The sequence below is a fragment of the Amborella trichopoda genome, chromosome 11 (assembly GCF_054954075.1).
Source record: "Amborella trichopoda isolate Santa Cruz 75 chromosome 11, AtrichopodaSantaCruz75HAP2 v2.0, whole genome shotgun sequence".
NCBI lineage: Eukaryota > Viridiplantae > Streptophyta > Magnoliopsida > Amborellales > Amborellaceae > Amborella > Amborella trichopoda.
The window spans coordinates 44,792,540-44,936,718 of record NC_142346.1 but is presented as its reverse complement, the minus strand read 5'-3'; the positions used below and the strand labels follow the sequence as shown (position 1 = coordinate 44,936,718).

At 35.9% G+C, this 144,179-nt stretch overlaps 4 protein-coding genes, 1 long non-coding RNA gene and 1 other non-coding gene across 15 annotated transcripts in view; 4 read left to right on the top strand and 2 right to left on the bottom strand.

The window, feature by feature from the left end:
• Positions 1-4,809, top strand: part of LOC18448410 (isocitrate dehydrogenase [NADP]) — a 9,620-nt gene extending 4,811 nt beyond the window's left edge. Inside the window, exons 13-16 of one of the 4 annotated variants that reach the window (XR_967122.3) lie at positions 1,702-1,844; positions 2,594-2,716; positions 3,874-4,118; positions 4,387-4,809. Coding sequence is in view for 3 of the 4 variants with exons in the window: in XM_011630300.3 (XP_011628602.1) it covers positions 1,702-1,844; positions 2,594-2,716; positions 3,874-3,960; positions 4,387-4,396 (363 nt within the window). In the remaining variant the exon portion in view is untranslated. The remainder of the gene's footprint in view (positions 1-1,701; positions 1,845-2,593; positions 2,717-3,873; positions 4,119-4,386) is intronic. The other 3 variants (XM_011630300.3, XM_006858471.4, XM_011630301.3) reach the window with 3 other exon arrangements.
• A 5,126-nt stretch (positions 4,810-9,935) lies between these two features.
• On the top strand, positions 9,936-12,857 carry LOC148779945 (uncharacterized). Its single transcript, XR_016043648.1, has 2 exons — positions 9,936-10,175; positions 12,586-12,857. It is a non-coding gene; the product is annotated as an uncharacterized LOC148779945 (long non-coding RNA).
• A 36,410-nt stretch (positions 12,858-49,267) lies between these two features.
• LOC18448406 (uncharacterized protein At4g06598) lies at positions 49,268-63,554 on the bottom strand. Of its 2 annotated transcripts, none has more exons than XM_011630299.3 (5): positions 63,289-63,554; positions 61,473-62,137; positions 60,121-60,196; positions 59,847-59,973; positions 49,268-49,873 (listed from the first exon to the last, which is right to left on the bottom strand). In XM_011630299.3, exons 2-5 carry the CDS (start codon positions 62,111-62,113, stop codon positions 49,710-49,712), a joined length of 1,008 nt encoding a protein of 335 aa, XP_011628601.1. In that variant the 5' UTR covers positions 62,114-62,137; positions 63,289-63,554; the 3' UTR covers positions 49,268-49,709. The 2 variants fall into 2 exon arrangements, with proteins under 2 accessions (XP_011628601.1, XP_088706992.1); XM_088850866.1 differs by lacking the exon at positions 49,268-49,873 and adding an exon at positions 49,962-50,239.
• A 6,810-nt stretch (positions 63,555-70,364) lies between these two features.
• Positions 70,365-106,967, top strand: LOC18448404 (ran-binding protein M homolog). Of its 4 annotated transcripts, none has more exons than XR_016043647.1 (10): positions 70,365-71,009; positions 86,487-86,633; positions 87,154-87,240; positions 89,603-89,648; positions 93,035-93,111; positions 101,740-101,928; positions 102,063-102,131; positions 105,267-105,326; positions 105,751-105,837; positions 106,347-106,967. XR_016043647.1 is itself a non-coding variant. In XM_011630298.3 (10 exons), exons 1-10 carry the CDS (start codon positions 70,678-70,680, stop codon positions 106,620-106,622), a joined length of 1,302 nt encoding a protein of 433 aa, XP_011628600.1. In that variant the 5' UTR covers positions 70,365-70,677; the 3' UTR covers positions 106,623-106,967. The 4 variants fall into 4 exon arrangements, 3 of the variants coding, with proteins under 3 accessions (XP_011628600.1, XP_006858527.1, XP_088706991.1); XM_011630298.3 differs by having other exon boundaries at positions 101,763-101,928; positions 102,108-102,131; XM_006858465.4 differs by having other exon boundaries at positions 101,763-101,928.
• A 6,228-nt stretch (positions 106,968-113,195) lies between these two features.
• Positions 113,196-116,842, top strand: LOC18448403 (pentatricopeptide repeat-containing protein At2g15690, mitochondrial). 3 transcript variants are annotated; one of them, XR_016043645.1, is made up of 3 exons: positions 113,196-113,278; positions 113,839-113,859; positions 114,814-116,842. It is a non-coding gene; the product is annotated as a pentatricopeptide repeat-containing protein At2g15690, mitochondrial (transcript). The 3 variants fall into 3 exon arrangements; XR_016043646.1 differs by lacking the exon at positions 113,839-113,859 and having other exon boundaries at positions 114,819-116,842; XR_016043644.1 differs by lacking the exon at positions 113,839-113,859.
• Positions 116,843-130,529: 13,687 nt separating this feature from the next.
• Positions 130,530-142,180, bottom strand: LOC18448402 (MICOS complex subunit MIC10). The gene is made up of 3 exons (XM_011630295.3): positions 142,010-142,180; positions 131,355-131,506; positions 130,530-130,763 (listed from the first exon to the last, which is right to left on the bottom strand). Exons 1-3 carry the CDS (start codon positions 142,137-142,139, stop codon positions 130,752-130,754), a joined length of 294 nt encoding a protein of 97 aa, XP_011628597.1. The 5' UTR covers positions 142,140-142,180; the 3' UTR covers positions 130,530-130,751.
• Between the last annotated feature and the right edge of the window lie 1,999 nt (positions 142,181-144,179).

The following is a 144,179-nucleotide window of genomic DNA, read 5'->3' as shown; positions in this document are numbered from 1 at the left end:
CTGGAATTTCACAGGGCAGCAAAGTATGCATTCAGTTAAAAGAAACATGCTTCAGAGGAGCCAGGTTTCAAGATAAATAATCAAGGGGAAGAAACCCATATTATGGTAATTACAATTTATTGTTAGTTATTATGTATGAAAATTTTACTAATATTTTATAAGTTTTAACACAAGGACAATCCCTATACACAACCATTGATAGCTGTTATGGGTTAATGCAATGTTGAAGTACAAACTTCTGCTACAAGAGCTATATATATACAATTATCCGTCAAAGTAAGTTTTGAAGGCAACTTTCATGGGAGTTCCTGGCCTCCTCTTGAATGATGAAAATAAAACAAGAGATATAAATTGATGATTCTTGATCTTTCCATGGACCAGACTTCAAGGATGTTGTCATTAGTGAATGGTTTCAGCGGATAGCTGGGTGTCACAGCAGTTGATATTTATTTATGTTTTTTTTATTGGGTTTGGGGTGGGGGATGGGGGAGATCAACTTCTTCTGGGGTTTATGATGACTGTGGTGGCAAATAAGTTGAAGTTTGTGTAAGCAATGTTGAAGGAGAGTTAGTTTTTTCTGTTTGAGAGGGCATTTCCTAATTATTGCAACTGGTGGTAGAGATGTATCCATTTTCAAAGACTTCGAGTGGGAAGATAAGTGTTTCTTTAATAATAGACAATTATTAACTTATTATCATTTTAAGACAAAAGATACTACAGATGAAGCAGCCTATAGCTAGCGCATAGTGCAAGCAGACAAAACATCTAGCAAGGGGAATTTTTATTACCTACACTTTTTCAAAACATGTCCAATTAACATTGTGATCATTGATCAATTTCATGAAAAGGACTGAACTCCTATAACTCTAGATCTCATCATCCATCAAATGTACGGTCTGTATTTTACTGTTTGACTCAGAATTAATTTCTTCCATCAATAACTTTCTCAAAAAAAAAAAAAAATTTAATTTCTTCCATCAATGCACACACACAGAATACTGCATAATTCGAAATAGTGCGAGCTGACAAAAATACTTAACTAGAGCATAGTGCGAGCTGATAAAATACCTAGCTGTGTAGGGGAGTTTTATTACCAAAATGTTTTTAAAATATTATCCAATTTTTATTGCAATCAATTTCGTAATAGAAAAATTGAACTCTTATAACCCTAGATCATATCATCCATCAAATGAACAGTCTGCGTTTACTGTTCGAGTCAGAATTTATTTCCATCAATGTACATACTCAGTGGATTGCCTAACATATAGAAATAAATTCAAGCAGCCTAGAATAAAGCCTCTCTTAGCAGTTATTCAATTGATTGGTACTAAAGACTAAAGATGACTACTCTTAGTTCTTTAAGTAGTTGTGCATTGACCAACTGCGAACCCGAATCCATAAAAGATGATGCCTTGCTTCATATAATTCTAACCGCCTATATTCTAATTTTATTTAGTGTGGTGTATTTTTTCTACTTAGTTTTTTATAGCGCCATATTTTTTCAAAATATTTAATTGATGCTGGTCATGGATGCTATTCTATGGTATTGGTACTCCAAAGGTCCATTTTTAGCGATAGATTCTGGAGATTAATACCATATACCTTGAAGTACCATATACCATATTCCCTTGGATTATGCTATAGTATCCTGATTCTTTTTTTGCACTATGATTATGTCTAGTAATATCTGTGGAATTTCAGGTGTGCCCTGATGGGAAGACCATTGAAGCCGAAGCTGCACATGGCACAGTTACTCGCCACTATCGTGTCCATCAGAAGGGTGGAGAAACAAGCACGAATAGCATTGCCTCCATATTTGCATGGTCCAGGGGACTCGCCCACAGGTATTTTCATGTCTAATGCATAAGATAGATGCATATATACATATATCTGTAGGTACATTACATGATTACATACATGCATGCATCACACACAGGATTGCAATAAAAGACTGTGTATACACATAGGCACCGAATGCCACACGAAATTTTAGGTATAATGCTGTATTTTCTTCCGCCCATTTTAGAGCGAGTCCAAATATGGTCCCCCGAAGTGCAGCCGAAACACCCGAAGGCTTAAAAAGAAAAAAAAAAATGAAAAAGAAAAACACGTACCTCTGTTCCCAAAAGGACATGCAGGTTTTTAGGCCTGTCCATAAAGGTAAGCCGGGCTATTTTATTTGATATTACTATAACTCATGCAAGCAAACCTATAATAGGTGCATACATATATGAATACTGGTCATGCATTGGGAAGGATCACCCACCTTAGCACTGTCCAACATTTGGGGCTGTTAATTATTATTTTTATTTTTTACTAAATTTCATTAATATCAAAAGCGATGTACATGTATGTCTATATCCTTCTTTAAAGATGAATCTATGCAGGACAGACTCTTTAGGCGCTATTACTCAATTTGGATACCTCTTTTTACTGACCAGAGTGTGTGTGTCTTCAAGGACTCCATTTGGGCAAATTGTGTGTGTGTGAGTGAGAGAGAGAGAGAGAGAGAGAGAGAGAGAGAGAGTGGTTTAGAAGTATGGTTATATGGATTTACGATTCTTCATATAGATGGGTTGTGCTTTTTCTATAGGGCAAAACTGGATGACAACGCAAGGTTGAAGGAGTTTGCAGAGAAGCTGGAAGCTGCATGTGTGGGGACAGTGGAGTCTGGGAAGATGACCAAGGATCTTGCTCTTATCATCCATGGTTCCAAGTAAGTTTTCTTCTATGAAAGGAAGCAACATCTAATGTTGTGATTTTAGACTACGACGCGGTAGCATGCGGCCAAGCCCGCACATGTAGAAATGTGGGCTTGGCAATAAATAATATAATTTGATCCTAATTTTTAGAGAATATATAATCTTTAACATGGAGATCATGAATATGAATTTATTTTTGGAAAAACTAGAAATAATAATTATATTTTTTTGATAGTGAAATAATAATTATATTAAGAAAACATTTGGACCGTTAGTTATGATTGTTTTTAGATGGACCACCTATGTGCATTATCTTTAAGATGAATGCTTTATACCTCTAGACCGCATATTGTAGAATTGCGGTCCAGGCCGCATGAAACAATTGTTGTTTAGACTATAATTCCAAACCTTAGTTCTTAATCTTCTGGAGGGAAGTAAGAAAACAAGCTCACTGTTTCAACTGAGCGAAGTACTTTCAAGACTTGAGGGAAAAAACGAGAGAGTGAAGCATTTAAAATGTGATGAAGAATACTTGTTTTCGAGGGAGGGTATGATTTAAGTTTCTTGGGATATACCTTTTACTGTGAGTCAACCCGTCCAAAATCCATCTTAGAGGTGCATTTTGGAACCAAACTTTTACAGGTCTAACATCTCAACTACCACGATCATGAATTTATAAAAAACTGAATATTGAGCCTTAAAAATAATCTATTTTGTTTTCGTAAAAAAAAAAGAAGATCTATTTCATAATTTTTTTGGACAGTTTTTTTTGGGTAATTAAAAGATCAATTTTGATTTTTTTGGACTGTTCATTTCAATTCTTTAGACATCAGGTCTTTTTACTGTTTTTGGAGCTCCAAACAAATGAATTCAAGGTGGAACTAGATTTGTAGTGATTTGGGATGTGTCTTGGGTCCATATTCCTTGAAAACAAGGGCAATGCACGAGTCAGCCTACTCATCACAAACATTTTTTTATTCGTTTGGGAAGGAACTCATTTGTGTGTATGGAAATTTCACTATCTCGTGATTCAAAAAATCCATTGGCTCTTTCCTGCAGTTTTCCCTTATCTAGTCTAAAAGACAAACCCCACCCCTCTCTCTTCTACAATGTAAGTCCAGAGTTTTGAGATGCTTAATATAAACATCTTATGTATTTTTGGTGATGGCAGGGTGACTAGAGAGCATTATTTGAACACTGAGGAATTCATCGATGCAGTGGCTGACGACCTCAAATGCAGGCTTTCCCCCAAGCCAAAGTTGTAACTCGGTCATAAATCGTAGTTCTCTTGTGATACTTGGCTTTAAAAATAAAGAAAATACTGATTATTAAACACTTGAATGAAAATCAAGAAAACAAAATAAAGGGTCGAGTGCTGGGACCTCGTGGTTTGGAGCTCTTCGTCTCAACCATGAGGTGCGGCCTCGAAACCCTTTTTTTTTTCCTTTTCTCTATCCTTTATTTTCCCTAATTTGAGAGAGGATTTTTCAGTTGAATTATGTGTGTGCGAGAGGATTCTTCAGTTGAATTATGTGTGTGTGTGTGTGAGAGAGAGAGAGAGAGAGAGAGGATTTTTTCAGTTGAAATATGTGTCATTTTGGTTTGCTTATCATGGGTAATGTTTTTTATTTAAAATTAGAGATGGAGGGCGTTGGGTGATGGGATTTGCTTGTGAACTTTGCAGGTGCGTATGAGCTTGTGCCCTGTTTTGCTCAAGCGTAGTATGGAGCTGTTCTTGGCAATGTGGAATTGAGGTGGGATTATGGTTTTCCTTAATGAAAATGAGATAAGCAATTATCTTTGTTTTCGTAATTTATTACGAACTCTTTTGGTTCTCTTGCAAGGGTTTTGATTCTCTCTCTTGCTCGTTTCTCAATCATATATTTCTGTTCTACTCACTTGTGACTCGCTCTACAAATGCTCTTCCCCCATACTCTCTCTCTGTCTCAATATTTAGAAAGTGGGTATATTTTGGTAGATTGCTAAGAATTTTGCTATGTAACTCATGAGATTGGCTGAAGTTTTTCCTACTAAGTAGGATGCTACTTGTTCTTTGCATCATTTAAGTGGCCTCATGGCTATGAAATAAAAGATATTTTGGAACCAATTCAGTCTGAAAGGAATTCGACAGAGCGGCATGTGAGGGAAAGCTTTTCGTGTGATCTCAACCACATGTATGGTATATTTGACTCCTAATTTTTGCCATCGGATTGAGTAGATGGTTGAGTGGGTTGAGCCACTGTCATATAAGTTCTCTCTTGAGCATTAGATCTTGATCCGACGGCTCAAGATTATTTTATTTTTAATTTATATTTTATAAATCATATTGGAGGTGAAATTTGAGGCATGCATATCTCACAAAGTGTACATAAAGGTGTACAAGATACAAATAATAAAAAAAAATATTTCTTGTGATAAAAACTTATCAGAATACCATTAAAACTTTTGGGAGCATTTTGGTCTTTTATGAGATTTTATTATTATTAATTTATCTTTTTTCTAGGTGCACCCCAAGTAAGGAGATGGGATGCCCTATATTTCAAGCAGAAAGGTTTTTTAGAAAAAAATATAAAAAAACAATGTATCGACGTGACATTATGATATGAGCAATTGTAGCTGTCGATTCAGATTGAATAGCTGATAAGTAGGGTTACATATAAGTTTATATGTAGTTGGGTCACATAGAGCTTTCCCTAAAAAAATAAAATAGAAGTGGAGTTGTTTCTCTTCTCCTGCATGCCATCCATGAGCTCCCTCAACCAAAAGCCAGGCTAGGAGGGTTTTAGATACACAGCTTTTAATAATAATAATAATAATAACTAGGCTATTTGGTAATTTGAAAAAAAAAAACCTTGATCTAAAAGGGGTTGTCCAATTTTTGGTTGGCAATATCGTGTCGAAGAAGTAAAAATTTTATTATTTTCATAACTAATTATTTAGTGACTCTTAAATAGATGCCAAATTCAATTTTTTTTTCTTCTCAAGCAGCTCTTTTGACTCGGTGAATTAAAATGATTTCCGCTAAATACCCTCTCCTTGACTTGCACCTGGACTTGCAACTTCTTTACTGTTAACTGTGCCCCCATTACAAAGATCAGTGGACTTGGATCATTGTTCTATATATTTGGTCTGAAATTGAAGGTAGAGACGGACTAAAGCCTCGGTTCACTTTTCTTTCTCTCAGTTGAACGTTCTCTCTCTTGCATTTGCATCAGTTCTCTCGCAAACTCAGGTTAAGCAGAAACTGAAATGCAAGAGCTTCAAATTAGGATGAACGAAGTTCAGAAATTTGATGAAAGTCGAGAACTTTTAAGTATGGCCGATCCGACCGACCACATTATAATTCAAACAGTTTCAAAATTAATATCATATACCCGTGAATGCAACGGGGAACTTATCATCTTTGGTGATGTTAATTGTGAACAAGACTCGAGGGTCCTTCTAATGTAGTTTCACTGCAATTGGATGTTCCATTGTCAAACAAAAGTTCCCCTGTTTTCCGCAACATGCAAAAAAAAAAAAAAAAAGAAGAAGAAGAAGAATAAGAAGAAGAAAGATAACATCAAAGCTTAGAGTGAAAAACTGGCACAATGTGCTGTTTGAAATTATTGAAGTCCCGGACTCGAGCCCACGCTAAAGGAGATTCAAGGGAAGGCCTTATCAAGATTTAAGGTTGATAGTGCCTTTCTATCTTATATGAGAGTGAGTGAGAGCTCCCAAAGTGGTACCCTCCTTTTCTATTCTATAGTAAGAGCTCCCAAAGTAGTACCCCAAAATGTAACCTATCGAGGTTGATAGTCCTTTTCTATCTGATCTGAGAGAATGAGTGTTGAGTAAGAGCTCCCAAAGCAGTACCCAAAATATAACTTATCAAGGTTGATAGTCCCTTTCTATATGAGAGAATACCTGAGAGAATGGGAGTTGAGTAAGAGCTCCAAATATAACCTATCAAGTTGATAGTCCTTGGGTGCTATTTTGGGAGCTTACTCGACTCTCATTCTCTCATATAGAAAGGGATTATCTGAGAGTGAGTTTTGGTACTACTTTGGGAGTTCTTTACTCAACTCTCATTCTCTCAGATAGAAAGGGACTATCTGAGAGTGACTAAGAGCTCCCAAAGAAGTATCCCAAAATATAACCTATCAAGGTTGATAGTCCATCTGAGAGAATGAGAGTGAGTAAGAGCTCCCAAAGTAGTACCCCAAAATATAACCTATCAAAACTTTAAGGTTGATGAATGAGAGTGAGTAAGAGCTCCCAAAGTAGTACCCCAAAATATAACCTATCAAGACTTTAAGGTTGATAGTCGATGGTGGGTGAGAGCTCCCAAAGTAGACCCCAAAATATAACTTATCTTGACCTGTGTCCTACGCCTCAAAATCTCAAAAATTTGGATCACTGTTCGACTATTAAACTTCTCAGAGATCCCTTTTCTTTACACCTCAAAATCTCAAAATTTGGATCACTGTACCACTATTAAACTTCTCAGAGATCCCTTTTCTTTGTATGTTATGGAGGCATGAGTACTTGCTCCAAAATTTGGATCACTGTACCACAATTAAACTTCTCAGAGATCCCTTTTCTTTGTAGGTTAGGGAGGCATGAGACCTTGCTCCATGGAAGAGCATGTGGCCTCCCCCTGCTTCGTGCCGATAACACATGGTCACCCGCGACCTTTATTAGAGTTATTTTGCCTTTTACAAGGACTCATTTTTCGAAAAATTGAACCGGCTAAGGGCTGGTTCCGAGTAATCGGTAAACCGGCTGGTTCAATCGGCCTAACCGGGTAGGTCCCGGCCCGTCTAAAGAGTGTAAAAAAAATTATGAAAAGTATATTTAAAACATGATTAAACAAAGCACATCCAAACGAAGTTGAAAAGTCGAAAACAATAGATTTTAAAAATTTGATTTGTGCCCATGGGTATTTATGAAAATTTTTAAAAGTTGGAAAATGTAAAAACAAGTAGGAAAATGTTTATACAAGGTTGCGACCTTATACTGTTGAAGTAAGGTGCACCTCAAAAATCCTACGGTAGAGAGCATTCCGGTATAGGAGAACCGTCCAATGGATCATCTCGACCTTGAGATGAATGGACATGAAGAAATAAAAAGAATTCCAAGTCTAAAATACCGAACTGTAATTCCTTTGTTTTGTTTTTTTTTGTTTTTCTTTTTGTTTTATTTTTGTTTTTATTTTTATTTATTTATTTATTTTATCTAGGATGTATTTCTGGTCCTTAATCCTTTTGAAGATGGGGGCAGATGAATGAGTTGGAGAACTCACCAAATAATTATTCCTTGCTATATGATCCGTCGATTCCCTTTAATGATTAAAGTTGAGACAAAAGACATCCATATTGCTAATTAATGTTTCAAGTAAGGGTGCGGTTTGCTAATTAATGTTTCAAGTAAGGGTGCGGTTTATATAAGGTTGCAACATTAAACAATCCAATTAAGGCGCACCTCCAAATTTTATTATAACATGTAATTTTGGTCTAAAATTTTTTTAGGATTGTCTCAAAATCTATTTTCACATTCAATTATAAAACTTTAAGCTCCAAAAATGGTTAAAATTAAGTAGATCGGTAAACATATGAAAATCTTGAAAATGGACGGTCTAGATAATGTGTTGCAAGATGCACTAGTTTTTAAACTCAAAATATTTTTTTTTCATATTCATACATCTCGATGTTGAGATGATTAATTAGAGGGTTCTTCAACATTAAAACAACATTTTTCGATGGATTTTTTATGTGCATTTGTAATTGTACATTTTACTTTTTCCTCCAAGTAATATTGAGTGATAATTAGGAAGAAACTTCGTTTGACTTGTCTCAAACGAGGGAAAAAAAAAATCTCTCATAGTAAGAAGAGAAGAAAACAAGAAAAATGTCACCTAAGTGCCCTTGCAAATAGGGTTGAGAATGGCCAGATCGGGTTCGGATCTATCGGAATCTAAATTCGGATAAGAAAAAGTATGCATGGGAATTGAATCAGAATTCGGACCCCATTGGATCCAGAATATTCAGATCTGAATTTGAATCCAAAAAGTAGAGATAACATCCAGATTTGGATCAAGATCCAATTGGATCCAAGAAAATTATTTTATATAAAATAATATAGAAAAAAGCACTATAGAAGATATATATATATATATAAACTTTTCCCAACGCTTATAGGCAAAAATGAATAGTAATTTTACCTACCCTCATCACCATCCAAACTTCATTGCACGGTCAAGAATGTCCGATAGTGTTTCATGTTTTTTATTTTTACAAATCGAAATGACCAGAAATTTGGAGCTTATGTACATCTTAGTGAGGCGCATCTAATAAAAATATAAAAAAAAATAATTCGCAAAAATATATTTACCAAAATACCGCCAAAATTTGTCGGGGGTATTTTGCTCAATTTTTTTCATGTAAAATATTTTTTTGATATTTTATCCGTAGATTCACCTATTTTTTATGAATAGACGCTCCAAATTTCAAGTCATTCTGATTTGTAGAAAAAAAATGAAAAATAAAATACTACTGGAAAATCGTGACCGTGCGATGAACTTTGGATGGTGATGATGGTAAGCGAAATCACTGTTCATTTTTGCCTATAGGCGTTTTATAATATATATATATATATATATATAATTGGATCAGATCCGGATAGGATCCACTTGTACCTATATCCGATCCGAATTGCTATTCAGATCCAAAATTTGGATCCTTATCTAACCCGTTAGATTCAAATCTTGGATCCATACCCAGATCCGGATAAGATCTAAAATTCAAGTTTTGGATCCAAACCGCGTAAATTCTTGGCGCTACTTGCAAAAACATAAAATACAGAAATTCCCTATAATATTTTATTTGAATGCTTCGATGAAACCAAGAAGAAGAGAAAAAAAAAAATACAATACTGAGCATTACGAAATCAACAAGAAGAAGAGAACTTACAATATTGAACTTGTGGGCTAGAATCCATAGCCAACCTCGCAAAAAATACATAAACTAAATTAAAAAAAGAAGATTAGAAGAATACATATAGACTATCATTGATCCAATCAATTATAAAACCAAAAAATTACAAACTCTACTGTTTATATCGATACATATAAGAAACACACATTGTGATGGGGTTTCTATGCATATTTCAGCTGTGGGATAGAGGTGAGAATGGCTTGGAAGAGAGAGAAAGTTTGGGCATTGATTTTGTTAGTGTTTGTGTGCGTTTGTCAAGTGAGCAGTGTGCATGGAGTGGATTGTAAGTCAGAGGTGAGGACCTTCGTTAACGCATGCAAGGCTCTTGTGTATGGCAACCCTCCAACACAGGAGTGTTGTGCTGCTATAAGGACTGTACATACTGAATGCATATGCCCCAAGATCACACCCAGGCTCGCCGCTCTCATCGATGTGAAACGTGCGGTCAAGATCGTTCAAGGGTGTGGGCGTCACGTCCCACGACACTACAAGTGTGGGAGTGAGTTCTCTTTTCCTTAACTGTCAAAATAAAGATTTGGAATATTTTTCGATTTGTCTGGTGTCATCTTACGCAGGAGCGTGAGTAATCTTCTCTCTCTCATTCCATCTTTTTTTTCTCAAGATGTCTGTGAAGGGTTTCTCTCTTTGAAATACTTGTGGACATGAGAGAGAGAGTCAATAACATTCTTAGAACCACCTGAAATTTGATGAGTAATAATTGAGACCTCTTTGTGTCAAAAGTGAATGGTACGTAATTAGCATATGGATCTTTATTTATAAAGTTTAAAGCTTTAAAAATAGTGTCGATCGATAGATCTATGAAAATCTTGAAAATTGCGATAAAAAAATACGTTACAAAATGTATTATTTTCAAAACTTGAAATCCATTTTTTGTCATGTCCATGTATCTTGATATTGAGATGATCAATTTGAGGATATTTGGGCATCAAAATAACCTCTTCTAATGGAATTTTTCAAGTAGGCTCAAATTTGATTGTTTAGAGCCTCGTCGCTCTATAAACTTTTCCATATATATATATATATATATATATATATATATATATAAAAGGAAATGAAAAAGTTTATATCGAGCCTAGGCTCTAAATAGTCAAATTAGAGCCTACCTCAAAACTTTCAATAGAAGAAGTTATTTTGATGCCCAAATAAGTCAAATTGATCATCTCAGCATCAAGATGCATGGACATGAGAAAAAAATGGATTTCAAATTTGGAAATAGTGTATTTTGTTAGGCATTTTTGGACTGCCAATTTTCAAGATTTTCAAGGTTTCATGTATGTATCGATCTATACTAGTTTTGAAGGTTTAAACTTTATAAATAAAGCGAAAAATATATTTTAAGGCTATCGCAATGATTTTCAGTATTGAAACCACATTTCTCAACACTATTTGAAGGTAGGCTCTAATTTGCTTGTTTAGAGCCTAGGCTCTATACAAACCGCACCCAAGGGCTAATGCAACGGTTGTATAGTAGTATAATGCAACCATCTTAAAAAACTATGTTAGAGACATTCGTTTGACACGAATTTTTAAACGTACACTCTTTTCATTTTGAAGAACAATCACAAATTTTTTTTTTTTTTTGAAAAAACTGCTCTAGAAAGTTTTCATTCTAGCCCAATTAATATAAGCCGTCCATTTTATTGAGATGGTTAGATATAGGCATCAAAAGGATTATTTTATTCTCAAAATTGTTATATAGCATTATCATCATTAGATGCTAAAAAAGATAAAAGTGATTTTGAATTTGTTAAGGCCTAGATCTTGAAATTCACCAAATGGATCGTTAAGATTCTTTGTTGGATGGGTACATTTTGACCATAACTAAGGTGAATTGAATTTTTTTTCATAGAATTTTTTTTTCTAGAGGTGTGGTTGCATTATATTACTATACAACCGTTGCATTAGATCATTTCCATATATATATATATATATATATATATATGGAAGCATTTACAAAACACCTATAGGTGAAGTTCTACAGTACTTTTCTTACACCTCATCACCGTCCAAAGTTCATCACACGTTCACAATTTTCGATAGTATTTAAATTTTTATAATTTTGTACAAATGAAATTTATCTAAAATTTAGGGCGTGGGTAAATATGACCAAGTCGCACCAAAATAAAATATTCAAAAAGTAATAGTCATAAAATAAAATGAGAAAATTACTCATGAAACTTTATAGAGGTGTTTTATGTAATTATTATCATTCAAATTATTTGTTTTATATTTTATTCATGTGCATCTCACTAAGGCACACACACCTACAAAATTTCAATTCATTATGATTTATAAAACAAATATTAAAATTTAAACACTATCAGACATTTGTGACTGTGTGATAAACTTTAAGCAGTGATAAAACCGTAGGTAAAGTACTGCAGAACTTCACTTATAGGCGTTTTGTAGTGTTTTCACACACACACACACACACACACACATACACACACACACACACATATATATATATGTATATATATATATATATATATATATATATATATATATATATGAAAATTTATTTCCAACATTAACTAAGAAATTTAATGCGCAAAGAAGGATTTAAATCGAACAAATTTATAGACACTTAAAGATCTTGAAAATGGATAGTCTATTACAGACACATTATTTTTAGGATTTAGAATTTTTTTTCTTGATATATGTTCATCTTAAGGTTGAGATGATCAATTAGAGGTTACAAAGTTTTTGTATATCTAAACAATTTTTTCCATAGAGTTTTTGGAGTACACCTTTATGGTATAAGATTGGCACCTTCTATAAATTTTTTTACATAGAGCCCCGTCTTCTACTCTTAAATAATATCTGAAAAACTTGATTGGGATTGCTTTTATTTTGTGCTAATAGAAATTGGGATTGTTTTAATGCAGGCATCACCACTCCATGAGTATCATGACTCTATTTCCCCCTGGGCGAGTAGCTCTTAATTTCAGGCAATGTTAAGCAACTGTTCCCTCTCTCTCTCTCTCTTAAATTATGTGCATAACTCTATTGTAATAATTCCCTCTCAGTTATGCAATTGTGTGTAAGTTTCTTGTAATAACACCTTGATCTCTCGTTGAATAATTGTGCCTGGGAGCAACTGTCTCTTTCATTATATGCAATTATTCACCATTATGGCAATAATATTGAATGACACTTATACTCTTTTCCTCTTAGTATATATAGACATGGCCGAATCCACTTAGACTCGGCTGATTTACTCAGCCTCGCCCTATGGGTGAAGAGATTTTTGCTGTATGTTGATTTTTTGGTTATATAAAATAATTTATCATTTTATTTTCAAATAGAGTTTAAAAACAACTGCTAGATAAAGGATCGAACCCATGACCACTCACAAAGAGGCAGTCTTAGGGCTTAGATGCAAACCAACACACCATTCGACGTTGGTTGCAGCAAAGTGAATGCTATATTATATCTATTAATTTTTTTGACCCTATTTTTTATTGTTTTAAATTAGAGCTGGATTTGAACGAGTTACTCGGGCTTGCCCATATAACTCGGCTCGGCCAAGGAAAAAGTACCTTGGCCAAGTCGATTTTCAAGACATTTTTTCCTCTCTAATGTCCTTTTCACTATTCCACCATGTTCACCATGAAAGGACTTTATGTGATCTAGTAGGAGTATATATTTTTTATTTTTCTTCATGGCTTAGATCACTCAAAAATAGTCTTTTTACAATAAATCAACTCAAAAGAAACAAAAATAAATAAATCTAGGATCTCAAAAACTTGATGCCACTATAAAACCTTTATTTCAATAACCAAAGAAAAATACAAACTATGCTTGGAAAAAATAAAAGACACGAGAAGTAAATATGGCAAGAAACAAAAAGAAAGTATCGAAGATTACCTTAACTGAGCTTCCTACACCTACAAGGAGTCACCGCCTTTCAATGGCGCAGGATCGATGGTTAACCTTCAATCTCAATATTGAGAAAACAAGTTTAAGCCAAACCCTCCAATAGAACAAGAACTCTTTTTCAATCAAAATCTCAAACTTAGGTAACCTAGTTGAGAGAAATAACATCTCTTTACTATACCCTAAACCCTTTAGCCATATCACAACAAGATGGAAGAGAGACATCAAGCTACCATGCGTGGGGTGTGCCCATGTTTCTTACCATAAGTGAGAGAGAGAGTTTCTCTATGGAGAGAATTTCTATGTAAGGAGTGCCCCCTATATAAGCTTATGAGAGAGAGAGAGAAGAGATATGGTGTAGAGAATGTGGGTAACCTTTTATAGTACTTATAGAGGTTTTAGGATTTTCTATGCTTTATCTTTTCTTGTAAGATTGAATATACACAATTTAACTAAGATGATTTGTGGGGTGAGAGATATGAGTCATTCATTTTATAGATAGGCCATTAAAATCATATGAAAGGTGTTAGAACCTTATCTCCCATTTTTTAACCTATTTTCTCATCAATTAAAATAAATAAATATCAATTAATAATATTATGCTTTCCATACTTTTGCACAAGTCTCCTCACACTTTCCTTATTATATTTCAAAACTTCCTCAAAACACAAGTTTTCCCAAACATATTATATCTTGGGCAAGCTTTCTATGCTTCCCCTAGAACATAAAACTTATATATTTCCCCTTATCCAACCGTCCATTTCGAATGGAGGGCTAAGATTGCCCCAATCGCAATGTCACGTCTCCACACTATTTTATTTTAAAATTTTCTTTATAAATTATTTTAACACCAAATGTTTTATGTCCAATCCTCTATTAAACTCGCACTAGCGAAAAATATAAAAAATAATTTCAAGGGGTATTTTGGTCATCATATTTTATCAAAAATTTATTTTAAATATTTTTTAGAGGTACGCCCCAATAAGAAGAAGGTACACATATCAAATTTCATATTCATACAACTTGTATAAAATAAATAAAAATAAAATACTTTGAGGCGTCGAATCTAAAATCAAACGGTGAGTGACTCTCTTGATCAAAATTGGACAGCTAGATGGTAGGGGAAGCATAGATCAGCATAAATCTTCTATGTTGTAGGGGAAGTATAGAAACTCTTCCCTTATATCTTAGGCTTTAAGCCAAACTATCTTGATCACACTGAAATGGAAAAACCCAAGAGGTAGGGCGTGCCACCCATGATGGTATCTTATGGGCCCTACCAACTCGTCATGGTGGGCCAATGTGCACAAATCGGCCTCCCATGCAATTTTAAATAATTTTAAATTCAGATAAATATGTTTAGAATTTATTAAATCCATTTGAATATTTAAATCAATATAAAATCAATATCTCAATTATTATAAATCCAAATTTTATAAATAAAATACCCATAATATATTATCAAAACTACTATAATTAAATACTTTTGATGAGAAAATGATCCATATGGTATAGGAATAAATAAATAAAGACTGGGGCACTCTACCTTCTACTATGGACTATGGTCTACAGTTACTTTTCCAAATTGACACAGTGTTTTCCATGACCCACAGTTCATACTGAGGCTCATTAGTCGGTTACCAAAGTCTAACAAATAGGCAAGGGGTTATAATTCCAGTCTATGAATTTCAAGTTCTCCCCTAAAGACGTACCAAGGTCACCTAGACCTGATGCAATCCATAGCTTTATGGTGCATAGGGGTAATCTCTCGCATATGCACAAACTTCACTGGCTGTATCGTTGGAGGAAATCCTCTTTATTCTTTCATCTTCGTATTCCCATGTTATTAGTTGGTTGAATAAATAGGACTGTCAGGCTATAAGACTTGAGGCTATCATATGTATATGCCGTGTGATGGTACACAGATGAGGCTCTGACCCCGTCTCTGGAGACCTCCATCACATACAAGGGCCGCACCGTCCATCGGCTAACTCATCTAGACATACTCCGACATCATCAACGGATCACCCATTATAACCCTTATCTGTTTATTCTCTATGCCCAGTTAACATGGGTTTTTCCTAACCGATTGACCTAACTCGTCAAGGTCAGTCCGATATCAGCAAACATCGTTTGATTAGTATGGTCCACACATGACCATACTCCCATTGAGTTCATGTTCCATTATATCAATAAGTTCAATTACAGACACTCATAAGGCTGTTAATGGCCACACATACCCAACACTCCGTCGCTCTCACAATGCACAATTGTGCCTTATTTTTGAGGTAAATATATAATGAGATCGTTCACCCTTGGTAAAGGAGGTTACAATCATCTTTGTTAGCTAGATTTCAAATTGACAACTAAAAACGTACCATAGATCATGCTCAAAGTTCGAACGATAATTTTTTAGACTTTACAAACATCCTAACCTGTCGGATTTATCATTTAATGGCAAAAATAAGTGTGACCCTTTATGCAAGTTAAATACTCTCGTCATATACCAACCCTAATTCGTCGGTGTTTGCAACTCTTTCTCTCAACTTTTACATCTTACGTGACCTTTAAGGATCTTGTGTATTTGATTAGTACATTGCCCCTGTGATGCATAGTAATGAAGACAAAAGAGAAGAGCAGAGGATAAAATATAGAAGAGTTTTCAATTATACTTAATATTATTATAATAGGATTTATAGCGGGTGCACGTAGAGCATGCGCCCATGGGAGCAAAATGTAGATTAACTCCCTCAATTCAAGAAATATTTTGGACGAATTTTTTAAGGAAAAAGTATATAAAAGGTTGCAATTTTAAAATGTAGAATTAAAGATGCACATAAAAAATCCATCGGAAAAGATCATTTTAATGTTGAAAAACCCTCTAATTGATCACCTCAACATCGAGATGCAAGGATTTTGAGTCCAAGAAATATTACATCTTGCAACAAATTATGTGGACATTCCATTTTCAAGATTTTCATATGTTTATAGATCTACTTGATTTTAACCATTTTTGGAGTTTAAAATTTTATAATTAGATATGAAAATAAATTTTGAGATAATCCTAAAAAATGTTTACACCAAAATTACATGTTATGATAAAATTTGGAGGTACGCCTTAATTTGATTGTTTAAGGTTGCAACCTTATTGAAACCACACCCTTTTTTTAAATTCTAATTATTACTATAATAGTATTTATATTTGGAGCACATCGAACATGCATCTATGGGAGCAAAATGTAGATAACTCCCTTGGTTAAAAGAGATATTGTGGAGGATTTTTTTTTTTTTTTTTTAACGTTTTAGGATCCAACTAAGAATAACTAGATGATATTTATTTATTAATTTTTATTTTTATTTTTTAAAGTAGATTTTGAGTTCCTCAACACCTTGATCTTGCCCTCCAAAAATATGAGGTTCTTTGCTAATTCTTGGGACTTTTTTTTTCAAGCAAATGGAGCATGTGATTTGAAAACTTTCTTTTTTGAGTTTGATGGCTGATCTCAAGAGGTTGTATGACCAAAATTGGGACCCTAAAAATATTCGTACGAGATTTCCCTGAGGGAGCAAATGAACAATATACTCATGCAGAATCAGCCATATCCCTTGGTTTATAGGTACTAAACTTTTTTTTTTTTTTTAAATATCCAGAAGAACAATACCTCGAGCTCTCAATTCTTTTGATGGCACGTGCATTGCACAATATTCTTAATGTTAATCTAGATTAAACTTAATATTTTTACATTTAGCTTATATAAAAATCAATATGCAATCACTGATTACTTGTGTGATTATTTAATTTGCTATGTATTTTTTGTTTTATTGCCTTATTTTCAGACTACTCTCTATCAAAATACGCATTCATTGTGATAGGTATGCTATAATGGGAATTCCTATATTAATAAAAATTCTTATTTACCTTGATGGCCTATTTAATCTTAAAATGAAAGTCTTTTCTAAACTTTTTAATTTTCTAATTTTTTGATATCGAATATCATCGTCCAATTCGCTTGCTTCTATCTGTTATGATAAGGTTAGATTTAGATAACAAATAAGAGAAATTATTAATAGTTAATGAACAATTGTTTCATGCGAGCTAGACCGCATTTCTATAATATGCGGTCCAAATGTAAAAAACATCCATATTAAAGATGGATGCAAATAGGTGGTCCATCCAAAAACAATTGTAACTATCGGTTCAAATGTTTTTTTAATATAATTATTATTTCTAGGTTCTTTTTTTCTTTCTTTTTTTTGATATTTATGATCTCCGTGTTAAAGATTATACTCCAAAAATTAGAATCAAATTATATTTAAAAAATATATCTATTGTCAAGCCTTCATTTCCACATGTGTGAGCTTAGCCCTAACCGCGTCCATAGTTAATATAGACAACTCTCTTGACATTAAACTTTGCCAGATATGTAGATAAAAAGGAAGGGAAAAAAGGAAAGATTTCTGAGTCTTAAAAATAGCATCTTATACCATCAATTTTCAAAACTTTAAGTGTTTAAAGACTCTCTCAATCAACGTTAGTTTTTTAATTTTAAATTTTATAATTAGGTCGAAATGGATTTTCAAACCATCACAAAAGTTTCTGAAACAAAATTGTGTCTTCCTTTTCATTTATTTTATTTTATTATGGTTTGTGAACTTTATAGTATGGGTGCGGTTTGTATAGAGCCGAGGTTCTAAACAATCAAATTAGAGCCCACCTTCAAATAGTGTCAAGAAATATGGTTTTAATACCGGAAAGTTTTTGTGATAGATTTAAATTATATTTTTATCTTTAGTTATAAAATTTAAAGCTTAAAAAATAGTGTAGATCTAGCCGATCTATGAAAACTTGAAAATCTTAAAAAATTGACGGTCCAAAAATACGTTATAAGATGCACTATTTCTAAAATTTGAAATCTATTTTTATTTTTTTTAATTTCTATGCATCTTGATGTCGAGATGATCAATTTGATTATATTTAGGCATCAAAACAATCTCTTCTAGTGAAAGTTTTGAGGTAGGCTCTAATTTGATTGGTTAGAGCCTAGGTTCTATATAAACTTTCTCCTTTAACTATATGTTTTAATTGTTTTATTTTTCCTTTTAGGTTTTTTAAAATATTTTAAATTATAAATCAATATTTTCAATAATACATCATCTGTATACTTTTTATCTTTCATAGACTAAATGATTTTTGTTGCATATTTTAGTTTTTGCTGATTCTTAATTAGTTTTTAATATTTTTATATTTTAAAATTTTCTGTCTATTTTAGTCTGGTACAAGACTCGACTAAGGCCACTCAAACTTGACGGTGTAACTCGGCCTTGGAAGGGGCCAAGGCCCAAGCCAGGTTATAAAACATTGGTTTGATATAAACAAATCAAAATAAAGGTGGTAAGAGCATTCAAACTCTCCCCTTGCCGCCTTGCCCGCATGTACTTACCAAATTGCATTAGAATCACCCAATTTAGATTAAAAAACTGGTAGTCTAGTTCTATCAGAGAACATACTAATCCAATTCCACCTTTTATTTTTTAATTGTGCTTTTATAATTTTTGTTTTTTATATGTTTTTATTGACCAATTGACTCCGCCAGATCACTGTTCCAGACCTCCCAGTCAGTCATACATACGGGTCAATGGGCGATCGGGGTCAGGGGCCCATTTTTTAGGCACTGGTCTTGCCACTTCTATATAGCCCCAAAAATAGAGTCTAAGCACTTGAAACTTTTCGGAATCATAGGGCTTAGTGGACGCACTTACCTAGTGATTCAACAACCTTAGAAAAGCGGTAGCTTTGTTGAAATTTAAGAGGGAGTTTGTTTCTTGAGCACCTTCGGTCGGTCCCATATCACTAGTTTCGTCTTCCCTTTATAATACCTTTTTTTCGTTTCCGTACACTGTTTGGTCGAGACTTTGCTCCACAAGAAAAACAATGGTTTCACTTTTGAAAAGGGGTTTGCCCCTAAGACACCTTATAATATTCTCTTCACATATACCTACTTTTATATATGCGTAGATGTGTGGATTTAGGACCTGTTTGGATGATGACTGATTTTATATATGCGTAGATGTATGGATTTAGGACCTATTTGGATGATGACTAATTTTATTTATAGAAGACTTTTAAAATTCATATGGGATTGATTGTTTATGATGAGACCATGTACCTTTTGGGATAAGGTGGTCACAATTCTTTACAACCGTTTGATGTGAAATTTGATAGCTTGGATGTGTCATGAAGTTCGAAAAATTTTCTTTTGAAGTTTATGCTTGGGCAATAGAATAATTGCAACCACCCAACTTCACATCTGATGGTCAATATTATTGTGACCACCTTGTACCAAAAGTAAATGATTTCATTATATGCTTTCCCAATTCATATACCTTGAAAGATATTATCTGGTTAGTTTCTTGAAACGGATCTTGTGTTATATATTATATTATTAAATTTATTATCATCATCCGAGCTTTATCCCAATGATTTGGAGTCAGCTATACAAATTTTGTAACACAAGTACTGTAAAACACAAGTACAGTAATTGGGGGTGAGTCATTTTAACTGTTTCCTTCGATGTGTTTTTGGATCTTCCGCTACCACTTTTAGAGCATTCTACTTGGACCAAATCATTCCTCCTAACTGGTGTTATCCTTTATGTATGATATTGTTTAACTATTTAAATTTTTCAACAATTTCCAACTTTTTTTGCTATTTCTGGCCAACAATATGTGTTTTTCAACAAATTAATTTTTACAAAATATAAATTTATATGTAAAACTACCTATTAATTTATACAAGATAATTTCAAGATGGACATTACCAAATAACAAAGTAGGAAGTTTATATAAGGTTGACAGAATTAAGGTGTACCTCAAAAATCCATTGAAAAAGGCTATTTTGACATTGGCAAACTATCTAATTGATCATCTCGATATCAAGATGTATAGATAGTAGTGTGGCAACTCACTTAAGTACTGTAGAAGAATAGAGCCGTCATACGAGTTGCTAGAATACGACCCAAGTACTGTAAAAATGACTCACCCCCAATTTTATACACCGATGCATTTACTTGCTTCAGTACCCTACCGAGGCTGAGTAATTCGACCGAGTCCGATTCGACCCCGATGAGTCACAAAACTGTGGTAGAAATTTGATCCTACTTATAAATTCAGTTAAATAATGTAATAAAACACAATACTGACTGAAATACAATATAAAAGACAAGAAGTTGCAGGCCTAACATAACGGGATGGTCTTTTCTTGGGAGATATGGCCACAATCAGTCATATCCTAGTAGATAATGCTTGTAAGTAGCTATCAACAAGTGAGTAGCTCTCTGATAGAATGGTATTTTATTAGGCAGCTTCCTAGATAGGAAGATTAAGATAGGTCTGAGCCTTACTCCTTTTACTTAGTTAGAATAAAAGATAAAAGACAAGAAGTTGCAGGCCCAAGATAAGGGGATGGTCTTCTGTTGGGAGATATGGCCACAATCCGTCTTCTCCTAGTAGGTACTGCTTGTAGGGTCTTATCCAAGTAGGTATCTACAAGTGTAGGGTCCTATCCAAGTAGGTATCTACAAGTGTAGGGTCCTATCCAAGTGGGTATCTACTAGTGAATAGCTCTTCAATAGAATGGTATTCCATTAGGTAGAATCTTAGATAGGAATATTAAGATAGGTCTGAGCCTTAGTATTTTGCCTCAGTCGGCTTTGGGTGTAGCGGCCTACTTTAGTCCAAAGGTAAATTTACATCCATACTGGTTTTTTAAACTGTTATAACGAAAAGGTCCCAAATAGGTTTTTATTACTCAGAAAGATGGATTTCTTGAAATTTTTTATTTTTAACAAGTTTACTTTCGGTACGATGTTTCTAATATGGGACCGCATTTAGACCTTATTTTTTAAAAGGTTTAAGGAGGTCCGATGTTTCTAACATCGAAACACATTTAGACCTGATTTTTTAAAAGTTTTAAAGCGGTGCAATATTTCTAACATTAGACTATATTTAGAGCTCATTTTTTGGAGATGGATACGATGTAACATTGAATCAGGGGCAAACTTGAAAAAAATGACAAATCAGGATGACAAAAACCTCAGCATAAATATTACATATTTTTGGACCATCACATAATAACAATCAAATAAAATAGTATTGACGTAATTTTCCCTTGTCCTAATGACTCCTCATAACAGCTCCAACCCTACCGTTGTCCTTGCGAGTTAGCGCTACAGCCTTGGACTAAGGTAGTAACTTACTACGTTAGTCCTAAGGACTCCGCGTTACAGCTCCACACCAAATGAGAGATGAATATCTAAAATACACACACTCTCTCTCTCTCTCACCTATTCTCCCTCACATGAGTGCTACGAACTCTATCTCACATGGGTGCTAGGAACAATGTTATAAAGTGCAACTCGGATCGGGTAAACGGTCTTGACTTGAGCCGATTGCTCGGGTTGAGTCCGAGTAACTCGGCCAATTAGTCCCTTAGCACTGTAGCAGCAAAAACCAAAGTTAAAATTTATGTAAAGAATATAAAAAGTTTCAAAAAAAAAAGAGGAAGTCTATCTTTAAAGTAAGATTAAGCAAAACGCTTCTTAAAAATGTAGTAAAAAATCAATTTAAAAAAATCAACTTATGATTTGGGGTATTTTAAAAATAATCTAAAAAAAGATGGAAAATATAAAAGTAAGTATATATAGCCAAATCCCTTTCATTCTTTGCTAAAATGATAAAAAACATAAATAAAAATATCTCAAATAACTTTCTTATTTCTTAAAAATTTTATTATTTTTTGAATTTTTTTAATATCCCCTAATTAAAAACCCAACTGGGGACAACTCAGGCTCGGCAAGAGTAACTCGCCCGAGTAGAAATCAGTCGGCCGATTTTGTGAACAATTGCTAGGATTACTCTCTCTGTCTCTGTGACACACAGAATACCCCACCACCAGACGGTCAAGGCGCCTATACCATTATTCTACCTGTTGAAGAACCTAATGCTAGTGGGATAGAGGAAAGACTTGGAAAATATTAGCCCTATAGTCGGTGGCAGCCAAAATCCTTGGTTTCATAGAGAAAAAATTGGCTTGACTTTGGAAAAAAGGAATTTGGTCCGGATTTAACCTCTCTCATATTCTCTGCTAGATATACACCTTCACAATATGTGTAAACCATATGTGTGTTTTGTTTATTGCTTGTGCACTGAAAAGTAAATAAAATGGATGGGAAATGGTGGTGGTGTTTAGAGCTAATGTTAGTGGTGGCCATGGTGGTGGCTTGGGAAGAGGCACCACTAGTGGGTGCAGTGAGTGCAGCCCAGTGCAAAGGGGAGGTGAGCACTGCGGTTCATGCATGCATATCGGTGGTATATCGTGGGTTTCCATCGCCCGAGTGTTGCGCGATTGCGCGGACAGCCCATACAGAGTGCATTTGCCCGAAGGTCACCCCGAAGTTGGCTGCACTCGTGGATGTCAGGCGGGCTGTGAGGCTCGTCGAAGGTTGCGGCCGGAGAGTTCCCCGGCACTTCAAGTGTGGGAGTAAGCCTCTCTCTCTGTCTGCGCACATAATTTTGATTCTTTGTTTGCACCCATGTCATAAAGAAAGCTCAGACTTTGGACTCGGCAGGTCTCGAGTCCGAGTCATCTGTGCATACTACATCGAGTATGGGCAAGTTATAATACTGAAATGTAGGAACTGGCTAAGTTTGGTCTATTCCTATTCAGACTCGGCATCTTGCTGAGTCTGAGTAACTCGGGTGAGTCGGAGTGGACTCAACCCAGTTTCAGAACACTGATGCACCCTCTTGACATGAGCTCCATTCTTTGTTCCCAGGTGTCACCACTCCTTAAGGGCTGCATAAAGGTGGAAGTTCAATAGCAAACACATAATCAGAGAGGGAAAAGTATCATGCCCGAGGAGAGATTGTTGCAATTCTGTTATTCCCCCTTCCTCTCAGTTTATATGCATGGTATCTGGATGATGATGCTTTCCCAACATCAAATAAAAATGTATCTGGCTATTAAATAAATGTGTCTGGCTATTGAATAAATGTTCTCAGGATTGGTGCCTTTTATACTATCCCTTTTGTTATCTTATATGACCCTTATTTAGTGTCTGATTTGTATTGGGAAAATATATTGTCAACCCACTTACTCATGGCATAGTATAAGCCCAACAGCTCAAGTTGAATATGAGTCGATATGGTCACAAATGTGTTTCGTATGTTAATTTTAATTTTCCTCTACAAACCCATTCTACTTAAATTTGGAGCATCCACTCTTACATCAAGGCACACTTAATAAGAAAATTTAAAAAATTATTTGTAAAAGATAAATTGGCCAAAATACCCTTATAACTTTCAGGGTTATTTTAATCAATTTATTTTATGTAGATTATTTTTTCAATATTTTTAATTAGGTTTGTATATTTTTCAAGAATAGATACTTCAAATTTCAAATAAATTAAATTTTTATAAAAAAAAATATAAAAATTTAAATACGAAATACAATTGAAACCTTTAGATCGTTTCAGATTCATATTAGACCATAGTTAGCATGTTGACCATAGCCTTTCCCATCTTTATTTTTCAATCTCTCTAGATGAATTTTGAATCAGTATAGACAGGCATCATGCCAGACGTCATGAGCTTGAAAATAAAGGGACCCATAATTATATGATCCATATAATCATGACGGTCATCTCCCTCTTATCAATAGGTTGAACGGTGATGGAGGATAGGTTGAACGGTGATGGAGGGAGAGTAGAGCCCAACAAGCATGCCACTAATGTAATTGCACGTCCCACGCTCCTCGTCTTGTAGCAATTCACTAATTCGAAAGTGATAACCCTTAACTGATTCAATCCGGTCACATTGAACGCCCCATCTAACTGGCTTCTGTCTCTCTCTCAAAAAGTTTGCCAGCCATCCGGCTTAAGAGAAAATCAGATGGCTCAAATTTAATCCCACAGATATGGGAGAGGACGATGTGTCTGCGCGTTGTTTTATTTTAGTTTATTTATAAATACATGAAAGATTGGGGAGTTATAAGCTTAACCTAGGGAACAAAAAAATTATATATATTCTAATAAAAATTTGATCAAAATTTCATTGCTAATGCTGTTCTTTTTCATTTTTGAGTGATTTACGTATGGATCCTAAAATTTTAGGTAAAATACAAAATACTTGGCTTATAAGCCGAAATTATAAAGAGGGTCGGTCAACCCACTTTTTTATTCTTTTCAAAATTGCCTCTCGATTAACATGAATTTTGATTTTCTTTTTTAATTTTCTTTTTTATAATTTTTTCAATAGTAGGGTAGTGCCCCAAGCTTTAACGGAAAAAACTTAATATATATATATATATATATATATATATATATATATATATATATATTCAAATTTCGAGTTGACTGAAAGGCAATTTTGATAAAAACAAAAAAACATGGGTTGACTAATCTTCTTTGTAATTTCCACATATAAGTTTTGGGAAAGGTTTCTATACTTCTTCCCCTACAACATAGAAGATCTATGCGTCCCCTACCATCTGCAATTTTGATCAAGAGAGCCACTTACTGTTTGATCTTAGATCCGACATCTCAAAGTATTTTATTTTTAGTTTTTTTTATACAAATTGTATGAATATGAAATTTAGTACGTGCCATCTTATCATTGGGGCGGACCTATAAAAAATATTAAAAATGACGTTTCAATAAAATATAATAACCAAAATAACCCTTGAAATTTTCAGGGGTATTTTAGTCATTTTATTTATTGGTAATTCTTTTTTTTAAGATTTTTCGATAGTGCGGCAAAAAATTTGGTGTCAAAATAGTTTATAGAAAAAAAATAAAAATTAAATAGTATATAGACATGACATTGTGATTGGAGCAATCTTAGCCCTCCATTCAAAGACAGTTGGATAAGGGGAAGTATATAAGTTTTAAGGTGTAGGGGAAACATAAAAAGCTTGCCCATGAGTTTTAAAGTACATGTGTAAATCACTTCAAAAAAAAACGAGAAGAATTACAAGCATATCATAGTACAGCCCTGTCATGGCGCACTCCTTCTACATCCCTAAGGAAAGCAACAAAAGTAAAAAAGTTTGGTAGGAGAGCTCTCGAAAGAGTAGCTTTAGAAAGAGTGACAACTTTATTATGCAAAGAATCTGCCACCATAATCGCCTCACGATAGACATGAAAAATCGTCTATTAGTAACCGCTAGAGGATAATTTATAAACAGTTAGCAGCAAAGGTATGTAACCTCAATGGGGCGAAACGCATAGTGTCAATGAGGATCTAGGAATCAGTTTTGATGGGTAGAGGGAAGCATTGCAACTGGGCAGCTAGGTTGAACCCAGCTTCTCAGGCTTTAAACTAAGCTAAATTGTTTGAAGCGACTAGAAGTGGATTTGCAAAAGCAGCAATAAAGTAACCCGTTTCGTATTCCGCTATTGCCCACACTACACCACCAGGGTTTTGAAAAGACACCCATCAATATTCAACTTGAAGCGATCATTAGGAAGTGCCTTCCATGATCCCTCTACAAAAGTCATAGGTCTTTGGGCTTACCATTGAATTTTAAGGTTTTGCTTTTTTAGGTTACTTTTACTTATGGAGCATTTTTTTAAGGGGGTTGTTTCTATAAGGTTGCAATCTTAAACAATCAAATTAAGGCGCACCTCTAAATTTTATCATAACAATTTTGGGTTAAAACATTTTTAGGATTATCTGAAAATCTATTTTTATATTTAATTATAAAATTTTAAACTTCAAAAATGATTAAAATCAAGTAGGTCTATAAACATATAAAAATCTTGAATATGGACGGTCTAGATAATGTGTTGCAAGATGCACTATTTTTGAGACTCAAAATATTTTTTTTTTTCATATTCATACATCTCGATTTCGATATGATCAATTAGACGGTTTTTTAACATTGAAACAACCTTTTTCAATGGATTTTTGAGGTGCATCTTTAATTCTACAATTTAAGGTTGCAATCTTATATAAACTTTTTCCTTTCTTTAATGTATTTAACATTACTGGAAACATGATATCCTTAACCTACAATTTAGTATTATTTTTTCCCCTTGTGCGAACTATCGAGGAATCAAACTTGTTAGTCATACTATGAAGTTGTGAGAGAGAGTGATTGAACAACGACTATGGCATGAAACGAGTATATCATAAAATCAATTTGGTTTTATGCTAGGGAGGACAATAATTGAGGTTATTTTCTCACTTAGACAATTGATTGAGATGTTACATGAATAGACATAAAATAAAATATTAAATAGTTGATACTTGCACTCTTTATAAAGAAAAAGTTTATATAAGATAAGGTCTAAAATTTATACTGTAGAAGTAACATGTACCTAGAAAATATACTTGAAAAAGGTTGTTCTAATATAGAAAAGCTTTTCAATTGATCATATTGACCTCGAGATATATGGATATAAAAAAAAACGATTTCTAGCCCTTAAAATAATGTATCTTGAATATATTTTCTAAACAATCTATTTTTTTAAAAAAAATTAAGTGTTTAATAGATCAACTGGATCTTCATTATTTTTTTAACTTTAAATTTGGAAATAGACTTCTACGCAATTGATTCGGTGACGGAGAAACTACATCTTTTTATCAAGATTTACAGTTACACATTCCTTTGATAGTTTTCCGCTGATACTTATACACACCACACCCTTTTAATAAAGAGCCTATATTACCATATGCTCCTATAGGAGAATTACTGTATACTTACTCCCTCGGGGAAAAGACTAACTTGGGAAGCTTTTTTTTTTATCTGATATTTTGAAAATCACCTAAAAACCCCTAAATGATTATATTCAAAATAAAAAATTAAATTTTGAGTTTTCTAACGTTTAGATCTCACTCTTTAAAAATTAGATGATTTTTATTTAATCTTGAGGCATTATTTTTTTTCAAGCCGATCAAGAAGGCAATTAGGAAATTTTTCTATCGAGCATTGCATATAAATTGGAAAGGTTAATCGCCAAAATTTGGGGTCTGTACTTCTATATTGGGCTTTTAGTAAGGGAAGTTAATTGATAGTGTGCTCCCTCAAGAGCACAAAATATTTGCTTGTTAACAAATTTGGAAAATAGTACGATAGGAGTGCAACGCTATCAAGTAAAGCCTCACCTCATAACTCATAAAAAAATTACACTTCAAACATTTCAAAACATTTGCATCGCTCAACTCGGCTTGAACTATATAAAAAATTGGGATTTTAAGTTTTAAAAAAATAGTATATATTTTAACATATTATTTAAACCATCTATTTCGCTATAAAATAAGTGTTTACATATTCATAAGATCTATAATATTTTTTGAATTTTAAATACTATTATCTGAATTGAAAATTGATTTTAAAACCCTCGCAAAAATTTGAGTCGCAGGAGAATCTTTTGGACGAAGGCGGAATCGAGGTGAAGCTTCTTCACGCGTTTTCTCGTACACATATCATCCATCCCTACAAAGAAGCCATGGTCTTTCAATACGTGTCGCTACAAAGAAGCCACGATCTTTCAATACGTGGTGATAGTGTGTTGAGTGCTTTCATGGACTCCACTTCAACAACCCACCAAACCCCATGACTGATTTTTTTTTGGTCACACATATTCCCCATTTGACTGATTTGGTCGAGCCAAATGAGAATGTGCTCCTGCCGGACCACACTTTAACCCTATCTAGATAAGCTTTGGAACCCTTACGAGTGTTTTGCAACTAAACCTCCAAATCTGAGCCTGGGCCGTAGTATTACTGAGCTGTATGCCAGGTCTGACTTTATTTTCATCAAAAGGTAGAGGCTCAAATCCCTATTGATTTACTACTTCTGGAAAGGGGTTAGGGTAGTAGTCGAAGCACCCTACATTATTTGTCGTCTCGTTGTGGTTTTCATTCTCACCACTAACACCATGCTACTAATAACTTCAAAAAACTAACTCTTATTCTACTTGAACAAACGGGTAGTGACATATCTTTTCCACTTAATTACCCAAAAAAAAAAATAAACGAAACCTCCAAATTTTTATGTAATAATCTCAAAAAGAGAACAAATGAATCTTCGGTACTCTATATGTGCTTGAAAGAGAGAAGATTTGACATATTGTTGTTGAAGTAAAACCATTAATTTTTGGAAAATGGTTGGATAGCACTCCAGTCCTACCCAAATAAGTAAAGCCTCACCTCGTAACTCATCCAAAATTGCAATTCAAGCATTAAAAAACCTTTATATCGATCATCTTTGCTTGAACATAATGGTTGTGAAAAAAAAAAAAGATTTCAAGCTCTAAAAATAATGTATATTGTAACCAATTGTCTAGATCATCCATTTCGCTCTAAAAATAAATGTTGATAGATCCTCAAGATCTTGTACCACTTTTAAGTTTTGAATTTTATTGTTGGTGCTGAAAATTGATTTTAGAGTCATCGTAGAGATTTCTGTTGCCGAAAGTGTTTTTCGGACGAGGATTTGATGTGAGGCTTTATTTTATTTTCATAAAGCCTAGGCTTTATAAAAACCTCATCCCAAAGCGAGAAATTCAACCCATTTTTCCAAAAACATAAAAAATTATTATTGGGATCACAAAAATTCAAATCCGGGAAAAAAAATTTAAGTTGGTACGTCTGATATACTGATAATTCACAGTTTCAATAAATTTAATCCTAAAAACAAGTTCTCTGTACTTTGAATGTGTCCATCACAATGTTATCTTATGTAAATTTACAGGTAGGTTTACACCACAGTTTATCTTTATGAAAAGTAGTTTTTACCTCAGTCGAAGTAATTTGTTGAACTTCACGTGTTCTTGGCCAGAAATGGAGTAAGTGATACGACAACGATGGTCAGGTCTCAGGTTTGACAATGGCCTATAACGGTTCGCAATGGGCCGGGTATCTTGGCCCAGCCCAGTCGTCTCGGCCCTAAAACATTAGGGCCTAGGCTAATGTGGCCCCCAGGGGAGGACTGGGCTCGGGCCTAGGCCAAGACAGGGTCAGGTTGGGATGGACCAGTCTTGGGCTTAGGCCAAAGCCAAGACAAGACCAACGCAGTTTAACTCTGGTGTTACCTGAGAGCAAATGGATAGTGTGCTCTGCCAGAGCAGTAAATCATTTCAAAAGAAGAAAATAAACCATTGACTGAATCAATTGTAATAAAAATACATAAAATACAAATATTCTAATCACATTTGTCCCACCCTTTGAGTCACTAAATAGAAAAACAGAGCACTATATAATCTTAAGTTTCTAGGTTCTAGCCACTAGCTAACCTAACCCATAGAAAAATAAATAAAAAATAAAAAGAAGAGGGGAATAGAGAGAGAAATTACAAAACTAAAAATTTATAATTTTATGCACACATTCACAAGTAATATAAGAACACACAGTGGGGGTTACAGAAGATTGTGGTTTAGAGGTACGATGGCTTGGAAGAGAGAGAATGTTTTGGCATTGATTTTGTGTGTGTTTGGCAAGTGAGTATTGTGCATGGATTGGAGTGTAAGTCAGGTGTGGTTAGCCGGGCTTGAAAATTTACCAACTATATGTCCATTTGTATAGAATAGATAGGTCCAAGCCCAGCCCTGCCCTGCCCTGCCCTATTCATATTTTGGTACAAGCTCAGACCTTAATCATATAATTCAGGTCAGTCCCCAGTCCTCAGCCACAAGTTGTGGTTTAATTTTGAGACAGCTCTGGTCCAACCAGTGCTTGCAAATTCAGCTGGTCCAGCTCGGAAATGGCCGGTCAAACCTGAACCGGGCACTGGTCTACCCGGTTTTGCTCGGATTAGGAGAAATTTAAAAAATTTAAAAAATAATAATATATAAAATCCAAAATAATAAGAAATTTATTTATAATATGTTTTTAATCATTTTGACAAATATTGAAAAGTGTTTTGGACATGAATCTTGATTTTTATATTTTTCCATCTTTTTTAGAAAATGTTGAAAATACCCTCGGGCGCCACTACTTTTCAAGGATGTGCTTTGTTTGGTTATACTGCAAACATATTTTTCCTATTTTTTTTGAATTTTTTGTATTTTTATCTTTTCTAACGCTTTCTAGACCGGCCGGGACCTACCCAATTAGGCCAAGTGAACGGGCCGGTTTACCCGTTACTCGGACCCTTAGCTCGTTTATGAGTCCCATTCAATTTTTCGAACATTGGGTCGAACCAAAATATTCAAGTCAAGCTCAATCTTAGTCCAGTTCAGCCCAAGAACAAGGATTACCTTCATACAATGACTATTTTATCAAGAAAAATGATTTTATAGGATCTTCCCTCGGGCTCCAAAAGATTACCATTAAATTTTGTACGGATCTATAGAAAAGTCAAGTCCCACACCCATGTGATAACTTTTTTAAAGATCCGTGCCAACTTTAATAGTGATCTTTAAAAATTCTATACCCATGAGTGGAGGAAAATCCTATAGGTTCATTACTTTTTTATCATTGGTTTCTTTTATATTAATTGTCCTTAGACATGTGTATGGTTCATCTCGCGGAAAGAGATTTGTGAGAAATCAGCTTTATGCCTTGTACGGCATGGAGCTGCTTTCCCTAGAGTGCATCTAATTCGTATTGCAATGTGAACATTTTCCCAATAAGCAAACATGTGAAAGTGGCTCGGCTCGACAAGAAAAGCCTCTTTGAGAGAGATTTCCAACAAGCCAAACATGCCCTAAGATACATGTTTTCTCCTTTATTTTTTGGGATGGCACTCAAATATAGGAAATTAAAATTAACTTTCACCATATTATACTTTATCACCATTACTATTTTCTAGTACAATGATAGGGGAATGATCCTATGAGACAGTGGGGCCAATTTGAAACATGTGGCATCTCAATCTCCATAGTAGGATGCATATCATGGACGGTGGAGATGATCTTATGGACAAATGAGGGGCTTTTGGTGGAGTTACAGGCTATCTCCTCTGTCCATGGTGTTCATCACCTGCGGATATCAAGTATCCTACTTGTTTCCTATAGGACATGGTCTCATTTGATATTTCACTTAAGAAAAGTAAAGGAAAAGAAAAAAGGAACCTTGAATTTGTTCATATTCAGATTTTCTTTTCCAATCTGATGAGAGAAGCTGGTTTCAACTATTGCAGGCATTACTGCCCCATAAGCATCACGATTCCGGGTGCATTCATACGACCCACTTTCCTAGTTTCTGGTCTTATATTGTGATTTAAAAAAAAATAAAAATTCTAGCACATTATAATCTCAAAGAGGAAATGTCTCCTAAATTTCTAGTCACAATATGACAGTGCAAACTGCTGTGTGTGTGTTTTGCACGATGGTGTGCATAAGTATGTGAAATGTGTTTATGTAATTGTGTCTTTTTGTAATATTGATATCGAGTAACAATATGACAGTGCAAACTCCTTAATGTTCTTGTTTATGCGATTTTAGATTATACATTAACAGGTACATAACCTAATTACATGAAATGAAAGAAATCAAAAAAGGAAAAACTAATGACCACCTTCAATAGATTATACATGAAATGACTAGTTGATCTAATTGGAAAAACTATTCACTAGTGCCATTGCTGGTCTAATCCAAAGCAAAAATTAGGTATTATTAAAAATTGTTCAAATCTATTGTTTGATTTGTTGTGCCAATTGGTTTTGACTTATTCGGCTTGCTAAATGAAGTTGTATTCTTTTTTAGATATTATTTATATTTTTCAACTATTGTTTGTATTTTTTTATATTTTTTTGAAATTTGATCCAATCATTTTTCCCTTGACGAGTAGACTAGTTTTGATTATACGAGACTCCTGACCTGATTGTTCACCCTTGATGATCATATTAGTTTTGATTGTACGAGACTCCTGACCTGATTGGTAACCATCTGATCTTCATAACGCTCCATGAAGCATGCACAAACAGGCCTAGTGGCTTTTGTGCTACAATTTTGAATTTCAATCCAGAGCTTACTTATATTTCTGTTGAATGTAAGTCATGCTTTTTAATTAAAATAAAAAATATATTAACTCGATAAAATGTTAATACTAATTTGGTAGAGGGTACTAAAATGTTAATACTAATTTGGAAAAGTATACAAAGATATCATTTATTTTTGGTACAACCATATCATAATCACTCTTATTCATAATATTTCAAATATGGTAATTGTAAGAGTATTATTAACTAGACTCAAAGTTCAAATGAATGAGATAACTATCTTGCCAATACAAATGCACAATATCTAGATTATCAGAGTTGCATCTTTTTGGAGAGATAAAAACAGAGAAGAAAACTTTATGAGTAATGATCCTATGAGACCCTCCCACACCCATGTATGTAGGACCCCAAATGATCACCATTAAATTTGATACAGATCTCTAGAAAAGTTATCATATGGATGTGGGATTTGATTTTTCTAAAGATTTGTGCTAAATTTAATGGTGATCCTTTTGGGTCCTACACACATAGGTATGGGAGGGTCTCACAAGATCATTTTCTAAACTTTAGACATGAGTGTCTATTAATTGGTGGAAACAAGTCCCTATTTATAGAGAGATAAAATACCTTTACACTACTCCGTGTGACTGTTCAAATATACACTAAATCAAGAATTGTCTCTCTTGAAATCTCAACCGTCAGAATGATATTTTTACTTATGTGCAACAGGATAGCCAACAATCACATGGTGTCTCTTCAAGTTTGAGGAAACTAACCACCGCATTTTTCATGCTTGAGCAAAAAGTCACATTGTGTCTCATTGGGCTCTGCAAAACTAACCGGCCCGTTGCCGGCTCTATTTTATAGGTGATTTTAGGTGCAATGGTTCGCCTTCTAGAAACCAAAACGCTGTAAACCAACAGGATTGTTGTGTATCTAGTTGCATGTAGGTTGTGTCTGATGTGTTGTTCAATTGTTTGTTAAAATTAAGAAACATAAAATCACAACTCTTAATCATTCAAGTGCATTGAGAAGTCACACTAGGTGAAATTGAATGCGTATTTTCTCTGCATATATATGAGAATTGGAATTTATTTTTGGGAGGTTTTTTTTTTTGCTTTTTTTAACTTTCTTTTTGGGAGGCAGTTGTTATACATAGTGATATCCTATTTCCAGACCCATTGTATTCTTCTTATGAAAAAGTATAGAAATATGTCATTTAGTTTTGGTACGATGAGGTCACCATCGCTCTTGTCCATCAATTTTCAAATTTGGTCATTTTGAATGTATCATTGACTAAGTTCATAATTCAACATAAAATTTTTAGAACTTCGTGACACAACTCAAGCGGTCCAATTTGAAATCAAACGGTTATAAGTATTTGTGACCTTCTTGAAATAAAAGTAAATGGTCTCATAATGACCTCCTTGTAACAAAAGTAAATGGTCTCATAGTATACAATCCCCATATGAAAATGTAATTACAAAAGTAAATGGTCTCATACTATACAAAGTTCCTTATGGAAATGCGCTCTTGCATAAGAACTATATAATTGCTCAAATCAAAGTATTTAGGAAAACAAGATACAGCAACTGTGGTCAAGATAGGTGAAGCTACAATGTGATGTCATGAGTCCCAGTTCCACCCTTCTCAAGTTATCTATGATTAAAGGAAAAGAATTAAAAAAAAATGGCATTTGGCAATTCATGCTAGAGCAACAACGCTGAGGAAATCTGGGCCGTCCAAATGTTTATGAGCTCTTTTGTTCATTTTCTTAGTTGAAAGTCTTTCTATAAGAACCATGAGTGCTATTTTATGTGTGAAGTCAAGCTAATTAATCTCTAATTATGGTCATAAGTGTAATTAATATAATAAGTCAACTTAAGAAACAATTAGTAAAATGTTTGAACCAACTCACACGAAATAAACTCTCTTGGGGTAAGAATACGCATGTGCCATCATTGATCCGATCAATTATAGTGCTTAGATGGACATAAAATACACAAATGCTTAATCATATTTGTACTACCATTCCATTCACAAAATAGAAAAGAGAAGACTATGTAACACTAAACCTAACCCCAAAGAAGGAAAGGATGAGAACACAAACATATATAGAAGAATGTATACAAGTGCAAATGGTATGTTCTGGCGGGTGCATATTGTCCACTTGCTCCCTCTGCTAAAAAAACTTACTTGGAAAGGTTTTTTATTTGAAAATTTTAGATCCATGTAAGAATCACTAGATGATTAAATTCAAAAAAATTGGATTTTGAGATCTCCAGCACTAAGATTTTGTCCTCAAAAAATTGGACCTTCCCTATTCAATCTTGTGTACCGTTTGATTTTTCCTTTTCTTTTTCTTTTTTTTTTGAAATTTCAGGCAAACATGTGCGCTAGAGGTTACATCCCCTAAATTTTAGGTCCTCAAATTACTCCATGAACGTTGCCCGAGGGAGCAAGTGGACATACATCATGCTCCCACAATTATAAAATCATTTCATATAGGAAAATGGTTTGATAGGGCTGCAGCCCTATCAAAATAAGTAAAGCCTCACTATAGAATTCATCGAAAATTACAATTCAAGTATTTGAAAACCTTTACATCAATCATCTCGGCTAAGACATTATTCTTTTGAAAAAAAAAAATTTAGAATTTTAAGTGTGATAAATTATCCATACCGTGCATTTCATCCTAAAAATAAGTGTTTATAAATCCACAAGATCTATACATTTTTGAGTTTCAAAGTTTATTGTTGATGATGGAAATTGAATTTAGATCCATCATAGATATTTCTGTTGCCGAAAGTACTTTCCGGACGGGGATATGAGGTGAGGCTTTATGTTGTTTTCATAAAGCCTAGGCCTTATAAAAACTTAAGCCTTTAGAGAGAGAAACCAAAGCACTCACCAAACCCATTTGTTTTTTGATTGTCCACAGTTCATGAACCATAGCACTCACCAAACCAAAGAACTTAGATTTTTATATGCACACATTCAACACTGTCACTAAGGTTATATACATAGACATAGTGGGGAGTATGAAACATTGTGGTTTAGACTTTAGAGCTAGAATGGCTTGGAAGAGAGAGAATTTTTTGGCATTGATTTTGTTAGGGTTTGTGTGTGTTTGGCAAGTGAGAGTTGTGCAGGGAGTAGATTGTAAGTCAGAGGTGAGGACGTTTGTTAACGCATGCAAGGCTCTGGTGAATGGGAATCCACCATCACAATGGTGTTGTGCTGCTATAAGGAGTGCACATACAGGATGCATATGTCCTAAGATCACGCCCAGGCTCGGTGCTCTCGTCGACATGAAGCGTGCGGTCAGGATCGTCCAAGGGTGTGGCCGACAAGTCCAGCGCCACTTTAAGTGTGGGAGTGAGTCTCTCTCTTTCTCTCTCTCTCCATAATTCTAACAATATGATCCATGTAGCCAAACTATCTATGGGTGCTTATTCCCTGATAGGGCTGTCAACGGGTCGGGCCTTTGGACCACACTTTAAGGCCTTTAATCTAGGCCTAGGCCAGGCATGCTCAGCCTTAACAATTTTTTGGGTGTGCATGAGCTAGCTTCTGGCCAGCCTGAAAACTTATGTATATGACATACCGGCGGCCTTGCCTCCATTCATTTACTGGGCCAGGCCGCAAGTTGTCGATTAATTTGAGCCCAGCCAAAGAAAAACAGTCTGGGCTCGGTCCTCGTCTGGCCCGACCCCAAACAGGCCATAAACAGTCCAACCTAGTCTAAACCATGGGCTTTGTTTCTCTCTACCTGGTGAACTAAGTCGTGAAAAAAAGGCTTCTTAGCTGTTGGCCGTTCCGAGCATTTTGTGTTCGATAGGGTTTATATGAGTCAGCCGAGTCATAGTGTGCATATGCGCGGCCCCCACGTAAACCTATCTTAAAAATGGATTTTTAATCTAAACTTTTAGAGATTTATGATCCAAGTTAACATGATTATGAATATAAAATAAAACAAAGTTTTTAATATTTAAAATGTGATTTTTTCACAAAAAAAATATATATATATATATATATATATATATATATATATATATATATATATATATATATATATATATTTCTATACCGTCTAAATTCTAAATTCATTTTAGTTAGTGAGTCAATGGACTGTTGCACTCATGAATGCCTTTCCTTTTTGTGCTTCTGTATTTTAGTCATAACACATGGAAATAAGAATTTACATGGTCCTGTTTGAAATATAATGTTTCCAAAAAATGTATATACAATCAGATCATTCATTTTTGTTACAACATGGTCACAATTAATCTTGACCATTGAATGTGAAAGTAGATGGATACATTTATTTCATTGACCGAACTAAAACTTCAAAAGAAATTTTTTCGAACTTTGTGACACTCCCAAACTATCAGATTTCACATAAGATTGTTGTAAGTAATTGTGACTTTGTATAAAAAGTGAATGGTCTCATTGTATACAATCCTATAAAAAAAATTAATTCAACATATGTTTTCTCCGGATTTAAGAAATAGAAGTCTTGGGGGAAACCCATGTAAAGAGAAGAAAATCCATAATTGTGGTAAATTTCTTAATAATAAAAAGGTAGCTATTAATGATTCCAAATTCTGAAACGGAATGTACCTAGCCAATCCAACTCATGTACCAAATATAATAAGGACCCGGTTTCTATGCGGCCAAGCATGTATATGTAGAAATGTCAGTCTCTTAATAAATCTATTTTTGAGATGGATTTTAAGACTTAATTTTTTAAGACATGTAATGTCTAACATGAAGATCAGGAATATGAATAAATAAATAAATTTTAAAACTAAAAATAATAATTCTAGTAAAAAAACATTTGGACCGTTAGTTTTCAATGTTTTTAGATGGAACACCTACTTGCATCCATCTTTAAGATAAATGCTTTACACTTTGCATATGTAGAAATACAGTCCAGCCCGCATGAAACATTTTTCCATATAATAAAATATATGATCTTGTGTGTTCACCGACGGCGGACATCAAGGACCGACATCTTTCATGTGGGGCATGGTCTCCTATTAAAAAATTTCCCTAAGAAATACCTTGATATTTGATTTTCTTTTCCAATGTGATGAGAGAAACTGGTGTAATTTTTTGCAGGCATTACCACCCCATGAGCATCAGAATTCCGGGTGGCTACATGTTAACCATTTCGTAATTTCTGGCTATATATTCGGATTCAAAAAATAATTCCAGCATTATATTATCTCAGAAAATGTTGTGCTAGAATTCTAATCGCAACATAGCAGTGTCAACTGCTTTGTGTTTGTGTGCGTATGTGTGTGTGCGAGTGCATGATGATGTCCACAAATATGTGTGTATGTGTGTGTGCTTTTGTAATTGTCTCTTTTATGATATTGATATTGAGAAATAACTGATCTGTTGAGTTTTTCATCATTTATGTGGCCCTTAATGTTCTTGTTTCTATGATGTTACATTATATTTATGACAACTTGAAACACATAGAAAGATGCCTAATCTGTTGTGCACTCAAAATTTGTATCTTATAACTCTGTTGAATGTTAGTCCTTCTTAAAAAAAAAAAAAATTAACAGAATCCTAAGCCCCATAAAATATAACTCTTACTACTTTGTAGGAGAAGGTGTTCTTAAAATGGAGGCTTTTTATTATGTTTGGGATTGCAAGCTCTTTGATGTTTAAACCTATTATAATTAAATTAAAAGTTATGTTAATTAACTCCTGACTGTTCATTTGAATGGCTGGTGGATGTTTAAAAAAAAAAAAAAAAAAAGTCGTGGAAACCCAACCTTATTTGAGAGAGAATGTTTTGTAACTACTAAAATTTTTTTTTTTTTGGTTGGGTCTGGATCCCTCACATATCAAATGTGATTTGAAAAGAAGGGCATTTGAAATTACCATGCAAATCAAAATATCGAAAACAGTGTTGCGGTCGGATTATGTTCGTGACACATGTGACCATGTGAAATACATTATCAAATAGGAAGATCACGGTCCAATCGTAGCATTGGAGGGTGATGGAGAGATACTGGTGCATGCGCATCATGCATGGTTGGTTGGCTGACTTACATCTTAGATCACTGTAACTCCATTTCCGCCTCATATCCATGAATTTCAAACTCCAAAAAATAACTGAAGATCCAATGACCTCTAAAGAATCGAAAGGCAAATCAAGATGTCAATATGTTGGCGAAACAAGCCAACTCCAAATAGTTGGGAAAAGATTCTCATGATGATTATAATGTTGGCCAAATAAGGTGCTCTTTCTAATGAGTTGATTGTAAATAGGTTTTAATATATGTATGGTTTATGGAAAGCGTCCACGTTAAGACCTCCAAACTCTACCGGAAGATTAAGTTTCATAAATATTATGATGTCCTGAAAATTTATTTCTACCCTTAATTATGAAATTTAAAAGCTCTAAAAATAGTACAAATTGAGCAGACATATATAAGCACTTAAAAATATTGAAAATGAACAATATGAAAAATGCATTACAAGATGCACTGATTAGTTCTTGAGTGTCAGAATAACTTCTTTTTTTCTTTTTTTTTTTGAGTTTTTTCCATGTGCCTTAAATCTATAATATAGAATCAACACCTGAAATAAACCGTTTCCTCTAATATATTTTCTCTGAATGCAGTTTGTTTGCAATTGGGAGGCAATTTAGGGACACGAACTTAAGTGATCCATGTCAAAGTTCGAAAACAAAAGGAAAGAAAAAGAGATGATGGCTCCTTTCAACTTCTTTTGACTTGTATCAAATGGCAACTACTATATTTTCCAATTTTGAGAAACTAAATTTTGAGTGGGTTACTCACTTAAATATTGTGTGCGATCTTCATATAAACCTGACACTGAGACCAAAAGGAACATTCTAGAAAGGGACTGTTTACTACACTACCTGACTTTTGGTATAGCAAAATTACAATTATTTGAAGCCATTAGATGTGAAGTCGGATAGTTAGGGATGAGTGATAAAGTTTAAGATAAAGGATTGAGACCATATTTATTTTTGTACATGAAAGTCACAATCATTTTTACGCATTAGATATCAAATTGGATGACTTGGGGTGAATCACAAAATCCGAGAATTTATTTTTTTATCATTGTATCTATTAAATAATACTATTACAACCAATCATTTTAAAGTTTAAGAGACAAAAATGATTGTGCCCGCCATGTAAAAAAATGAATGGTCTCTTTATAGACAATCCTTTAAGAAAATATATCTTAAACCAAATGGTTAATAGCATGCTTTTAACCTAAAAATGGACTCTAAGATGTAAGAATATTAACTCTAGCTACAAGAAGATCGCAAGCATCCTTAATCATCTGATGTACAGTCGAAGATCACAAGCATTCTTAGTCATCTGATGTGCAGTCCGTGTGTGACAAAGTTTAAAAAAAATTGTTTTATGCTTTAAAAATCCCCATCTTCACATCTACCAAACAAAGTGATGGGCACGTTATTTGGAGCGTGTATACTATGCTCCCTTAGGAGCATACAATATATTGCTCCCTCAGAGAAAACACTCACTCGAAAGATTTTTTAAAAAAAATAAAAAAAATTCGGGACCCCTCTGATTTTAACTAAAATATTATTTAAAAAAAAAAAATGGATTTTGAGATCTTAAACATTTAAATCATTCCTTCCAAAATTGGATGGTTCTAGTACAATCTTGGGATGCCATAGAGAGTTAGAGTTCAATTCTTTTTCCTTTGAGGTATTGGACGATGAAATAAATGAATAGTATATCCCCTTAAGAGTAGAAAATCTTTTGGGATTAGTAAATTTTAGCTATATTTTGTGTACCTTTCCCGTTCAGAAATTCTAGTTGTGGTTCCAAATCAGTCTATTTAGATCATTAAAAAAATTTCTCAACTAATTGGGTTGGCTACATGAATCCTGATCCACTGTTCGACAAAGAATAAATATTTTCGGCCAGATGTGACAAAAGGATTAATGAGCAAAACTTTCCATCCAGTAGGTACCATCTTCAACACGAAAACTGTTATGGGAAACTATGTTAAAGTCGTTTACATTGGTACATACAGTAGTTGGTGGATATTGCATGCTAAAATTGTCAACAATAGTTGGACGGTGGAGATCGTATCATCAATTTCAGCTTGCCCCTTTTCACAGGGCATTCCATATACATGGTCCCAAAATAAGGGTAGGGTTTTGGAAGTATACGAAGGAGACATTGTTACAGTGCGTTCAACCCCAAAAATCCATCATGGAAATGGATTTTGGATTCAAATTTTTTAGGTCTGTCGTCTCTATCATCACAATTATGAATATAAATAAACGAGTCCCTTGAAGATAGTTTGTGAACCGGTAAAGTTGATAGATTATATATAACCTCAAAGCCATGGATCAGAAATGATTTTAGATGTGTTCCTCCAAAATCTTTCAAAAACTAAAGCTTTGGAGCAAAGGTGAGGCAAAAATACCTTGGATATTGACTGCAATATTCAATGAGATATGGGATATTCTTTATACTTTGAGCACAAATATTTGCCAATGTTTTCACCAAGCAAATATGGAAGCGGATTCTTTAGCTAAGAGAGGTATACATCAATCATAGTTGGTGAGTACCTCTTTCACTTGATGTATTGCTCTATATCTTGTATGTTCATTATTTTTATTCTTAATGAAAGTGTCTTGTTAATATTTTTAAAAAATAAATAAAAAGAACAAAAAAAGAAAGCCAAAGGAGACGCATGAACCAGTTGACTCACCTAATATTTTTTCAGAAATGAAGCTCGGGTTATTTCTGGTTAGGATTTGACATTGGTAACACGATATCTCGAGTTCAATTCGTACCATTAAACAACCACAAATTCAAAAAAACCCAACTACTTTTCCATAAATAAAATACATAAAAATCCATTGTGGTGCCAATCGTATCAAAAGCAAAAAAAATAAAATATTATTAATGATAGATAAGGAAAATGGTTTGAAAGGACTGTAGCACTATCAAAACAAGTAAAACCTCACCTCATAACTCATCGAAAAATAACAATTCAAGCATTGAAAAACCTTTACATCAGTTATCTGGGCTTTAACATTATGGTTGTGAAAAAAAAATAGGATTTCAAGCTTTAAAAATAGTGTATATTATAACAAATTATCTAGATCGTCTATTTTGCCCTAAAAATATGTGTTCATAGACCAGCAAGATCTGTAATATTTTTTGAGTTTTGAGTTTTGAATTTCATTATCGGTGTTGGAAATTGATTTGAGAGCCATCATGAAAATTTTCGTTGTCGAAAGTGCTCTTTAGACGAGGATTTAAGGTGAGGCTTTATTTTGTTTTCATAAAGCCCAGCCCTTATAGAAACCTTATCGGGTAGATAACAGATTCCCATAATGGACTTGTCAAAAGCCGACATCGTGGACCCAAAACAATGTGTTCACACATTCCAAGCATATACATAAAGTTGAGGGTGTAACCACTCAAGCTTTGGGGGGTTGATATATGATAATGGAGGGGAGGAGGGTGGCACTGTGTGTGGTGAGAATGGGGGGGAGGAGAGAGAGACTTTTAGCACTGTGTGTGTTGGTGTTGATGTGTGTGTGGGGAGTGAGATGTGTGCATGCCATTGATTGCAAGGCCGAGGTGAGGAGCTTGGTTAATTCCTGTAAGCCGGTGTTGTACGGTAAGGTGCCATCGTCGGCGTGTTGTGCCGCTATAAGGGCTGCACACGTGGGATGTGTGTGTCCGAAGATCACACCAAGGCTCGCACCCCTCATCGATGTGAAACGTGCGGTCAGGATTGTCCGAGGGTGCGGCCGCCGGGTCCCCCGCCATTTCAAGTGTGGGAGTAAGTCCTCTCTCTCACTCTCTCTCACACACACACACAAACATGTAGTCAAGACCATCTAAGTGACTGCCCGTCACAAGACACTCAACTGCCCCTCTATCTCTCTCAGCCCCTTCAGGTTTGGCAATTGGGGAAGTAGAGGTATTGTGGCCACTTATCCCTGATTCAGGGCTATCTTTCCCATTAGGGCAATGGTTGAAAAACTTCTAACCCTAGGGGTCCTCTCTCTAAAAGTAAGATGTGCACATATTGCCTAATCTTGAATTGAATTGATAGCCTCTTACAAATAAATGCAAATACAAGGTGAATGGGCAAGAAAAATAAAACATAATTAGTAAGCATGATGAGAGAATGAATTAAACTAAGAAGCCCTGGAATTAACCAATATGCAATAGACAAGTTTTTATTAGTAAACATAATCAAGTATTTGTGCCAATAAATAAACCACAAAAGGGAAAGGAGCTAATATGAGCAATGATCCAATGCAACGGTTGTGTCATGTATAATGCAACGGCATTTCTAGAAAACCATGTTTGTGGTATTTGTATGACGTCAAATTTTGCATACACACTCTCTTCATCTCAATAATCAATCCATCCCAAAAAAAAGTTCAATTTGAACTCTAGATATGGTCAAAATGAGTCTCTTCCAAAAATGAATCTAGACCATTTATTTTGTGAATTTCAAAATCTTAGCCTTTATAAACTCAAAATCATTTTTTTCCTTTTTTAACAATTTTCATCTAATGATAATACAGCCATCCAAAAAAATTGAAAATGAAAAAAATTCTTTTAAGGCCTAGATCTAAGCATCTCACCAAAATTAACGGCCTATGTTAATTGGGCTAAAAAAATACTTTCTAGGTTGTGTTCATTTTTTTATTTTTTTGTGATTGTTCACTAGAATGAAAAGAGTATATATTTCAAATTTTGGATCAAACGAATGGCTATAAGATGGTTTTTTAAGGTTGTTGCATCATATTACTACACAACAGTTGCAGAAATCGTTGCCTAGCTAATATATATATATATATATATATATATATATATATGAAAATACTACGCAATGCCTATAGGCGAAAATGAATAGTTATTTCGCCTACCCCCATCATCGTCCAAAGTTCATCGCGCAATCACGATTGTCTGGTAGTGTTTTATTTTTCATGTTTTTCCTACAAATCAGAATGACCTGAAATTTGGAACATGTATTCATCAAAAATAGGGAAATATTTTAAAATTATAAAAAAAAAATATTTAATATGAAAAAAATTGACCAAAATATTTCAGGGGTATTTTGGTCAAATTATTTTTCACGGATAATTGTTTTTATATTTTTATTAGATGCGTCTCAGTAAGACGTATATACCCTTCAAATTTCAGGTCATTCTGATTTGTAAAAAAAAATAAAAAATAAAACACTACTAGACAATCGTGACCGCGCGATGAAATTTAGACGGTGAAAAAGGTAGACGAAATCACTATTTATTTTCGCCTATAGGCATTGGAAAGACTTATATATATATATATATATTAGAAAAGTGAAATTTATAAAAATACACTAAAAAGATGAACTATTTAACATTTTAATATTTCTTTTGATTTGATTTTAGAAGGCACATCAAAATGCACTTCATCTTGGATTGAAATAGTTGAAATTTGGAAAGGTTTAAATGCTAAATCATTTATAAGTTCGGTGAATTTTCATGAATTTCTCCTCGAAAAACAAAAATGAGCTAATTTAACTGTAATCTCTACTTATGTAGTTTGTATAAGGATGAGGCCCTAAACAATCAAAGCAAGATGCACCTTCAAACAGGGTCGAAACATGTTTCAGTACTAGAAATTTTTGGGATGACATGAAAATCTATTTCCATCTCTAATTACAAAATTTAAAGCTTTAAAAATAGTGTAGATCGAGCAAATATATGAACACTTGAAAATCTTGAAAATTAACGATCCAAAAAATACATCACAAGATGCAATAATTCCAAGACTTAACATCCATTTTTTTTCATGTCCATACACATCTTGAGATCAAGATGATCAATTTGAGAATATTTGGGCATAGAAAGAACATCTTCTAGTCAGTTTTTGATGTGTGCCATAATTTGATTGTTTAGGGTCTCGCCCTTATATAAACTTTTTCCATCTCTAATATAGAACATAGATGACCATTTTCTTCTCTTATCTGCTGCAGGCATCACCACCCCATGAACATGAAAAAACTTGTGTTTGGAACTCTCATGACTGAACTCTGCTTGGTATTTGGGAGTTAGAATTTCCTTGGGAATTTGTAGATTTCAAATTACGTCTCTCTCTCTCTCTCTCTCTCTCTCTCTCTCTCTCTCTCTCTCCTGCCCTGTAAGTGTCTTTCTATGACATGAATGCTCTCTCTCCCCTGCCCTGCAAGTGTCTTTCTATGACATGAATGAACAAAAAATTTGGTCTCTCTATCTTCCTCTCTCATTTGCCCAGAGATCATAATCTCTCTCTCCATTTATTCATTATTTACTTATTCCAGAAATAAACAAAATCATCCTCTCTCATTTGTCCAGAGATCATAATCTCTCTCCATTCATTCATTATTTATTTATTCAAGAAATAAACAAAATCAAAGTCGAAGAGATCTTCTCAAACTTCAGATATCCTGGAATCCCTGATAAACAAACTCATGCGCTTGAACAATATGTGATATTCACATCATGTGAGACACCTGCCGACTTACTAGTTTGGGCTTTGATTGGATATACTTCAGTGAAACTCCAAGGGCTTGAACCCATGATCTCCCTTGCCTTAACCAATAGGTCTACCACTAAGCCAAAACCTAAGGATCACGTGTTACACAAACAAAATTACCTAAGCAAAAATGTTCTGAGTTCCAAACTCAGAATGCAATTGGGGTTTTCTAACAAACTTGAAAAAGAGATACTAAACTGAAAGAAATTCCATAAAGACAAAATTATCGCTGGAGGAGCACATCCTACATTCACTCCCTTAGAGAAACTATTAGGACATCCAATTTTTGGAAGCTAGGGCTCACGACAAAGAGACAAAATTCCTCTCTTGTCACTAGAACCGAACTTGAACCGGCAAGTCAGCTCCGGGTCTTATAACTTGGATCCGACCCAAGTCCAAGTCAGGCTCAACTCCAACAAGGAACGAGTCGGGCCAAGTGTAGGTTGGAATTGCCCAAATTGACCCATTTACTCCCCACCTCCGCTCGCACATGTCAGTGCCTTCTTTAGTGTGAGAACAGTTCCTGTCAGCCATCCATTGTTAACAACAGACAACAGTTCCCATGACAAGAAGTACAATGTTAGTTTGCTTCAAGCATCATTGTACAAATAATATATAAGTAGTACTTTAAAAATCAATGACCGAGCTCAGAACTGGTGGGGTATTTGTCCGGGTCTAAGAGCCCGTTGTTTTGCATCGATTGCACCGGTTACTACCGATAATTTATTGCTTAATATAATAAAACCTTAGAAAACCAGCAAGCCTGCTCAGCACGGCGGGTGACCTGCTCAACCACCAGTTCAATTTTTAAAATGCTGCTCCGAAAAAGGGCAATGGTTGACAAATCTACCTTTAACTCCTAAAACCAACAGCAACCGGATAGTTAGCAAATGTTTTCACCTGGAATCTTAAATAGCCACCAACCATACCATTAGCTCTTTGAATTAACAATAGTGGCCTGAGCCTTTCAAATTACTATAATACCCTCAAACAAATCCCCTCTAGCTTAGTTACATTTATTGGTTCCTTTTCTAAGATATGGAAAGCAGCGAACTCTGAAGGAGAGGTGTCAAAATCGTATCATGTATAATTTGGGCAATTACAGAACAAGATGCCTCAAGTAGGGCTATCAATGAGCCAAGCTGCCTGGTTGGCCTGACCCTTAGATACCAGGGCCTAGGCCACAAAGTATGGCCCAAGGGCCAGGCCTTCATGGACCAAGACCCAGGTTGGGCCGGCCCAAAATTGTTAAGGCAGAAAAAAGGTCTAACTACAAGCACATGACCAGAGGACAGAGAGTTCTAGTACAAAAACATCAGAGACACAAACTTGATAGCATCGCTACCAAATCAAGAATTAGCTTAACTTATTGGTTGGACTAGACTCAGTGACTTAACAAGTCAACTTAGTGCATTCATTCCATATATTTTCTAAATAAACATTAAAAAATAAGATACAATAAACAAAGAACATTTCAAGAAAATCAAGACATAATAAAAGCGGATCTAGTTTCCTGATAATTTAAATAATAACTTGAAATTGCAATAATGTAATGAAAGACAGAGCTAAAAAAACAATTAATAAATATCAAAGATAAGACTAATAAAGGGAGTGGGGTAAGCTTGGTTTAGTTTTTGGGAACAAACTTCAAGTGCTTGAACCATTAACCACCATCACACAAACTGAGGGTCGTAACATTGAGACCCAAACCCACTGGACAATATTTCAGTTCTAGATCATTAGATGACAAGTTATCATTTCAATTCTCTGCCAATTTAATATTAAGACAAAATGTCAGCATATCTTGTAGCAATTAATACGAAGATAAATGAATCGGTAATGGATGAGACTAACTGCCACAGTCTGAAAATGGAAGTGAGGTTAAATGAACTCCCTTTAATGGTAGTCAAAAGGTTATGTCCAAGAAAGGCGGGGTCCCAAATAACATATAATAGATACCCCTCCTAGGAAAACTAGTGCCCAAGTAATTTCTGAGAAACAGAAAAATTTGGGAAACTTATCTAAGTGTGTATGGGAAACATGTCTTCTAAATACAGAACATGGATGCATCTCAACAGGTACACATGAACATAGTTCCATAGTTAGGCAAATGTGCGAATAATTTTATCATTTTGTTTCATCTTGGCTCTAATAACTCCACTATCACTTTGTTTCAAAAACCTGACATAGAATGCTTTTTACTCGTAACTAAATCCAGAATTCCTAAGAGAGCTCCTTCCTCAGAGATCCACTAACTATTTTTAGTATTCAAGATAATTATAATATTGGCAGATGAGTGTTATAAAATGGGTGGGGCGGTCCATTATAATCATCGATGATGGCCATGGAAGAACTGAATCCAATGAGAAAATCAATCACAGTAACAAGTGGTGAAGAATATTTTCTATCTTGCCAGTTGATAAGAAGTTTCATTGTCTTGCAAGCTGCCGGCTCCAGCCGAAGATCTTGGAAGCAAATCATAAGAAAAAGATATTTCAATCTTTAGAAGCCATTATAAACCTTCCCATATAAGAACAACTGCTATGAATAAGGTAAAAAGTAAGTTCTTAATGGGGAAGATGATTATAATAGAACTTCACATAATAGAAAAATAGCAGTTCAACAAATACCCTAGCCTAATTGAAATTAGGCAAGAAGTTAAGCATGACATTTCCTATCGACATGTGTGGACAGTGAGGGGCCTCTATTTTAGTGTGCTAAAAATCCATACACCAGAGAGTCCACAACCATGAAACATTAAGAAACAAAACTGTGACTAATGGCTTAACATATGAAGAGAAAAAAGTCGCAAACGCACATCTAAATTCACAATAAGTGCAAAAGACAACAATCCATACAATAAAAAGCCCCAAGTAAGGCAGTTTCAGGACCAACCCTAGTGACTAGGAACTTTAAATTGCCCATGTATTTCAGAGCCCCCCAATACAGTAAAAGTACAATCAAAATACTACCAACAAATTATGTAGGTTCAGCTAGCCTCAGTGCATAATAGAATAGTTAAGATCTCCTAATCTTCAAGTAGCTCAATCTAATTTTTTGTCGATAACCTTTGTGGTTGATACAAGATATCCTTATTTTTCCTTCCAATTTAGGAGGCAACAGAGTCATTGAAAAACTAAAGCAGTTCAGTCTCCTCTGTTCCGGTTAACAATGTTTGATCTGGAGGTCTCCCCAGTAGACATTATACCATACCTATCTCAATTCTCAGTGTCTTGCACCAGCGGCAATGGCCCCTGAAAGATGTATCTTTCACTATTTCTTGTGTAAAATTATCCAGATTATTAATTTCAAGATTCTGATCATGAAAAGATCCTATTTATACACCACCATTTTGCTAAAAAAATTCCATGCTCATGGTTCTGTAAGTTGTCGAAATAGAACAAAATTTGCCAAAGTTATCTGGAGGCACGAGTCAAATCCAGGACCTACTAGAATGGTAGAATTGCAACTCTGAGAAAAGAAATGATTTGACTTGAGAATGTAATATCATTTCATGCAAAATTTTGGGGGAAAACCAACTTTCAGACCAAACTACACAGAACATCATTACCAAAAAGATAGAGAAGTTTGATGCATGGTATTCATTATATTTGCTTCCATAGCATAATTGCACGATATTTCATAATCCCGAGGTGAGCATAGGGTTTAAAAATCTTTCTACCCTAAGATTCCGTGAGCTACTCAAAATATTCACAAAGATAAAACAAGCTCCGCAAAAAAAAAATAAAAAAAATAAAAAAATAAAGGAGAAGAAGAAGAGAGTAAAAGATCTCCTGTAAGTCCAAGAAAACTTTTACTGTTGTCACTAATTTCATCATTGAAAATTATCACTTTTAATCCCACACGAACTAATTCCCGAGTACAAATCATATAGCTGAATTACCCAAAGGAGTCCCAGACAAACCAATGAAACAGGTTTCAGTCCTCCCAAATTAATCATGTCAAGCATGCACAATCCACACACTTAATTATATTCAAAGAATAATAATTAAGAAAAAATTGCAGCTTAATTAATAAGGAGAAACCAGGTGGAATTCGGAAGATTATGGACTATAGCATAAATATTTGCATGCATTGACAGATTAAAAACCTATAGTTGCATAGAATTTAGACATCTCAATCCATTCATAATGAAAAAAACAGCAGTTGGCCATTCCCTTAATCAAGAAACCCAATAATTACCGATATTATAGAATCCGTGGTACATTAGAGTGTCACAAAAAATTTATAAGCATAACCAATATAAACTAATCAAGACATAACGAATATGTATAGAGCTTGCATTTTTAAAGCAATAGTCAACTTCTTGAACCTATTTTCTAAAATTGGTAGAAGAACGAGGCTGGAAGTATGGTACATAATTAGCTTTGCCCCTTTGACCCTGTCAGCAAACTTTAATATCCAGAAAGCCAACCATTCCCATTATAATTGCAAGGAAAACACAGTAATACAAACTCGGGCCTCATTAATTGCGAATACCCAAGATAAAAACCCTCCGAAAATGGAGATTTTAGTAATTTATCAATTAGAATATGAGGGATTGGACCATGCTCTCTCTATCTACAATGCCATGAGGCAGCCGCAAGTCCCTCAACTGGATTCATATACAGAGAGGCCCACCAACAGAGTCCCGACCAGAGCTTGCATCTTGACGGTTCAGAGAGAGATTGCCAAACTGAGAATCAAGATCCTCTCGCATTTTCTGCTGCTTATAAAGTATTGAGCGTAACCGTTGAATCTCTCTCTCCAATACTTCTTGCTCCACTGCAACCCCAGCCTCAAATAAGTTAAGCTCACAAAAGATGAATAAATTGCATGGGCTTCCAAAATACAACGTTTGGCGAACCAAAACTTTCATCAATTTAATTCTGTTGGCGATTTATAAGGAGTACAATTTCCTCAAAAAAAACTGGAAGTACACATTTAACAAAATACGCCTCCTCTTCCTTTTAAAATATATACAATAAGTTGAGGTTTGGGTACAATAACATTAACACACCTTTGTGTACTTGGGAGCAGGTGGAAGTTATATGCATACATAGAAGAAGCATAAAATTGCAAACAAATAGGAGTCAAAGTACATCCAATTCAAGTACTACAGGTTTAGACTGGGAAGTTGCAAAGTAGACCCTGAAACAGAAACAGAAGTCATTTCCCTCCTGTCCTTTAACAAAATCAATAACGACAAACATGGTCGACATTTGAGGTGAAACCCAAGGAGGACAAATTGCCCCTAAATTTTTCAAATATATCAACAATCAATAGAAAACTAAGTCAGATGATCGAAATAGTTCCAAGGAAAATGGCTAAAGTACCTTCAATATTTAGAAGGCATAATTCAATATACATACATACATATATATATGAATATATATATATATATATATATATATGGATAACACTACGCAACGCCCATTGGCGAAAATGAACAATTTTTTTGGTTATGGGCTGGCCGCCGTCTGATTTGTTTAGACGCATGGAAAAATCGACCTCAACGAACATAGTATGTCCAGTGCGATCAATTTGTCACATGCAACCGCAACGGCTCTACGAGAGCCGTTGCGACTTTCAGGCTAAACCGAAATGGCTCTTGTAGAACCGTTGCGGGGTGAAATCACTGTACACTTTTGCCTAGGGGTGTTTTTAAGAGTTTTCATATATATATATATATATATATAACTGTATAGTACTAGAATATATATATATATAACTGTATAGTACTAGAATACCTATACCTACCAAAGATTCAATAAGTCAAGATATATTTTTGTCAGCTATTTATAGCTAAGTTTTATAAGAAGAAGTATTAGCAAAGAAGCAATAAGTAAGAATGGAGAAATATCTATTTGTATTAGCGGAGAAGCAATAAGTAAGAATGGAGAAATATCTATTACAAACCAGTTAATATAAGTGGTATACCCAAACTTTAAACAGAATATGAACTTAAAATTGCATAGCAGAGTATGAATACACTCACATATGGCACTTGCAAAAACTTGAAAATAGTTTCCACTCCTCTGGGCAGTAGCTCGGCAAAGAGTTTAGATTACAATCACACATATATTTTACAATCACTCAAATCCGGTGTGGCTAGATACACCACCCGATATACAGTAGAAAGAAAGGGAGAAAAGATAAATAGTAAATAGTAGAGAGAGCGAGAGAGTGAGAAGAATAATAGTGGAGACAGATTATCATAAAGAGGCAGAGAGAGTATAACAGAAATATGAGACTGAGAACTTTGACTGTAGGTTCGCAAAGAGAGAGACGGCTGAAGTGAACACGGGAGATGGCAAAGAAGAGAAACTTAGAGCGTAGAGAGATAGCTTGGGAGTATAGAGAGTATAGAAAGATGAACAGTACAGAGAGATGAAGAGAGATAGAGAATACAGCGAGATGAAGAATACAAAGAATGGCTTAGAAAGATGACTGATCAGAGAGTGAGATATGAGTTGTGAAAGAAAACAGAGAAAGATAGAGATCTTGAGAGATATAGAGCTGTGGGGAGAGAAAGCTTAAGGCTGATTGAGAGCAGAGAAGGATAGAGGACTATAAGCTTTGATCAGAGAGAGTTGGGAGCTAAAGCTTACTGAGAGCAGAGAGAGTTGAGAGTGAGCTTACTGAGAGCAGAGAGAGTTGAGAGTGAGCTTACTGAGAGTAGAGAGAGTTGAGAGCTAGAGCTTAGAGAGTAGAGAGAGTTGAGACCAGAGAGAGCAGAGAGCAGAGAAGATCACTGGGGGAGAGCACTCGGATGCCTTTGCTTCACCTCCTCCTTCCCTTTTATAAGCATCGGACTTCAAGGTTTATTAAATTTGTTTCATAAAGGACGCCAGCATGAGGTGACCTAAGGGTGAGCAATGACATCAAAAAGTTGTCGGCAACACAGTAAAAGGTGAACAGTGACATCTTGAGATGACAAAAAGTTGTCGGCAACACAGTGAAAGGTGAACAGTGACATTTTGAGGTGACAAAAAGTTGTCGGCAGCACAGTGAAAGGTGAATAGTGACATCTTGAGGTGACAAAAAGTTGTCGACAGCACAGTGAAAGGTGGATGGTTGTCGGCAGCATGATTCCCTGACTTAGGTCTGGGACAATTTATCCTCGTTCTCTTGGGCATAATAATGTGGATGTGGACATAGCTTCCTCTTCTTCCTCAAAAAGTTGTAGTAGTTTTTTCTTCAATTCTTCTTTAGTAGCCATGGGATTTTGCTGACGCATTCTGTTTATATAGTTGGTCATATTATTGATTCCAGCCTCTGGTGGTGAGATTGGTATCTTCTTCATTTTTATATTGTCTGGATCAAGGGCTTTATTTTCGTATACATCCCACCATTTTATGTATACCTATCTTCCTAATTTGGGAATGTATTCCTAAATATTTGTATAATTATCTGATATTTGGTAGGACCACTTCATAATCTATGGTTTATTGTATTCAGCAAATTTTCTCTGAGAGGCTTGTATTTTTGGTGGCAGTATTTCGGCTCCTGATCCCCAAACTTGGAACCAGTTTTTTAACCAATTTGGGAATTCTCCTACCACTGGTATTTTTATTTGAAGGAACCATGTATGAGAGTTATTATTATCTTGGAAGGCAAAGATTCTATACCATACTTCAACATATTTAGTATATCGAAAGTATTTGTTATTAAATCCTTCTGTCTGCAACCTTCTTGGTTTTACAGGATCCATACCCCAGTCCTTATATGATATTATTTTGCGGATCTGGAACTTGGAGTATGCAATTATATTAGTATTTTTCTTATAAAAATGGAACATTGTTATTGATCCGGTTTCCAGGAGGATTTCATATGGATCTTTATCTGTATGGATATCATCTATTATTATTTCAGCTATAAAAGTGGTTTCTATGAACCTGGATTTCTCTCCTCCTGAGGTATTCGGTGTTGATATTGGTTCAGGAGAGAATACTATTTCTTGTGCTTGCTTTCTAACTAATTGATTTGGGGTTATAGGAGAAGGTATTAAGGTTTTGTCTAATGCTGGAACTATTTCCATTTTCCCTTTCCCCTTGTTTGGTATTATTCTTCTGTCCCTGTCTCCCCTGCAAAAATTCACGGGTTAAAAAATCAGGAAGATAATTAGTATTTCCTTTAATATCTTCGATTTCAAATTCAAAGGAGGATAGTATACCTTGCCATCTTGCAAAAATCTGCTCTGAGACAAGGTTCTTGACATCTTTATTAAGAATATCTTTTTCGGCCTCACAATCAGTTCGTATAAGAAATTTTTGGTTTAAAAGGTCACTTTGAAATTTGGTGACACAATGGACTATGGCCAAAACTTCTTTTTTAACTGTAGAGTAATTTTGTTGTGTTTGGTTCCATGCACGTGAGGTGAAACGGACTAATTGTTCTATTGTTGAAACCTTTTGCTTCAATATACCTCCTAATCCTATTTCTGAAGCATCGCATTTCAATTATCTTGAACGCAGTGGGATTAGATAGTGTAAGACAGGGTAATTCCCTGGCTTTAATTTTTATTTTCTTAACAGCCAAAGTATGCTCATCTGTCCATTTTGATGGATTCTTTTTCAACCTTTGAAATAAAGGTTTAGCATCAATGGCTAGATCTTTCATTTTGTCTGTTATATCTATGATCAGATTTTCTTCTTTGGAGAGTGTATTGCAAAAGCAATTATTATTATCTTCATCCTCTGAGTCTGAACTACTAGATATTAAATTTTCATCTTCTATTTCTCCAACAAGTGCTTCCGTATTAGAATTTGATGAACTATCATCAGATTCTTCATCTATCTGTAATATTTGATACAGCTGGCTTTTGATATTTTCTTCTATTTGTAAAGCATTGATTTTCTTTTTTATCCGGCATTTATTCTTGTAATGTCCTACTTTTCCGCAGTTATAACAAACAGGTATTTTCCTCTTTCCTTTAGATTTTTTAAAATTATATTTAGGAGAGAATTTCTTAGCAATTTTTCTTTGTTATTTCTTATATGGCTATATTTATGCCTCTTATTTTTATACTTCTTCATATCGGTATCTTTGGTCATAGGCAAAGTATTATATCCAAATTGCTCACAAAAGTCACCCAATTCCTTTCTGCCTGTCATATTTTGTTTATCCAATTGTCTTTTTAATTTTAAGTCTATACATAGAGCAAGACCTTCTGAACATATTTCAGCAGACAGTTCTCCTAGTGTATATAAGGAGTATGGGATTATTCCTCCATGTTTATTTTTCAATCTTGTTTTGACTTTCTCAGTAATCCAGCAATAAATTTTTCTTTCCAGTGATCTGATTTACTATCTTCACTGGAAAAGAGCTGAGAAAAAAATACATCTTTATACCATTTATAATGGGACAATGTTGGGCATCTTAGATTGGACAAAAGATCTTCTGATCTAGCATCAAGCAGAGCTGTACTTCCTACAAAATGGAGAGTTATCGTATATATCAGGGTATTGACTGCATCACTTTCACTATTTAGTATATCTTCGCCAAATTCATTTTTTACTGTTCATTGCCTTGTGGCAGCCAATATTTCTCTTTTGGTAGTTTCGTCTATATGAAAATCCCACCAGCCTCTTAACCATCCAGTAAAACCACAGATGATGGCTTTAGCTATTTCCTGATCATGATTTCTACTTATCTTGCACGTTGTTGCGTACATTGTCATATGTTTCATTGCATCTAGTAATTGGTGATCAGATCTTCCTGAGTAGGATACAGTACTTGTAATCAAGTCTTCTTCAAACTGGATGTCCACAGGAGTAGCTCTTAGGTAATACATCCTGGTTTGAGAGTTGGTCTTATTTTCCTCCTATACTCTATTCTATTTATCTCAGGTTCTTCTATTTTGAAGGCTTCTTCAATCTGTTGTATCTCCCTATTGCTTAGGTTTTCTTCTTGTAATACCATTGCCTCCTATTCAATAACTATTCCTTTCCCTTTTATGCTTAACTTAGCTAATTTATTTATCAATTCATCTATTAATTCTTTATTATCTTCTTTCTTTTTTATTCCTTGCGGACTGAATTGTTCTTTACTAAGTTCTGGAGGTGGTTTGAATAATAAGGCTTTTTTCTTATTTATTTCAGTTATCTTGGCTAGAGGTATATTCTGAGGCTTACAAACTATAATCTTCATTCTTGTTGTCTGCTTTCCAATAGTTTGGAGGCAAAGATTGGTATAGTTATTTTGTTCAATTATATGAGGTATAACATCTATTTTATGAGTATGATGCTCTGTTTTTTTTGGAATTATTTTATAAGGAGAGGCTTTGGTTTCCGGTTTTTCTTTTAATGCCCCTTTTATCTGAAGACTTTTTTCAGGAAGGTGTATACTTTGTATTTCTTCTCCCTCGGTAGTATGAAAGGTCTGATATTGGTTTTCTATAGTATTAAGACTAAAGTCTGGGATTGGGATATCTTTTTCTCTTAGAGTAGGTCTTAACCAGTCAAAGAATCCTATATTTTGTTTATTTTTCTTGATAAACTTATTGAATCTTTTGTGAAGAGCATCTAGCAATTCTTGAGGGAATTCGGCTAGATACCAATCACAAATTTCTTTGTTTTTATTAGATAGATAATCATTCTTAACTCCTTCTATATCTATTTTGAACTTTTCTTCTCTTTGAAGGGTAAGAATATTAAAATCCAGATCTGAAGGTGTAGGTTCATTATCAGACGAGCTAGGTTCATATGTCCTACAAATTGGTCTTTGGATATTATTATTTATCCTTGTCAATCCCTCTAGTATGGGTCTTTGTGGTATGGACGAGGTAGAAGTGTCTAGAAGGCATTGAGATTCTAGATGGTGCTCGTATAGAGCCTTCTGACAAATTTATTCTGGTACGCCTGTCGAAATTGAATTGTATTTCTATCTCCGTCAGGGTACTCAATAATTTGCTCTGGTTCCGTATTGGTTGGAACTCTAGAATGTTGGTTCTCATAGTGTAAAGACCAATTTTCAGGAAGAGTTATTTGTGACCAACTTATGGCCTTGGGAATGACTGTATTAGATTTCTCCATATTGGTATGGAAAAATATTGTTTGTCCTTTAGTATCCATCTGAAGGGCATTCGGACATAAAGTATTCATGACTTTATAGCATATTCTATATACTAGTGCAATATTTTGTGATCCAGGGTTCATATCAAACCCTTGGGTTTTAATATTTAAATTAAGTACCTTTAATAGATTAGGGTCTACTACAGAAACTGAAAAATTTGGGAAACAATTAAAATATATGTGTCCATTACAAAGACTGGATTCTATTATTCCTAAAAGGGTGTCTAAGAATTTATTATGTCGGTCATCTCGTAGAGATAGCAAAATAGAATTATTTAATCTTAATCGGGTTAAAGGTTTTATCGCTATTTGTATAAGACCTATATGTAAATATTTATATTCTTTAGTTTTATGATATTGAATCATTCTATTTGAGAGTAGTTGGAAACTTTCTTATTCGTTGGTAATAGAGATGCTTTGTTCTACTGTTTTAATAGCAAAACTAGACTTAAACTCGAAAGTTCCTTTTTATATATATATCAGTTATAAGGACCTTTGAAATATTCCAATTCTGTATTTGTCGTTCTTTATTATCTATGGTGACTTCCTCTTTATTTTTTACTCGTAGTGTACTATTGGACGAGGAAGTTGTTCTATTGGACAGAGTCTTGATAAAATTTTCCATTTAGGATAGTGGATGAATACTAGTCAGTCGAAAACAGTCCTTGTAGCTTTTTCACGGCTCTTCCTGGCCTTTTTTGGTAGTGCGGGTCACAACGACTTTTGGGTTTCACTTTCTTACTATCTTTATGATAAATTTTATCGAGTCTTTGACTTTTAGAACAGATACCTAGTACTACAATTCACCACTGTAAACCTATTGGCTCTGATACCACATAACACCAAGATCTATTTTTGTCAGCTATTTATAGCTAAGTTTTATAAGAAGAAGTATTAGCAGAGAAGCAATAAGTAAGAACGGAGAAATATCTATTACAAACCAGTTACTATAAGTGGTATACCCAAACTTTAAACAGAATATGAACTTAAATTGCATAGCAGAGTATGAATACACTCACATATGGCACTTGCAAAAACTTGAAAATAGTTTCCACTCCTCTGGGCAGTAGCTCGGCAAAGAGTTTAGATTACAATCACACATATATTTTACAATCACTCAAATCCGGAGTGGCTAGATACACCACCTGATATACAGTAGAAAGAAAGGGAGAAAAGATAAATAGTAAATAGTAGAGAGAGCGAGAGAGTGAGAAGAATAATAGTGGAGACAGATTATCATAAAGAGGCAGAGAGAGTATAACAGAAATATGAGACTGAGAACTTTGACTGTAGGTTCGCAAAGAGAGAGACGGCTGAAGTGAACACGGGAGATGGCAAAGAAGAGAAACTTAGAGCGTAGAGAGATAGCTTGGGAGTGTAGAGAGTACAGAAAGATGAAGAGTACAGAGAGATGGAGAGAGAAAGAGAATACAGAGAGATGAAGAGTACAGAGAATTGCTCAAAAAGATGACTGATCAGAGAGTGAGATATTGAGTTGTGAAAGAAAACAGAGAAAGATAGAGATCTTGAGAGATATAGAGCTGTGGGGAGAGAAAGCTTAAGGCTGATTGAGAGCAAAGAAGGATAGAGGACTATAAGCTTTGATCAGAGAGAGTTGGGAGCTAGAGCTTACTGAGAGCAGAGAGAGTTGAGAGTGAGCTTACTGAGAGCAGAGAGAGTTGCGAGCTAGAGCTTAGAGAGTAGAGAGAGTTGAGACCAGAGATAGCAGAAAGTAGAGAAGATCATTGGGGGGAGAGCACTCGGATGCCTTTGCTTGACCTCCTCCTTCCCTTTTATAAGCATTGAACTTCAAGGTTTATTAAATTTGTTTCATAAAGGACCCCAGCATGAGGTGACCTAAAGGTGAGCAGTGACATCAAAAATTGTCGGCAGCACAGTAAAAGGTGAACAGTAACATCTTAGGTGACAAAAAGTTGTCGGCAGCACAGTGAAAGGTGAACAGTGACATCTTACGGTGACAAAAAGTTGTCGGCAGCACAATGAAAGGTGAATATTGACATCTTGAGGTGACAAAAAGTTGTCGGCAGCACAATGAAAGGTGGATGGTTGTCGGCAGCATGATTCCCTGACTTAAGCCTGGGACAATCTGAACTCACAATCCTCGTTCTCTTGAGCATAATCCTCTTCGTTTTGTGTGGATGTGGACATAGCTTCCTCTTCTTCCTCAAAAAGTTGTAGTAGTTTTTTCTTCAATTCTTCTTTAGTAGCCATGGGATTTTGCTAACGCATTCTGTTTATATAGTCGGTCATATTATTGATTCCAAACTCTGGTGGTGAGATTGGTATCTTCTTCATTTTTATATCATCTGGATCAAGGGCTTTATTTTCGTATACATCCCACCATTTTATGTATACCTATCTTCCTAATTTCGGATTGTATTTCCAATTATTTGTATAATTATCTGATATTTGGTAGGACCATTTCATAATTCATGGTATTTGGTATAATGCCATGAAATACATATGAAGGTCTATTCTTGTATCATTGTATTCAGCAAATTTCCTCTGAGAGGCTTGCATTTTTGGTGGCAATATTTCGGTTTCTGATCCCCATACTTGGAACCAGTTTTTGAACCAATTTGGGAATTCTCCTACCACTGGTATTTTTATTTGAAGGAACCATGTATGGGAGTTATTATTATTTTGGAAGGCAAAGATTCTATGCCATGCTTCAACATAATCAGTATATTGAAAGTATTTGTTATTAAATCCTTCTGTCTGCAACCTTCTTGGTTTTACGGGATCCATACCCCAGTCCTTATATAATATTATTTTGCGGATCTGGAACTTGGAGTATGCAATTATATTAGTATTTTTCTTATAAAAATGGACCATTGTTATTGATCCGGTTTCCAGGAGGATGGCTTCATACCATTCTCGGGGTCTTATTATTATTGGAAGGGTGTAAATGATTATCTAAATAAATATTTGCTATTTCATATGGATCTTTATCTGTATGGATATCATCTATTATTATTTCAGCTATAAAAGTGGTTTCTATGAACCAATATCAATACCGAATACCTATATATATATATATATATATATTCAATAGAAGGTTCAAAAAAAATTTCTTTATAATTAGTTCTCAATTAACTCCGCCATGGCCGGTCCCAAACCCAGAGAGATGAGGGTGGTTAGGTTAGGTTGGCAGCCAATGTAAAACTTTTTCCACATCTATTTCATGGATCTTGAACCAACTATGGTGTATGGTGTAACAAGATTCATGTAACTGAACCCAAAAGCTGGGATAAAGATTAGATGATGATTTATGAATTAGTTCTCAAAGGGTATTCTATTGATGATCGCGACAGGAATAAGTTTTTAAAATAATATAAAATAAAAAAATAACATAAAATTATTTTCCTAGTTCAACGAGTCTGCTACTTCCTTTCTGTAGGTAAGCAAGAAGTAAACATCTTAAAGTTCAAGCCTAGCTTCCAAAGCAACAAGGAAAGGAAGGAACACAGAAAAAAGATTTCAAGCATCAAAACATTAAAAAGTAGATTTTGAACTTGCATTTGCCTTCAATGTTCAGGTAAAAACTATTTTATTTCAAGTTTTCAATATAATTATGATCATGTCCATATAACAAGAATATTGTTCTTGTCTTTCAGTAACAATATTCTATCATGTCCAATGATGATGAATGAAATACTCACAACACTTTAGGAGTTGCTCCTGAGCCAAGCTATCCAGTCTTCGCTTCAAAGCTTTATTCTCCAATATCAATATCAGATGTTGCTGGTTACAAAATTCTAGCTCTGATGCAGCTTCTGATCCTTCAACCTACAATGGAATAGTTTAAAAAGAAACAATGACAATTAATACATAGTAATGGTTATTTTTTAAAAAAAGGAACAATGACAATTGTTAGATAGTAATGGTTAATTTTTCAAAAGTATGGAATCTCTTTCATCCCATATTTATACTTGCCTGTAAAGCATTAACATTTCTCTCCAGTTCAGCAATGTACTGAAGCTTCCTAACCCGAGAACGTTGTGCAAATTGCCTGCAATGGCATGAGTAAATTAAAATGGCTCAGAGAATAATAAGAGCAGGTACAGTTATCACCCATAAAAATAAAATAAAATCAAATAAAAAGAACTCTGATAATTATGGCACTTGATTAGTAAAGACTATATGAAAATTCCTGTCAATACTTCTATCCTTAAAAAATTATTAAAAAATAAAGAGAAAAGAAAAAGAAATCAAAGAAGCATAGTGCCTAGTTTAAAAATTTTAAGGATTGATAAATGAAAGTTGATACCAGCTACAAATTCCATTATTTGAAAGGTACGGGACGAACTCTATAAGCTGAACTTCATTTGACAAAGCTTAGCCACCAAAAAGCTTAGCCACTGATCAAGCATCCCGTCTTATATTTTTAATCCTATTCATGTTACCTTGCATGAGTTTCAGGTTGCTGATTAAACAAATTTGTGGAGTCAATAATTGCTCTATGAGTGGTCCTTGAAAACCTCAATAATTTTCTCCAAAGGATACTCAACAATGTAAAAAATAGCATTCAGAATTGAATGCAATTATCTCCCGATGACCTTCAAATAAAAGGATACCATCCTCAAACGGGTATATGAATCAGTAATGATGCAGAGAAAAAAGTCGATTTAAACAATACTAATGCAGACCAACATTTCATCGATAAAATTACTACTTTCCTAACACATTGTAAATATTCATTCAAAGAATGATCCACTATCTTTTAGACAGTAAACTCCTCAAGAAAGTAAACATCAGTAAATTACACTACATACAAAAGATGATCCCTTGATTTTTTCAGCCTCTAGAGGTGTCTATTATGATGGACGCACAGAACATACAGCTAGAAACATTGGTTCATGCGCACACAAAGATCCAAGCAAGAGTGAGGTTTCCTACATTGTCAAAATCGCTTCTCTGGTTGGGTAACACAGGTTGACATATCCCCATGGCGTGGCTGTGCTGCTTTTCCTTTTATTTGGAAATCTCCTTAGCCTTACAAGTGTTTTTACATGTATTGTACGAGGTGTTTCCGCATTTATTCATTATTTCACCAATTTCATTATTTTTCATTTATTTGTATTTTTTCAACTCTTTCAGTTTTCTAAATGTCAACAGACAAAAAGCAGATTTTCTCTAAGAAGTTCATAAGTACAGTAACAGTCAAGCTGAAATATAAATGTTTCAATGCTATACGCGTCAATTGTTAACTACACACAATTACAATCAACATGATAACCAAACAGGAAACAATATCAACTAAAAAAGCCAAATACTAGGTGACATACTGCTTAGCTCGTTTTGGGTCTGCATCCTTCTTCTCCATGTGTCCTTTCTGATCACAAGCACCTGAGCCTTCTGGCTCTTGTCGCTCCATACCCGATGGTGCCACCACCTCTTGCTGAACACAGGATGATGCCGAGCTGTCAGGCATATTCCCATCTCTAAAAGGCGGGACGTTTCGTTGGTAGGAAGGATTCCATGCCCCACTAACAAAAGGCCTTCTCGATGAATCAGAATTGACCAGATCATAGTCAAGAGAACCCCATGAAGGAACTTGCTTTAATTTTCCCTTCTTCGACTCTTCATGACCCATATGATCAACATTAGAAAAATTGTTATATGCAAAAGAGTCACTTGACGAGCGTCTATGTGTTCCTCTCTTAATAGGTGTGTCAGGCTCATTAAGTAGGTCGTCAAGCCATGGAGGTTGCTCATCTATGAGAAAGCTCTCAGACAAAGTGCGTTGGTGTTGCTTGTATCCTCCCATTGGTTTTGGATGGTCGTGAGGACCAATTAAAGAATGTGACACAAAATCCACAGGGGCTGAGGAATGGGTTGGAGTAGGGCTTTTGGGGGGAAGATGATGGGCTTGCCTTCCTTGATAAGCCCAATTTGACAAGTGTGGTAGCCCTCTATAATTGGCCATTTTGCAGTTCAACTTCGATATATTCTGGAAGCAGAATTGGAAATCTTGTTATCATTTATTGAAAGTATTCGCAGAGTCCTTGGAAGAAAAAGTAACAGAGAGAAATGGGTAAGCTATGCAGCAAATGGTTCTACTAGTGGTATCAGTTGACATCCAAAAATAAATAAATAATTGTATCACCAGTGGTATTACAAGGATGTGCTGTAGATAATAGAAACCCAATATGGTATTTGAATTTTCTAAATGCTTCACGTATTTCTTGTCTCGGGTAAAATTTCTTGTGGAAACTTTTTTCTCCTCAGTGGCCAAAGACTTACATTTTGGAGTTCAGCACTTGCCTCATCGGTGAGTTCATTTTAAAATTTAGCTAACATTGCTTTGTTTCTCCCCATACTCAGTATTCAAAAGGCATTAAAAAATACATAAAAAATAAAAAATAAAAAAATCGGCTCATTAGTTTTCTTTTTTGTTAAGTCACCTTTGATTATTTCTCTGATATAAATTTAGTTACACGAAATACATGTATACCAACCACAAGAACTAGTTCAGATTGAGAGATCCAAATTTGGGTTTCAACCAAAACTTTCAGAGGAAAAAAAAAGTAAATACCCCATTGATCTTTCATGTTGCTACGGCAAATAGTAATCAACGATTTAAGGAATCACATACCTATGGATCTCAAATAACATTAATGAAATAATAAAACATATACATTATCAAGTATCTGAAATTAGTAAAAGTGGCAAAGGACAAAACTAACAGCAGTATTAAAATATTAAACGATGGCTAAATAACCATATTAGTGGCGTAAATAAATTTCTTTAAAGAAACAAACTTAAGCGTGCTGAAATTTTGTTAGAACATGGCGTACTGCACGGCAAAAAAAAAATTAGAATTCAAAAACCAAAATGAAGAGAAAAACATCTCCATTAATGACCTCTATAAACCACAGATTATTATTAGATAACAGAAAAAAAAAACCTAATTAATCAAAATCAAATTCCCATTACTAATCCAAGGTGCAAAAAAAAAAAAGTAAAATCCACCATCAAGTAATAATACATACTATTACATCCAATTTGGAAATAACTACAGTAAAGGCATCAAAATTTCAGAAATATGGGAGGAATTCATAGTTAAACCGTAAAATTAGTGCAAGAAAACAGAGCACTCACCGTTTTGATGGAATGGAAACGTAACGATCCCTCGTCTTCTGATCCCCCAATTTATATAAAAAAAAAAAAAGTTAAAACAGATTTAAATCAGGGGAATTAAAGAAAAGTAGGAGAAAATAAATCAAAAATATATTTGGGAAAATAAGGAAAAAAAATCTCCCTTCTTCTTCTGCCCTTTCTCTTGGAGAGATGAGAGGAGAAGAGATGAGAGAGAATAGTGGGCCTTTAATTAAGTGGTTTATTTATTTTTTCTAAACCTATGACATACACGTGTCACTATTCAATAGGCTTATAAATATAATGACCTCATAAATGACACGTGTCAGTGGACGCTATGGTCATTTTTTCTTTATGCGCGTTGCCACGTTGTCTGCCACGTCGGCCTGCGAGTTGTCGTTTTACAGGGAGTAATGACAAGAATACCCCGCTCTTTGTTTGGTTTTCGTCCGAAAGTGCTTTAGATTTGGCAATGACGAAAATACCCCGCGCTCTTTTGTTTCCTTGATATATCAAGAGAATTTATTTTTACTAAATGGAAAAAATCAAGTGGTCTCGCTAGACCATTGTCAACATATGCTCCCCAGACGAAACATTTAAGGGAACGTTTTTATTTTAAAAAATTCATATCATTTGTTACCTTTAGTTTTTGAAAATTTGTCGATCCTTTTAGGAACCACCTTGATCTGATCAGGATCAGGAGGTGGGTGTTCTGGACCGAGGAATCTGGGAGTTGCCCTAATTCTCCCAGTTTTTTAATTTTTCAAGTTCTTTTATAGATCCAAAATCAAGTGATCCATAATGGAATTGGCAATCCGACTCGATTTTTTGAGGGATATCAGATCCATATCCGTATATTTAAACCAATATACCCATCCCCAATATCAACTAATGAAGAAAATAAATTAGATCTGAAATATCTTCAAATCAAATCCTCCTTGATGATTGATTCTGGAACGTCTATAAGTGGGATAATGGAACATATGTTCTCAAGGGTCTCATAAACCCTTTTTTTCTTATTTTTCTTTTTTTAATTGCTCAGCGAGATGATTTAAACTTCAAACATTATAAATTAGAAAGAAAAACTACATGTATGTGAGTGGGAGTGTGTCCGGGCGGTCTCACACCATCAACAGTGCTTGTTTCGGAAAAAAACATAAAGGAAATTTATCAAACCATACCAAATCATTTGAGCTATTTTAACATTTTACCGTAGGTCTATTTTGATGCATTTAAAAATGATTTTGATGTCGTTCTTTATCAGAGGCCTGCAATATCTCTTTTTAACTGAAAGTTAGAAAATAAACTAAATTTGATCGAATGGCATAGTCTACTTATATGGTGATTGGATTTGACTATGAAGTAAAACAATATGCCAAAAAGTGTGACCAGTCCAATGTATGCACTGGTTTGTTCAAGCACCAATATTTTAAGATTGCTAAAATAGTTTAGGAAATGTTATGTCATTTCATGAGATTAGTTAGCAATTTGTTGTAACTAGTTTAAATTGCTTTAGATGTTTAGTAACTAAAAGTTGCATTTTAAAGCTAAAAATGAATTATTATTTTAAAAAAAAGCAAAAAACAAAGGAATTGGTTGAGGTCTAGTACTTTATTTGGTGTAATTAGTAATTCAGAAATTTATTCAAAATAATATTTGGTTGAGGAATACGGTTTGAGTGGACCTCTCTTTCTCCATGCAAAAAGATAGAAAATAAGAGTATTAATATGAATATTATATATCTTCGTATGGATGGTAGTAAAATAATACCATATTAAATATTGACTCATCAATTGAATAACATGCGTTTTCAAATTAATGTTCAAGTTAATCTTAGTTATTAATGTTCTTTAAAAGTGACAGAAAATGGATTGTATACTAGAAGGTTGTCTGCCTACAAGAAGGCCGCATTTACTCTCAACCAATGTTTTAAATAATGAAAATGTTTTAATATGAAACTTATTGAAAACTAAAAAATTCTTCAAATCAATCATCTCGGTCTTCACCGGTATGGTTGTAAAAAAAATTAAGATTTCAAGTCTAAAATAATGTACATTTTATAATATTATCTAAACCATTTATTTCGTCTAAAAATAAGTATTCACGAATTTGGCTTCAAATTTATAGGTGGTGTTTAAAATTTATTTTAGAGCCATTATAGAGATTTCAGATGCCCAAATATGGATCACGGTGATCCAGAACATCCAAATTGACTATATGGAAAAAGAGAAAAAAAATTATCTAATGGATAATTTATATCCAATAAGCTTGTAGAGTTGTAGTTGTGTAGGGCCCAAATCCCCAAAAGTTCGATTCCTACAACCCCACTTTTTTTATATGGCCTAAAGAGCGCATCCTTCATACTTTTCATTTGAGTCCTATGCACGTCTACCACTAGCAGTCCCTCAATTTTTAAGTAATTTTTATCCATAGTACATTATTGCATAGTATAAACAACTTTTTTAAGTAATTTTTATCCAAGTTATAAACAACATATTCATCTCCATGAATACTAATGGTTATTGGGTGATTTTTTATCTAGATTGGTAATTTTCAATCCGGATCACCAATTTTGAATCAAAGTTCTCAATGATCGAACGTGACAAATAATGGCTAGAAGTATGTTACAGTGTTCATATCTAATAGTTATTAGTGATTGTGACATTTTTGTACAAAAAATAAATGATATCATTGCATACTTCCTAACATAGATTATCCACATATACCTGGAATGGCAATTTAAATATGGATCACCAATGTTGAATTAGAGTTATCAACCATTGGAAGTGAAAAATAATGGTTACAAGTATATTACAAAGTTCACATCTAATGGTTATTAGTGATTGTGATATTATTGTACAAAAAAAAAATAGTCTCAGCATGTTTCCCCCACATAGATTACCGGCATATGACAAATATTTCTTGGAAAATAAAACATAAAACATGGGTTATAGGTGCTTCATATAAGGTGCAAAGCATAAAAAACTTAAATAATGCATGCAATATTATTATTTTTTGGGTGATGGGGGATAAGGGATTTCTTACATGTAGTACGAATGGAATTCAAGATGTCATGATAACATGATGTGGCACATCGCTACCCTAACCACCTAACTTTGAGCCTATTCCTTTGTATATGAAATATTCTCAATACTTCAAATGTTTCTTTGCGAAGCCCCGCAGACAAAGACATGGCAATATGTAGATGATATGTAGTACGTGTAACAATATGTTTAATTTAATTATAAGATATTCTTTATACAATTGAGTTGATTGCATCCAATGATTAAAAACTCAATGAGTTGGATTGAAATCACCTGATCTAGCTTAAAAATAAAGAGTGACTAACTTCAAATTCCCACGTATCAATGATTCTCCTAGGTTCTACCAGACTAGCATAGTGCGCGTTTGGGAACCATGCAACTTTTCATAGGGAATGGAATCTAGTGATTCTTATTTTTAATCCATTATTCGGAAACGCCAGATTCTAGCGAGGTCAAAATTTGGCTCTGAACCCACCATTTCAATCCCATAGATCTATTCTTTAGATCAATGAGATTTACAGCTCTATTTTCAAATCGAATCCCCATTTTACAAAATCAAAAGTTAAAAAAAATTGAGGTCTCTCATTTTCAATTTTGATCAATTTGATTAGGAGCTGATCATTTTAGATTGTTTCAAATCATATTTTGACAAAAAATCCTATGTCAAATTAATCGTAGAAGACAATGGTTTTTTTTTTGTTACAGTTTTGTCAATTTTGTCTTCAATTTTATTTTTTTATTTTTTTTAGATTTTGGATGGTTCCATTTTAATTTCGCAACCTTTGATTCAAAATTATCAAAATAATGATTCAATGATTTAAAAAATTTAAATAATCTTGATGTTTTATTTTCTTTGGGCTAGATCACCTCAAAAGAATTGCCATCTTTTTTACGTTATTAAAATACACGTCAAATATATAATTTTCAATTGAGATAGATGGTATAGAATTTTGCAATCGTACTTCTACAAAAAAAATTATGCTGGATATAGAAATCATCCTTTTATATAAGGAAAATGTTTATATAAAGATTGACACATTAAATTGTAGAATTAAGGTGCACATCCAAAATCCTTCTAAAAATGTTGTTTTGATGTTGGAAAACATCTAATTGATCATCTCGACATCGAGTTGTATAGATATGGAGTAAAAGAGATATTTTAACTCCTACAAATAGTACATATTGCAACATATTATCTGGACCATTCATTTTCAATATTTTTGTATTCGTTTATAAAACAGCTTGATTTGAACCATTATTTGAGTTTAAAATTTTATTAAATATAAAAACAGATTCTCACACCATCTTAAGATTTTTGGACACCAAAATTACATCTCATGATAAAGTTTGGAGGTGCACTGTGAGGGATTCATTGTCTTCGCAGTGCCTTTGATCATCAAATGATCGAGAAAGAGCAAAGCCTTGTTATTGTTAAAATTTGAACTCTTGAGTGTGCCTTGTGCATGAAATCGTTTATGAGAAGTTCAAAGAAGATACTTCACTCCAGCACTTGGGTAAAATTGCTGAAAATAGTTATCTTATTGGTTTTATCATCATCAAAACCTTTTCCTAACTAATTTCAGCGACTTATTATCAGTTAAAAATCCTCAAAAAAAGTACAGGTTTTTATGGTGGTTTACAACTAACTTAAGTGGTCTTAGCTAAATCACATAGATCCCCCTCAATTATACGAGTTCCGAACTTGGAAAATATTTTTTTATCCAAATCTCAACCTTTCAGTTTGGAACATGGAACAAGAGGCATGTGCCATTTTAGTAAATTGGCTATCAAAATGCACGTGCCAAATGATCCCAAATCCATAAAATAGGCATTTCGAATATTTCATGGTGCGGTTTCTATAATGTTGCAACTTTCAACAATCCAATTAAGGCGTACCTCCAAAATTTATCATAACATATCATTTTGGTGTAAAAAATTATTAGGATTATCTGAAAATCTATTTTTATCTCTAATTATAAAATTTTAAACTCCAAAAATGGTTAAAATCAAGTAGATCCATAAACATATGGAAATCTTGAGAATGGACGGTCTAGATAATGTATTGCAAGATGTACTATTTTTTAGACTCAAATTTTTTATTTTTTTCATATTCGTATATCTCGATGTTTAGATGATAAATTAGAGGGTTTTTTAACGTTAAAACAACAATTTCTGATAGTTTTTAGGTGCATCTTTAATTCTACATTTAAGGTTGCAACCTTATATATATATATATTTTCATATAACAGGAAAATTCATCAAAGGGAAAACTTTATATAAGGTTGCAACCTTAAAACGTAAAATCACAGATGCACCTCAATAATCAATCGGAAATGCTGTTTTAATGTTGAACAAAATCTCTAATCGATCATCATGACATTGAGATGTATGAATATGAAAAATAAATAAAATTTGAGTTATGGAGATAGTGCATATTGCAACACATTATATAGACCGTTCATTTTCAATATTTTAATATATTTATAGATCTACTTGATTTTAACTATTTTGAGATTTTAAAATTTTCTAATTAGGTACGAAACTAGATTTTAAGATAATATTAAGAATTTTTTATAACAAAATTACATGTTATGATAAAATTTTAAGGTACGTCTTAATTTGATTGATTAAAGTTGTATCCTTAGATAAACCACACCTTTCATCAAAATACCTAGTAGTGATGAAATATTTAACATTTCGCCAGAATGCAACTATTTCAATTTAAGACCAATATTTTGAAATTAAATCAAAAGATATAGGTAAAATATTCAAATTATTCATCTCTAATAGATAACTTGATAAATTGATCTATATAATATAACTGAAAAAGTACTTTTTTCTGAAATGACCTAATTAAGTTAACAACTTTGTTATAACTGGCTGTTTGACCATCAGAATGAAATTTTTGGGTGGTTTGGCAATTTAACGAATATTTTCCCTTTCTCCCATCGTTGTCTCTTGTTATTTATTATTATTAGTTATTGGGTGCGGTTTGCATAAGGTGTCAACTTTAAACAATCAAAAAACGACGTACCTCCAAACATTGTAAAAAAAAATGTAATTTTAGTATCGAAAATTTTAATAATGATGCAAAAATCTATTTCACACCTAATTATAAATTTGAAAGTATAAAAAATGGTGTACATCAAGTATATCTATAAACACTTGAAAATCTTCAAAATAGATGGTCGGGAGTCTAATTGTGAATTTTAAAGCTCAATAAATGGTGTAGATCAATTAGATATACAAACACTTCAAAATAGATGGTTGAGATGTTGCATTACAAGATGCATCGTTTGTAAGACTTGAGATCTTTCTCTCTATTTTTTTTCGTATTCATATATCTTGAGGGCAAGATGATCAACTTTTTTTTTTTTTTTTATGGACTTTTGACGCATGTTGTACTTCTATAGTATAAGGGTGATACTGTATATAGATATTTTTCTTATTAGTATATTTTTTTGGGTGTGGTGGGTATAAAGTTGCAACTTTATTTTTAAAAAATAAGGTTGTGGTATTTTATACCATTAATTTTATTAGACGGTATAGATTTGACACATATTTTTAAATAATATTAATAAATAATATATTTTTTAAAGTAATATCTAATATATAACGTCCAAATAAAATAAGCCTTATCTAATATTGATTTTATAAATATTTTGTAATCCCATATTATATGGGATTGTATACAATAACACTATTATCTAATATAAATATTTTGTAATCCCTTACTACATGAGATTTTATACAATATTATCATTGACTTTTGAAATAGGAAGGACACAATTAGTTATTATTCTGATGTGAAATCTAATAGCTTGAATAAAATTTTATTTTAAATTTTAAGTTTGGTCAATTAAATAAATGCAGCCATCAAATTCCACATCCAAAGGTCAATATCGGTTATGAGTACGTTATGTAAAATACTTTCCCATAATATTCATACACTGTACACTAATTATTTTGGTTAGTCAAGGACTAATTGTATTATTTCGTCCGTGATTGCGCCTAAACAATATAATTTTGTTCAATCAATGAACTCGGGTCAGGGTTTCTCGAATCAGAAAGTGTAAATGGATCGGTGAGCACCGTTATTAGGGTTTCTGGTTTGCAGGCTCTGCAACTGGTTTTGAAGGAACCATCAGCAAAATAAGGATAAGAAAAGGTTCGTTTCTTGCCGTTGAATTGAGGCTTGGAATCGTTTCTCATTAAAGCATTAGGTATTTGGAATGGTAAAAACTACTCGTCTCTGTCAGTTGAATTAGCGTTTTTGGGATTTGGGTTACTTACAAAGCGATGCTCTAGAATTAGCTCAGAAGAGGATTCTAGTGGTGAGATAGTAAGAATGCAGATTGGAGTTTCTGGTTTTGATCTTGAGAGCCTGGGTTGGAGAAGGGGATCTGAGGGTTTAAGCAAAGATGACGAGGAAGAGGTCCCAACACATTTGAACACCATGAACAGTTGCTCTTTCTTGGGGGTTTCAACAGATAAGCTCTCTATTCAGTACACTGGTGAGGCTCTCCATGGCCATGATGTTGGTGCAGTTCAGAGCAATTGCCCTGCTCCTACTAAGAGGTTGGTCTACTATTTTGAGATTTTTGTGAGGGACGCTGGACAAAAGGGTTCCATTTCGATTGGTTTCACAAATGAGAGATTCAAGATGAGGAGGCAGCCCGGGTAAGAAATAACTTTCCTTGTTATTGTCATTTTCTTGGTTTTCTTTTGGAAATTCTAGTTTTCTTGGGATGAAAGTTTCAGTTTAGTATTAGTATTGAACGATGGGAATTTTGTTTAGTTACTTTTAATGTCGTTTTGATTTGATGGAAGTCGGCTTGAAATTTTCCCTATTATTGCATTTTTGGTTATAGTTGAGCATGGAGAATCGGATGGCAATGTTTGATTTACTATATTGGAAAATATATTTACATTTATTGTCATCATCATTGGTAGCGAAATAATTGGGAGGATATTTACAAGGAATTTTGTACCTTATTGTTGGATCGATTATTCTACCAACAAATTCCATTTTTATTAGATTGAATTAAAGTAGGATGGTTGATTGAAAATCTGGATCTGAGAACCACCTGCTTGTCTGGCAATATATTGTCCTACTGAAGGTCTTAGTTACAAGAATAAGGGAAGGCCTAGGATTAACTTTCTCTGCTCCCTGAGGAGATTTTGAGTGGAGGCTTATATTAGATGAATATGTTCTGATTTGAAGTGAACTTTAATGAACTTATTTATCGATTGATTTTGGCTTGTTATGTGCACCCTTCTGGGTGCAATGTGGAAGGGATTCATAACAGTCTCTTTTTTTATTTTTTGGATTGGGGACCCAAGAAAAAACATTTGAACCCAATGATTTATAGTTTGAGAGAATAAATGCCTTTTTGAAGGAGCTGGTATATTTCCTCTGTCCATATGTTTAGTCTCATCAGGGCGACTGTTAGGTACATTCTGATTTACCTCATTTCATTGTTCATGATTCCAATGGGATAGAAAAATAAATTGAGTCAGTTGTCGAGGTTTCCTATTTCAAGGTAACTGTGAAAGTTGGAAGTTTCATCTGACTCTTTTTTTGGATGTGAGGATATCTCCATGATCACAATCATTGAGGTTTGGTTGTTATTCACATGGGGTTTGCTACTGAGCACCCTTTTTTAGGTAATGGAATTAGCATTTCAGTGAAGATCCGGGCAGCCTATGGTTTTCTATGGGGTGGACTGGTGGAGATTGTAAGTGTGGGTCTGTATGTGCGCATCAATATTTGTAGGATTTAATATGTTTGTTGGTGGGGAGATTAGCATCGGTATTGGTTTTGGGGTAGGTGTCTGGACTAGGCCGTGTTTACCTTTTGTGTGATGACTCGCACTCTTGAAGCTCAATTTTCAAGTCTAAGCAGATTGCCATTTTCACATTATGCATGAGACTCACATGTGTACTGCCAATATAACGATTGAAAAAGAAAAAAATGTGTATTGCCATTTTCCGAATTGCTTTCTTTAAGGATCAATCTGACTTTACAGGGGTTGAGAGACCGCGAGGTCGGTGACTTGAGTCTATCTTTAGGTATTCCTGAGATTGACGGAGAATTTAAGAATGGGATAATGCAAATTAGTTCTTTATTCTTGCCTTTGTTATGATTTGTCATGTTGAGGTCCAGTGTGGTGTTTTGCTCATGTTGAGGATGTCTAATGCCTTATGACTGCGCCTCCATGGTTCTGCTAAACTTTCATGATTTCAGGCATGCTTGTCAACTCTGTAGCAGTGGTTGTCTGCTATCTGAATTTTGGTTAACTCTTTTTCAACTCCCAGTGAATCAGGAAGTGGCTTGTGTGATGAGATGTTGCTTGAGGTGAATGGGGTAGCATTACTGATGCTATAGAGGTGAAGCCTTTGCCTGGTGACACAACATGCAAGGTGCCTTCCACAGCACTTGGAACTGAGTCTTTGAAAGTCTTATTGCTAGTTTGAGAGCAATTTAAATGCTTAGTGGCTTCCAATAGGAGGTAGGTTTAAGGCGTTGAGTCTAAGTGGACGGAGTGGCTTCTGTCTTTGGTTGTGTCATAGCTCATCATTGGTGCACTAGAAAGAGTTTGGATGCTGGATATGACTAGCGTATCAATGGAAAGGGAGAGATAGCTGATGTTACCCATCAGTAAATCCATCCCACGGTTGAGGAACAGTCTCCCTTATGCCTTATTCCTTCGGCTTTGAACCTGCAGATCTCAATTTTTATGGACTTATCTGCAGTTATCAGTTAATGGAGTGTTTAGCTTAAATCATACAGAGGAGTAATGGAACTTAATTGATATTGCTTTAGAGGAAGAAAGCTAGGACGAGTTACTGGTGGAGATGGATAGTGGCCAAACCCTTATAACGTTACTATATGCTGAACAAAAAGGTTGGAGATGTTGACCCTTTTCCAACAAGGTGCTGTCCATGAATATGGCACATCTCAACAACTAGCTATGTTCCTTTCCATTGTGCCTTTGACTCTCTAGTGCTTGTGTTGGTTTTTCCTCCTACAAAGCTCGGAGAGCATTTCGCAAGGGAACATAGGCAATTAGCTTTGACTTGCAAGCATCTATTGTTATCAGGGTGGTGCAGCTTTTGATGTCACTGTTTTTGAGATGGGTGATTCAAAGAGCCTCTTGGGGTTGGAGTTTAAGAAACTCAGAAGCTCTTTTGTCGACGTTGGTAAAGTTGAATCTTGATCAAGATCATGAACTATTTTGTTCATATATTTTTTGATAGGTCATAGACAATTATGAACTTGCCGCTTCATAGAACTTTTCTCGTCTCGAGCCTAGGCTCAGATTGTTGAAACCTTTCCAGTATCCCTGGACTTGTGTTATCATAGGATTGTTTTGATCCCTATAGGTTTTTATGTTTGAGCATGGTATGTGTAGGTCATGTAATTGTTTTCCCATGAGTTCTATGCTTTGTACTTAAGCCTTTGTGAGAGAACAGTGAGCAGACTGGAATAATCATCATCATCATTTTAGCCTGTTCCCAATTAATTGGGGTTCGGCTACATGAATCCTGGTTCTCCATTCACCAGTCTTCTTGTTGTCTATTGGTGGTGTGTATTAGTGCTTTGCAATATATATATCATTTCTAAAAACTTTTGTCGCACTAATGTTTGTCATTTATCTTTGCAATTTTTCTATTTTCCCTATGGAAAATTATCACAATGCACCAATAGATGAACTATTTAACATTTTACTCATTTATTTTGATTTAATTTCTTAAACCCATCAAAATGCACATGATCATGACTTGGAATAGTTGAAAGTGGTAAAAAGGTTAAATAATTGATCCTTGATAAGTAAGGTGTGTTTTGATAAATTTCTGTTTTTCGTATTATGTGGAAGTGTGTAGGGTTTGATGTGCGAAATATGATTACGTTCATAAATATTGACAACAACAAAGAAGCTTTTATTATTGTGAGGTGGAAGACTCAACTGAGCCTCAAATGACCTTCTTCTTTATCTTGAGTTTAACACTAGAATGTACAAAACATTGCTATTATGTGCTTGTATAACTGAAACATACTAGACATTGGTGATACAAGATTTATGCAATAAAACTCTTAAATGTTACCTGATTACTATTTTAAAAAAATCCTAATATTTTCTTGTATTTTATGACTTTCACCTATGCCTTAAATTTTCAGCATTACTATATTTTGTTGCAATTTTTGGTGGTGTTAATGTTTTCTTATGTTTATTTAAAGTTTGGAACAACATAATATGATTTCTATGCTTATGTTATGTATGGATCTTAAGATGGCTAGATATGGCCACGGATACTTATATGGATGTGGTCAATGGGGATACGACTTGGCATTTCTTAAAGTCCAAGATATTGATATGAGTATCATATCTGCCTTGTCCATAAATATATAATAGGGCTTTTATGTACATAAATATAACATATAACATATTGATACATATATTAATTATATCATAATGCATAATTATATTTTGTTCATTATACTTTTTTGTACATATATTATTTATATCGTAATGCATAATTATATTTTATTCATCGTACTTTTTAAATTTATGACATTTTATGCTAACAAGTATGCAAGCAGTAGTCAGTATCAGTAGCAACATCTACAATACAACCATGACATGTTAAGCATGTTGAGGTTGGTTTCGAGGCCTTTAAAGCCTGTGAGAGCATGTTAAAATAATAGATATAGTGAATTGTGCGGTTTAGTAGGAGTGTATGGTGGTCGACTGCCCTAGGGTTGAGTATCTAGGCCCGGTTTGTTCAAAACCCTTTCCTTTGAGCATAAGCACTACCATTGAGGATTTTCTAAAGGGTCATCGCTTATTGAGGTTGGAGAGATGCCCAAAGATGATGTGTGTAGGCCAGGAGTGCTTAGTAGTCTCTTTTATAATTGTAGGCATGTGAAAGTGAGTCCCAAATCCTCAATAAACCTCCGGACAATATATACATATGACAACCTCATTCTAGGAAGAAACCTTATAGAGTGATAAGCGTACATGTACATAGAGTCCCCCTTGCATTACAGTGATATGTGCATCTAACTCGCTTTTAGGGGGGAACCTGTAATTCACACACTAGGTTCGTAGTTCTACTGTTTATTGGCTAGCTTTGACGGGTCAATAATAAACCGTTGCGTATGACCATGGTTGATGTAATGGGTTTAATGATGTAATGGTGGATTTTTTATTTATTTATTTTACGATTTTCTAGATTTTAGGTTTGGGATTATTTTGAGTTTCTAGTTTTCTTTAGGGGTATTTGAATATTTTTTAGTTATAGAGAATTTAGGGGTATAGTTGAAAAGTTAAATATTAAATAGATGTAGGGTTAGGATTTAATCAATGTTTCTTAGGGAACAAGTTAGCTTTTATGGTTATCCTCTTTATTAATGTGTAGCTCTTGAATTATAAAAAAATAGAGTGAAGACAAGAATGTTTCCACCCCATAAAACGATATTTTATGAGGTGGACTGCCTTGCAGACCAAGGGAGAGGATATAATGTTTAAAACCTTATCAATAGGCCTGTATCAAGGAATGATATTAAGCATCATATGAGTCCAATGGCTCGTCGTTGTCGCCGTCGTTCCTCCTCCTTCCCATCTACCCTTAGTTGGGAACAGATCTACAACCTCTACCCCAAAACCTTCCCCCCCGCTCACCTCCTTAGTGGGTTCACGGTCCTCTCTGCAAGGCACCTCTACCAAGGCCTCTTTCGCTTAGGTGCTCACCAACAACCGCCCTCCTCCCGCGTCTGGTGTTTCTTCCTCCCTCCCTCGGGATAGGATTCCTCCTCTCTCTGGTTCCTCTCCTTTTTTGCCTTGTATCATCTCCTGCCCTCATGTCTCTGCTACCCAACTCCAAGTCAAGTTTTCCTCCTGCTTGGTGGTCTCTTTCTCTACCGCGAGGATGAGAGAGGCAGTGAACGGTGGGCCAAACGTATTTGGGGAGAGCCTTCTATCACTTGCCGTCGTTTCAGAGATGCTTCCTCCTGTTTTCTTTCCCTCCTGCTCCCTCCTGCTTTCTTTCCCTTCCCCAGAGTTCGCCGCGAATGCCCTTTCGTCTCCTCCTAGTGACTCTTTCCGGGGGGGCTTCTTGTTCACTACGTCAGTGGACCCGTTAGATAATATCCCTCTTCATGCATGGTCACCGGAGACCTTAAAAAAAGTGGCTGCAGTATGCGGGGAATTGATCGCTATACACTGGAAGTCGATTGAGACTCTTCCACTGGGATCTATCGGACTGCTCCTTGAAGTCTTGGACGCTACCTTCATTCCTTCCAGTGTCTGGCTTGAAGTCCATTCTCTCTTTTTTCGGGTTTTCATCTCTTGGGCGGGAGCTTCCCCCCCCCCCCCCCCCTTCCAACTTCTTCAATGTGCCTTCACCCTCTCAGCCTAAGGATCCGCCCCCCCCCCCCCCCTTCCAACTTCTTCAATGTGCCTTCACCCTCTCAGCCTAAGGATCCCCCCCCCCCCCCCCCCCTTCCAACTTCTTCAATGTGCCTTCACCCTCTCAGCCTAAGGATCCGCTTGCTTGGACCACTGTGTGTCGCAGGCGCCACCGCTACAGGAGTCGTCACCAGCGGGCCTCCGCCTCTTTGAACCGCCAGGTATGAAAATGATCAATGGCTCTCGAACCTACTGACAGACTTTCTTGGAGGCAAATTCCTCAGCCTCGGGTTTCGGCTGGCCCCTCGACGAGGTCCACTCCTCATTCTGACCTAAGTCAGGAACGACCTCAAATTACACCAGCCCTGCAATCTTCTGTCAGTGCTCCGGACGGTCTCTCTCCTCTTACTCATCGGCCTGGCAAGGAGCCTATTGCCCCGATGCGTGAGAGTACTCTGTACTCGGGCCCTCCCCAGAAGGTCGGCCTAGACTCCTCTTCCGCCTTATCCTCTTTTGCCACATCTTCCACTGTTCGTGCTCCTCCTGCGCTTGCATTAATTTCACCCGCTGCCTTGCGATGCGATGCGTCGCCTTCAGCCTTCATTAGTCTCCCTTTGTTTGTCGTGTCGTCGCCCCCTTCCATCTCTGTCTTTGCGCCACCTTCCCCTCTTGTTTTGTGCGAGAAGGCCCTATGTGCTGAGCCCCTACTCTTGGCCGCCTTTCCGTCCTCATGTGCGCCATGGGGTGACGCGTGTTACCCACCTGTCCTTCCTCCCTCGCCTCTCTCCCCCTACCTACCCCCTCTCCCCGCTTCTTCAGTCGCCTTTTCTCCCTCGCCTTCTGTATCTTCCTCTTTGTCCTCTTCGTTTGCTTCCTCTCTCTCTAGACCCTATGCTCTGGCCTTCCCTTCTTCTCCCTCTCCAGCTGGTTTTCCTTCGTCCTTTGTTCAGCCTCATCCTCTTCGTCCTCTGTCGCATCCTGTTTCCCCACCCTCTCACCATCATGGACAGACCATCTTCCGTTTTGTATCCTCTTTTTTCTAACCCGTCCCCTCCAGCACCTTTTTCTCCACCTCCCTTGGCCCTGACCTATTGTTTAGTCAGAGTTAACAGGGTCCACTCCTCGCACCATTTTTTTGGCAACTTGTGCTTCTCCCACCATTTTGTTTCCACTGCTCCTTATTATACTTTATTGCCATGTCCTGTTCCTCCTTCTCTCCTCCCTTCTTCCCCTCCTTTGCCTTATCCGTTCCCCCTCTTTCCTTAGCCTTTTCCCCTGTCTCCCTCGGGGGAACATGATTCCTTTTCTTTGCCCATGGCCCCCTTGTCCCCTTTTCCTGTCTACCCTCTTTCCTTGCTCCCTTCGACCTCTGACTCCTGTCCCACCGCCCTTCCTTTTTGGCTCGCCCCCTTTTTCATCTTCTCCTCTCCCTTCTCTTCCCCATGCCTCTACCCCTAGATACAAGATTCCTTCGAAGACCTAGGCACGCCCATATCTCCCCCCTTGCCTTGTGCTGCCGACAAGGGGGTCGACGGGGATGGGTACAACTGTGAATCCGAAGAGTCGGCTACATCTCTCGCTCCGTCTTCCCCTTCCAAGGCTAACAACGATGTCCATTTTGAAGGTGAAGGACTTAACTCAGAACTTGACAGAATGAAGGAAATGTTTCGGGTCATGGGTTTCCAGCACGACGGGCCTGAAGGACCGGCCCATCGCTTTATGCTCGCAGACGCCTAGAGTCGACAGAAGGTGGGCTTCAAAGGCCACAGGGAGCTTCTGAACCTTTTCTCCTCTTTCTCTTTCGAGGGCCCCTCCACATCTTTTAATGCCCCCACCTAGTTATCCTCTCCTTCTTTGAGGCGATTTGTTCGATTAGCCTCACTCTCTTCTCCTCCATTCAAACCATGAAGATAATCACATGGAATGTCAGAGGTCTAGGCCATCCATCCAAAAGGAAGGCTGTTAAGGACCTGTCCTCCAAACACTGCCGAACCATTGTCGCCCTCATTGAAACCAAATCACCTGAGCCCTCCCTATTCCTCATTTGTCAAATTTGGGGCAGGAGGCCCTCACAATGGGTATCCTTACTAGCTAGGAGCCTCAGGGGGTATTTGGGTGGTCTGGTATCCCACGGACCAGACTCTGGTATCTTCACATATTGGAAAAATTTCAATTACCATTTTATTGTCCCGCAATTTGGATGGTCTCAAATGGAAATTCTCAGCCATTTATGGCCCTTGCTCTTCTTCCATCAGACCACGCCTTTGGTCTAAGTTGGACTTGGTGGCCTCCCTCCCTCACCCTATTTGGTGTTTGGGTGGTGACTTTAATATCACTCGGTGGTCCCATGAACGTAACTCCTCCTTCAATATTTCTCAGGGCATGGTCGACTTTTCTGATTTCATCTTTAGAAATGATCTCATTGATATTCCTCAGCAGGGTAATCGCTTTACTTGGTCCAGCCATTCTGCCCAACCTTCTCTTTCTAAACTGGACAGGTTTCTTTTAGCCATCGACTGGGAGGAAACATTCCCGGGCTCACACGCCATCGGCCTGCCAAAACCTATTTCGGACCATTGTCCCATCCTCCTTTCCACCCTACCCTTGAATAAAAGGATCGAAACCTTTCAGATTTGAACTGGCTTGGCTGGAAGAAAAGTCTCTTTCTTCCTTGATACCTGACTGGTGGAATTCCTTCGCTGGACGGGTGAAGGAAAGAGCTGGCTATAGACTTCAATCCAAGATCCAATTGCTTAAGGCCTCTCTCAAAAATTGGAGTCGATCTGTCCCTGGCAACTATTCCCAAATTAAGTCTGATCTCTTAAAGACTATACACGAGCTGGACTGCCTAGAAGAATCACGTCCTTTGACTGCTAGTGAAGCTGAACTCAGAACCCAAACGAAGCTTGATTATCTCTCCACCCTAAAAAAAGAAGAGATTTATTAGTTCCAAAGATCAAGAGTCAATTGGCTAAAAGTAGGGGACCTTAACACCCTCATCTTTCACAGAATAGCTAATTGCCAAAGGAGGGATAACTCAATCTTGACCATTAAAGTCAATAACCAGTACCTGGACCAGCCTAAAGAAGTTGAGTTAGCTATCCTAACTTTCTTACAGACTCTTTACTCTGCCCCAACTGACCTGCGACCTGCCATGGCTGATTTAGGGTTCCTGACCCTAACAGACGAACAGGCCATATGGCTGGAGCGTCCTTTCCTAGAAGATGAAATCTTAAAAGCTCTCGATGATCTAGCTAAGGACAAAGCTCATGGCCCCGATGGGTTTCCTGTGGCCCCCTTTAAAATCTTTTGGGACACCTTCTGTCCTGAGTTCTTAAATTTCTTTTCAGAATACCGGGGTATACTAAATAAATCCATTAATGCCAAAGTTGAAGTGGCCGAGGAACTTAAGGACTTTCGTCCAATAAGTCTGCTTAACTCCTCCTACAAAATACAGTCCAAGGTTCTGGCCACAAGATTGCAGCAGGTCCTCCCTGCTGTCATCTCATCCTCGCAAACGGCCGTCATAAAAAATAGACAAATCCTCGACGGGCTTTGATTGCTCATGAAAGAATCCATTCGAGGCATTGTCCAAAACACCTGGTCTAATCTTCAAGATTGACTGGGAGAAAGCTTACGACCATGTTGATTGGTCAATCCTGGATGAGACGATGTTACGAATGGGTTTTGGTGATCGGTGGAGAATGTGGATGAGAGGCTGTTAGTCTCATCCTTCTTTTCGATCCTCATAAATGGAACCCCCAAGGGCTACTTTCCCTCTTCGAGGGGACTGCGTCAAGGGGATCCCCTTTCCCCATTCCTCTTCGCCATTTCGGCGGAGGTCTTTAACCGGTCACTTGAACGCCTTTACCAAGTTGGACTTCTTACTGGGTTTTGAATTTCACGTCGAGGGCCAATAATGTCGCATCTGCATATATCTGCAATATGCAGATGACACACTAGTCTTTCTTGATGCCTCTTCACTTGAAGTGGAAAACCTTCGGCTTTTTCTCAAGTGCTTCCAATTGGCCACTGGTTTTATGGTCAATATGGAGAAGTCCAAAATGATGGGTATAGCAATTGCCAACAAGCACATCATAGAGCTTATACCCTTCTGGGAATGTAAAGTCGAAGACCTCCCAACTACCTATCTTGGCCTTCCTCTCGGGCTGGGCAAGCCGAAGAAGAGGCATTGGTCCCATGTCATTGACAACGTTGATAGAAGGTTGACCGGATGGAAAGGGAGATTTCTTTCCCAAGCGGGAAGAACCACCCTCATCAAGGCTACCCTTGTCAATGCACCTATGTATCTCATGTCAATTTTTCAAATGCCTGCTTCAGTGGCCAACCGCCTTGATCAGCTTATGAGGAACTTCCTCTGGTCAGGACAGACAGACAAGACAAAGTTCCACCTCATTTCATGGGCCAAAGTTTGTTTACCCAAGATACAGGGAAAGACTAGGCATCAGATTGTTGCGAAAGCAAAACCTCGCCCTACTAGGAAAATGGTGGTGGCGCTTGGCCACTCAAACTGAATCTCTATGGGCGAAGGTGCTTCGTAATAAGTACAAAATTCCTGACCACACCTGGGTACCTGAGCGAAGATCATGGTCCAATGCATCAGGAGTGTGGAGATCCTTTCTCTCATCTCTTGCCATGTTCAAGAAATTCATCAGGATGCACCCCAGAGAAGGCACAAGAGCACACTTTTGGTCTGACCTTTGGATAGGTCATGCACCTTTGAGGGAATGCTACCCCTCTCTCTACGCATTAGCAACTAAGAGAGATGACGATGAATGGATACCACAGGGAGGTAGAAGACGGTGGCAACCTTCATTTACAAGGAACCTATTTGAGGAGGACACAAATCAGTTCCTATCTCTTTCGGCTCTCTGGCACAGAACTTTTATTCCGGTCGGTGTGGTCCCTTGTCCCATCTGTAGAATTCACAGTGGCCTCTTTTTACAAGAAACTCTCTCAACCTCCTACTTTCCCTCTCAACCTCACTTCGTTACTCTCTCAGGGATGGCAAACTTTAGCAACTCCAAAGGCGCAAACTTTCAATTGGTTAGCTGCCTCCCATAAGGCACTAACTATTGATCACCTGTAAAGAAAAGGGATCCCTGTCCCAAATAGGTGCTGCATGTGTTTGAGCGAGGAGGAGTCCAACATCCACCTCTTCCTCCTTTGTAAGGTTGCACACGACCTTTGGGGCTGCCTATTACAACTATTTGGTGTATACTGGGTGATACCACCAATGATCAAAGATCTGCTTGCTTTGAACCTTTCCTCACAATGGCCGAAGGCTGGGAAAATTTTATGGAAGGCAACAGTGGCAGCAACCATTTGGACGCTCTGGAAAGAAAGAAATGCTAGAATCTTTAGGGGACAAGTCACTCTGGTCCCAAGTCTTTTTCAAAAGGTTACAGCCTTAGTAACCTTTTGGGTGACAAACAATCACCATTTCAAAGGAATCCCAACAAATTCCTTCCTACCTCATTGGAAGAATATCCTCCTACACAGACCAAAAAAGAAAAAGAAAATAGCGGCCACCTGGAAACCACCCCCTCAAGGAGTAGTCAAACTAAAATTTGATGGGTGCTCCTTGGGTAATCCAGGCCATGCTGGAATAGGAGGAGTCTTGCGAGATCACCAACACAATTTTAATTTCACCTACTCAAAATACATAGGTGATTCACAGCATGCTGAATCTCCCGCGCTCCTCAAAGGCCTGCAAAGCTTCAAAAGTTCATGGGGACAACATCTTATAGTCGAGGGAGACACCCAAAGCATCATCACTTGGGCCTCCAGGAAAGATTACCCTCCATGGTATCTTTTGCCTTTGTATGACGAGATTGAACATATTTGCAGGGATACACCCGTCTCATGGACGCATACATCGAGGAAGTCAAACGCCTTCATGGATCTCCTGGCGAAGGACGGAGCTAATGCCCATGAGGAAGACTGGGCTTGCTACACCTTTTTGCAGCGTGTGGGGCACTTACTAGGCTACATATTTTTTTGTTCTTTTTTGTAATTTGGCAGTGGACTTTGTAAGGGGACAAAACTATAACCCAATTTTTGTATACTTGTAAAGGGGCATTCTTATAACCCCATTTTGTATAGGGCCAGAGGGCCTATTCTTTTTTGCAGAGAGTCCTGTCTACCAGGGGACTCTCGTACTAACTCGGCACTGTAACTCCCTCCTTTTCAGTAGTACAGTCGTTAACATTTCAAAAAAAAAAAAAATTTTTAAACCCTTGTCTTATGTTTTTTTAGTTTATTTATTTTCTTTCCCTTTTCCCTACATCATTAGTATTAGAGCTTTACAAGATCCATCCATCACAATGCCATCAAAATCTACTTTGGCGATCAATGATCTATTGTCACAAATTATAGAAGCTTTGAAATAACATTTTGAAGAGTGCATAAATCAATCCATGGATGGTATTCAATCCATGAACTTCGAGGAGAGATGGGTGAAATTAATTGGCGGTTGCAACAGTTAGAAAATACTATTCATCAAGAAGAAGAGGATGCTTGCAACCATGTAGATTCAGCAATGTTTTAAAAACCGGTCCGCTTGGCACCCACCTAGGCGGCCTGGACCAAAAATCCGCATGCCTTCACCCAGGTGGCCCTACACGGGCGGATGTACCTGGGCTGGGCACCCAGGCGGGTGCCCAAGGCCGTAAGGCCTTTTTCATGTTTTTAAGCGCCCGAACGGGCAAAGGGGGCATTTTGACCCCCAAGGTTGTATAAAAACGTTATGGGGTTTATTTTTAACCCCCAAAGTCAAAAAAAAAAAAAACAAAACCCTCAATATATGAAAACCCCCCAAGTGAAAAAACTATAGGGCGCCCGCCTAGGCATCAGGTAGGCTGCCTCAGGGCCGCCTAATGTTTTTTGAAACCTTGAGATTCAGTGCCAGATTTCATCCCAGATATGAATTGAGCCCACGACCGACTCAGGGTGCCAATCCCGAAAGTAACAAGCAAATTTGCAGGCGAGACCCATGTTTTGTAGAGTGTCCACAAGATCTTAGTGTAAAGGTCGATCTTCCAGAGTTTTATGAGGATTTCGAAAAAAAAATCAAGGTTATGATTGACATGCCAAAGTTCCCTTACAAGTTGCATATTAAGTGTTTGATCAATTGGTTGACCCAAAATAACCCCAAAACTAAAATAAAAAAAATAGTAATAAAAAAATCCCCAAAAAAAAAACATAAAGAAGATTAAGTACCAAGGCAAATGGTGGGGCTGCATCACCAATTATTGGACAGGCCTCTAGAGGATATACTCAATTCAATAACCTTGAGGTCAAGCTTCTCCCAACCTGGGGAAAACGATGTAATGGATTTTTGTTTATTTATTTCACTATTTTCTTTATTTTAGGCTTGGGGTTATTATGGGTTTCTAGTTTTCTTTAGGTGTATTTAATTCTTTTTTAGTTGTAAAGAATTAAGGGGTATAGTTGGAAGTTAAAATTTAAATAGATGAAGGGTTAGGATTATTAAGGAACAAGTCAGGTTTTAGTGGTCTTTTCTTTTATAAATATGCCACTCTTGGATTAGAAAAAATAGAGTGAAGAGAAGTATCTATTTGGGTCCCGTGAAAAGATCTTTTTTTGGGTCGGACTCCCTTGCAGACCCTAAGAGAGGGTAATATCTCATATTTTAATTTTAAATTTTCGGATTTGTTATATTTCTTTCGCCAGCATCCCTATATCAGTGGTTTATGGGTCCCATTGGGTTGGTTTGAGAAGATAGTTGATAGATTCACTGTCCTTGACTCCTTGGAACCAATTCACTTGTAGAATTAATTTCAAAGTGTTTTGGATTTTTTACAGAACATCTGAAATATTGTTTTCAGATTTATTTATGCTCCTATGATTGTTAATGTTTTTTAGATTTTTTAAAAAGTTATTTTATGGCTTATAACCCAAATAAGGGCAGTGCTGAAATTTTGCCGCTTTTTAATTGTGGGACCCACAAGGAGGTGGGACATGGGCCACACATCCCATGTAGGTAACATGCCACTTTTTTATGGATGATGGGTTTCCCACTTGTTGGGGAATTCATAAGGAAATCTTTGAAAATATTTTGTGGGAGAAAAATAAGGTGTGATCAAATATTTTGTGCTTAGGAAATATTTGAATCTTGACTTTGAATTTCTAGAAACTGTATCTTGCGAGAGAGAAAGAAATTCTAGTCAAATCAGAAGATTATTATATCTAATTTTGGCTAGGAGTGGACATGGGTCAAAGATTCAGGGGTAAGATTCCTAGATTCCTCCCTAAATCATAATGGCTGATTTCTTTGACTAAATCAGGGATGTATGGCTCTGATTGTTTCTATTTCAATCACAGATTACCAGGAAATCTCTTAATCCTAATTAAGATAGAAATACCCTAGGGCGATAAGAAATACCCTAGGGCGATAAGACCTAAATAAAGGTGGGTCCTCCCATAATTCTCACGACATTGTCATTCGACCTCTCTCTCTCTCTCTCTCCTCCACATCATCTCTCTCTAGCTTTCTTCTCTCTCTAGTCACCTCTCAACGGTGGCATGCACCACCTAGGGCATAGATAGGGGGCACACCTAACCCTATCTTGGTTAAGGGGTGGTGCCACGTTGTGGCATGCTCAAAGATTTAAAGAGTCTTAGAAACCTGAGTTCTAGAGGCCCATACTCTCAGCCCCAACTCAGTTAGAGGGTATTGCCTGAGGTGCTTTCTAGTTCAGAGGATTTAGGAGGACCAACGGATCAAAGGGTGCTGTCTCTTCGATAATCGGGTGTGGGGTGTGATAAGTGCTAAGGGGGTAACCTTAGACAAAGGTTGAGTAAGTCTTCCCAATTTTGTTTATCAGATTAATTTTTCAGTTCTTGATTCATACATGTTTTAGTGTATTATGAGTCCTTTTTGGATTAGGAATCATACTTGGACTAGGACTCCTACTTGGATTATATTCCTAATTCTATTAATTTAAAATTCATATTGTAATTTTTCAGTTTGTTTGTTTGTTTTTTTTAAATAAAATGTTTTGGAATAAGAGTTCAAGATCCTAGATTGTATATTTGGCAATTGTAAGTACAAATTCCTGTTATTAATAAAGAAAAGATTTTTTTTTTTGAATTTATACCTTGGAATTCGACATAGCGACGCCTTTCAAAGCATATACAACTATCTATGCATTCTAGGTATGGATCTTCCTCAAAAGATTCATGACTATGTAGTATACTATTCAAACTCAAACTAATAAAAGAAATCAAATCTAATGTATATCTAATATCATATTGATCAATATGTTTTCTTCCTATTGCGTTGTTCCTTTCTATTGGATATATATCATTATGTTGCCTAGCTCACCTTGGGCAGTCTTCATGATAATGCATCTTCCTTGTAGGTTGCATTTGATATTATACATTGGGCTTTTTTTCTTGAATTGAAAATTGAGACCCATGACATCTCTTGAAAACTGAAATTCAGTTATGGATAATGACCTTAATTATATGCTTTATTGTGGTTGAAAATATTACATCTCAATGCAGAATCTCCAAGTTGGACTCTACTTTGTGATATTCTTTTCTTGTAACTTGTTATTTGGGCTATGTTATCTTTAGACATTTAGCTAACCCAAGATAGTCTCTTTTATATAAACGCAGCTGAGATACTTACATAGTGAATTGTTTAATAAGTTGGAACTTACTGTTTTGGTGGTTTTTGCTTCTTTTTTTCCCCCAGATGGGAAGCAAACAGCTATGGTTACCATGGGGATGATGGTCTTCTTTATCATGGACAGGGAAAGGGAGATGCCTTTGGGCCAACATTTGGCACTGGTGATACAGTTGGTGGTGGTATTAACTACGCTTCAAATGAGCTGTTTTTCACGTATGAAAGTCATCCATTTTGCGTATTCTGCTGAAAATGTTGTGTAGGCTATTTTACTCTTAATAAACACTTACACACCCCTGGACACACATGTTCTTCCTTCACATGCCCCCAGGTCCAATTGATGAGGGTTGTTGAGGGTGTGAATGCCAAGTGATGTGAAATTCCCATTGAAAATTTTGGTAAATGTTCTCTTAAAAAGGCCTCTCACTTCTTCCTTTTCTCTCCTCGCCCCTGTCAAGGATCCTCCCACCATCTCTCTCTCTCTCTCTCTGCTCCTTCTGGATCACACGCTGGCTTCTGGGCCACAGGCGAGAAGCTCCACTCCTGATTTTTGTAAATGTTCGATGCATTACAGTCACTATTTCTCAGAAAAGAAAGAGGAAATTAGTTTATCATCAAATGTAGCACCAAACAAAATGTTTTCCTCATTATCAACTTAAGAATCTTGTATTTCCTACTGAATCTCTTTATATTGGTTTTGAGGATTATACTATCTCTCGTATATTTCAATGTGCAGTAAAAATGGAGGGTTTTTGGGAAGCGTTTGTAAGGATGTAAAGGGTCCTTTGTTTCCTACCATTGGCGTTCATAGTCCCCGTGAGAAGTATGTTTTCTCTTAACTTTACATTCTTGATCTTCGTTTTAAATCTAAATTGCTTCCTCTTTTGGTTCTGAAAACATAAACTTGTACATTGTGGTTAATTGCACGATTTTTAAGGCACTGTGTTACATCACTCCCTGTGTTGAGATCCTCTCAAACACTCATATTATAATATGTCCAACTCCTATGAACATATTTTTCTGCGATACTTGTTCTGTCATCAGTAATCTTGAAACTCCATCTATATTTATTGCAAAATGCCTTTCAGTTCTAGGTGAGCTGCAAGGCTTTTTAAGATTTGCAAACTTGCGTTGATGCTTCTTGTGGGATGACGTTTCAATGCGCTATGAAATGATTCTGTTTTGGTGCATTCATCCTCTTCTATACTGGTCTCTTACCTTCTTAACTAGATTTTCTGTGTTAATCTTGTGGTGCAACCCCTCATCGTATTCAGGTTCTTGTGGACGAGTTTCTGTTGATTTTAGCTGTATAGGGCCTGTTTGCACGGACAGAGTACGTGCTGCAATCACACTCATTCACTTGAATGTGGAAAAAACAGAAGCTTGGTCTGCTCATGTTATTTTTCAGGGAGGCCTTTTTTTCAACCACTTTACCTGGGCCACGGAAGTTGAAATAACTTAAATTTTTTTAAAAATCTCATTACCAAATTGAAAGTCAATAAGTAAGCATTAATTGATTCTCCAAAATGCTCAAACATGCCCTTATATGAAACTTTTGCATCATTATTTCTGTTTTTTCTTTTTTTCTTCTTTCTGATTGCTAGCTAGCTTCATTAAAAGAAAACAGATCACTGTTGTACTCCTCCCAAATCTTTCTGATAATAAAGGTTTATTGAGCTGCGGGCACCTTGGAGGCAATCTTATTTCTGTGGGGAAGCTTCTGGTGATGATGATTAGGTTGCTGTGCAAGTTGGCAGAAAGCTCGATTGTTGCTTTTAAGGATATAGATTTCCTGACCTTTGACTGCGACATCGCATGTGTATAAGAATCAAAGTTGATGAGATTGTGGACATATGATGCATTCCCTATTCATTAGTGTCATATTCCTCATTTCACTAATATATTTATTGTCAAGGCAAGCATTTTATTGGAGAATATTCATGAATCTCCTGCTAATTGAGCAATCAGTTTAGAACACTGTGCCCATCTTGTTTCAAGGTCTTGTAGGACCTTGAAACAATTATCTAGCCATGTATTCATTTAAGAGCCTTATTTAGAAATGCACTTCATAGACAAAATCAGTCATTTAATTGGCCTCTTTATTAGTATTTAATCTATTTGAAATTTAGACTTGTAGTGACCAGGCAATAGGGTCATCAATCCTATCGCAATGAATCCCCTTGGGGATCTGAATGTAAATGAAGGAAAAATTTGTATAAGATTTACCCTTATGGAGAGAGAGGATAGAGATTTGGAATGTACAACATGCTGGTTAACTTCTTTCCAGAGGGGGTGGCAGCATCTGATTGGATAGAGTGATCAAGAATTATTTAATAGCACAGAGGCATAGAAATAAAATAAAATTGAAAACCTAAACTAGTCCCTGAATGCTTTTGCATATTGATTTGGTTTTTCCCAAGGTCATCTGGAAGCAACTTAATGAGCTAAGCCTGTTAAAAAAATTCAAGTGTTTAAACACCTATGCACACCTGATTGGGAATGAGGGTGGGGGGGGGGGGGGTGGTCTACTAACAAATGTAAAATCCATTGTTTCTGCACTTAATGTATAATCTATAACGTGAAAAATGAAAACTAATTAATAATACCTATTTAATTGACTATAACGCCTTTCTTCTTATTTATTATGTGGGAACATGCAGGCATTTTCTTCTATTTTTTACCATTTATTATTATTAGGTGCCCATATTGTGATGTGAATGGAATTAAGTTGCTCATTCATTCCCAGACTTGGGAGACATATTCAGTTTTGTGCTGTTCTGACTTCTGAGGCCGTTCACAAGAAAGGAAACCGGAAGTGAGAGAAGCTATATGAATGTGGTTAAGCATTGTAACAGAACCACTATTTTGAATATTACCAGAAAAAGAGACTTCCTTAAGCATACTAGAGATGGGCCTTTGACTTTTTGACAAAGCATCCAACTTGTAGACAGGTTTTTTAGTATGTTAACACAGAAAGTTGTACTGCATGTTTGCTTAAGATTTACTTATTTTAAACCTTATGTATGTTTTTCTTTTCTTTTGTTGATTAGTCATTGAAATCCTTTTTTATTGGTTTTTTGTCTCTCCTTTTTGATGAAGTATAATCGTATAATTGTAAGCTTTACAATATCAAAATACTAGGGAATCTGATATTTGCAGATGGGGTGGTTGATGTCAATCTTCAGGGTGGATGTCAATTTTGGACAACGACGATTTGTTTTCGACATTGAGGTAAGTCGATTTCTTCCCTTACAATGTTCTTGTTAATAATGAATGACTTTCATGTATTGTTGTGATTGCTTCTGGTATTTCTCGTGACAGTCACCTACAGGCATCCACCTACTATTTTTTGATTAATGTTGATTCAACTAGGGGATGTATTATTTATAGGCTTTGCAACAAAAATTCAAATGATTAGATGGCTTCTGAAAAATTCCTTTCATTTCTTCCATAAGGATATTGAGGATCAAAAGTTCAAGAAACTTCTTTTTTTCTTCCAAGGAATAAATTCAGAATTCAATTAAGTTTGGAGTGACAAATATGAAAATAAGGGCCTCTGTGCGTAACTTTTGTGAAAAATGTTGACTAATTCGTAGGCGATGACGAACTATAGTAATTTGTTCCAATCCAAGACATACAGAGAGAGGGGTAATTTTCCTTCCGTCTTGTTGTCATTAACAGTACTTTGTGCTTGTCGGATGGCTTACGATAACTTCTTGCTACCCAATCTACGAGGTTTGACATGGGTAGCAAATCAATATTCATATTTGTTTGATGAGCTATGAACATAAACTATCATTTAGTTTTTTCGTTGTAGGTTATATGCATACTTTATAGTCTTTATTATTCTAGTTAATTTACAAGGCCTGGTGATTCCCAAATGTCTATGGCAATAGTGTGTTTGTTTTTCTCAGTTTCTTTATGTGGTATAGTTAAATGGCTTCTACTGTTGCTTGTTTAACCTAAGGACCCTGTTGGGGAAGGAAACCGAATCATCGTGGGTGGTTGGATGTCCACAAGTATAGTAGTTGAAGAAGCAAAAGAAATCCAACCCTCACATGGTGCATGGTAGGGCATCTGGCATGGCAAGTTCCATTATATATTATCCTTCTCAATCAATGTGGTCTTATGAATCTTGGTGGGTGGTTGGATGTCCACAAGTATAGTAGTTGAAGAAGCAAAAGAAATCCGACCTTCACATAGTGCATGGTAGGGCATCTGGCATGGCAAGTTCCATTATATATTATCCTTCTCAATCAATGTGGTCTTATGACTCTTGTCCACGTGCTTATGATTAAATAGTCTATTACATCCTTTCCAAATTCCTCAAATGATTTCCAGAAAGCAACGTATCTAATTTGTTCCCTTCTAATTTCATATCAACTGGACAAATCCCCAGGGCCTTGCTCTAACGAGTCACTATGGTTCTTCATCAAAGTTATAGACTTAGTTTATAATAAGTAAAAAGAAAATCGTAATCGCCCCCATTGCCACTTCAAAGTAAACGAATAAAGTTTTAACTGTTATTCTAGGATTTAAAATATCTTATTTCTAGGTAAAAAACTATTTTTACTTAGAGAAGTCTTTTAATTATCCCTATTGATATGTTCTGGTAACTGAGAACCAATTGGAACGACAAGCTTGATCTTAAAATTTTAGGTTTCAGTCATAAGATTACAAGCAATATTTCTGAAAATTGCTACCAAAAAATTTGTGAATAGGAATAATATTTCATTTTTCATGTTCAAAGTCAACTGTTTTAACCTGAAAGTTGAGAACTTGGCAAAATACTCCTGTTCTTGTTAAAAAAAGTTAAGAGGCTTGCCCTTTCAAATCCTCACTAAATTTGAGGGGTTTAAAATTGATTTAGGGGTAAAATATCATAAAAAAAAAAAAAAAATTAGGCGCGCTCGTTTGTCCCATGCAATTCAAATCATATTTGCAAAAGGAAAAGAGGTAAGAGGTCTGAGGCTTTGAGACACGTGTGCTTCATATCATAAAATCGGCCACAGAGTTAAAAATTCCCTTTGCTTTGACCTAGATGGTGTATGGGAAGTCATTGTATGAAGTAAATCTCATGACACTATTTAAGAAACGACATACAAACTTTCAATTATAACTTTTGGGAAACTTAGTAAGTGTTTACTGTTTTGGTTCCTTTTCTTGTCTCTTAAACTTTCCTTGTGGGGGCATCTATCCTAGAGTCGATTAGGAAGCAAAAACCTTGACCTGAATATATGTAAAGTTTGTTTTTGTTGTTTTCGTGTACGTTTTTCTCCATTATCGTGGCAACCTACTTTTATTGATTTCCTTGTGGGGTTCTCAGCTGAAAACTTAAGTATCCTAGTGACTTGGTTCTTCTATTCCCAATATATTATCATTGGAAAATATTTGCTCTCTTAGATGTTTTGCCCTCTAGCCATGTTGGGGACATTCTAGCTGAATTTACCAATAAAAAAAGGGGAAAGGACAATAACCCCCCTTTGGTGGACTTTCATCTCACATACACCCTCAGATCCCTGGAAAACCCATACGCCATCGTGAACTTTTAACTATAGGACATTACACCCCCTCTTTCATGTTTTTACTATCTAAATTATTGTTTTAACCTTATTCTTTATCTTATTCTCACCTTTAACCCATATCCCCAAAAAAATCCACAAACGCATAACTTATTGAAACCCCCTCTACCTCTTTCTACCCCTCTCTCCATCTCTATATACCCAAACAATCTCCCCTCTCTCTATTGATGTGAGAGAGAGAGAGAGAGAGAGAGAGAGAGAGAGAAACTGGTTGGGTGGGTAAGAGATGGAGAGAGGGGAAGGGGTTGATAGAGAGAGGGGTTTCAATGGGTTTGGGGATTTTCTTGGGACATGGTAAAAGGTGGGAATAGATTAAACATTAGGGTTAACATAGTAATAATTAGGAGAGTAAAAATTGTGAGGGAGGAGTTTAGTGTCCTATTATTATTCTGATTAATATTATTATTATTTTTTGTTTGCCGGGGGGGGGGTGGGGTGGGGTGGGGTGGGTGGCAGGTGATGCCATGGACCTGAGGGTGTATGCAGGACAACGAATCTCCCCTCTCTCTCTATTGATGAGAGAGAGAGAGAGAGAGAGAGAGAGGCAACTGGTTGGGTGGTGGGTAAGAGATGGAAAGAGAGGGAAGGGTAGATAGAGAGCGGTTTCAATGGGTTATGGGTTTGGGGATTTTCTTTGGACATGGTAAAAGGTGGGATTAGAATAAACATTACGGTTAACATAATAGTCAGGATAGTAAAAATTGTGAGGGAGGAGTTTAATGTCCTATTCTTCTTCTTCTTCTTCTTCTTCTTATTATTATTTTTTGAGGGGATTAAAGTCCGCTAAAATGGGGGGAGCTTCCTTTTCCCTTAAAAAAAAAAATATTCTAGCTGAATTTTTAGCTTGTGATCTATTTTATGCTCCATGTTGGCCATCCCATTTTTTTTGTGATCTTAGTTTCCAATCATTTTCTTATCCCTTGCATTTCTTAATTTGTACAGCTTGCATTTTGGGTTTCACAATTGTCTTGTATTTATGAGTTTCAATGACACATCCTTAGTTTTGTATTGTTCGTGGTTTTCCAATTTTGATAGGCATTTGCAGCAGAGGAAAGAATGAAACAACAAATGGCTATTGAAAAAGTATCTTTACCGCTTAGCATTAGCCACTGGTAATGAACTTGGAAGACTCCTTGGACATAAGGTTTTGATTAAGAGGTTACTTCGAATGATTGTGATCAGAATTTTAGATTCATTTCCGTTATTGATATGTCGCTTACAGTTGCCTGTTGGATTTGACATAATTTTTTGATTAAGAGGTTACTTCGAATGATTGTGATCAGAATTTTAGATTCATTTTCGTTATTGATATGTCGCTTACAGTTGCCTGTTGGAATGACATAATTTTTTGATTAAGAGGTTGCTTCGAATGATTGTGATCAGAATTTTAGATTCATTTCCATTATTGATATGTCGCTTACAGTTGCCTGTTGGAAATAAACTCCAAACAAATGTCTTGTTGTGTCCAGATATGTCTCTTAGTCGAAATCATTAGGGAAAATTACTAAAACCCCCACAATTTCAACTTTCTAGGCATCCTCCCCTACCCACTCTATGAACCCCAATACTGTTTTCTTTTGCTACTACCCCATCAAGTGAAAAATGTGTTGTTTTTGAACCAAAATATCCCCTTTTGAACCATGTTCACGTCACCCACTTTTTTTATTTTTTTTGTGCCGATTGAAAATTAAGTCTGGTCTGGCACAAAAAAAGCATCGGACAGGTCCCACACATTGATTTCATAGTAGCCGTCTGGCAATGTTGTTTGCTGGACTGGCACGATGAAAACGTGGGTATAAGGGGGGGGAGAGGGGTATTTTGGTCATCAAGTTGTTGACTTTTTGACTTGGGTGGGGGAGGGGGGTGTGAAAAAAAAAATTGGGGTTCTTTTAGTATTTTAGAAAGTTGTGGGGGGGAAGATGTGGAGAAACTAAGTCAAGGGGGGTTTCAATAATTTTCCTAAATCTTTAATACATGAGAATTGAGTTGATTGTTAAGGTCTCTATTATAATGCTTTATTGAATGTTGTCTTTTTCAAATTGTTATTTTTCTTGGTATACAAGACATCTTTGGAGTATTTTATTGGAATATCTCGCAACGTTAATTTGGGGATCCCAAATTATTACCACATCCCAGGCTGTATGCGCACCGCAAACCCTCGCCACAGCAAGAAAAGAGTCTCAAAATATCGCTTTTTCTGGAAGTATGTGATGGATTCAGTTGTTTAATGTTTTGCTTTTCCATTAATTCTTAGTCGTCAGACATGAGGTAATGCATATAATATTCTGGGCTCGAAGGATGTGACTGGTTTCCTTTTCTTGTCCATGTTAGGGCAACGTTTTCTAAAGTAGTCAGATTAGCAAACAAAGGTTCTTTTCTTCACCATTTTGTAGCTTTTAATGGTTTGAGAGTCAAATAAAGGTTATTTTCTTCACCATATTGTAGCTTTGAGTTTTGATAGCCACCAAGTTGTGATTCGGTTTGAATAGGATTGTCAAATAGATTTAGATGCATTCAGTGTATGTACGCTCTTATGGATAATACTCAGAAGTCATCCTACGAATATCGGGTGTTCATGCAAAACTGTTAGGATGCCTTCCAGTGAACCCGTCCACAGTAACTTATACTTCCAGCAGTCACTTTTGAATATTACTAGCTAGAAGCCTAGGCTATGAAATTGAATTCATATAGTTTAGCTTTATTTTCTTTCTTGTTTTTCATCCTGTTATTAAAGAACATACCTACTCTGACATTGTTTATTTACCCTTATCAAGTTCTTGCTGTTAGTATGGATGCCCAGAATTTATACCATATTGTACGCGTTGTCATGTCACACTAAGTGTGTCGCAGCATGCAATTACATACTGACGTGTTTTGAAGTTTAGTTTTCTAAATATTTGCATAATAAAATCTTACGCAAATTCCTTGAGCATATCTGGATTTAGCTCTACCTGTTCCTAAAATCATTGAGGTATTGACATCAGTTTTTGAGATAATTGATATGGCAGTAGTAATTATTAAATGAATTCTTTGATTATATCCTTATCTATTGGTAATCCCCTATCCAATAGGAAATTGAGATTTCTATGTTTTAATCTTTGATTGACCAAAAAAGTTATAGAATTTCATACTTTTCTCTATAAATTCTATTTATCTGCCACATTGTGGGGGCCGTTTTTTTTGTTGTTGTGAAACTCCCTATTTTGTGATAACACATTACACACAACTCGTATTTCTCTTCTTATTTTTTTTTCTCTTTCTATCCCTATTTGTTTTGTGACATATTTTCCTGCTTAAGGACATCCATTAGATATCTCTCTCTCTCTCTCTCTCTCACACACACATACGAGCCCATGCATTGCATGGATCAAGAACTAGCATCCTTATACTGATCAAATGAATAAGACAACATCTCTATTCTTTTGAGATTTGCTTTTTTAGATGTTTCCCTGCATTCTAGAAAAGACATTATTATTTTAGGGGTATCATCACTGCTAGGGGAAATCCAGTTTAGGGGTAAATTGTAATAGAGAATCAATTCAAATTTTAAAATCAAACACTCCTTGAGGCCAAATTGGTTAATGGCAATTTGGTCCAAAGTGGAATTTGGCCTGGAAATCAAATGATGCCTGAAAAAGTAAGTCTGGACAGGTTTGTTGACATTTGAGTGGATTCAGGCCTCGTTTGATTTCCAGGCCAAATTGCTAGTTGGAGCAAATTGTAACTTTGACTTTGAATTACAAATATAAAATGATTTCATTTGTAATTGGGCCCCTAGGTGCAATCCTTGACAAAACCTCTTGGAGTGGCTTTTGGTTTCTCTCTCTCTCCCCACACACAGACACCAAAAACACAAAAACAGCAAAAGGCATGGCCCCATCTGCACCACCTCTGCGTAACACCACACCACCACGTAGCAATCACTACTACCACCAATGCTCCACCACCACCCATCACCACAAATGCTGCCCCAACTACTACCACCATCAGCACCACCACTATACCTGCCCCACCATGACCACCTTCGTACTGCTGTCACCTACACATCATCACAAAATGACAAACTCCACCATCGCACCACACGAAAAGAAGCTGCATGCCTGCAATTCAAATTGAAATGATGAAACACCTCTAGACAGCAATGACAATTCACCAAAATACAATTTGACCAATGACAGTTTGAAAAGAATAAACTGAAGTTCATGAAATTTGACAATGAAATGGTATCTAAACAACAGGGAAATGGATGGTTGCTGGGGAGGAGGCAACAAGAATTACAGGTGATGAGAGGTGGAGGTGGAGGGATGATGAAAGGTGGAGGTGGAGAGATGTCATCGAGTGTAGGAGGGTGATAATCTGACTATGACCGAGGTCGGTTGTGTTTACTTGCGATCAATTGAGGTGCTGAGAGGAGTAGGTCATGTATTATAGAGGAGTGAGGTTATTTTACATTAGGATGTGGTGAACTTCTTTGGGAAGGTTCTCCAATAAGGGCTTGGTAGGAATTAAGCCTTAATTATTGTGAATTCAAGGATAAGTTCGATTGCAGAAGGGTTTGTGCGTAGGAAAAGATTAGAGCGATAGTTATTTAACGATGTGTTAAACATGATGGCAAAAGGATGGGCTATGATCATCTGGTGGATAGCAACTTTGTGAGATATAAAGATTTAGGTTGCGGGACAGTGGTTGGAGAGCTCATTGGCAGAGGGATTTCCTAGACTCAAGCCTATTGCAGGGAACTCTGAATTTGTTTTTGGTGATGTGATGGTACAAATCAGTCTCAACAGTGCGGACACCTAGGTTAGAAGCAACCTGAGAGATACAGAAATAGGAGACTTGCAAGAGTTTTTCTGGCTTTTACAAAAGATTAAAATCACGAGGAGGACAACCGGGGACAGGATGCCCTTGGAACCTGCTGCCCATGGAATGTTCATGTTGAGATCATTTTTTCAAATACTTACCCACACCAACAACTTGCAAGCTATAGGAGGAAGGGTGTGGACTATCCCTGCATGACCAAGAATTTCAGGCTTTTGGCTTCAAATAAGGTGCTGACAGTGGATAACCTGCAGCGTAGAGGATTGCAAATGGCAAACAGATGCACCATGTGCCAAGAAGACACATAGACATTCTGGCATCTATTCATAAACTGTAAGCTATTATCCACATTTGGTCCCACTTCCTCAATTTATTAACATTGAATAGGCTACACCGGAGACTGTGGAAGACCAGCTGAGACAGTCGCACTCTCCTTCTGTGCCAAAGAGAGGTCTGTAGGCTTTGGAGGTTTAGCATCTTTGCAGTTTCAGTCTTATATGGCTTGAGCCAAATACGAGAGTATTTAGTGGGAATACATTGAACATCTCTGTTTTGAAGGTTATAATAACAAACTGGGTCATACACCTGGCCACCATGAGGAAAGAGTTTTGGGAGGCACTCCTTCCTAGAGTTTCAACGTCACTGGGATGAATTGATTGAGCCATGGAGAGACAACATAACTAGAGGCGCCCATTTGACCTTACCACTAACTGTGACATTAAAATTCAATTTGATTGAGACATGCCTCAGACATTTTCAAAGCAAATAGGGCCTGTTGATACTTGAAGGAGATGCGGCCAATGCAATAAGTCGGGCCATGAAAGGTGATGAAGGTCCATGTGGGTTGGAAGACATCATAGATGAGATAGTGGAGCTAAGTTCCAACATCAGGATCCAGTATAACCATGTTTTGATGGAGGACAAAATTATTCTTATTTTTAATTTTTATTCAATTTCAAAGGATTCATATTATAGTTTTAGTTTTAACGTTTATTTCTCGGGTTTTTAGCTTTTTAGGAATTCTATATTTTTTTTATATTTTTTATTTACTATTCATTGTTGCTATTCATAGTTACTAGTCATGGATACTATTTATGAGTGCTATTCACATGGGTAATCCTGTCATTATGAAATTTAAGGTTAAGTTAGCATATATGGGTCAATGTACAATTCGTTTGGACACGTTTTGCATTTGGAACATTAAATTATAATATATAAGAGGTGTGTCGGGCCCTGAGGAGGTCATTCCACATGACTTTTAGAAATTGAAAGAGAGAGAAAAGCTTTGGCTTTTGCTGCCCTAGCTTGGTTGTTGAGAATAAGCCCTAGGTTTCTTTGAATGGTACTTGTGTTTGGCTATTGCTCTTACTGATTTCTATTGTTTCTTCGAGTTCCCTACATCAAATTGGTATAAGAGCTTGTGAACTATAGGAAAGTACTATAACAATGTATGGAAGTTACTGTACCAGTGTATATATAGGCTGTGGCATCAATTTTTTTGGTGCCCTAAATCAACAACAAAGTGGGGAACTTATAGTGGGGTCTAGGGTTGCTGATTTTTGTCGAAGTTTTGCCAAAACAACCTAGATCTTGTTGATTGAAGCAGTTTTTTGTTGATTATTTGCCTAGAGTTTGTGTTTTTGGCGAACCCATGGCAATGATTAGGGGCCATAGAAGGGGGATTTTTGTGGATCCGCTGCGTGATCCTATGGATGACAGAATCGAGGAACTTGAAAGGCAAGTTCATCAGTTGACAACAATTCACAAGCCTCAATAATGGGCAAGATGATGATCTTTCAGTCAAGCGGATCTCGAGTACAAGTCTTTCACTTTTGCGCTCCTCATGTAAAGTCGGGTGATGAGGATAGCCATAGAAGACCTAGACGTGAGGAACATCATTCTAAGGTTTTCGATTTGAAGGATGAGTTGATTTTGACACAGATTCAATCGAAAATCAACAAGTTGTAAATTGGGACTCACTACCAATCTTCGATCTATACTTAGATGAACTACAAGATTTCTTGGGAGATCTGATCTATGATAAGGATCAAAATGATGATGAATAGATTTTAGAAGAGGGTGAAGAATATGGAGAGAAGGCAGCAGGAGGGCTAATACAAATTATGGCCTTTGAAGATCTCATTAATATCAAAGAGATAGAGCATTCAAGAAATGTAGGTATTGGAATCAATGTAGCACATATGAAATTCGGTCAACTCATAAACGACAAATTGTGGCCTTGTTTTTAGCAAATAATGAAATAGATGTCAAAAAACCTCAAATTGAGTTTGGAATATCTTACAAGATATTTTTTTTAAAAAAAAATTTCTGCTAGGGGCAATCCAATTTGGTTATTCTTGAACTCCCATTAAATATCATGTAAATCTTACATGATATTTAATGGGAGTTCAAGAATAACCGAATTGGATAGATTTGCATCGATTTCTCAATATACATATCAAGCTTCGTTTCGCAAGGAATTCTTCTTACCACAAATAATATTTGAGCCGACAAAGAAAAAGAAGGTGGTTTTAATGCTGAATCCGCCTTAGCACACTTCAAAACTCAATGACGAGTTTTCTCCAACTAGGGAGAATGATGGAGGTCAAAATTATTGTTATTTTAAATTTTTATTCAATTTCGAAGGATGTATATTACAGTTTTAGCTTTAGGGTTTATTTCTGGGGGTTTTAAGCTTTTTAGGAATTTTAAGTTTTTTTTTATATTTTTTATTTACTATTCACTGGTTGCTATTCATTGTTACTGTTCATGGGTACTAGTCATTGGGTACTGTTCACAGGGGTAAAACTGCCATTACGAAATTATGGTTCAGTTAGGATATATATAAGTCAATGTATTGTTTGTTTGGACATTTTTTGTACTTGGAACATTCATATCATCATTTTTGCCTTTTTCCAATTAATTGGGGTCGGCTACATGAATCCTAGTTCTCCATTCTCCTGTATTAAATGTCATATTCTCAGTGAGGCTATAAGTGCTCATATCTTTTCGGACTACTTCCAACCGCATCCTTTTGGGCCTACCCCTTGCCCTTTTCAGTCATTCCCACTCGAACTAACTTGCACCTCCTAACAGGTATTGTACTTGGTCGGCGCTACACATGGCCAGCCCACCTAAGTCTACTCTCTCGCATTTTATTGACTATGGGTGCCACGCTTAAATTATCTCGAATAGATTCATTTCAAATTCTATCTCTTCTTGTCTTGCCACTCATCTATCTCAACATCCTCATCTCTGCTACACTCATTCTATGAGTATAATATTATATATAATATATATATGTTTTGCACTTGGAACATTAAATTATAATATATAAAAGGTGCGTGGGGCATTGAAGGAGTCATTCCGCATTACTTTTAGAAATTGAAATAGAAAGAAAAGCTTAGGATTTTGCAATCTTAACTTGGTTGTGGAGAAGAAACCCTAGGTTTCTTTGAATGGTGCTTGTGTTTGGCTTTTGTTCTTGCTGATTTCTACTGTTTCTTCATTTTCCTTGCATCATGTTTGGAAGGAATTTAATCTATTGGAAGATAGCCTGGAGAAGGTAGGAGTCAATGTTTTCCTCAAAAAAAAGGCAGGAGCTGCTGAGCCAGAAGTAAGGGTCCAAATGGTTGTGGAAATATGTCATTGGCAGCTGCAGATATAGCATTTTGGGGGAAACAGTTTTTTGGGATGCTTAAGATACTACAAAGGCATAAGTGATTGAAAATATGCCTCACTCAGGGGTTGAGACATAAGCTCTCTATCTCACTGGGTGTAGACAACAGAGTTAGATACATTCTGGTGTAAAGTTTGTACAAACCTGTAGTTGTGGTCTATAAGAAACGAAAGACGTGCACAAATTAAACTATTGAAAATACTGCTAATTATTAGCAAGATGAAAAACCAGGCGAGGGTATGAGTGTAGTGGTAAGTTCTGTAAGTTTGAGATTGATTAGGTGTGAATTGAGATTGGAAGGGTCGGAGGAGTTCAAATTGGGTGCTGTCTGGGAATTATTGTTAAAGGCTCTGTGCTGCTTGCAGGTAGAAAAGTCAATAAGGATAAGAAGAGGAAGCCATACAGGCTGTTGGGAAGTGAGACTTCCTGGAGAAGATTTTGCTTAAGTTTTATCAAAAGGAAGATTTGGTGAGCTTTGCAGGTGCCTGAGGAGGTGACGCATCTACAGTTTGGTGGATACTGTTCTGAAAGGCATAGCCTAATATGGTTAAGTATGAGGGCATTAGTGTGAAATTCAAGTGATTAGTGGATTGCAGTGCTTCATTGGGGGGAAGAGGTTGCAGTTTTCAGTATTTGTAAAAACATGCAGAATTGGAATGGTGCTAGGGTACACTTCTGACTGCTGGCCTATGGTTGATGGATTGTGAGAGAGATATTGTTGAGCAGTGTGGATAGTGGGTGCTTGTGGAAAGCGACAGATCCGATGTGGGAGGATGCTGTCCTGAGAGGCGAATCCTTTATAGGCTTACTGGGGGGGATAGCATTCAGAAGTTCCAAGTGATTTGGTGGGTCGCAGCACCTTATTTAAGGTGAGGAGAGAGTCATTTTGATCTCACTGCAAATTATTCGTGGAGCCTCTTTATTAATATGACATTTTATGAATACCAGGACATATATCTACAAGCCAACGTATGTTTCAATCTTGTAGGATTCCTGTTTGGTTGTGCTGTTGAACTCAAAGATTGAAGAACTTGTATCTTATGTTCCCCATTATCAAATTCAATGCTTTTGATGGATGTTTCTTGAGCATCCATGTTCTGTTTTTAAGTATTTGTATTACATATTATCTGGAATGTTTATTGCGAAATTTTAAGTTCCAAGTACATGCAATTTTCTTTGTGCTGTCTTCTCTTTTTTTTTAATAATGACTGCATTTTTATTTGTCGGTCTCATAATACAACAGATATCTTTGTACATTGGGTTCAGGATTGTTCGTTCATATTTGCTACATTATGGTTATCAAGATACTCTCACCTCATTTGATATTGCGAGCAAAGGAACATTTCCTTCCAGTCCAATTGAGCATCAAAACAATGGCACTATCGAAGTAGAAGAGATGTATGCATTAAGCCACCGGAAACTGCTACGCCAGGTATGGAGACATTCCTGGTACACTGGAATAACCTCAGATTATTTGCCTCATGAGAAATATATCGTTGCTACTTGACCTTGCTTACTATTTGTAATTCCATTTCCTCTCTTGACGCTATTTTGCTGCATAATAAGCTTATTCGGAGTGGAAATGTTGATTTGGCATTTGTAAAACTTCAGGAATGGTATCCTCAGCTTGTGCAGGTATGATATTTTGAATTTGATCCTTTTCTTTCAATTGTATGATATGAAAATTTTGTCATTCCCTCGTCTATTGAAATAATGTGCTGATTTGTGATTTGTATTGTATCATGCCTGTTCTTTATTCTCAAAATGTTACGCTTATCTATTTTACATGCTTGTTATTATACTTTAAATCACATGCGACAAATTGGCATGGATATTCAGTTGTTTATCCGAAATATTGTATGTTAGCTATCATTCCTTGTTTATTCTTATTTTAAATAGTTTCTCTACATCTATATCTAAACTGTTGCTAAGTAATCCTATATCATTTTCACATGTTTGGTTTTACAATGGAGATTTGACCTTTTCACAAGTACTATTAACCTGGAAAGTTCACATGCTTATGCTTTCTGGGTCTAGATAGTTAGAATAAGGACAACGGTGATGAGATGTAGACCAGGATGAGTAGTAGCTGTTTTATGGCAACATTGTTGAGACTCATGCAAGAACTCAAAATAAAAGGCCCTCTTAAAGGAAGTTATAGAAGGTCATTGGATTGGCAGTTGGGAAACCCTATTGGATTTGACAGTTGGATATGTAGGGTTTTCAGTTGTTTGACTTTGATGGAGGATTAGATGGATTTTGTGTAGTCAATATGATCCTTGCACTATGATTCAAGAGATGCATGATGTTCGCCCACCTACCCCCATCCCGCTTGATGGTTTCAACAAAGTTGTAATATAGGAAGGGGAATGCTGGTTTCTCAATCATCAATCGCCATGCTTTTCTTTCACTTTCCTCATCTTCAAAATAATAAATTGCCATATAGGCTACTCTTTGATTGGACAACTTTTTGGTTCACTTTGAGAATCCATTGATTCTCAATCCTCTTATAAGAATGCCACTTGTGAATGTTGGGCCATGATTGTGCCATCCTTGTTAGTCTCATATGTTGGTTTCTCCATTTCTAGCTATGGTACATTTCATCAAGCTTGCTTTTACATGTAATATTTCCCATAAGTTCTTGTGGTGTTAAAGTTAACAGTTTACAAAAAAAAAAAGTTCTTGAGGTGTTTAATTGCAAAACAGGAAACCTTTAGATATTTCTCTATTTGGGAAGTCATGTGGGTCAATATTTTTGAATTTTTTTTTGGGTCTTGATCCTCATCACAAATCATGTGGGTGATTTATCTGAAAAAGAAAATGGAAAGTAAAATAGAGAAATTTATTGTTCGTGGAGTTCTCGGAAAAGATTTTTCAAAAATGAAATAAAAAGGAGTTTTAATTGGGGACTTTAGGCAATCTTCATGGGTTCCATGCCAAGTGAAGGCATGATGCGGATAGAGCATGATGCCATGCCATGAAAGGGCATGACGATTGAGCAATGGCAACAAAATAATATCTCTTCTTTGAAAAGCTTGATAGATTCTGGTTTGAAATATGTTTGAGAAAAGTGAAAGGAGTGTAGTAGACAGGCACGAAAAAGATATAATGGTTTTCTATTTTGTAGTTAAACACCTCAATAACTTGTGGGGAGTATTACTTGCAAGAGCAAGCTTCAAGAGATATGCTAAATACTAAAAATGGAAAAACCAACATATGTGACTACCAAAGATGACAAGACAACATTTTTGAGTGAAGTTCTTGTAGGACGATTGAGAATAGTTGGATTCTCAAAGACAAAGTAAACAAAAAAGTTGGCCAAACAAAGTGGAGTGCAGTCTATATGGGATATTTCATCTTGAAGATGAGATTGAAGATAAGGAAATTGAAACAGAAGCATGGCAATTGACGATTGAGAAACAATTTGATGAGATATATAAGACCATGGAGGAGCTCATGAAGGAGATAAAAGCCTTGAAAGAGGGACTTGAAGATTTGCCTGTCAAGCTTGAAGCAAACCAAAGAAGGGAGTTTTCGAATTAATCAAGGGTGTTGAAATAGTAATACAAGAATTGTAAAAAGACAGTTTAGTCTTTTGCCTTTCTAGGTTTTTGTAGAGGTTTGAGAGAAATGTTCTAGAGTTGGGAAGAGAAACGAAGAATCATATTGAAAAATAGGAAAATTAATTATTTATCAATTAATGGTTGTAAGGAAATTTGTGGGAAAATCCTTTATAAATAGAAGTGTTTTGATGTCAAGTGAGTGTAAAAAAAAAGAAGTTGAAACAATGGTGTTTATCATGACAGAAGGAAAAGTTTCTAGGAGGTAATCCAATTGCTCCGCTGTGTGGCCTTTTAGCCATAGCATCTCTCGTTTTAATGTTTCTGCTTGTAATATTCTTCCAAATATAGTTTATCTTTGTGTTGAAGTTTATTTGAATGTTTCTTTTCTTATAATATGGAGTTTTGTCTTGTCTGATCATCCTTTAAAAAGTGTGCCCCTCCACTTTCTATTTCTATTAAGTTGTTAAGCAAGATTCCTTTTAAACTGGCCTGCTTTTCCTCTATTTTTCATGGTGAATAATATTTATCAACCCCTCTTATTAGTATGGCGTACCTCCTCCTCCCATATCAATGATCTTTGAACCTTTCTTTAAATTCCAACAGGGAGAATGCAGGCCCAGTGATTGATGCCTATACATGAATTTTTAAAGTGAAGATAATGGAGACAGTTATATTGCTTTTAGGATTTAAATTGGTGAGAGAGAGAGAGCCATGGTGATTTTGGTCCGAATAAGGTATACAAGTGAGGTGGGTTAGATGTAGGGAAAGTGAAAAGGTGGGGGGTTGGGATGTAGGGAAGGAAAAGTTGTTTGTTTATGACAGTGAAGTGATGGGGAGGGGGCACTATATAAATTTTCATTATAGAACAGCTGGTAATTTTTTAGGCCTCTTCTCATGCTTGTATTTTCTATCTGTTTTTTATTAAGAGCTTTGCCAACAAGGAGCTAAATCCCAATTCTGTGCGCATGTACTCACAAAAAAAACAGGCCGAACTCCTGCGATTGTGAAACTGATTTGTTCCTTAGAAGGGGGGTATACATGTTCTCCTATTCATTTCTAGTTTCCATGAGATGCCGAATGTGTGCTCATATTTGTAAAAGTCAACAAACTTGTTAGCAGATCTGTTGTGTCAACTACTAATTACAGATATGCTCCTTTTGTGTTAATTTCTGTTGGGTCTCAAAAGTGAAGCAAATTTTTTGTGCAGGATAACACATCAACTGTTCGCTTCCTGCTTCATTGCCAGAAGTTTATCGAACTTGTCAGGGTAATGTATCTTCACATTATATTTATACAGATGTAATGGATGTTTTAATGGGCTATTTGCTCAAAGATCTTATCCGTACTTGATTTTGGAGGCACTTGATATTCCGCACAGAGAGAGAGAGAGAGAGAGAGAGAGAGAGAGAGAGAGAGAGAGACTGGCTAGGATCTCCATATGTTTTACCCTTGCTGGAATCTCCATACAACAAAGCTTTGGTCTTCAACACCTTTTACCTTTTCTAGTGGTTTCTTTTTTTTCTTTTTTCTTTTCTTTTTCCAATTTAGTTGAATTCATGGTAGGAAAAGGTGTAAGTTTGTTATATGTCTATTATGAATCATGTATCTGTTGCCCCTAGAAGTTGGCTCTTTAGTTGCCCCCAAGTACGTTTTCCATTGGCTTTAACATTTATATTTCACTGCATGCATAGGTTGGACTCCTAGAAGAGGCAGTAACATATGCGCGGGCCGAACTGGCACGGTTTTTTGCAATGAAGCCTTATGAGGATCTTCTTCAGGTATTCATAATACAAGCAATAATTATTTGGTCAAAGAAGTGTCACACTTTGTTAATCAATGGATAGTGAGCTCATGATAGGATACATTTGCCTTACATGTATGCATGCTATATAGTTGTTTATATGTGGGGAATGTTGGCGTTCTGCCTAGAACACCAAACTTGGTGGTCTGTGCCCTCCACTTTTGAGGAGTTGTGGGGCCCAAAAAATTTCCAAGCTGTCTCATAACCAATCTTTTACAAAATTGATTTGATTTGGAGTTTCAAGAACCGCAAAAACCCTCATCGAAATTGACAGTCCAAATTATTTTTGGGGTTGGCTGTGGGTTTGGACCTTTCCACACGTGAAAAAGAGTTTTGAGTTGGGTGGAACAACCAAATTGGTGTTCCAGGGGAAACACGCTATCATATGTATATCCTTTTTGAGAAGTCTGACATGCTTTTATTTGAATCTTAAGAGAAAGGGAAAAAGAGAAATTCACGATCTTGTTTTGGCCGGGTTTTCGTCAGGATTGCATAGCCTTACTGGCCTATGAGGAACCATCAAAATCATCTGTTGGCTACCTTCTCGATGTAGCCCAGAGAGAGGTGGCTGCAGATGCTGTGAATGCTATGATTTTGTCAACAAACCCTAACTCAAAGGATTCAAAGAATTGCTTGCATTCATGTCTTGAGAGGCTCTTGAGGCAGTTGACTGCTTGTTGCTTGGAAAGGAGGGCCCTAAATGGAGATCAAGGTGAGGTCTTCAATCTTCACAGGGTTTTGCTTGGCGAGGGAAGCAAATAGCACTCTCTCTCTCTCAAGTTTCTCTCTCTCATGTTATTCTCAATGTTTTGTATCGTTTAGCTTGAGATCTCTGTCCATTATCGATCCTGCAGTGATTCTGGTTATTTTCTTTTGCTGCACATTTGTTTTCTTGTTTTTTTTTTAAAACTTTAAACATTGTATAGATGGTTTAGAATTTTGCTGCACATTTGTTGTCCTTGTCTTACAAATATTGCATAGGCCTTCTCTTTACTGTTGCTCTACATCGGTTTGTACCTTTGTAGTTGTCTTCCAAATATTTCAATGCCATTTCTCTTCTTGCAAGAATATTGACTAGCAGCTGAAATATGAAATACTAATTGATGATGCGGTTGTTTGCTCTCTCTCTTTCTCTCCCTCTCTCTTTCTCTCTCTCTTTGGAGCACACTATTCACAAAAGAGTCTTGGAAAGCAATAAAATCAATGGTACGTTCTATATAAGGCTCCCACCTTAAACAATCAAAATACCTCAAGCGCTAGTGAGAGATGCACTTTTGATGCTGAAAATCTAAAATTAATTATGAAATTAAATTATTCAAAATGGTATAAATCGAGCAGATCTATAATGTTCAGGTTTTATAAAAAGTTGTGGTAAAGTTTTACGTTGGTTGTCTTGTTTAACACGACCTTATGCCTTTATTTGGGATTGGGACCGGCACTTGCACAAGCATGACCGGGTTGGCTAAAAGATTTATAGCTACTTTGAAATTCTTGAAAATTAATGGCCTAGATAATGTGCTAAAAGATTTATTTGTAAAAAAATTAATTGAACTTTTTGTTCTAAAGGGAAAAGTTTATATAACTTTAAAATGTCGAACTACTGCACAACAAAAATCCATCAGTAAAGGTTATTTTAATGTTGAAAAACCTTCTAATTGATCATCTCGACATTAAAATGTATGACCATAAAAAAAAAGATTTTGAGCCTTAAAAATGGTGCATCTTACAACACATTATCTAAACCGTCCATTTTCAAGAGTTTCATATGTTTATAGATCTATTTGATTTTAATCATTTTTGGAGTTTAAAATTTTATAATTAGATTTGAAACTAGATTTTGAGATAATATAAAGAATATTTTACATCAAAGTTATATGTTATGATAAAATTTAAAGGTGTGCTTTAAATGGATTGTTTAAGGCTGCAACTTTATGGAAAGCACGACTTGTTTTTAAAAAGTCTTATATATATATATATATATATATAAGAAAAAACTCGGGTTAGCCTACTAGCTTACATGAACATATGAGTCCAACGGCCTAGATTGAATCTGGACGGATCTGACGATCACGGATGTTCGGTAGTGCTTGAATTTTATTTTGTTTTCTACAAATTCAAATCATTTGAAATTTTAGGTATGTGTTCTTCTCATTAAGGCGTACTTAATAAAAAATTATTTATCAAAATCAAAATGACCAAAATACCCTTCGAAACTTTTCAAGGGTATTTTGGTCAATTTATTTCATGTTTTTTTATATTTTTTGAAGATTCACCTATTCTTGATGAACAAACGATTAAAATTTCAAGCGATTTGGATTTGTAGAAAAAAGAATAAAATTCAAACACTATCGGACATCTGTGATCGTCAGATCGGTCCAGATTCAATCTGAACCGTTGGGCTCATATGTTCATATGAGTTAGTGGGCTAATCCCAACTTTTTCCATATATATATATATATATATATATATATATATATATATGTCTTTAAATCGAGATGATTTTTCAACATTAGAACAATATTTGCCAATTGATTTTTGAGGTTTCTCACTTTTATTGTATAAGGTTGATATTTTATATAATTGTTTTTTGTTGAAAGGGTGTGGTTTCTATAAGGTTGCAACCTTAAACAATCCAATAAAGGCACACCTCCAAATTTTATTATAACATGTAATTTTGGTGTTACAAATTTGTAGGACAATATAAAAATCTATTTTTATATCTAATTATAAAATTTAAAAATCCAAATATAGTTAAAATCGAGTTGATCTATTAACATAAGAAAATCTTGAAAATGGATGGTCTAGATAATGTGTGTATTTTTGAAATTCAGATTTTTGTTTTTCATATTCATACATCTCGATGTTGTTGGGATGATCAATTAGAGGGTATTTCAACATTGAAACAACATTTTCTGATGGATTTTTGAAGTGCATATGTAATTTTACATCTTATGTTTGCAACCTTATATAAACTTTTCCCTTTATGAAATTCAACACAATAAAGATACTTTGCAGGGTGAGGTTTTGGTGTGCTAGCTGATACACTTGTTTACGTTCCCCTGCCAAAATCCATTTTAGACCTGGATTTTGGATCCAAGATTTGAAGTTGCCGACAACGGCAATCATGACTATGAAGAAGTAAATAAGTTTTTAACTTTAAAAGTGGTATTTTGATTCTGGGTTAATACTTTTTCCTACTGTGAAATTACAAGGAAAAATCGAGTGGCGGTCATGCATTAAACAAGTAATGCAATTCTAATTTGAAGTTTGTTACCTCTGAAGATTATGGTCTCATTGAGGGTATGACTCTTAATAGAGTAGAGCCGTAGACCAGGTTCATGTGGCCGATTCTAATTAATTGGAAAAAAGCTTTGCTGATGATGACTCATGAAGATTAAAGGCCGTATGTATTCATGTTAGTGTTTTGAAATCAATATTTCATTTGCCAAAATTGTACTATTAGGCAACAGGTAATACATGAGATTTTTAGGGCACGTTTATTTCTCAGGAAATATTTTTACATAAGGGCTCGTTTGGTTTATGCGTAACACTTTGTATATGTAAAACAATTTTCATATGTAAACAGTTTTCTATGCACTACTTTTCTAATCCTGTTTTTTTTCTCATGTTTGGTTCACATGGGTAATTAGTTTTTGAAATTCTTGTGTAACCAATTTCTTATATTTGGTAACCCATGGGTAAACCATCATAGAAGTAAGGTGCACCTTAAGATCTAGAAAAAAGCTGTTTCAATTTTGAAAATCTTCAATAATCATCTATTTCTTTTGAACATTAAATCTTCAATAATCATCTCAACTTGGAGATGTATGAATATTGATGCAGGTACCTTACTTTGGCTAAGAGGATTCTCTAACACCTGCAATTCCAAAAATGTAGGGTCCAAACCTAGCACCTTCCCAGGCTTAAAACCCAAACTTTTAGCCCACCTAATACCTGAACATAGTCATTCTAGGCACCCTCAAGCCCAACAAATACTGAGAGACATCCCACACAGCAATCTAACATCTAGAAACTTGAAACTGATACCTTACATTCCTATAATTGTGGACCCATCAAAACTTATCCACATTGGCCCAAAGTTTGGTTCTAGGTTGTAGATGAAGTAAGCTTTCCAACGGTATAAGAATCACTCACGATTTAGAAGTTATGATTAAAATAAAATTGTTTATAAAAATATTATTTTGATCCCTACGATAACTTATCTGTCTCACACGACCCAAAGCTAGCAATGCGGAGTTTAGCACGCTTGCAATAACCTTTTCCAAGCAGGTTTTCCAAGAAGCCTCGACCCTACTAGGGTCATGTGTAACCCATCTAGGCTCATACCCCTATAAACAAACTGAAATTCTTTGGAAATGCCTATGTTGATTGCCCATGCCCCCCACGTAGTGCGACTCGACTATATTTGCATACATAGTTGTCGGGCTATGATCAACGGCTCAGATTGAGTCTAGTTGGTTGAGGGTAGTAATAGGCCATGGTCCCTATAAAGTGACATTTTCCAGGTCATTCTAGGGTTGTGAACCCAGACCGTTTGCCCTATAACCTAATCCTGCCTAAAATATTCTTGGCCCTCAACCCTAAAGACCCTAAGATCGACCTAGCCCTAACCCTAGGCTCTCCAAGTCCCCTTGAACCTTAGTGAACTCATCCCATCCCTCTTAAACCTTAAACACTCAAAAACATTAAAGGTTGTCTATGGAATACCATGGGTAAGCCCTACACCATTGGTCCACATTCACCTCAAAGGCCTCTCTACCTCTAATCAATCTCCCAATAGTTGACTCATCTCTCTGAAAAGACAAAGGGAATGGTCCACCTGCGCTGACTACTCTCACTAAAGCCCCAACTTCAGGTGTCTAGCCAATAGGCCTAACTTACAGGCTTATCTCATTTTCTCTTTTTTCTTCATTTTGTTTAATTTCTTTGCTTAGTTCAGCTTCCACTCTTTTTCTAAAACTTTGTAGCAGGCTCTCCCATGTTTTCCAAAATTTTCTTAAATTTCTTTATTTGGTTTTTGGCGATCTTTAGCCAATGTGGTCAGTGGACCACAAAAGAGGAGACCGTCAGCTCGACCCCATTCATGGTGCTAGTCTCTACCCTCTGACGATTTTAGTTTAGACAAGGATTAAGGTGCAGGAATCTCATTCCATTCGCCCAATTTGGGATATAAACAATTAAAAAAGGGATTTCATGCCTTAAAACCAATACACTTGTAATATATTATTTGAATCGACGTCTATTTTCAAGATTTTTAAGTGTTTATAAATGTGCTTGATCAAAAAAAGATTTTATGCCCTAAAAACAATATCATATTGTAAGCAATTCCGAATCTCCATTTTCAAGTGTCTATGGATATACTCAATCTACACAATTTATGTAATATTGAATTTCATAACTAAGGGTGAATTTAGATTTTTGAACCATTTTAAGGGCTTTTGGCAGTGGAAATATATATTCCAATAGGGTTGGAAGGTGCGGCTGACTTTAATTATTTAAGATTGACACCTCGTATGAACCCCCACCCTTTATATATTTTACGCAAAATTCCCATATTTTTGTAGTTTTACTTTGCCCAAACTACTCCTATTCATAATTTCAAGTTCCAAACCAAAATAGTTTTTTTTATTTTATTGACAACAAAAAGTAATCCGAAAGTTCAAGTTTTGAAACCACTTTCGAGTTAAGTCTTGAATTGTAAAAAGAAAGAAAAGAAATGAAGATTGCATTTTGAACCCAACACACTTGCAAATTGTTTCAAAGTGAATGCCAGGCGTGGAAGTTCAAGTTATGAATCTATTGTTTCACCAAAATTAAATATTTAAAAAAAGAAGATGGTATATGAGACTATTTATCTTTGTTACAAGGAGGTCAATTACTTCTAATGATTAACTTTTTCTTTCGAAGCAGGGGTAGTTCGCTAATTTTTTTTTAAAGAAAGTAAAAAAAGAAAAACAAAAACTTCAAAGTGAAATACAAAATAGGGGGTCCTCTTTTTAAGGAACAATCTTGTTCGTAGATTTTCTTCTGAATTTTTTAAGTTTAAATGACCAACATACCTATTTTCAAGAGTACTAGTTTCCAAACTTTTACACAGGGTAAAAAATAAACAAGAAAATAACTGACCATTTTATATCTAAGTGGTGGAAAGATTATTGGAAGATCATGGACTAAATCATCTTGGTTAAAGTTGTACGACTGTATGATCATCTTCGGTATACTAAGCACATGGGTGTTTTGTGCACACGTCTTTGAAGCTAAATATAGATATAATAAGGTCACATGGTTACACATCATATGTCCTTTATTTGCTAAAACTTCCATGAAGCTTTCATTTATTGTTAGAAAGCTATTAAATAAGAGAAGGGTGCGGTTTGTATAGAGCCTAGGCTCTAAACAATCAAATTAGAGTCTACCTTCAAATAATGTTGAGAAATATAGTTTCATTATTGGAAATCTTTGTGATAGTCTTAAAATATATTTTTATATTTATTTATAAAATTCAAAGCTTCAAAAATAGTGTAGATCGACAGATTTATGAAAACTTGAAAATCTTGAAAATTGACGGCCCTAAAATACGTTACAAAATACACTATTTCTAAAACTTGAAATCCATTTTTCTTCTCATGTCCATACATCTTGATGTTGGGACGATCAATTTGAAGATATTAGGGCATCAAAACAACCTCTTCTAGTGAACTTTTTGAGATAGGCTCAAATTTAATTGTTTAGAGCCTCGGCTCTATATAAACTTTTCCATAAGAGAAAGCCCCTAAATATATGTTATTATAAACATCTATCAAATTTTTAGAATATCACATTTATGCCTTTTTTTTTCATCTTTTGTGATTTTATTTTTCTTAAAATGCCGTCGTTGTGGACCTTTAACGTAAAAAACGAATAAAATTCTTGACTTCAGACCTCGAAGTAAAATACACTATCGAACAAAGTGCTCTCTCATGCCCTTCAAAGTATGAAGTGTGAAGCAAAATTGAGAAGAAAATTCAAGGAGCTTAGGGATTTGAATGGTAACTTTTATTGATCGTCCCTAGATAATTGAAAATATTGGAGATAATATAAACCATGGGTTTTATTAAAATCTCCAAACAAGGGTTTCAAACAAAGTATACAACTAAATATTATTAAATCAAAATTTAAATGAGTGTTTTTACAAAATAAATATATCCTGACGTGTTTGATAACCGGAACTCTTAGGTTTGGAAACAGTATTATTCCCTGTTTGTAACACGTATATGCGCGCGTGTCAGGGAGCCCATTTATAAATACCTATTAGGTTTCACCGGTCCTCTCCCCATAGTCCAGAGCTTGCTCACTGAGAACCAGACCTCTCTCCATCATCGGCCTTGCTCGTCGAGAACGAGCTCCTCCACATCAGGGTGTGTGTGTGTCTCTCTCTCTCTCTCTCATTTTCATCTCTTTGAGCAGCATCTCTACTTACATCATCTTTCTCTCCCCACTCTTTTCTCTATTTCTAGACGTCTCCATCTCTCTCCCTCCGTTTTCCGTTGTCTTTTCTTTTATTCTCTATTTTGTAGAAAATCAGCACGTTAATAGCAATGTCTCTTTAGAGGATGAAATAGAGATTATAAAAACATCTTCTAAGATTGCTTAAAAATCCCAATACATTGAGAAATTAGGTTAAGAAAACTCATCAAATAAGAATGGAATGATTTTTCTATTTTTCAGGTATTTTCAAGTCGTTTTTGGAGTTTTGTAGATTGGGGGTTTCTTTTGCCATTTTTACTTGTTTTTATATAGTTTTCCTTTGTTTTTCCATTGCGATTTTTCTGGGTATTTTCAGGTATGTCATTTTTTTAACAAGTTCTTTTAAGCTATCTGTATGACTTTTGTGCTACGTTTTTGCAGATTTTCCAGGTTGTTTCCCTCTATATTTGGGTTTTTGTTATGTAATTAATGTTTATGTTTTGTTTTGCAGGGTTTCTTGTGTGTTTTGAAGGTATTGTCATTCATTTGTGCTCTTCTCTTGGTTTTTTTTTTTTAATTTTTTTTTTTGGTTTTGGGCAGTTTTTTAGGTATTTGATGCATAAGCAGCATAACTTACTTTGTTTTTTAGAGTCTATTTTGGGGCGTTTATGTAATTGTCATGTCCTCTCTGCTGAGTTTATTGGGCTTCTCTGTCCAGGTTCTTTTGGGTATTTTTTTTTTTTTTTTTGAGAAATCCTTTTGGGTAGATTTTTTATTCAGTTTTTCTCTAGTTTTAGGTTTTTAAGGTATTTTTCTACTTATTTCTTAGAATTCACCAAAGACTCATGAATGAAATATGAATTTGAAAATAGAAGGATAAGAAAATACTAATTCTAGGGTCAATTGAACGCAGGTTCCTAGAATTCCATGCAGATTATCAAATACATTCTTTTTATTGTTTCCGGACATCAGAATATCATAGTATCCAACTTCAACTGGTGTTTTGTATAATAGGTTTTCAGTTTATTTTTTCTAGATTAAGATTTATCTATGAAGACCTTATTACATTATTTTGATCACACTAAAAAGTATTCCCTCATAAAATCTGCAAGGGTCTTAAGTTTCACACTAAATTTTCAGATAAGTTGGTTCAAAACTCGATTACTTTCTTTTTCAGAACACTTTAAATTTATTAAAAAAGTGCTATTTAATAAAATTTATAATCTTGAATTAATAAGTTTCTAATGATACTTTCAGTAAAAATTAGTTTTTGAAATTTATAATTGAGTGAAATTATAATCCTTAAAATTATAAATTTTCAAAACCACAGGTAGTTATGCAAACTTGTTTTAATTTAAAGCGTTATTGAAACCATTATATATGAGAGAAATTTCCTAATTTTTTACATTGAAACCATTATATATGAGAGAAAATTCCTAATTTTTGCCATTACTGTTCTGATACATATCTAATCTATCTACTCTAGGTTAGGGTTTTTGCAATCTGCAACGAAGGGTTTATGCACTCTGCGACGAAGAAAAAATGGAAGCTATCCAGAGAGCCAGTAACATTTTTCCCTCCCTTTTCAAAACAAAACCCCTCAACTCCTCCCATTTTACGCAGACTTTCATGGCGAGGTGCTTGGCAAGGTACTTGAGTACTCAAGCAATGCCCAATCAAGCAATGCCCAATAGTTATCAGAGGCCCAATCAAGCAATGCCAAATAGTTATGAGAGGCCCAATCAAGCAATGCCCAATAGTTATCAGGGGCCCAATCAAGCAATGCCAAATAGTTATCAGAGGCCCAATCAAGCAATGCCCAATAGTTATCAGGGGCCCAATCAAGCAATGCCCAATAGTTATCAGAGGCTACCTAGCCATGGTGATCGAGTTTTCCAGAGTCCCAGTCAGAGACCACCTGAACTAGTGGATAACATGAATCAATTTCAAGAACCTAGGGCTTACACTTCACCCATGGAGGATTTAATCAAATTTTGCAAAGAGGGAAAGGCAAAAGAGTCTATTGAAACTCTGGAAGCGATTGAAAAACAGGGGATTCAACTGGAGCCAAATATGGTCTTTGCGATTTTGCAGGTATGTGGAGATTCAAAGGCTTTAGAGGAAGGTAAGAGCGTCCATGACTACATAATGAGATGTCCTTTCAGGAATTTGTACATGTATAATAAGGTCATGGAGATGTATTGTAAATGTGTAAGCATGAAAGACGCACGCCATGTGTTTGATCGAATCCCTGAAAGAAATTTAGATTCATGGAACCTTATGATCAAGGGCTATGCATCAAATGATCAAGGAGATGAAGCCCTTCAATTGTTTGGGCACATGAGAGGAGCAGGGGTGAGCCCAACCGGGGAGACTTTTGTTTCAGTTTTATTGGGATGCAGTGTTTTGGAATCAGTAGAAGAGGGATTTATCCATTTTGAATCGATGGAAAAGGATTATGGAGTTTCTCCTCAAGTTGAGCATTATGCAGGAATGGTGGAGGTTCTTGGAAGGTCGGGCCATTTAACAGAGGCAGAAGAATTTGTTGACAGAATGATGACTCCACCGCCAATTTTAGTATTGGAAACATTGAAAAATTATGGTAGCATTCATGGCGATATCGATCTTGTTGATAGGGTTGAAGAGCAATTGATTGCTTTTGACCCATCTCGTGAAGCCCAGAAATCTAATGCTCCGAAGGTTCTTCCTCCGAGAAAGAGGCTTGGATTGAACATGCTTGAGGGGAAGAATAAGGTGAATGAATATAGAGCTGGAACCAATCCTCAAAAAGGAGAGGCTTATGAGAGGCTCAAAGGTTTAAGTGGTCAGATGAGAGAGGCTGGTTATGTGCCTGATACTAGATATGTACTTCATGATATTGATCAAGAGGCAAAAGAACAAGCTTTGCTTTATCATAGTGAGAGGTTGGCCATTGCTTATGGACTTATTAGCACTCCTGCTAATACCCCGTTGAGGATTATCAAGAACCTTCGTGTTTGTGGGGACTGCCATAATGCTATCAAGATCATGTCGAAGATTGTTGGGAGAGAGCTCATTGTGAGGGATAACAAAAGGTTTCATCATTTCAAGGATGGGAAGTGTTCATGTGGTGATTATTGGTAAAAAGAATGAATTCGGTTCTTCTTTAACAACTTCCGTGCTAGTCAGAAGTAAATAGACTTTTAGAGTGAGCTGTTATGGAGTCTTTTTCCCTGAAGACATTAAACAATTGGATTTGGCAATATGGTTGGCTGGTATGATCTATGAGGTTCATCTGAATTTAGGTCAATGAGAAGGATTCCTTCCACAGGCTAGTTGAGAGTGAAATGTTGATGTTATACTTGAGGAAGGATGGTATGCTTGTTATGAACTGTTGAGCTTTATAGATGTTATATTTATGTTTTAGTTTTAGGTTGTGCTAGGTGAAATTCTCTCTTGTTGATGGAACAATTTGAACTTTAGATTATTCTAATCCTTTTCTTCCTAATAATATGGGGGTATACTGTCTTATGGTTGATTGTGAGATGCACTTCCTCTCTTGTCTACTCTCCTTCTCATAGAATAGAACGCACTATTGTGATGTATGCCGAAGAACATAAGCCTGGATAGAGAAGAAGGGAGCAACAATGATGCAAAAAGATATGTTTGCCTAGTAAAATTATACAAACTTCATGTGATAGATTTGTAGCATGCTCTATAAAATTATACAAACTGCATGTTTGCCTAGTAATATTAATTTTATGCAACATGCTCTATATGAGTTTATGGGGCATCCCCTGTAGATATGTAGTTTTACACATATATACTTGTTAATATTAATAGAAAGCATTTGTCTTTTTTTTTTCTTTTTTTTTCTTTTTAAGTATGTAATCCTCTTATGGTTCAAGTTTTGACCCTTGTTCTTTGGTAAGAGGGAATTCATGACCAGATCTTATGACTTGCAAACTTTCATGGTTTGATTAGAAAATTTTTGTGCCATCGTTGATTGGTAGGATTATTTGTTGCTTGTCCACCAAACTTGTGTGATAATCAAAATTGATGGCTTACATTTAACACCCTTGTTCATTCTTAATAACTAAATGCTAAAGTTACACAACCCTTTTTCCTCTTCGATTTGGTGAACTTGATGGAACTTGTATGGATCATTATATGAATGATGTTTGAAACATCTTTTTTCACTTCCCATGCTATTTGAGCAATTTTATCAATACCTCAGCTAACCGAGTAATATTTGATTGTTACTTATGTTAGTGGGTATCTTAGGAAAAAAAATTCCTTGAAGGAGTAAACTAGTATGTGGGCATGGAGCTAACAAAAATGGGAAGGACTGCTTTGCATTCTATCCACTGTCTAAACAATAAGGTGCACTGCAATCTGGTTTACCATGTCTCTCGAGAAAGACTTACGATTATCTCTTATTCTACTTCTTCAGACACATTATAAGCTGGCCAGCGGTGGCCTCTAACATCCACCCTGTATCCCCTAGATGTACCTTCTGGCTATGAAAAACTAGCTTAGCAACATCAGCCTATTCCAAAAATATTTGGGGTGACCTTACATTAGGAAGACATATGATGGATGATGGTGTTCCTTTGTCTTTCTTTTCCCCTTTTTTCCCTCAGATAAGTAACAAAATTTATTAAATAAATAATAAAAGGTACAACCATCGTATATAGTCTGGAGGTAACAAGATGTCCTCCCTATGTAATAATTCTATCTACACTTAAGAGTTATGACTTGTGCCATCGTTAGTGAAAGTATTGGCTGCTGAACTGGCAACCTTAAGATTGTGGCAAACAGATATTCCTTTGAGATCACCAATTAAAAATCTCCTTAAAAATCACAGACAACCCCTGTTTTTTGCCCATTTTATCAATTAAGCTTTCCTGTTAAACTGCCACTGAGCAAGGGGGGAGGTCTTGCACTAGCAAGAAGCACTTTGACTTGTGCCATCAGGGAGACTGATAGAGATGTGGCCTCCTCTGCATCTTAAAGGATGCCCCCAATCCCACTTAGTGCTGATTATCACGAGTGCTCCATAAATTAAACTGGAGAATACCAGAGTTTGGATTGGACTCCCCTGCATCTTAAAGGATTCACCGCATCCCACTTAATGACAGTTATCACGGGGGCTCCATAAATTAAACCTGAGAGAACCAAGGTCTGGAGGAGATGGGGAATGGGTTGATCACCAATGAGAGAATGGCAACTCATTTCAGTCCCCAACAAATCCCTAGTTCTGTAACCCTCATTTCATCACATGTATAGCTCAGTCAAAAATGTGTTTCTGATCTACCTCCATGCCAGTTCTCATCCCTTAAATATGTGATTATTTCACTTCTCGTGAAGTCCCCAAAGGACGGAGCATGCAAGTTGCCATAGTAAATAACTCTCTCATTAATAAACTTAGTGGTAGTGTTACCCTTAAACTCCTGCTTTGAGTTTTTTGTTGATACATGTCGACACCTCGTTACACTTGTGTATTAAAAATAAATTGATATAATGCTTACGTCGGAGTTTGAACCTGTGACCTGTTATCAGCAAGTTGCATGGTCTACCACTCTGTGAAGCTCACATATGTGTTAGAGGTTGAACATTCTATTATGTTATCATTTGAACTTGAAATAAGAATTGTATGAACATGTGATGCCATATTACCTGTTTAGGCTGAAGTAGACACCTTTGTCTTGGCGTTCATGTCATTGACTAGAGGACCTTCTCGTAAACTAACGAACTACTTAACTTGGGGCACTAAGCCAGAGAGTTCTTATATGAAAACCCAAGCCTGGCTTGTGAAAAAATGTGAAAGAAAATGCTCAATTGATCCCATAACTTTATCTGCTTTCATTTTGCACATCTCCCAAATCACTTGTAATGATACTGAGTCCCTCCAATGCCCCTTTGCAGGAAGTCCTACTCTAGTTTCTCCAATTGCACCATTTGACATTGATGTCTTAAATGAGGAAAATAAAGTGTATATGGCTCTCTTATATCAAAAAAAGGAAAAAAAAAAGTCAGGTTGTTGCGTGAGGTTGCCTAAGTTTGCCTGGTGTAATGCACCCCTTCAAAGAGAAGGGTTGGCCTTCGTGTGTGGCCAATGTCCTCTTAAATTTCTCCACCACTATGTCTCTTAGCACAGTGGGCTATCACTGTAGTAAACCTAGATGGTTTCATGGGGTATCACAACGATTATTGCCTCATATTAACCAACTCCAGTAAAATTGTTTTGGAGAGCTGATACCACTCCTCTAAATCACATCACTCTTTTCAGGACCTTCCTTTGCAAGACAGTTTTCCCTGGTTCTCAACATAATAGCACAAACTTAAAGATTCTCTGCCTAGGTGACCAGCACATTGCCCAAAAAAAATTAAAAAATCCAAGTATTCTTTACAAATTGGACACAAGATAATCCCAATCATGTGATTTAAAACTCGCTGAGTTGACTCGGGAGTCGACTGAGTGCACTTGACTCGGGCATGTTCCAATTTTTATTCATGTAAAACTCAGGGAATCCTGAGTCTGTAGAGAGGCTGTAGGGACTTTCCGAGTCCATGCCACCTTGTTTTAAGTAAAACCTGTTGTCCTTAAACCAAAATGTAAGTTTCTATTCTGGGTGATTACTTTCTTGTTTAGAGGGTAAGGGTGGATGCTTGGACCTACTTTCATCCCATTTCCCATTGCGACACTTTTGGAAGCTGGAATTCCTCAAACAAGATTTGTGAGTCCCTAAATCTCATGCACATCCTAGCAAGATTTATGAGTCCCCAAATGTCACGCTCTGGCCCGTGCAGTGCTGGGCAATCATTTCCAAAATTCGAGACTAGGATTTGAAGAGTATATTAGGCTTATGTGTGATTGAAGAAAGAAATTTCATGATCAAACACCTTATGTGTCTCCAAATATCAGGTATGTAATTTTTTTGCTTTTTTTTATCTTTGAATATTTTTTTCCACAAAAGACCTTTGGAAGTAGAGAGATCTAGGGTTTATTTTGTAGGTAATGTATTTTTGCGCTGCCTTAACCAATTTTTGAGAATAGGTCTTAAATCATTTAAAAATTATTGAAATATAATTATTTCTTTGATATTCTCTATTTTTATAGTAAAGTCTTTTTGTTACTAATCTCTCTAGATCTAGGGTTTTGGATAGAATCAGAAGAATTTTTTTCATCTACTTTTTTCATCATCTATAAATCGTATCTGTCCGAGGGAAATTAAATCATGAAGCATAGCTGACAAGCTCTAGATCTTCAAGGTGTTAGCATAAAAAAGAATTCATATGTCTCAATGTGCTCCTTTTTTCTTTTCTTTTTTTTTTTTTTAATTCTTTTTCAATTTTCAGAAATTTTCCATATATTTCTTACCGAATTTCCAGGCACTTTAGAGACTTGCCACAGGAATTGTTGTGCTGACTCGGGATTCTGCCAGCTGAGGAGCTAGTCTGTATTTTACCTCAGACCCTTAATCAACCTCACTCCCCTTTCTGCAGAAACTCTGATCATATGATTAATGCCTCACACACTTGGGAAATGGGTGAGAGTTCTCCTGGTATTAAGCCTCTCAAACATCATTAAGAACCTTTCAGGGAGCTATTCATCAAAAAAGAGAAGTTGGCCATACACTGGCGGCATCCCCTACTTCAATCTACACTAAGGCCCTGTCCTCATTATTTAAATTGTTTGCACCCTTGTTCTTGGAATAAAGGTGACCCTTTCCCTAGCATTTAACTCCTCAAATGCCTTCATAATTTCCCTTTCGATCCCATCATATACTGATAAAAAACACAAGTGGAATCATCATGGCCTTATTGAATGATAGATATTTCTTTATTAGTCCTTGCAATTCATCAACATTCCTTTTTCCAACTATTTGTGGTCGGCTGCTTGGTCCACCATTCAGTTAGGCCATAAGTCCCTATATCTTTTCCCAACTATTTATTTATTAGTCCTTGCAATTATTAGTAGAAATTCTCTCTTTTTCTCTTGCCTTTAATTACTGCAACGACTTAGGAGGTAGAATTTGCCTTCTCAAAATCGAAGCTAGTTCCTTTTTGCAAGTTATGTGATGCCACTGCCCCTAGATCACCCCTTCTCTCTTCTCACATATTCTTCCTTGATGATCCTAGGTACCATGATATTTCCTCTTGAAGTTTGTGTTGTTTTACATCTTTTCTGCAGTTGGTTGGAGTTCCGCACCATTCCAATTGTTTACATGTCTTTAGTGGCCTTCAATGTTATCTTCTATTGTGGGTGTCCTCAGTGTTTCAAAAAGCAATAGGTGGCACCTAGGCGGTTGGGGGGTCCATGTCGCCCAGTGCCTAGGTGGGTGCCCAGAACCTGGGCGGCTCATTAGAAATTTTTCTTTTTGGGTTTTCTCTCTCTAAAATAGGCTCTAATGGGTTTTAGGTTTCAAATGAACCTAAAACCCACACTTTTGCACCTTTAGTAAAAAATAACTCAAAAATACCCTCAACGAGGGCATTTCTGCCCTTGGGCAAGGCGCCTAGGCGGGTTCAGGCGGGCGCCTAGGGATATCCGCTTAATTTGGCCCCCTAGGCCTGGGCGATGCGTCTAGGCCTTCTAGATTGCCTAGGCGGCCACCCAAGCGCTGGGCGGTCCGCTTTTTAAAACACTGGGTGTCCTTCAAGCACCCCTGAACCTTGTATGTATCTTGGAATATGCTTGAAAGTTTCTTAGAAGATTCCACTCAGGAAAGGTGAAAAGTATTGATTGTCTTGTGGAACAACAGAATGTTCAATTACCCAAAAACAACGATTGAATGTTCTAGCCTTCTAGTGACAGGGTTATTTTCTCCAAGTAATTGGGCGGGCAAGGTTTGAGTTGAATTTCTTGTGCAAGTTATCCAACACTATGAAAGAAGTATTGAATATCTGCTAAAGAGGATTCTTTTCAACATGTGCCTCAGGTAGCTAAGTTTGACAGCTGGATCCCTTGAAAAGGGGAGGCATGAGACGATTCCCCCAGGCAATTGGAGTTTTTCCCTTGTGTTGAGGTAATGTAGCCTCTATATCTAGTGGTATCCTTATTGTGTTGTTTGTTGCTTCCCATTTCCTTTTTGTCTTTATGTACACTTTGAGAGCTTTTGGACTTTGTTCGTTTTGACGTTACTTTCAAAATATATGTCATCGGCCCTTTTTATTGTGTCCTGGAGGAAACTCTTCAAATCCGCATTTGTTGGGTCCTAGCGAAGTTTACCTTCCCTTAAAATCCTTGAGCTCCTAGACAGGCCTTTGGAACTTTCAATCGTATTGATATTTTTACTAGACAGAGAGTGTTGAGGTAGTCAAGCAAGATGGCACCCAATTGATCTGATGTCTTCCAAGGAACATTCTCTCATAGAACATAAAAACCATATTTACAGTTATAGGCCTTTCATGGTATAACTGATTCTTGATTTACCAAGAGTATCAGCTCATGAATCTCACGGGCCTATCTAAGCTTTGTCTCATGCATAGAACCCCTTATAGAGAAGATAACGAGGGTCAGACCTTCTTCAAACTTTGATTGATCAGTTGGTATTGATCTTGTAATGCTTCTGCAAATTAATGCTCTAAAGTCTTTCACTAAGCTAGCGCTCCAATTGCATATAAAGTACCTTACGGCATCACTTGCTAAAGTCCCCTCTGCCCAACCACCAAAGCATGATGTCAAGCCCAATACCCTCTCCTCTTAAGAGGCAAGGAAGTGGAAATTGCATTTGCGCTATTCACAGTTCTTGTCCCTTCAATGAAATTTATCCATGGTAACCATTAGCCCGTTCAAATGCATAGTTCTCAAAATAAAGTTGTTAGAGATTGATTTGGTCTTTAGTAGTGTCTCCCAATAAAGCAGAAACTGCCTCCCTGATTTCATTTTTTTTAAATTGGGCTACCTTCAAGAGCAACTATTCCAGTGACGTAAACACTATTGCTAGGCTGCCTAATGAAGTCAAAGTTATTCCTATTAGGCTATGTTATCTCTCTTCCCCAATATTGTCTTCTTGAAAAAGTTATCTTGAAAAAGTTATGGATGAGACTAGTAATGTTCAAGCCTTCTCAATCATAATAATTTGCCACCTTTTAAGATCTCTTCTCTAGCATTAGCTGTCCTATTTAAAAGTAGCTGTCTTTGTTTTTTTTGGGGAGGGGGGCGGTTTGGGTAAATCAGTGGAGATAAGCCACTATCCGTTTTGTTTTTTTTAATAATCATAAGAGAAAGGTTACATCGCGGAGGAGAACATGTGCAAGAAATTAAGCAGGCCTTTCAAGGGGGGCATTGGTATTGTGCCGTGAAATGGGGTGACAAAATTAGGGGGATGGGCCCGGTAAACTATGGCTTGAGCTATGAATGCTGCCTGCTTAGCCAGGCAATCGGCAGTCAAGTTCGCCTGTCGGAATACATGGGATATCTGCCACTGGTGATTTGCGAAGGAGGAGACTTAGGAGAGCTTTGCCCAGCAGTTGGACAAGAGGGGGAGAGTTGTGGTGGGTGAGTGAGTCAATTAGCAACTTGGACTCCTCTCCATGATAAGAGGGCAGCAATCCAGCTCATGTGCCAAGGAGATGCCTCGATCCAAGGTGTGGAACTCAGTGGCATTATTGGAGTTGTTGCCGAAAGGGACGGCAAAGGCCATGTCAAAGCTACTTGTGTCATTTCTGATGACCCCCCTACATCCTGTGGTGCCTAGGTCGCATAAGTATGAGCTATCGATGTTGAGCCTAAATTACCCCGTGGGAGGGAGAGACCATGCAATCTGGACTGAGGTGGAGGGGTGGTTGATATGCCACTTAATCTTGAGGTTTGTGGAAATATGAAGCTCCGAGGGGTGGAAAGCCTAACTATTCCCTTCTACTAACTTGCTCACAAAGTGAATGACGCGTCCAAGGAGCTGCTCCCTAGAGGTCCTTCTCCCCTCATGAATACGTGCATTACATTCGGCCCTTAGGTACCAGACAGTGGTGGAGAAGGTGGAGATCCTGATGTTCTTCATGCCATTGGATCTGAACTGGAACTTTGGCCACGTTACCATCATTATGATTACAGATTGCTTGAGTGGTATGCATTTACCAAACCTCCAAAGTATGGATCTCCAAAGCCCTTGTGAAACACATATTGCATAATGATATGGTTAGTGGACTACTCCTCTTGGAGGCAAAAGGGGCATCTAGTGACCAAAGGGAGGCCTCTAGATTGGAGAAGGCTCGTGGTGGGCACTCGAGAGTGCAAGGCAAGCTAAGTAAACCACTTTGCTCTAGGATGGGATGGGGTTTTCTAGGGGGCTCTGAAAGCTGGTTGTATTGGCGCATTTTGTCTAATGTGGTCCCAAGCGCCGCACATGAAGAACTTGTCATTGGCTAAGTGAATCCATACCAGCTTGTCTGTAGGGGTAAATGAGGAGCATATATGAACAAATCTCCTCCCTGGCACAAAAGGGTAGAGGTAGGTGTCGGAAGAGTCCATCTTTGTGGCGTACCCTCTATGTAATATAAGATCTTGGATTTTGCCCGGTTCCCAAATGTCTCGTGAGCATGGGCGCCATATATCTCCCATAAGGAGTAGTTGTCCTATTTAAGAGTATGTGATGTTTCTGCCTCCGACATATTCTCTTCAAAAAAATTTGACACCGATCAATTCGCCCTTTTAATTCATCAATCTTCCTAGTTCCTTGAAGTAAGCAATCAATTCTTACAATAATGTAACAAATGGATTTTTGTGCAGGGGACCATAAATAAAGTGAAACAATTTTTCATGGTTGTCCAAAGTCCCCAAACTGTCTGCTCTTGCTTTTTTATTGGACAACTTGTGTTAAGTTCGACCTAGTGACACAATTATGTCACACCCCTTGAAGGGATAGAGAAACAATGATGTCATTATTTATGCCATATATGCAAAATTTAACTATCAAATTAAAAGAAAAAAAAATCAACCTTGAGACACCGAAGCTTGTTTCAGGCTGCTGACAAAAGTCAGCTCTTCTCGCAATCCTCATTCTCCTCAATCCTACACTATGCAGGACTTGCTTATGCTAAGGTCAAACTCAAATCAGCAAAGCTTGTTCTGTAAGGCCGTTATTTACTGTATGGACCAGTATTACCCCCACAGCCATTGCATTTATGAGACATCAAGAGGAGGGGTCTGTAAAATTATAAAGACCTTCACATTTTGAGCTCCTCTTTGAATCCATTCTTGGCCTGTCCTACAGAACCCATGAATTGCAACTGGAAATTGGAGTAAGTCACCTTTCCCTTCTTACTTTATATACACTGAAAAGTCATTTACGGACATTTGTCAATTGTCATCATTATCATTTTTAAGACCTCTAAGATCTTACAATACCTGAATACAACCTAATATACGACAACCTCTTAACCACGAAGTTGGAATCTCTCCAAACACATTTAATCATTATGTGGCCTTGACAGTCCTGATGGCAAAGTCAATTCTGATTTTGTTAGGCTCTTATGCTACGCTGGTGTTTTTTGGAAAATGACAGGTCTAGTTGTGAAAGTAATACACGCGTACAGCTTCATGTTTTCAATGGGCGACACCAAGGTCCAGAACTCATGAAAATCCCACTCTTGAATCTGTAGATTAAATAAAAACTATTGAACCAATTATCAAGAACTTTTAAGTAGTTCTTTCAGAACTCTTTCCTCTTGGGTTGCTTCCCAACAACTTATTAGAATGACATCCAATTTGTGCCAATCTGTCTGTCTATGAGATCAAATGACCTCACCTCTTTTGTTGATTCAAAAAAAAATTAACATAGAAAGCTAAACTTCATAACTATGTTGATTAGTGGTCACAGATGCCATATGCATACTAATGGATCCTCATAATATGTGCAGCTCGTTGTCACTCTCGTGGTTACAATTTTCACATTGTGGTTTCAGGCATCAAAGACCTGAGAATTTCTAGGGCTTCAAACCTTTTAAAACCTAAAATTCGTAGGTTAGAGTTCCCTGATGTATGGTTTCCATTTGGGTCGATTCGCTTTGATTTCCTTTTAACTCAAGTGTTACTAGAACTCCAAGTATTACTAGAAGAATAAAGTTATTGGCCTCAATCTGAGCCATTGCATGCATAATGTCCTAGAAAATTGAAGGGAAAAGTAAACATTCAGTACATATATCTGTGCACTAATATGTCTGTCCTAGTGCTCACACTTCCCTCTACAAATGTACACTGCCCTTCATCCCAAGTTCATCATCTGCCTTCTCTTATGCACATTCTCAGGTCTCCATGCTTTATCACTTTGGCTTTGTTTCCCCCATATGGAATTTTTCGGCACTCTTCCCTGCAATAATTTTTATACTGGAAATATTGTATGCTCTTGTGGATGTGCACTCCCTCGGGAAAAAAACCTTATGTAGGAGTGTATTTGGAACCTCAAATTTCAGGGATGTAACTTCCTCAACCTAGTAACCAACCTCAAGAATGAATGGAGGCTGTCCAAATTTTGGTTTAGAAACCCAAATTCTGAATTTTGTTTTATGTAAAGACGTATAGTGATTCTAAAGTAGATCCCAAAATTTTGGATCGAGAAAGTACTCGTCATTGGGTCTTTTACCCTGTGTGGTTAGTCCATAACATATGTTTATGCTGGAGCACACTTGTCTCTATGTGAACCCCTTCCTTTGACACTGCAGGGGGGGTGGGGAGAAGTGGCCCCATCGCTCAACTCTTGGATCATGCTAGCATGGGTAGAAGTATTTCATCAGAGATATGTGAAGATGTTCGAGTGTCTTCACCCATACTCAAGAAGCATATCAAGAATTTGACCCCTTATAAGTCATAGGTCTTTATAATTGGGGACTGTATATAATATGATTAGTTACCTTTGATAGGAGTAAGGTCACAATCATCTCAGGCCGTAAGATGTGAAATGGGGTAGCTAGGGGTGTATTTGTTCTTTGTACAAAGCTTGAGAAAATATCTTTCCGACTTCAAACATAGTAGATTGCACATTCCCAGTTACCTGATTTCACATAATGTAACTGTTATATCAAATATAAAAGAGTTGTTTTTCCCTTTTTCCTTGCGGCCTATGATGTTGGGTCTTAGTTTTTATTCATAAATTAATCCCTGAAAACATGGAGGACAACACCAGTCGTTTTTTTTTTCCTGCTCACAAAATAGAAATAAAGGATTTATTTTGGAAAAAATGTCATTTATTTGAATAGTTTTGATTTTGCTTTCTTTTCTTGTCCCTCTGTCTCTCATTTTTGAAAAAAAAAAATGTTTTCCCTTTATTTTCTTTTTAATTCATTTTCCACTGTTTTTGTTGCTCTGGTGTCCACATTATAACAGAACGGAGACAAACAGTCCCTATGTGTTGGGTGGTTGATATGTATGGTCAAAAGATGCTAAATTCCCGCGGGAGTACATTATCTAGTTCTCCCCTCGAACAAAATCTAATTTAGGGGTAGTTATAGGATATATATATATATATATATATATATGAGAGTCCCTACCACATCCCAATGGCATAGGTGCCCTCAAGATCACCGTTAAAACCGATTCTCCATCTTGAGATTGGGAGCAGGGATCACCGGCTAACCCACTCAAAAGCCAGTTACCGGTGACAATAAAGTAACACTACCCCCATCTATTTTTAAAACTCTACAAAATGCTCTCTTCCTCTCTCTCACTAGAATGAGGAAGTGAGGAACCCCCTCTCTCTGAAGGTCATGCATGCTCCTGTCCCTCTCTCTCTCTCCAATGGCGGCGCAGGAGAAGACTAGAAAACGCCCCTTCTCTCTCCAATATCATTTCTTTTTTCAATATTAGTTTGTAAGAATACTATTTTGGAAGAATACTATGTGTCCTCTAATATCTATTCTTTTTACAATTGGATGGAGTGTTCATAACCTTGCAGCAAACTCTGTAAACTATGGCAATATTTCGCAATCTCAAATCCATATAAAAACTGTGTTTTAAGGTTTTAACGTTAGGACTTTTAATATATTTAACAGAGAAATTTAGATAATAATTAAAATAAATTGGTCAATCACATGAGTTGGATTCTACTATTCTTAATAAAAAAATCTGTAAATCTTCTATGCCTACAGTCTCTAACAACAGTTATTTCATCACGTTCTGGTAAAAGGTTTTACCGCTACGTTTGTGAAGCCTATGTGCAAATAATTGTATTTTTTCCTTTTATATTCATCATTGACCTAGATAGTAATTGGATATCCATCATGAGTTTTTATAGCTGATAATATATATATATATATATATATATATATATATATATATATATATATATATAAATAAAGTTTATATAAATCAGAGGCTCTAAACAGTCAAATTAGATCGCATTTTAAAATTTTCACTAGAAGATGTTTTGATGCCAAAATATCCCCAAATTGCTCATCTCAACATCAAGATGCATGGACATGAGAAGAAAATAGATTTCAAGTTTTGGAACTAGTGCATCATTTTTGGATCGTCAATTTTTGAGTTTTCATAAATCTATTTGATCTACACTATTTTTTAAGCTTTAAATTTTATAATTAGAGATTAAAATATATTTTAAGGCTATCACAAAGATTTCCAATATTGAAACCACATTTTTCGACACTATTTGAAGGCGTTGTATTTTGATTGTTCAAAACTTCGGCTCTATACAAGCCGCACCCTATATATATAAACAATTTGGAGTTACGGCATCTTATATAAACATTCAAAGAGAGAGAGGTGTTTGGATAAACACATGAGGAGAGAGATATTTGGTGGTGAGAGGTTACCAGGAGGAGAGAAAGGTGTTTAAATAAACACGGGAAAAGAGAAGTGTTTGGATAAACACGGGAAGAGAGATATGTTTGGATAAACACGGGAGGAGAGAGAGAATGAAACACGCAACAAGAGAGAGAAAGAGAAGTTTTGGGTATATAAATGTAGAGAGAGAAGAAATTGGGTTTAAAAATATCATGCCTTTTTCACATTTGTTTAGGTTAAAAAATAGGTTTAAAGTGACCAGGGGGGTTGGAAGATATTTGTTGAAACCTTGGGTTTATTAAAAAATAAAATGTAAAAATAGAAGATATGGAGATGTTTTCCCTAAACAAAAATGGATTTCAAGTTTAGGAATAATGGATGTAAAGGTTTTTCAATATTTGAATTGCAATTCTTTAAGGCTTTACTTATTTTGATAGGGCTGCAGTCTTATCAAACCTTTTCCGTTTTATGTTGTCATATTGGATAGTAATTATCGCTGTTTTCATCAGACAACTAGGGAGGGTTAGATAAACCTTTTCCGTTTTATGTTGTCATATTGGATAGTAATTATCGCTGTTTTCATCAGACAACTAGGGAGGGTTTCTTGAGGGCTTCGAGTTCTAGATATTTTATTTCTATATTTAGGGGGTGAGCTTTGTATTTATCTTATTGTTGTCTCGTGTCCATGGGATGGACATGGTTACCGTACTCCAAACTATTAGATCTTTTTTAATGTGTACTCCAAATTATTAGACCGTTATTAGTCCGCCAAACACAACGTTTATATGTAGAGTCCGATAAACTTTTCGAAGAATCCAGAATTGATTCATTGGAGACAAGAAGCTTTCATCATGATCATCAAAGTTTTTTCCCAACTATTTGTATCTGGGATTGAAAATGCTCTACGCCTCGAAATTTGCAAATCTTGTATAACGTAAAGACTTGAATAACTTTTTTGAAACCTTATAATCGGGCTCTGAGTAATAGAGTACTTAGACTTGACAACATTCCAAGGAATAGACTATCCGACTTAACATCCACTGCTAAAGGACAATAGGGAAATCTAATTCTTTTGACTCCATATTTATCCGGGAATTTTTTAAAAAAAAAAAAAAAAAAAATTGGATCTACTTAAAAATCATCAGATAATTATTTTCATATTAAGATCTTACCTTCCAAAAATTGGATGATCCCTGTTCAATCTTGGGACAAGTTTTCTGTTTTTGTGGTTGGTCACTAGGTTCGAGACCTTACATCCCAAAAATTGTAGGTTCCAAAGAATACTTCTAGCTTAAGTTTTTCCCAAGGAAGCGGCATCTTTTCAATTTAAGTACTATTTATCGAAGTTGATATCACAAAGTTGTTCTGCTGTTGTTTCTGACAGTAAAAGACATGTTTACTTGATTAATCAGATCAATCAACAAAAGAAAAGGATTGTATACTGTGCGGACCATTTATTTTGGTACAAAGAGAACACAAGATGTGAAATCATTTTTCTTAACTGAATGGCGCTTTAAGGACACGCGCATGCTACAAAAATGGAAATATGATCCCCTAAAACATTTCACATTATAAGGTTCAGTAACCATAGTATCACAGCTATCATTTCATACAAAAAACACAATATGATAGTCCAAATCACAATCTCGGAGAAGAATCTCGAATCTCAACAATCCGGTCATTTTAGCAGCCTTCACTAAAATTCATTGTTCGCCCTGCAGAGAAGGAAACGTCAAGAAGCTCCCATCAAACCGTGTGCACGTGTCTCATTTCCATATTGGCTTTATTTCTGTGCAATTTATTTACCAAAAAAATGTGTGGGCCCTTTTCGTTAGGTGCAGTAAGATTATCCCCCAACCTGCTCCTCTCCTGTGTGTGTGTTAAATTTTTGGATGGTGGGAGTACTAGAATGCTACTAAATAAGAACTAAGTTCCACACTGAAAGCAATTTGGTTGTATTCTTATAGCCTAGGACATTGGTCATTGGAGGCTTTAAGAGTCCTTCAGCCTAAGTGGCAGTTCAAATCCCAGATGGGAAAGACATTGAAATTATTCACAGCAATATTATTATGGGCAGCAAAGAATTCAGAAGTGCAGAGCATCAGATTTTAATGGTCTAGGACTCTCTGGGACCATGAAACTAAGAAGAATACAATACTCTTGAATGTGCATAGATTTGAGTAACTCTTTTTACCCATCAAACAAGAAGAAGAGAAGATAAAGAACATCTACCAAAGACTATGAAAAAGAAAAATATGAGTAAACATAATCTAAAAATAACTCCAAAAAAGATCCAAAAGCCTTACTTGAGTAGTTGGTGGGGGAATATCAGAAGATTTGGGAGGAATAGGCCATTTAGTTGGAGAGCCATCAAAAATGTGAGAACAGTCGGTATATGCAGTTCCAATACCCACACCAGCACCAAAAGCCACAGATGCCCATCGCGTCACAGGGCTCCCTGGTTAGATATAATCAGAGCAAACCAAAATATTGGTAATATGATAATACTAAAAATGAATTCATAATAATTAGAAGGATATTGTTTACTTCATTATTACACAAATGGTAACGAATATCAGATCAGAAAAACGATAACTGAAGAACAGGTAGCAAGTGTAAATTGTTCCTGATATGTTACAAAGTATTTCATGTTCCATGCCAATTTAATTTCTAAGTTTAAACCATGCCATTATAGTGGAAAGTAGAAGAAAAAAGAAAATCAAGAAAGATAAAAATTACTGTTTTGTAACAGAAACTTGATGCTGATTTTTTAATTTTATATATATATATATATATATATATGAAAAATTACAAATAACCCCCAATAATAGACTTCCTATGCAACTTACCCCAACCAAACCTTTTCTCACTTTTTACCCCAAATTTAACTTTTCTAACAAATATCCCCAAGTCATATAAAAGGTAAAATGAAGACCAAAATACCCTCTGGAAAGCAAGTGGTCTAGCACAAAATGGGGGCAGTCCGGCACTTTGCTTCTGGAAAGCATGCGACCCGGCACAAAATAGGGGTGGTCCGGCACTTTATAGGGGCGGTCCGACACTTTGAGCTTCTGGAAAGCATGTGGTCTGACACAAAATAGGGGTGGTTCGACACAAAATAGGGGCGATCCGGCACTTTGAGCATGTGGTCCGACACAAAATGGGGGCAATCTGGCACTATTGGCATTTTTGTCAAAAAAATGTGACTTTTTTTACTTGGGGGGGTATTTGCTAGAAAAGTTCAATTTGGGATAAAAGATTCTAAAAAATCTTTGTTGGGGGTAGGTTGTCTAGAAAATCCCATTTTGGGGGTTTTTTGTAATTTTTCCTATATATATATATATAAAATATGCTGAGATTAGCCCACTAGCTCATATGAACATATGAACCCAACGGCCCAGAATAAATCTAGACGGATTTGACAGTCACGACCTCATTTCGTGTTTTAATTTTAATTTTTTTCTATGAATCCAAATAATTTGAAATTTTAGTCGTGTATTCTTCAAAAATAGGAGAATCTAATAAAAATATAAAAAAAATAATTTGCAATAAATAAATTGACCAAAATACCCCTGAAAAGTTTTGGGGGTATTTTGGTCAACTTTTTGTTTGCAAATTATTTTTTAAATATTTTTATTAGGTGCACCTTGATGAGAAGAATAGATGTCTAAAATTTCAAGTTGTTTCAATTCGTAAAAAAAAATAAAAAATAAAATAAAATTTAAAATTCAAACACGAAATGAGGTTGTGCCCGTCAGAACGGTCCACATTCAATCTGGGCCATTGGGCTGTTCATATGAGCTAGTGGGCTAATCTCAGCATTTTCCTTCATAAATATATATATATATATATAAACAATAAGAATAGCTATAAATGAAAAAACGGATCCACTTCTAGATAGATGAAAAAGCAATGTTGTCTGCCCCCAAAATATAGAATAGTATACGCCCTTCCCAGTGTTATTGCTTGAGGAGAACACAATGTGAGGGACCAATTTTCATATTTGTTATGTACATATTCTTCAATTAGAAGCTCATGGTGTACATAGGAACATATTACTCAATAAGAAGGTACAACCTACAGCAATCTAATGGGTTCGTGAAAGATCCATCCAGAAACACTAAAAGGTTCCTCCCAGAGCTAATGGTACAAGATAGGCAACTCTAAAATCCAGGAAATCATAAAAAGAAAGCTCAAATCATCGACTCAATGGGGATACTAACGTTGTCCTGCAACTGAAGTTACTAAACCAGAAAGAACTTAAAACCATTGTTGTTGTCCTGCAACTGAAGTTACTGAACCAGAAAGAACTAAAAACCATTTTTTGATCACATGATGCCAATGGTAAAGTTTCAATCTGATCACTACTCAGAAGGTATGTTCACCTGTTGCTACAGAAACACCCAATAAGCCCTATAGGCTTCATAACAGAGGCAAAGTACTATGGACATCTGACAAAATAAAACATGGACAGTTAGCATTAGCAACAGGGCATAAATCAGCATCAAAAGATTCACTCACAGGTATGCCAGTAGTGAATAATGCGACAGTCTATTTTAAATCACTGATAGCTCCCTTATTCATCTTTGAAACCAATGAGAGTTCATGCAAAAAAAAACAAACTACTAAATAGCTCCTACTTGTCACATCCATTGGCAGTAACAGGACTCTGCAGTTCATGAATTATTGATTTTTATAAGATGTCAGTCAATTGTTAGTAGATTCATCAAAGATCAGGATGCACTCGAGGACCAGCTATTCCTTCAAACCAATGGAGACTCTCATTTTGCAAATGGTTGAGTAGGGTTTTACATCTTCAGTAGGAATGCTAATTGGAGCAACTCGACACTAACAACTCTACTGGCCTTGTCAAGCATCTTCATTCTACAAACTTGGGTGAAATAAAGAGGTCCCTATCAATGGCTTAAGGACCTAGCTCACAATATGAATGCATTTTCCTTGTCGTACAAATAAATAGCAAATGAATATGGGGTTCGTATGTTTATAAACTGATGTAACATTTTAAGTCAGAGGCAGTACTCATGCTGCCATATAAGTAAACCGTGCAGTAGAGTAGGGGTCAGTCCATTCTATTGAGAAAATCAAACTCACATCAATGAGAAAGATGGATTAAAGCCCTAACATACAAACAGCCACATACGAAGTAACTAAAATAAACTGAAAGGACACACAATCTACATGTAGTTCATGTTTGTACATAACACGTATACAATCTAACTATAGTATATAAACGTGTTCAACAAATACACAATGTAGTGAAGCTAAGCAATACTCTGTTCACCAAGCAAGTGCATATATATGTATGTACTTCGTAATGAGTAAATCTACTTCTTGTTCTATTGTGATGATGAAGACAGGCTACCCATTAAATAACCTCTAATCAGAACACTGATCAACTTTGATCAACTTTGATATGCTTCACCGAGTCATGGAACACATTGATTAAAATCAATACATATGATGCTGATGCTATCTTTTGGAACTGAGGTATATGAAAAAAACTTGAATGCCAAAATTAGCTAACCATACTTGAAGGCACATAAGAAGGGATATTGAGGTCTCTTGGAACTGAAGTACATGAAAAAAACTTGAATGTGAAAATTAGCTAACCATACTTGAAGGCACACAAGAAGGGATATTGAGTATAGCTGAGATGAGGATGTTGAGATGGATGAGCGGCAAGACAAGAAGGGATAGAATTTGAAATGAATACATTTGGAAAAATTTAGGTGTGGCACCAATAGGTGATAAGATGAGAGATATAGACTTAAGTGGGTTGGCCATGTGTGGCGTAGACCCAGTACATCACTTGTTAAGAGGTGCGAGTTCGTTCAAGTGGAAGGCTAAAAAATGGCAAGGGGTAAGCCCAAAAGGATATGGTTGGAAGTAGTGAGGAAAGATATGGGGACTTATGGCCTCACTGAGGGCATGACCCGTAATAGAAAAAAATGGCGAACTAGGATTCATATAGTCAATCCCTATTAGTTGGGAAAAGGCTTTGACAATAATGATGATTTGAAGGCACACAATCACTCAAGATGTAGCAGACATGTCAGCTTCCAGACATGACTTCCACATAGCGTCTTGCTTCTTGTAGCACTAAATAACATGTGAGTTATCACAAAATATACAAAAAGGTAAACTTCATATATTAGGTCAACTCATTTAGAATCACACAGGCAAATATATTGCAAATTTTATAACCAAAACAAAACTAGTCTTGTATTCTAAGTCCATCAAGGAAAAATAAGAAATAATATCATCTTTGGAATAATGAGCCTTCATTGTCAAAATTTCTGACAATCATTGCAGTGAATACTCCTCTTATCTTAAATAAATAAAGCTAGGGAGCCATATAAAATTTCAAGATGTCCATAACGTTGTAACATAGCACAGCAGGTGCACCAAGATTAAATGGTACAGGATTGAGAGAAACTGCATGTGAAGCATCCAAACCGATGCCTCTACCGCTATAAATATTATATAATATAAGCTGGGGAGTCGCATGAAAGGGCAGGAGCACCACTGTTGGACACAACACTGCAAAAATATATAGGGATAGCGGTCTCATCTCCCCTTCGATTAGAATAGCCAAAGCATCATCCAGTTCATGAGAATCAGATCATAGCATGCAATATGCATGTATTGATACACAGGTTTGAGACCCCAAAGTGCATGAACCAGACATGACATTAATTATTATGGTAAAATCGTCAAATATCTATGCACATCGAATATGGAACCATAAATGCTTACATGTTGCTGAATTTATGTAAGGCCACATAAGATTCATTTGATTGACTAGTTGGTTCAGGTGACCATTTTGAGAAACTCGTTCCACGTTCCAACTGATAAAATCTTGCCTGATTCATTTGACAATACACCTTTTCAAGTGTTTACATAACTTATGTAGTTTCAGATCTCATTAATCCAATTGCAACTAGAATTTTTACTGACTTAACTTCTTCTTGAATTGCATACACCAGTGATCCCTTATTTGCTAGGGTTACAAAAGTCCCTCTGAGATGATATAACAAATTGGACCTAGACATGTTTATACTCGTGCATATATACAAAATAAATTACGCACATAGCATTACACAAACTACAATACCACTATCATCTATTATGACTCCACCTAGAGCAGTTGTAAATATTCTCTTCAACCATTACAATTCCCCAGGACGATCATTCTAGTTAACTTTCTCATCCTCCAGAATCCAGACAGCTCACATATTCATCCATTATTGCATCTTTGGACACTCTCAATGACAAATCATGCATGAAGAATTAAAATCCTTACTGGAAAACGCGATCAGTACCTTTTACCCAAGCAACTGGAAAAAATACCATTCAGGCTTTTATATACACAAAGTTGAAGTGAAAAGGAACACTATACACATCTAAGGAAAATCTGGTGGGTTATACACAATTTCACAATAGTATGGGATCGACTATGAAAAACACTTTGCCTTGATTGACAAGATTCCCATTGATCAGGCCATGGTTACCTTAGCCTCCACAAGACACTTAATAGATTCTTCACATGAATGCTAAAGTGCCTGCCTCAATGGTGGCATTGAAGAGGAAGCAGCGACCCCTTTCGTCTCCGAACCCTGGTTAGACTGTAAGCTCAATAAGGCTTTGTATAGTCAAAGGTGGTTTATGAAAATTGAAATGACCTATTGAAGGATGAGTATCATCAAGGTAGCAATAGCCACCTTATTTTCACCAACACTTACCTAAGGGGAAGTTCTGTTAATTGACCGTATGTTCTGATGAGGTTGTCATCACAAGGAGTAATTTAGTGTTCATGGTTTAAGACAATTCTCCACATAGAACATAAGATATAAAGGATTCTAGGTGGGATATAAAGGATCTTTGACCAACATCATATTTGCTTGGCATGGAAGTACATAAGTTTTCATGTAACAATTCACATTTTCAGTGTAAGTAGTTCCAAAAGCATATTGATAGTGCTCATTTCACCAACTACAACGTGGTTGACACACCGAAGTAGCTTTATTATCAAACACTCCAAAGAGGATGGTTGTCAACTAACTTTAACTTAGATGATGATCATCTTCATCTCATAGTTGTACATTCACTAATTGTCATGTTTGACAAGCCATTGATCCCCATCTTCTATCATTCATCAATCTATACCAGAGCTAGAGGCCTATGCTAGGCCTTATTGAGCAAGTTGTCCTGACACTCTAAGCTCTATAGAAGGTTTTGTTTAATGGGACATTCTATCATCTCCTATAAATGCAAGAAGTTAGATATGCGGTCCAAGATCAGCATTTAAGATGTATGTGTTCTACCCAGTGTTTGCAAAATCGAACCAAAACGGTTAACCGGTGGTGAGGCTGGGAGCGGTTTGAACCGAAATCGGACTAACCGGAGTGGTTAACCGGACTAACCGGTCAAGTAGATTTTTTATAAAAAAAAAAGGGTCAAAACCCCCCAAAAAAAATTAAAAAAAAGTAAAAAAACTTAGAATAAGTATACACTATCATATTACATACATTCATCTTATAAAAAAAATTTGAAACAACTTTTTTTATAATTTAATATTTGAATATTATGGAGATATGAAGACAATTTATAATTTCACATAAATTCAATTGATGAAGTTACAAAGTCCAACTAACAATGGATGATGCAACAATATATGCTTCTATATTGTTTTAATGTTGATGTTAAAAATAGTTGTTTTAATATTGCAAACCCTTTAATACGGTTTAGAATTGGGTTTGAGAGCGTAGTAGCATGATGTTCCCAGTTTTCAAAGGGTTGTGAGTCAAGGTAGTAAGAGAGAGCACATCATTTACTCCATACCTTGGTTAACAAATGAAGGGTGTGGGTCAATGTGTTAAGTGCTGCTTCAAATGGCCAAATCACATATTTTAAAAAAATATGGCCAAGTCAATTGTCAAATGGCCAAATCAATTTTGAAATGGCCAAACCTCATTTACTCAGGAACCTTTTGAGTTCGGTTTTAACATGAAAAAAAAAAAAAAAAAAATTATATAAGATGGCACCTTTAAAATGTAGAATCAAGATGCATATTTAAAAAAAAAACACAACAGGCTAATTTTTTATCCATTTCAGTATGTGGAAACATGAGATATGAATAAAACACTTTTTAGTTTCTACCTTTGATTCTACATATTTTTTAAAAAAAAAACAGGTTAATTTTTTTTTCATTTCAGCATGTGGAAACATGAGAGATGAAGAAAACACTTTTTAGCTTCTACCACTTTTTTTCATAGAGGCTAATAAATAGATTTAAGAGGTATGAAGTTGCAACAAATGATAGATAGCTTGTAACACATAAAAAAACAAATTAGAAGAAAATGTCACAACTAAACAAGAAGTTGAGAAGACTGACAACAGTAACATACACCAAAAATAACCTTAAAAACAAATAATTTTTTTCTTCTCATATTCAACACAAAAAAAATATTTTTATAAAAAAAATATATAACATAAAAAATAATCCAACAAGCTCACCAAAAGTATATAACATTAAAAAGAAAGAAATATTTGTTTTTCTCATATTCTTCACAAAAAAACACGTTTTTGAAAAAAAAAAATAATAAAAACATAAAAAATAATCCAACAAGCTCACAAAAAATATATAAAATTTATATATATATATATATATATATATATATATATATATATATATATATATATATATATATATATATATATATATATATATATATATATATATTCTTTTCTTTATCATATTCATCACAAATAACATATTTTTAAAAAACAAAACGTAATTTATTAAAAAAACAAATTTTTTTTAAGAACTCTAAAATCGAGCCAAAGAACACATAAATTTTAGAGTCAAAATCAACCCCAAATCTTTCATTTTTTTAACAAATTGACATGGGGATATGATAGATACTTCAATTAAGATTAAATGCCCCAAATTTCATGAAGATTAATTGACTAGTGAGATCTTTATTCAAAAAATTACTGATTTTTCACTTCATGAAAATATCAGGAAAAAAACGCAGCAAAAAAAAATCGATATAAAAAAATTTAATCAATAGTAAATCAAAGTAACTATTTTATTTGATAGATAATGCCTTTATGATCAAACTTCAGTGATCAATTCGATAAAATTGTTTCAATTTATCAATCAAATATCAATTTGTTTGGATAAAAAACAGTTCTTCGAGCAGCAGTACTTGGGGCCCAAAAAACCTCAAATCTTCATTTTTTTGGAAAAACTTAAATATGTAAACATTGAATCATTCAACAATTAATCAAAGCCCTCTATTTTTATGAAAATTTATGAGGTATTGAAGCAGCATTTAATAGAATGGCGGAAATTTCTAATTTTCAAAAATCCCCATTTCAATCTGCCAAGAACTCTTTGTTTTTTGATTCTTGATTCAATAATCTATGATTTATAGAAACTTTCAAGTGTATACAACAATATTTGACTGAAAAACAAAAAAAACTGGAAAATGGAATAAAAACTAAGCTGCAAAATATTGTTCTGTGAAAAATAACGGGCATGTGTCAAATAACGGCCATTATTTGATGCATTAAAACGACGTTATATCAGTGTTAAAACGGTAAACCGGACCGGTTAGAAAAACCAGTCGGTTTGATCTAAATACCGCCGGTTCGACCTCGAAACGGCCGGTTTTGGTCCCGATTTTTTTTTGAAATGTTCCGTCATATGTGGTGTGCCATAAAACCGGCCCTAACCGAACTCGCCACCCCACCGGTAGCGATCTGACAGGCCGGTTCCGGTTCTAACCGGCCGGTTTTGCGAACACTAGCTCCACCTCCTATGAGATTATTTGGATACAATGCAAATTGAGAAAAAATATTATTTGGATGTGTTGCAGTATATGCAACATAGGTTTTCCTCATAATACCTCTTATTACCAACACAACATTAATTCAATCATGACTGCTAGTGACCCTTTATTCCATGACCGCACTAAACACATGAAGGTAGACTGTCATTGTTTCTGCTTAAGTCATTGTTTCTGCTTAAGAATGAGAGTGGATCGAACCTTTTTATGATTTTTTTTATGTATTTTTCTTGTCATAAAAGATTAAATTTAATCTCAATTCATGTCACCTCAAATGATCAATTGGGACTTGGGATGTATCCTTACCAAGGTTATGACCAAATCATACTACTAATTTCAGTAGGGAAACCAGTGATCTTGAATTCCATTGTATCAAACTATCAGTTTCACAAGGAGTATTAGAAAGGGTATTCTATTGTGAGTACACCTATTGTATTATTTGTCTTGTACATGGTCTTTGTTATAAGTCTGGCAATGGGCCAAGGTTGGGCCGGTCTAGCCTTGGCCCTAGTTTATACAAGGCTGTCCCTAGCCCGGACGTGCCCTGACTAGGCGGAAGAGGACCTATCTAGGCACTAGCGTTTTACACTAGACCAAGCCAAATATAAACCAAGGAGAGAGAGAGAGAAAGAGAGAGGAACAAGGAAGAAAAGCCCATGACGGCCCAAATTGGGCTGGGCCCTTTGTCCAGGCCGGCCCCTTCGTAGCCCTAGCCCTGGCCCTGGCCCTGGCCCTCAGGCCACATCTTGTGGACAAGGCCCTTGTTTTTTAGGGCCAGGCCACCAGGCGCATTGCCACCCCTAGCCATTATATGTATCACCTCCATTTTTTTACGTTCGACTAAGGAATTTTATTTACAATTCACTATATATGTAACATATAAAATTGTAACTTAATCCCTCGAGCTCCCCCCACCCCCTGCAATATAAGAGTGCTGAAGCTAGATTTATTTGCCCCATTTCCTTATTCAACAAGAGTTTGAAAATAAGGAAAGTGAATAATCTTTGGTACACATGTTACACTAGCAGACTTAAAAAGAGCCAACCACAACAATTAGGAAAGAAAACTGCAAAGACAAATCAATGGAAATCTAAAAAAGATGCATAGCATAAGTAATATTGCTTCTCTATTTTAACAATCAAAAAGCAATAAGCTTCAACATTTGACTTATTTTCTAATGCATTTCTAGTCTTTGTATCAGGTGATCTATCATCGTTCCCATCTTGTGTTCATCAGAAGCATACACTTAATACTTTGTTAAACTAAATGAATTTTCTCTCACTGAACTCCCACATATCACACAAAAAGATGAATAATTAAAATAAAAAGTGACAATTAAGAAACTACCCAAAAATACTATTCATCATTAAAATAAAAACTGTATGACAATTAAGAAACTATCCAAAATACACTTTTTATCATTAAATAACAGCCCAAACATTTAGTCACAGTCAGCCAAATCACAAGCAAATCAATTATCAAAAGAAGAAACACAAACCAATCAACAAAATAGAATGATATCCAGCTCTCATTCTACCAACTGAAATTATTAAATCAATTCCAAACCGTGAAACAAAAATAAATTACTGAAAAATAACAAAAATTTGATAAAATCCATTCCCTATCAGTAATCCCCATTCATTAAAAAGACGGTTTGATTCTCTGATTCAAAAGAAATCCATATATAAGCCTAAAGGAAAGGAAATGAAAGAAAAAAATAAAGTAAAACATTGGATTTTAATGAATTCCATAAAACAAGGTCAATAATCCCAGTATTCAAGAAATTTCGGCAACACCCACGGCAGAAAACTTCGTAAAAAATGGTAAAATTTGATATTCGTCATTTTCTTGTCAATTTCCATCAAATGAAAATCATAACAATCAAACAATAAGAAACAGAACTAAAAACCAATGTCTCAAAGAGATTGTGGAAACAAATAAAAGGAAAATCAATATAAAAAAAAAATGGTATGGTCTGAATTACGATAAAACAAGTGGGGAATCTGGGGTAATGGGTTTTGATATCGAATAACAATGCAGATAAAATTGGGGGAAAATTTAGAGAGAGAATAGAAGAGGAGACTCACTGAAGAAGAGGAGGCCTGCAAAAGCTCCAGCAAAGGAAGAGTACACAAATCGTCGTAAGGTGAGATCAATGCATTCGTCCCATTTAGACACAATATCCAACTGTGATACCATTTCCTCGCCCTCCCCCATTTTCCAATCTCTCTCTCTAGACCAAAATGCTCTGCTGCCTCTCTCTCACTTCGGTTAAAATCGTGCTTTCATTTGTGCTGATTTTTATGACTAAACTATCCCTACGTAATGCCTAGAAATAACTCTAGTTACCCTTTCGGGCTAGTTTCATAGTATACACTCTAGGCACCTTTGGGGTGTGTTCCATAACCGGAAGCCATTGCTTCCCGATGCTGCGGCTTCTGGTTATTCTAGCACTTTTCATGAGTAGTGGCTAGGGGTAGCAATAGACCCTACTAGATATGGGACCCGATAGGTATACCCTGTTGAGGATTGATGTCTTGTATTCTGAGAAAATAAATCTATCAAGGTAGAGTCAAAAGGACGATTTCGCAGGGCTGTTAAAAGCTTAAAGGGCTTGAGGCTTGGATGAGTGTCCGACCCGATAGACTCGGTTGACTCGGCCCATACGGTTCGAAAGCGGCAGCCCCTGAGGAAAATTTCAGATATCCGTATCTGGGATTCGATATATATCAATACATGTGGTATTTCGATAATTTGTATCATCCATCTGGAACTCGATATATATTATTGCGATGGTTTTTTTAGGGTTAAGAGAAAAAAACACAGATCTCTTTTTAATCAGAGAGAGCAGAGATGCGTGATAAAGATAGCTATCGTAACCCTATTCTCTATTGTTAGTAAAGAAACTCTCATCTCATGTGGATGTAAGTATGTTGCCGAACCACGTATATATTTGCGTTGTCGTTTGTTGTCTCTATCTTTTGTGTTTGTTTCTTCTTTCTTGTTAACATTGATTCATTTTTCGTTTCTACATACCCGACCTTGGGTCTAAGATGGATCTAAATTTTGAACCTGAATCGTAGGGTATATGATAGCAATCATGTGTCTTTGGGCGCGTGCTAAGTGTTTATATTGTTATAATATTAGCAACATTTACAGTATTATTGGTAAAAAAATAAGAAATAGTTATATAATATATGATAGTAAAAACAAAAAAAAAAAACTCATAGTCATAGGGTGGCAATGGATCCGACCAGACTCAGGATCCGACGGGTTCGAATGTGGATCTAAATTTTGGACCCGAATACTATTTGGGTCTAGGTCCGGGTCTAGGCAGATCCAACCGGTACTCGACTCGTTGCCACCCCTAACTAGTGCAATGTTGTTTTAAAAGCTATAAATTTACTGCGACCCACAAAATAGTGTTAAAATGGGGAAATCGCCTATGGAAGCTGCGACTTTTGAAGCTCGTGAAAGAGCAACCACGACAGCCTTTTGTCCACCCAACAAACACACCCTTGGTTTGTTGGAAATTTCGATACCAGATAAAAATTTTAATTCACTAAGGGCCGTTTGTATCCCTGGATATTTCAAACCCGGTAAAAGTCAATCCTATAATTGAGATTTACTAGAACATGGTGTATACTGTTTGGATCGCATTTGGAAGGAATAGAAATCAAGAAAATGCAAATTTCCTATTTGGATTGCCTATAGTATCTTTTTTTGGAAATACAAATCATTTCCCTTTAAAAATTTTGAGATAGTTTTCCTCTCAAAAATTTATGTAAAATTTTAATACAATCTCTTTCAAAGACTTAAATTTTAAAATAGTCTCTCTCTCTAAAAATTTTGAGACAGTTTCTCTCTCTAAAATTTTGAGATATTTTCTCTCTCTAAAACTTAAAATTTGAGATAGTTTCTTTTTATAAAAATTTTGAGATATTTCTCTCTAAACAATTTCAAGTAGTTTCTCTCTCTAAAATTTGAAGGTACTTTCTCTATCTAAAACTTAAAATTTGAGATAGTTTCTTTCTAAAATTTTTGAAATGTTTCTCTCTAAGAAATTTTAAGTACTTTCTAAAATTTGATATAGTTTCTCTATTAGAAAATTTTAAGATATTTTCTCTCTCTAAAAATTAAATTTTGATATAGTTTCTCTCTCTAAAATTTTCATGTAGTTCCTCTATTTAAAATTTTAATAAACTTTTTCCCTAAAAAACTTAAAATTTGAAATAGTTTTTCTATATAAAATTTTGT

What these genes read in the sequence shown, in the direction of transcription:
- LOC18448406 (XM_011630299.3), bottom strand. Translation starts at nt 62,113, where the DNA reads ATGGCCAATTATAGAGGGCTACCACACTTGTCAAATTGGGCTTATCAA. An exon ending in GACCCAAAACGAGCTAAGCA is followed by an intron (nt 60,197 to 61,472) that starts GTATGTCACCTA and finishes ATGCCATTGCAG; the next exon opens with GCAATTTGCACAACGTTCTC. An exon ending in GGAGCAACTCCTAAAGTGTT is followed by an intron (nt 49,874 to 59,846) that starts GTGAGTATTTCA and finishes CTGGGGTTGCAG; the next exon opens with TGGAGCAAGAAGTATTGGAG.
- LOC18448404 (XM_006858465.4), top strand. Translation starts at nt 70,678, where the DNA reads ATGCAGATTGGAGTTTCTGGTTTTGATCTTGAGAGCCTGGGTTGGAGA. An exon ending in TCAAATGAGCTGTTTTTCAC is followed by an intron (nt 86,634 to 87,153) that starts GTATGAAAGTCA and finishes TTCAATGTGCAG; the next exon opens with TAAAAATGGAGGGTTTTTGG. An exon ending in GGTATCCTCAGCTTGTGCAG is followed by an intron (nt 102,132 to 105,266) that starts GTATGATATTTT and finishes TTTTTTGTGCAG; the next exon opens with GATAACACATCAACTGTTCG.
- LOC18448402 (XM_011630295.3), bottom strand. Translation starts at nt 142,139, where the DNA reads ATGGGGGAGGGCGAGGAAATGGTATCACAGTTGGATATTGTGTCTAAA. An exon ending in TGCAGGCCTCCTCTTCTTCA is followed by an intron (nt 131,507 to 142,009) that starts GTGAGTCTCCTC and finishes ATATCTAACCAG; the next exon opens with GGAGCCCTGTGACGCGATGG.